Source organism: Semicossyphus pulcher, unplaced genomic scaffold (genome assembly GCF_022749685.1).
Source record: "Semicossyphus pulcher isolate SPU_LCO1_2020_fin unplaced genomic scaffold, fSemPul1.0.p SCAF_2, whole genome shotgun sequence".
In the NCBI taxonomy this organism is placed as follows: Eukaryota; Metazoa; Chordata; class Actinopteri; order Labriformes; family Labridae; genus Semicossyphus; species Semicossyphus pulcher.
The window spans coordinates 12,098,379-12,210,000 of record NW_027211693.1 but is presented as its reverse complement, the minus strand read 5'-3'; the positions used below and the strand labels follow the sequence as shown (position 1 = coordinate 12,210,000).

The 111,622-nt window shown below is 42.6% G+C and overlaps 6 protein-coding genes across 6 annotated transcripts; all 6 read right to left on the bottom strand.

Moving 5' to 3' along the window:
* Positions 1 to 39,846: 39,846 nt before the first annotated feature.
* On the bottom strand, positions 39,847 to 47,393 carry LOC138598498 (signal-regulatory protein beta-2-like). The gene is made up of 5 exons (XM_069670293.1): positions 47,286 to 47,393; positions 46,507 to 46,813; positions 40,658 to 40,993; positions 40,179 to 40,535; positions 39,847 to 39,851 (listed from the first exon to the last, which is right to left on the bottom strand). Exons 1-5 carry the CDS (start codon positions 47,391 to 47,393, stop codon positions 39,847 to 39,849), a joined length of 1,113 nt encoding a protein of 370 aa, XP_069526394.1.
* Positions 47,394 to 48,543: 1,150 nt separating this feature from the next.
* LOC138598497 (signal-regulatory protein beta-2-like) lies at positions 48,544 to 55,014 on the bottom strand. The gene is made up of 6 exons (XM_069670292.1): positions 54,945 to 55,014; positions 54,529 to 54,636; positions 49,678 to 50,007; positions 49,205 to 49,561; positions 48,774 to 48,832; positions 48,544 to 48,681 (listed from the first exon to the last, which is right to left on the bottom strand). Exons 1-6 carry the CDS (start codon positions 55,012 to 55,014, stop codon positions 48,544 to 48,546), a joined length of 1,062 nt encoding a protein of 353 aa, XP_069526393.1.
* A 4,061-nt stretch (positions 55,015 to 59,075) lies between these two features.
* Positions 59,076 to 62,542, bottom strand: LOC138598496 (uncharacterized; the record flags this gene model as incomplete). Its single annotated transcript, XM_069670291.1, has 3 exons — positions 62,530 to 62,542; positions 59,535 to 59,864; positions 59,076 to 59,410 (listed from the first exon to the last, which is right to left on the bottom strand). Coding segments are annotated over exons 1-3 (678 nt in total), but the record flags the coding sequence as incomplete, so codon positions are not given.
* A 7,372-nt stretch (positions 62,543 to 69,914) lies between these two features.
* Positions 69,915 to 77,245, bottom strand: LOC138598495 (uncharacterized; the record flags this gene model as incomplete). The annotated part of the gene is made up of 4 exons (XM_069670290.1): positions 69,915 to 70,249; positions 70,372 to 70,701; positions 76,424 to 76,780; positions 76,912 to 77,245. Coding segments are annotated over 4 exons (1,356 nt in total), but the record flags the coding sequence as incomplete, so codon positions are not given.
* A 4,484-nt stretch (positions 77,246 to 81,729) lies between these two features.
* On the bottom strand, positions 81,730 to 84,615 carry LOC138598494 (uncharacterized). The gene is made up of 4 exons (XM_069670288.1): positions 84,537 to 84,615; positions 82,683 to 83,012; positions 82,210 to 82,566; positions 81,730 to 81,737 (listed from the first exon to the last, which is right to left on the bottom strand). Exons 1-4 carry the CDS (start codon positions 84,613 to 84,615, stop codon positions 81,730 to 81,732), a joined length of 774 nt encoding a protein of 257 aa, XP_069526389.1.
* A 16,539-nt stretch (positions 84,616 to 101,154) lies between these two features.
* Positions 101,155 to 101,945, bottom strand: LOC138598493 (uncharacterized; the record flags this gene model as incomplete). The annotated part of the gene is made up of 2 exons (XM_069670287.1): positions 101,155 to 101,489; positions 101,612 to 101,945. Coding segments are annotated over 2 exons (669 nt in total), but the record flags the coding sequence as incomplete, so codon positions are not given.
* Between the last annotated feature and the right edge of the window lie 9,677 nt (positions 101,946 to 111,622).

The following is a 111,622-nucleotide window of genomic DNA, read 5'->3' as shown; positions in this document are numbered from 1 at the left end:
CATATCAGCTGTTTGCTCAATATCAAACTTTCAGCTTCCTGGCGATCTCCCTCCAGCGAGCTGCACAATATTATACTGAAATGAGGAGATATTGTCTCTAACTCCGTACGTCCGGACTGTAAACACATTGATTGTTGCGGTTTATAAAGCTTGTAAAAGGTGATGTCATTCAGTAACGATCAATCGTTTGGATCGCTACGTCATTAATAACGTCCCTCGTGCACACGCGGCTCACGTGCGGTGAAGACAGTCAACACAGCAGACAGAGAGACAGACAGAAGTGGGGGTGGGGCGGCTGGGGGGCGGGTTGAGAGGTGCAGGTGTGTTGGGGGACTGAAGCCAAGTGTTAAGATTAAAGAAGTTTGTGATTTAAAACTTAATGAGGTGAAGAAGAAAGTACAATTAAAGTTTCTAGGTAAGAAATAACCATCTAGAAAGAGGGTAAGTCTACATGTGATCACAGAAATCATTGATATATAAGAATAATTGAAATCAATTGATTATAAAGCCTGTAATTAATTAGATTCTTTTTTTTAATCACCTGACAGCAATAGTTTTGATATGACGTGCACATGCGCACATACCTGGGTGGTACAACAAACCCTCTACTCTGCTGCTAAAAAAAATCCTAGAAGAAACACTGCTTCCCCATGCGCCATTGTTGTGTTGACAGTTGCCATGAGAACGTGGACAGGCGGACCCCTCACTCAGAATTTGTGGATGCTTTATGACACACTCAGCTGTGATATCATATATGCATTTTTGCTATTTCAAGCCGAGTTTCCAGGGACTTTAAAGCACCTACAATGGGCATGAGAGCATCAGAACTGGACCACGGAGCAATGGAAGAAGGTGGCCTGGTCTGATGAATCTTTTTTTCTCTAACATCATGTTGGCCAGGTGTGTGTGCGTCGCTTACCTGGGGAAGACATGGCACCAGGATGCACTATTGGAAGAAGGCAAGCTGGCGGAGGTAGTGTGATGCTTTGGGCAATGTTATGCTGGGAAACCTCAGGTCCTGTTATTCATGTGGATGTGACTTTTACCTGTACCACCTACCTAAACATTGTTGCAGACCAGTACACCTCTTCATGGAAACATGTTCCCTAATGGCAGTGGCCTCTTTCAGCAGGATCATGCGCCCTGCCACACTGCAAACATGGTTCAGGAATGGTTAGAGGAACACGACAACAAGTTCAAGGTTTTGACCCGGCCTCCAAATTCCCCAAATCTCAATCCAATCGAGCATCTGTGGGATGTGCTGGACAAACAAGTCCGATCACCCCCACCTCGCAACAGGACTTGGATCTGCTGAGAATGTCTTACCACAGTTGATAATTAAATGACTATTATGTCTCCGTCCTGTTTGACGGCCCCCCATGGTAGCAACTTTTCAATCACAGGTGGCCAGGCCGTAAAACATACCCTGCTTTATGGTAAATTTAACTGTGAATGGGACCATATTTACAAAATGAACACCATGCAGTCCTTAAAAGTCTTGAAACTAGCGACTGAGGCCAGAGTCCCAATTGGAAAATGTTTAATGAGGTAAAAATCAATCAAGAAGTTGGGGCTTTGGCAGTACACAGGTAGTTAACTGGCACCTGTCTGGCTGTCAGTCCACACCATAGACTGTATGATGGATGTAGCCACCATGTGAGGTCACACATTGGTTTGTCGACTGGCTTTTTGAAGAGTTTGGCATATTGCCCGTGGCCATGTTGGGTTTCTGTAGCCAAAAATGACCATAAATGGAAGAGAGGGTGGATCTGAAGAGTAGCGAGGGGTTGGCAAACTCCACGTCATTAAACCTATAGTCTACACCTCCAGCTAATTCTGACTTATTAGCTAGTTAGCCATCGTGCTTCCCACAGAATGACAATCATTTTGATTTGGTTGGTGCTGGAGTTGTTTATCACTTAAGAAGCTAAGAAAGCTCATAGCTCAAACGCACACTTCTGTAGTGAGAGGGCAGTGGGCTGTTATACTTAAAATAACCAGTCCAGCCATCACAACGGTCCACCATCCTCTGGGGGAAACCCAACAACAATCCTGACTCCCATGCAGGAGCCACAAAAAATAAATCAATGTAGAACAAACACTGACAGAACTAACATGTCATGTAATGGTGAGCACAGAAATAGATAGCTGCTAATTCGGCTCACGTTTAATAAAATAATACTAGAATTTCACGAACCAAAAAAGCTGGACCACAGACTTCTTGAGGGTCAGCTAGTATAGCTAACCACAAAGCAAGCCATTTTATTTGTTCAACATTTGCATGAAAAAAAACCCAAAAGACACCAACAACACAAACAAGGTCAAGAGGTTAAGTTCAGTTTCTGAATTAGCTGAGTTGACACCTAGCACACAGTTTTTGTTGGGTATTTAAATATGGGGCTTAATGGAGGTTTACTCCTTTTGGAGCCAGCCTCAAGTGGCCACCTGAGGAACTGCAATTTTTTTGGCACTTCCATGTTGTCTTCATTTCTCAGCCACAAAGGTGTCTGCTTGGTCCAAACTTCCAAATTGAGAGAGTGTACAATGATTGCTCCCGGTGGCATACCCATCAGTGATGACCCGCCCACTCTGCCTGTCAGTCACATCAGCAGGAAGAGCACAGTATACAGAGTTGTTATACCATCCTTCTCTCCAAACTTCAGCAACTTTAATAGTGTACATAATAGGTGGAAAGATAGATTGTCTTTGTGTTTCAAAAGATGTGACCATACAGTTTATTGCAGATGAATATTAGTTCATGTTTTTTCTTATTCATTTACATGCTGATTCACTGACAAGCTGGTGGTCCATCATTGCTCCAAGTGATGCACATTAGTACAGACTTTAGCAAGGATTCAAATCTTTTTCTGGATAATCAGACAAAGTTATTAAGGCACAAACTCACACTTTAAACACTTACAAAATAGAGTGAGATGGGGCCAGACAATGATTAGCACCAGTCCTGAAAGTTAAGACCATCAAACATATCTGATTGTTTATCGCTGACGTTCAAAGTGCATTTCCTGTCACACAAATTCTTGTCATTATGAACCATTCACACTCTCTGTGAAACATTTGGTTTGAATCAGAACTGCTTTTATTTGACCTTTCAATGCTATGACCTCTGGTATGCACTGGAAGATACCACGTCTTACTGGCCTAAACAAGAAGAAGACTTTACAGCCACGCTAGCAGCTCTGTGATTCTGCGCTTACACAGCGGTGCATAGAACTTATTCTTATTGTTGCCATTATGTCAGAAACAAATAATGAAGCAGTTTGAGCCTTAAGTGTTATCATAGTTATCTTTATTATGATGCAAACTTTATACAAGAAATGCAGTCCACCAGTTCTGATTTCTAATACTAGCACAGCACAGTCATAAAAAAATATAATTGCTAACAAATTAAACATGAAACAAAAAATTACACAATTATAAAATGAAGGATCTGAAAAGGGGGCGGCCTGATCAATAGATTTAATAACTGTACATCTTTTTCAAAATAAAAGTCTGCCTTATAAAGCAAAAGGTTGCGCGCGCACACACACACACACACACACACACACACACAAGGTATTAATACAATTAAAGGCAGATTTTAAAGATTGAAACAAATATAATGTCAAAGATACATTTTTAAGGTTATAAAAATAAATATGATCATTATGCTATGGTCACATGGTAGTTATAGTCTTCCAAAAAGTAAATCTATCTATCTATCTTTGCATTAATGAGCAAATCCTTGCATTGGTTGGATTGTTAGTCTACACAAAAGGCCTGACATCGCTGTAGACAGTCTCTCCCTCTGCTGCTGTTACGTTCCTCTTCTTCTTCGTTCTCTCTGCTTTGCCAGTTCTCTTTGAAAAGGCTGGTGCAGAATAAACCAACATGTCCTCATCTCTCTGAGGAAAGACACAGAAAAAGGTTGTGAGATGGAAGATCCAAAATCTCTTCCAGTTTCATCTTTCCTTTATAGATCTTACCTGCTGACTTGGCTGCTCGGCACTGGCTGTTGCAGCATTTGTGGGCAGAGCAACAGCAGCTGTGTTAAAACAATCAAACCAAAGATGGAGAACGTTAATCTACACTAAGAGGCACAAAGTTCATATTTTGCTGAATACTGTTTGATAGATTTATGGATGAGAAATTTTAATTACCGTTACAAGATTTTGTCTTGATGGTATAAATCAGGAAGGCGATGACAATCAGACTTAAAGCAGAAGCAGCTGATAACAGAAATATAACTGTATCGGTCGTCTCCAAATGCTGCATGTCGTCTGCTGACGAATCTAGAAAATACTGAGAGTTAGCAGGTTTTTGATAAGAAAAAAGTTTTGTGTCGCATCAATCCAATGGATTTAACCAGATTCTAAATTAATTATAATCAATGATTTGTATGAAATTCTAACTTACCTTCAATGTCGAGCTTTGTTCCTTTTCCAAACAGTATCTCTCCACATGTGGCCACAGCACAGTAATAAGTCCCGGCATCAGAGGAGCTGACGGTCTTAGAGAAGCTGTAGACACATTTCTGTGGAGAGCGAGCCTCAGGACTGTTCTCACATTCATCTGTTCTGTTTCCAAGAGTGTAAATGACACTGGGATGAGATTCATCTGAACCGGATCTGAACCAGAACACGCTGTGTTTTCCTGGACATGTTTTGTTGTCAGAGTCAGAGAGGAGTGAACACTGCAGAGTCACTGAGTCTCCTGGACGGACTGGATCAGAGGATAAGTCTTGAATGACGGCAGTGATGTCAGGTGCACTTCCTGAGAAATTCAAACCAGAAAATAAACATGCTTCACTAGTTACAATTTATACATTGACACTTTCCTATTAATAATGTACATTTTTAAAGAATATTAAAGTCTACCTGGTGTATTTTATTTACCTTTTACTGTCAGAAATGTTCCTTTCAAAAGGGTCATATTAAGTTCAGTTTGTTTAACACAAAAGTAAAGACCAGAATCACTGAGCTGTGTTTGATTGATAATCAGGACAAATGTTCCAGGCTCTTGTTTTGCTGTGATGCGAGGAGTTTTGTTAACCTCTTTGTATTCAAAGCTGCTTGTTCCTCCCAAAATTTCAGGCAAGGCTCCAGAATCTAGCCTGATCCAAAATAAGTATGTTTGAAGCCAAGAGGTGTCGCGGGGACAGGTCAGCTTCACATCACCTCCAGCACCAACAGTCTTTGTCTCAAAGGTCTGATCGTCTGTGCATCCTGAAGAAAATAAAGAAATACATGTTGGTTATTAACAACCAGGAAATAAAATGTATGCCCTGTGCTGAACTTAAAATACATCTTGAACACATCTGAAAGTTTTACATATACTTACGACTCAGTCTGAGCATCAGAAGTAAAACAAACACAGTCAGCATTTTGTTGTAAGTCCACTTCAGACAGCACTAACATTAGCATGTACGAGAAGATGACTGTCCTAGATATAATCATATCGAGTGGGGGGGAACAACTACAGAGCAATCTGATTGGCCACTTGTTATGATAGTATTACACTGTATTACCACAGTGGAAAAAAATCATTCAAGCCCGAGCACATGAAACAATACAAGCAGCAAGCTTGTTTCATGTTTCCTGGTGGGTGTCTATATTTGACGCTAAGAGGAAACACAGTATAACTACAGTAATCAAAGACAAATAATTCTTCTGTAGAGGATGTAGAAACAGTTAAGTCACCCACTGGTTTGTCAACCCCCCTTTTAAAAAATTAAGTTTGGGATGTTGGCCGTTTGAATATTTTTTATTTGTAACCACAAGCGACCACATTTGGACGACAGGATACAAATTTGGCCTTTTACACGGAATAAAAATGCAGAAAAATCAACATTTTGTGACATTACCCAGGTGGGCTGCATGTGAAAACCTAAAATTCAAGAGTTCAAGCGTGAAAGTAGCCGTTGTTATGTCTCAATCCTGCTTGACATGCCCCTATGGTAGGTACTTACCAATCACAGGTGGCCACACCTTAAAACATACCCTGCTTTATTATCAATTTTACTCTAAATGGGACCAATATTTGCAAATTGAACATCATGCAGTCCTGAAAAGGCTTGAAACTACCGAGCAGATTGATTTTAACATTTCCTGTTGAGGCCAGAGTCCCAATAAATGCTTAGTAAGGTAAAAAGTCAATTAAGTAGTTGGGTTGCCTACCTTGTAACTGGCACCCGTCTAGCTGCTCGTCCAGGAAGAGAGGGTGGATCTGTAGAGTCGCAAGGGGTCGGCACTCCATGTTATTAAACCTATATAGTCTACTCATTAGCTCGACACTTAGCTAGTTAGCCAGTGTGATTCCAACACGATCAGAATCTATTGTTTTGGTCTCTGCGGGAGTTTTTCATTCATCACAATATAGCGCGTGAGAGAGCTTGTGGAAGTAGCAGTTTTGTAGCTTGAACGCACACATCAGTGGTGAGCGGGCAGCGGGTGAACGACCGGGTAACATAAAATAACCGGTCCAGCCATCACAATGGTCCTCCGTCCTCGACAGGCCAGACCAAACCAAAGCTGCTAATTAGCGCTAACGTTTAATAAAATATGAGAATTTCACTCACCAAAGAGGTGGGACCACAGACTTCTCGGGGTCAGGTAGTAAAGTTAACCACTCAGTAAGAGATATTATTTGTTCAACATTTGGATGAAAAAATCCCCAAAACACACCAACAACACAAACACGGTCAAGAAGTTAAGCCAAGTGTTTTAATTAGCTGAGGTGACAACTAGCACACAGCTAGCAGCCCCGCCTGTCACTCAAAGCAACCAGCCCTCCCATTACAGTTATATAGAAACTGGCAAAGCAACATTTTTGTGCCAGGCTGTAAATATGTTGAATTTGCTGTAAAGCTGGGTATTTAAATACAGGGCCTAATGGAGGTTAACTCGCTTTTGGAGCCAGCCTCAAGTGGCCATTCGAGGAACTGCACCTTTTGGTGCTTCAGTGTTGGCTTCATTTTCTCAGCCACAGAGCTGTCTGCTTGGTCCAAACCGACTGAGATAGAGTTTACAATCAAAGGTTTTCCACAAATATCCAATTCAAAATGTTACTATCACCAATGACCTCTAAACATTAATTCACAATATCTAAGATATCCATCTGCATGGTAAATACACATTATAGCACTATGTTTCCAGGTCTAATAAAAACTCCTAAAACCTCTGTACCACTGACTTTAATATGAATTAATTAATTGGTTTGATCTGTTAAAAAAAAAGTCTCCAGCCATTTGCCATCTACAGACACAGAAGAGCCATGTTAGATGCTTTGTGAGCCAACCAAAGCAGATGCTCCTCATCATCAGTGATGACCCGCCCACTCTGCCTGTCAGTCACATCAGCAGGAAGAGCACAGCATGCAGAGTTGGGGGAGGTCTGTTAAACCATCCTTCTCTCCAGACTTCAGCAACTTTAATAGTGTACATAACAGGTGGACAGATAGATTGTCTCTGCTGTGTTTTAAAGATGCAACCATACATTATATAGCAGATGAATATTAGTTCATGTTTTGTTCTGCATTTAAATGCTGCCTCACTGACAAGCTGTCTGTCCGTCAATACTTAAAGTGATGCACATTAGTGCAGACTTTAGCAACGATTTAAATCTCTTTCTGGATAATCAGACAAAGTTTTCTTATTAAGTCACAAACTCACACTTTCAACACTTGTTCTAGACAGAAAGAGCGAGGTGGGGCCAGACAATGATTAGCTCCTCCCCTCTCCGACAGCACCGGCCAGTGAAGAGTGCAGACTGCAGAAAGTGTGATAAAAAACCTCACTGGCTATTTTAAGACCGTAAAAAAAAAACCAGTTGAATCAAACTTCCTGACGGTTAAACAGAGTGTGATCAAGGACAAAAAGCCTCTTCGTATTCACACCTCACATTAAAGCCAAACCACCACAATGCTAAAGTTTCCATGCACCATTTGTCGTCAGTGGTGACAGCGAATGTGTGTTTCTCTGTGTGTGTGCACGTGTGGTCAAATTGTTGACACCTAACACCTAGGTTGGACCAAAAACTTAGGACCGCGTTGGACCATGTTATTTATTATTAGTAGAATCAAAAGACTTTACAGATGTAGGTAAATGTTGATATGTGATTGCTGTTATTTAGCAAGTTATCACTCTTCACTGGTCGGTGCTGTCAGAGAGGGGAGGTGCTAATCTTTCACTGGTCCCACCTCGCTCTTTCTGACAACAACAAGAGTTTGAAGATGAGTTTGTCCGATAATCAAAGCCGTCCCAGAAGTCTGTTTTTGCGTGCATCACTTTGAGCAATGATGGACGATAATCTTGTCAATGAATTTGAATTTAAATGAAAAGTAATATGATCTAATATTCATGTGCATTATACGGTTGCATGTTTAAAAACACATCAAAGACATTATTTGCATTTTCATGAGCAAATTAACAAGCAAGAAAAATTGACTCAATTGTTTAAATTTGTTCAAATTAAAACTAGCCTGCAGAAACCTCATGCAGCTCTTCCCTCACTTCACATCCTGTCACAGTCACAGTTCTGCTCTGAGCAAACAGCCTTGAAGGTTGGTCAAAGGGGGGAGAAACAGACAACCACAGCCTGTGTGTCAGTGAAGCTGTTGCTTGGGGCTTTGCTTGTTGTTCTCACGGCAGACATGCAGAAGGCCTTTACAAAGTGCTGTCAGAGGTTTATCTATAATGTTTAAGATTGTGTGGAGGACATATACACAGCAGTTCAAGGTCAAAAGACTCTACATGTTTATCCTCTCTAACTTTGTGTCTCAGTGCACACATGGCAAAATTTGGAGTGTGACCAAAGTTGATATGTCTTTTTGCGAAGCAGATGATCAATCAAATGACCTTGATGGCCAAACAAATGCACCCCTCCCTTCAGGGTTCTTCAGAAGCCCCGCCCCCTCAAATTCATGGACGCACATCCACAGGTAAACGACTTGCAACTGATTATGAGGCAGAACGTGGAGTGTCTGCTGCCTGAGGGTAAACAAGCCTTAATGAGGGAAGCAATTTTTAAATACTATGATGATGGCGCTCTTTCCATCTTCTGCAAGGACGTGGACAAGGACGAGTAGCAGGCAGAGGCCTGTAACTAGCCAGTGACCTTTGACCTGGCGAAATGTGGGAAACAAAGTCTATAAATGTGATGAGTTTGGGAACGCTGAAGAAATCAATATGTAGTGTCCAAAATATGAAATTCTTAGTGTGTTTTTTTCAGTATTGTTATGGGCGGTTTATAACATTATTTTCTATCATAGTAACAAGCTGTACATTCATGCCAGCCCTCTCTGTCACCTTTGAGTTTTTCACATCTCATGACTCTCTGTGTGGTTTTCACCACATTTCCACTCCCCTCTCCACTGTCCTTGAACCTGCAGGCCACAACCTACACTGCAGCTAAAGTGACACTGTCCTCTATTCCTCCTCCTCCTCTATTCCTGTTCACTGTGTGAAAACATCCAGGGTTTTTTTTCTTCTATTCCTATTTCTATTAAAGCTCCTGTGAGGAACTTTTGATTTGGGTTGATTTTGGCGCCCCCTGTGGACAACGCCGTGCCTCTTATCTCTTTGCTGATTTTGTCCTGTGCATGCTTAAGTGGTGTTTTTTAATATAAAATCTCATCCTGCTTTCTTTAACAGTCATAGGTATCACTCACTTTACATTTTTTGCCCTGGAAAACGTAAACAAAGGCAGCGCAGTCTGACACCTACCCCCGGCAGCGGTATCATGCATTAAAATGATCTATACATCAATAATCAAACTTGCCACTGATGGTCTGTTTGCTTTTGTGTGTCATATAGAGTAATCAGAATTAATTTCAGTCTGTTTCCACTTTGTATTTCCTTGTGCTGAAAACTCAACAACAGTGTTTCTGGAAAGTATTTGACATGCATTGTTTGTGAACCTCTTCCTGCATTGCTACGTTTCTCAGAGTTTGTCAGTTTGTCAGTAAGATGGCTTTCAGTGTTATTAAAAAGTCTTCCAACCATGAAAGGTGACATACCTGTGGCGGAGCTGACCAGGGAGTTGTGCGCGTACTCAACCCATGGCAAATGGCTGGACCAAGAGGCAGGGAGACAAGCTGCAACACACCTCAGGGAAGACTCCAAATCCTGATTTGCCCGCTCCGTTTGGCCGTTAGTCTAAGGGTGATAACCAGATGACAGGCTGACTGAGGCCCCCAATGTTTGACAGAATGCTTTCCACACCTGGGAGGCAAACTGGGGACCCCGGTCTGAGACAATATCCTGGGGTATACTATGAAGACGGAACACATGTTGCACAAGTAGATCAGCAATTTCCAACGCAGAGGGCAGTTTAACCAGAGGTATATAATGGACTGCTTTAGAGAAACGGTCAACAATAGTCAGAATAATTGTGTTACCATAGATGGTGGTAACCCAGTAACGAAGTCCACTGCGATGTGTGACCAGGGACGATGAGGTATGGGCAAGGGAAGGAGGGGACCAGCTGGAGCTCGGTTGGAGGACTTACTATAGGCACAAACGGAGCAGGCGGCAACAAACTCCCTGGTGTCGGCAGTCATGGATGGCCACCAGAAGCGCTGTTGCAGCAGGGAGAGTGAGCAATGGCAGGCCAACTTAGAAGAGTGCCCCCACTGGCGCACTGGGGACCTCAGAGGAGGGGGAACGAAGAGACGATCTGAAGGACAGCTCTCAGGTATAGGATGAACTTGGTTGGCCTCCTGAACCACACGCTCGATCTCCCAACTGGCCGCCCCGACCACACAAGTGGACGGCAGGATGGTTTCCTCAGGGATGTCTTCCACTGGGGGAGCAAACTGGTGAGAGAGAGCATCAGGTTTGATGGTCCGGGACCCAGGTCGGTGAAGTTGAATCTTCCAAGAAACAAAGCCCACCGAGCCTGGCGAGAGTTGAGTCTGCGTGCAGAACGAAGATAAAACAGGTTTTTATGGTCAGTCCAAACAAGGCACCACAGCAAGGAGCTCTCGATTCCCCACATTATAGTTTCTTTCGGCTGGAGTGAGCCGTCGGGAGAAGGCGGCGCAGGGGCGGAGCTTCTGGTCCACAGGGGAACGTTGTGACAGGATGGCCCCAAAACCTGAGTCAGAGGCGTCAACTTCCACTACAAACTGTAAGTCAGGATCTGGGTGAACTAACACAGGTGCACAAGAGAACATGGTCTTAAGTCTATCAAAAACAGTCTGAGCTTCAGATGACCACTCAAAAGAACGTTTTACACAAGTCAGTTTAGTTAAGGGGCTCACCAGCCAGCTGTAGATCTTAATAAACCTTCTGTAAAAATTGGCAAACCCCAGAAACCTCTGGAGCTGTTTACGGGACTCAGGTGTCGGCCAGTCGAGCACAGCCTTAATCTTGGCCGGATCTGGCTTCAGCTGGCCCTTCTCAATAACAAACCCCAAGAAGGAGACGGAGGACACATGCAACTCACATTTCTCTGCTTTAGCAAACAGTTTGTTTTCGAGCAACCTTTGCAAGACCGCTCGAACATGGACAATGTGTTCATCAACATCTTTAGAAAAAATCAGAATGTCATCTAAACAGACAAAAACAAATCTGTTCAACATGTCTCTGAGAACGTCATTGATTAAGGCTTGAAACACAGCCGGAGCATTGGTGAGACCAAAAGGCATTACCTGGTACTCAAAGTGACCCAGGTGAGTGTTGAAAGCAGTCTTCCATTCGTCCCCCTCCCGTATTCTTACCAAGTGGTAAGCGCTGCGAAGGTCCAGTTTAGTGAAGATTCCTGCGTCGTGGAGGGGGGTGAAGGCAGAGTCGATAAGAGGCAGAGGGTATTTGTTTTTAACAGTTATATCATTCAGACATCTGTTATCGATGCAGGTACGAAGAGTCTTGTCCTTCTTTTCAGAAAAGAAAAATCCTGCACCGACAGGGGATGATGATGGGCGGATGAGACCTGCAGCTAATGAGTCCTTGATGTAGGTCTCCATAGCATCTTTCTCAGGTCTGGACAGGTTATACAGTTTCTTGGAAGGCAGGGGGGCACCAGAAAGCAAGTCAATAGCACAGTCATATGGTCTATGTGGGGGCAAACACAAAGCTCTATCCTTGCTGAACACTTGCTTAAGGTCATGATAGGCACTTGGGACAGCTAAGAGGTCCATGTCTTCAGGTGAAGACTGGGAGATAGAAATATTAACTGGAATTGCTGACTTCAGGCAGTTTTGGTAACAGAAGCTGCTCCAAGAAGTAACGGAAGCAGTAGACCAGTCTATATGAGGGTTATGTAGCTTAAGCCAGGGAAGACCTAAAACTATGGGCGTGGTAGGTGAGGGAATAACGTACAATTCAACTGTCTCACTGTGGTTACCAGAAAGAGTGAGAGAAATGGGGGCAGTACGATTAGTCACATAAGAAATCCGGCGACCGTCTAAGGCCAACACATTCTTAGGTTCAGGTAAAATAACCAAAGGTATGTTAGCCTGCTGAACCAAACCTGAGTCAACGAAATTGTCATCAGCCCCAGAGTCAACTAAAACATGTACAGGGAGAGTGTCCAGTGCAAAGTACCTCTCAGCTGGATGCGTTTTGAGGAGATTAAGGATGAGTTGGCAGCCAGGGATAAAACTTCCTCGTTAGAGGAGCTAATAGGTTTAGCCACAAGACTAGACAATAGGCTAAGGGAGAGACGCAGGGAGAGAACAGAGAGGCAGAGGGCCACCAGCACCACATCTACTCCTCACCATCGCCTGCCGTCCGCCCAGCCTTCATCTCCACAGAAAGTCCCTTTAAAAAAGCTCCCTGAAGCGCGGACTCATTCCAACCACTTTCTGCTGCTAGAACACCAAAATCTAAAGCATATTGAGAAACAGAATTTCTTCCCTGGGAGAGTGACAAGAGCTGACTAACTGCCTCTTTCCCTTTAACAGTATGATCAAAAACGCATTTCAGCAGTAAAAGCATGAAAGTCTACACACAAAGCGTGGTTATTAAGGGAGATGGGTAATGACCAGGAAGCTACCTTGTCAGAATATAAACTCATGATGAAAGCAATGCGGGACTGATCTGTATAATAAGTATCAGGTTGCTGATTGAAAACAAGATTACACTGATGTAAAAATTGTTATTTTGCAGAGCGAGGCGTCAACGTGGTCCTGAAAGGTCAGGCCAGAGAATGCATCTGATTGGTTATCGCTGACGTTCAAAGTGCATTTCCTGCCACACTAGTTCTTGTCCTTATTAAGTGTAAAACCATTCATGCTCTTACTGAAATATTTAACAGAGAAGGGCTTTTATTTTACCCTTTAATCAGTGGTGTAGTGGTCCCTGGAGAAGTGGGTATACTCTTAATTCATGCCCTGTTTTTGAGCAGCCCATTCAGCAAAGGATAGATGCCCTGTTTTATAAACAGTGACATGTAAGACTACTCTATTTAGTTTACCCAAAAATGGGCCAGTAGTATTTGCACATTGTCACATACTTTCTGCTGCTTGACCTCAGGGAATAAGGATTATGAACTTATGAAGTTACTGACCCAATACTGCCCCACAGACTAGTGAGAGATGTCTACCGAAAAACAACAAACATGATTGACTGACAGGCTATAGCCTAAATGTAACGAGGTAAACAATGACCACAAGCTATTCAAATGTGTAAAGTCACCCCAGTAATCTTGATTTTTAAGCTTCAGCAATAAAAAAGCGCCCACCCACCGTAGCTGACGTCTTCATCAGCTGTTGTACCGGCATCTTTAGCTGTGGGTGAAGAGGCGGCATGGGCATCCTGTGCGACGGGGTAGGGGGACGGACCGAGCGTGCTCCCAGAGTCTGGGCTAAAGGAGCTGCTAGCATCGCTAAGATTAGCTGAGCTGCTGGCTGGTGTAGATTCACGAGGACATTTGCAATTGAGAAAGGACATTTTTGTTTGAATAGCTCGCTTCATCTTACCTGGCTGTTCATAAACGTTACAAAGCGTATTCCAACGGCGAATAGTTTAAAAGTGAACTAACAAAATTACCATTAGGCAATAATTCTTCTCCCAGGTATCACCCGCCCTACTCTGCCTCTGATTGGCTCATCAGTCCTGCATAATGAGTACTGGCCAATGAGAGGCAGCTTAGGGTGGGTCATGCATGCCGACATCCTATGAAAGATAATAGGGCAATTTGGCTTGCATACATGAAGGTTGCGCATCAGAGGGGATAAGAGGGTATATGCAATGCTGACTGATAAATAAGTGGGTATACGCCATATACCTGCGTGTACCCCGCACTACACCACTGCCTTTAATGCCATTATATCTGACTGCTGTTCTGCAGTGACAGACATCACATCTTAAAGACTTTACAGCCATGCTAGCAGCTCTGTGAGACTGCACTTACACAGCGGTGCATTGAGCTAATCCATATTGTTCCCATTATGTCAGAAAAAATGGAATGTTATCAGAGTTCTTTATTGTAATGCAGACTTTATACGAGAAACTCAGTCCATCACTTCTGATTTCATTTTAAAGGACAGTACAAAATATCATTGCTAACTAATTAAATTGATGCGATTATGAAATTAAGAATCTGAAAATGGTGCAGCTTGATTGAATTACAACCACAGATCTTTTTCAAAATAAAAGTCTGCCTTTTGAGGAAGGAAGCAACACAAATCCACAAACATCACTGTCTTTTAATGAAACAATTTTTGCCTTGCATTGACACAAAAATGTGGATATTTTCAAATCATAATGAAAAAACTCCCCTTTTTAATTGTCTTAAATAATAATAAGAAAAATAATAGCATAGAAAAAATCCAAAACTGACAGCAAACAGATTAGCAAAAATATAATGTCAAAGATACACAAACATTTTTCAGGTTATCCAAATGAAATGTTATCGTTATGCTGTGGTCACATGGTTGTTAAGTAGTATTCTTACACAGGCTTCCAAAAATGTATATTAAATATTTATGATTGCTTTAATGAGAAAATCCTTGCATTGTTTGGATTGTTAGTCTACACAAAAGCCCTCACATCGCTGTAGACAGTCTCTCCCTCTGCTGCTGTTACGTTCCTCTTCTTCTTCGTTCTCTCTGCTTTGCCAGTTCTCTTTGAAAAGGCTGGTGCAGAATAAACCAATGCGTCCTCATTTCTCTGAGGAAAGACACAAAATGTTATGAGAGGGAAGATGTTATTCTGATATTCCAAAATCTCTTTTCATTTCATTTTTCCTTTATAGATCTTACCTGCTGACTTGGCTGCTCGGCACTGGCTGTTGCAGCATTTGTGGGCAGAGCAACAGCAGCTGTGTTAAAACAATCAAACAAAAGATGGAGAACATTAATCTACACTAAGAGGCAACAAGTTAATATTTTGCTGAATACTGTTTGATAGATTTATGGATGAGAAATTTTAATTACCGTTACAAGATTTTGTCTTGATGGTATAAATCAGGAAGGCGATGAAAAACAGACTTAAAGCCAAAGCAGCTGATAACAGAAATATAACTGTATCGGTCTTCTCCAAATGCTGCATGTCGTCTGCTGACGAATCTAGAAAACACTGAGAGTTAGCAGGTTTTTGATAAGAAAAAAGTTTTGTGTCGCATCAATCCAATGGATTTAACCAGAATCAAAATTAATTATAATCAATGATTTGTATGAAATTCTACCTTACCTTCAATGTTAAGCTTTGTTCCTTTTCCAAACAGTATCTCTCCACATGTGGCCACAGCACAGTAATAAGTCCCGGCATCAGAGGAGCTGACGGTCTTAGAGAAGCTGTAGACACATTTCTGTGGAGAGCGAGCCTCAGGACTGTTCTCACATTCATCTGTTCTGTTTCCAAGAGTGTAAATGACACTGGGATGAGATTCATCTGATCCGGATCTGAACCAGAACACGCTGTGTTTTCCTGGACATGTTTTGTAGTCAGAGTCAGAGAGGAGTGAACACTGCAGAGTCACTGAGTCTCCTGGACGGACTGGATCAGAGGATAAGTCTTGAATGACGGCAGTGATGTCAGGTGCACGTCCTGAGAAATTCAAACCAGAAAATAAACATGCTTCACTAGTTACAATTATAAACGCTTTCCTATTAACAATGTACATTTTATAGAATATTAAAGTTTACCTGGTGTATTTTATTTACCTGTAACTGTCAGAAATGTTCCTTTCAAAAGGGTCATTTTAAGTGTTCTTTGTTTAACACAAAAGTAAAGTCGAGAATCACTGAGCTGTGTTTGACTGATAATCAGGACAAATGTTCCAGGCTCTTGTTTTGCTGTGATGCGAGGAGTTTCAATAACACCGTCGTATTCAAAGGGATATGTTCCTCCCAAAACTTCAGGCAAGGCTCCAGAAACTAGCCTGATCCAAAATAAGTGTGTTGTCGCGGGGACACGTCAGCTTCACATCACCTCCAGCACCAACAGTCTTTGTCTCAAAGGTCTGATCGTCTGTGCATCCTGAAGACAATAAAGAAATACATGTTGGTTATCAACAACCAGGAAATAAAATGTATGCCCTGTGCTGAACTTAAAATACATCTTGAACACATTTGAAAGTTTTACATATACTTACGACTCAGTCTGAGCATCAGAAGTAAAACAAATACAGTCAGCATTTTGTTGTAAGTCCACTTCAGACAGCACTAACATTAGCATGTACGAGAAGATGACTGTCCTAGATATAATCATATCGAGTGGGAGGGAACAACTGCAGAGCATTTTGATTGGCCACTTGTTATGATGGTATTACACTGTATTACCACAGTGGAACAAAATCCTTCAAGCCCGAGCACATGAAACAATACAATCATGTTTCGTGGTGAAGAGGAAACAGAGTTTAACTACAGTAATGAATGACAAATTATTCTTCTGTATTTTCCATAGACTGTATTAAAGAAGAGTACATAGAGTTAACTCACTAACAGGTATCTGAACTCTCCCTTTGAAACATCAAGTTTGAGATTTTCGCTGATGCAATGTTGTCTTTTTGTAACCAGAAGCAAACATATTTGGCTGACATGTGGATACACATGAGCCTCTTTCACAGGTGCACGGCACTCATGAAAATGTTGCGACATTACCCAGGTGGCCTGCATGTGAGAACAGAAATCTCTCAAACTGTTCACCTGGACTTTAAGCTGACTTTTTCCTGCAGTCCAGCCACCGATTAGCGAGAACATTATGACCACTAACCGGTGAAGTGAATAACATTGATCATCTCATTACAATGGCACCTGTCTGTGGGTGGCACATGTTAAGCAGCAAGTGAAATTTTTGTCGTCAAAGTTGATGTATTGGAAGCAGGAAAAATGGGCAAGCGCAAGGATGTGAGCGACTTTGACAAGAGCCAAATTGTGATGATTAAATGACTGGGTCAGAGCATCTCAGATACTGAAGCTCTTGTGGGATGTTCCCGGTCTCGGTGGTCAGTAGCTACCTACCAAAAGTGGTCCAAGGATGGAAAAGCAACAAATCGATCACAGGGTCATGAGCGGGCAAATCTCACTGATGTGCATGAGGAGCAAAGGCTGGCCCATGTGGTCTGATATAATGGAAGAGCTACTGTAGCTCAAATTACTGAAAAAGTTCATGCTGGTTCTGATAGAAAGGTGTCAGAACACACAATGCAGCACAGTTTGTTGCGTATGGTGCCGAATAGCCGCAGAGCAGTCAGGGTGCCCATGCTGACCCCTGTCCACCACTGAAAGCACCTACAATGGGCATGTGAGCATGAGAACTGGACCACGGAGCAATGGAAGAAGGTCACCGGATCTGATGAATCACGTTTTCTCTTACATCTCGTGGATGGTCAGGTGCATGTGCGTCACCTGGGGAAAACATGGCACCAGGATGCACTTTGGGAAGAAGTGAAGGTGGCGGAGGCAGTGTGATGCTTTGGGCAATGTTATGCTGGGAAACCTCAGGTCCTGCTATTCATTTTGATGTGACTTTTACCTGTACGACCTACCTATACATTGTTGCAGACCAGTACACCTCTTCATGGAAACATGTTCCCTAATGGCAGTGGCCTCTTTCACCAGGATCATGTGCCTTGACACTTTGCAAAAATGGTTCAGGAATGGTTTGAGGAACACGACAACATGTTCAAGGTGTTGACCCGGCCTCCAAAGTCCCCAGAACTCAATCCAATCGAGCATCTGTGGGATGTGCTGGACAAACAAGTCCGATCCATGGAGGCCCCACCTCGCAACAGTGCTTAAAGGATCTGCTGAGAAAGTCTTACCACAGTACACCTTCAGAAGTCTAGTGGAGTCCATGCCTTGACAGGTCAGGGCTGTTTTGGTGGCAAAAGAGGCTCCTACACAATATTAGGCAGGTGGTCATAATGTTTTGACTGATTGGTGTAGTCCAAGATGAGCTGAGTTTCTCTGCGTTTTGCACTTTACTACTTGCATCAATTGTATGTGTTATGTTTTCCACTCTTGACTTTGTTTTGCGTTTAAGTCCTTATACATGCTGTAGTGACAGTAACTCAGAAAGTCACCATTACAAAGAACTCGTCCTTCTTGCACTTCTCTACCCATGACCCACTTGACAACACGTACGACACAGACGATCTTCTGCTGTGTAGGACATGCGCAAAAGCACAAGCACAGAAAAGTTAGCGCCAGAACGTCTGGAAATGGTCGTGAAATTTTCCAGAGTTAAAAGCGGTTTCTGAATTAGTTGAGTTGACACCTGGCACACAGTTTTTGTTGGGTATTTAAATTTGGGACTTAATGGAGGTTTACTCCTTTTGGAGCCAGCCTCAAGTGGCCACCTGAGGAACTGCAGTTTTTTTGGCACCTCCATGTTGTCTTCATTTCTCAGCCACAAAGGTGTCTGCTTGGTCCAAACTTCCAAATTGAGAGAGTGTACCATGATTGCTCCCGGTGGCATACCCATCAGTGATGACCCGCCCCTTCTGCCTGTCAGTCACATCAGCAGGAAGAGCACAGTATACAGAGTTGTTATACCATCCTTCTCTCCAAACTTCAGCAACTTTAATAGTGTACATAATAGGTGGAAAGATAGATTGTCTTTGTGTTTCAAAAGATGTGACCATACAGTTTATTGCAGATGAATATTAGTTCATGTTTTTTCTTTTTCATTTACATGCTGATTCACTGACAAGCTGGTGGTCCATCATTGCTCCAAGTGATGCACATTAGTACAGACTTTAGCAAGGATTCAAATCTTTTTCTGGATAATCAGACAAAGTTATTAAGGCACAAACTCACACTTTAAACACTTAAAAAATAGAGAGAGGTGGGGCCAGACAATGATTAGCACCAGTCCTGAAAGTTAAGACCATCAAACATATCTGATTGTTTATCGCTGACGTTCAAAGTGCATTTCCTGTCACACAAATTCTTGTCCTTATGAACCATTCACACTCTCTGTGAAACATTTGGTTTGAATCAGAACTGCTTTTATTTGACCTTTCAATGCTATGACCTCTGGTATGCACTGGAAGATACCACGTCTTACTGGCCTAAACAAGAAGAAGACTTTACAGCCACGCTAGCAGCTCTGTGAATCTGTGCTTACACAGCGGTGCATAGAACTTATTCTTATTGTTGCCATTATGTCAGAAAAAAATAATGAAGCAGTTTGAGCCTTAAATGTTATCACAGTTATCTTTATTATGATGCAAACTTTATACAAGAAATGCAGTCCACCAGTTCTGATTTCTAATACTAGCACAGCACAGTCATAAAAAAAGATAATTGCTAACAAATTAAACATGAAACAAAAAAATACACAATTATAAAATTAAGGATCTGAAAAGGGGGCGGCCTGATCAATAGATTTAATAACTGTACATCTTTTTCAAAATAAAAGTCTGCCTTATAAAGCAAAAGGTTGCGCACACACACACACACACACACACACACACACACACACAAGGTATTAATACAATTAAAGGCAGATTTTACAGATTGAAACAGATATAATGTCAAAGATACACTGAACATTTTTAAGTTTATAAAAATAAATATTATCATTATGCTATGGTCACATGGAATTTATAGTCTTCCAAAAAATGAATCTATCTATCTATCTTTGCATTAATGAGCAAATCCTTGCTTTGTTTGGATTGTTCGTCTACACAAAAGCCCTGACATCGCTGTAGACAGTCTCTCCCTCTGCTGCTGTTACGTTCCTCTTCTTCTTCGTTCTCTCTGCTTTGCCAGTTCTCTTTGAAAAGGCTGGTGCAGAATAAACCAACATGTCCTCATTTCTCTGAGGAAACACACAGAAAAAGGTTGTGAGATGGAAGATGTATCCAAAATCTCTTCCAGTTTCATCTTTTCTTTATAGATCTTACCTGCTGACTTGGCTGCTCGGCACTGGCTGTTGCAGCATTTGTGGGCAGAGCAACAGCAGCTGTGTTAAAACAATCAAACCAAAGATGGAGAACGTTAATCTACACTAAGAGGCACAAAGTTCATATTTTGCTGAATACTGTTTGATAGATTTATGGATGAGAAATTTTAATTACCGTTACAACATTTTGTCTTGATGGTATAAATCAGGAAGGCGATGACAATCATACTTAAAGCCAAAGCAGCTGATAACAGAAATATAACTGTATTGGTCTTCTTCAAATACTGCATGTCGTCTGCCGACAAATATAGAAAATACTGAGAGTTAGCAGGTTTTTGATAAGAAAAAAGGTTTGGTGTTGCATCAATCCAATGGATTTAACCAGATTCTAAATGAATTATAATCAATGATTTCTATGAAATTCTAACTTACCTTCAATGTTAAGCTTTGTTCCTTTTCCAAACAGTATCTCTCCACATGTGGCCACAGCACAGTAATAAGTCCCGGCATCAGAGGAGCTGACGGTCTTAGAGAAGCTGTAGACACATTTCTGTGGAGAGCGAGCCTCAGGACTGTTCTCACATTCATCTGTTCTGTTTCCAAGAGTGTAAATGACACTGGGATGAGATTCATCTGATCCGGATCTGAACCAGAACACGCTGTGTTTTCCTGGACATGTTTTGTTGTCAGAGTCAGAGAGGAGTGAACACTGCAGAGTCACTGAGTCTCCTGGACGGACTGGATCAGAGGATAAGTCTTGAATGACGGCAGTGATTTCGGGTTCTTGTCCTGAAAAATTCAAACCAGAAAATAAACATGCTTCACTAGTTACAATATACTGTATGTATGAATTGACACTTTCCTATTAATAATGTACAATTGAAACGAATATTAAAGTCTACCTGGTGTATTTTATTTACCTGTAACTGTCAGAAATGTTCCTTTCAAAAGGGTCATTTTAAGTGTTCTTTGTTTAACACAAAAGTAAAGTCCAGAATCACTGAGCTGTGTTTTACTGATAATCAGGACAAATGTTCCAGGCTCTTGTTTTGCTGTGATGCGAGGACTTTTGTTAACCTTGTTGGAGTCAAAGTTAAATGTTCCTCCCAAAAAGGCAGGCAAGGCTCCAGAAACTAGCCTGATCCAAAATAAGTGTGTTAAATCCCAGGAGTTGTTGCGGGGACACGTCAGCTTCACATCACCTCCAGCACCAACAGTCTTTGTCTCAAAGGTCTGATCGTCTGTGCATCCTGAAGAAAATAAAGAAATACATGTTGGTTATTAACAACCAGGAAATAAAATGTATGCCCTGTGCTGAACTTAAAATACATCTTGAACACATTTGAAAGTTTTACATATACTTACGACTCAGTCTGAGCATCAGAAGTAAAACAAAGACAGTCAGCATTTTTTGGTAAGTCCACTTCAGACAGCACTAACATTTGCATGTACGAGAAGATGACTGTCCTAGATATAATCATATCGAGTGGGAGGGAACAACTACAGAGCAATCTGATTGGCCAGTTGTTATGATGGTATTACACTGTATTACCACAGTGGAAAAAAATCATTCAAGCCCGAGCACATGAAACAATACAAGCAGCAAGCTTGTTTCATGTTTCCTGGTGGGTGTCTATAATTGACGCTAAGAGGAAACACAGTATAACTACAGTAATCAAAGACAAATAATTCTTCTGTAGAGGATGTAGAAACAGTTAAGTCACCCATTGGTTTGTCAACCTCCCTTTTAAAGCATCAAGTTTGGGATGTTGGCCGTTTTAATATTTTTTATTTGTAACCACAAGCGACCACATTTGGACGACAGGATACAAATTTGGCCTTTTACACGGAATAAAAATGCAAAAAAAATCAACATTTTGTGACATTACCCAGGTGGGCTGCATGTGAAAACCTAAAGTTCAAGAGTTCAAGCGTGAAAATGGCCATTGTTACGTCTCAATCCTGCTCGACAGGCCCCTATGGTAGGTACTTACCAATCACAGGTGGCCACGCCTTAAAATATACCCTGCTTAATTATCAATTTTACTCTAAATGGTGGGGTGTTGGCACTCCATGTTATTAAACCTATATAGTCTACTCATTAGCTCGACACTTAGCTAGTTAGCCAGTGTGATTCCAACACAATCAGAATCTATTGTTTTGGTTGCTGCTGGAGATTTTCATTCATCACAATATAGCGCGTGAGAGAGCTTGTGGAAGTAGCGGATTTGTAGCTTGAACGCACACATCAGTGGTGAGCGGGCAGCGGGGGAACGACCGGGTAACTTAACATAACCGGTCCAGCCATCACAATGGTCCTCCGTCTTCGACAGGCCAGACCAAACCAAAGCTGCTAATTAGCGCTAACGTTTAATACAATATTAGAATTTCACTCACCAAAGAGGTGGGACCACAGACTTCTCGGGGATCAGGTAGTAAAGTTAACCACTCAGTAAGAGATATTATTTGTTCAATATTTGGATGAAAAAATCCCCAAAACACACCAACAACACAAACACGGTCAAGAAGTTAAGCTCAGTGTTTTAATTAGCTGAGGTGACACCTAGCACACAGCTAGCAGCCCCACCTGTCACTCAAAGCAACCAGCCCTCCCATTACAGTTATATAGAAACTGGCAAAGCAACATCTTTGTGCCAGGCTGTAAATATGTTGAATTTGCTGTAAAGCTGGGTATTTAAATATAGGGCCTAATGGAGGTTAACTCGCTTTTGGAGCCAGCCTCAAGTGGCCATTCGAGGAACTGCACTTTTTGGTGCTTCAGTGTTGGCTTCATTTTCTCAGCCACAGAGCTGTCTGCTTGGTCCAAACCGACTGAGATAGAGTTTACAATCAGTTTTTCCACAAATATCCAATTCAAAATGCTACCATCACCAATGACCTCTAAACATTAATTCACAATATCTAAGATATCCATCTGCATGGTAAATACACATTATAGCACTATGTTTCCAGGTCTAATAAAAACTCCTAAAACCTCTGTACCACTGACTTTAATATTAATTAATTAATTGGTTTGATCTGTTAAAAAAAAAGTCTCCAGCCATTTGCCATTTACAGACACAGAAGAGCCATGCTAGATGCTTTGTGAGCCAACCAAAGCAGATGCTGCTCATCATCAGTGATGACCCGCCCACTCTGCCTGTCAGTCACGTCAGCAGGAAGAGCACAGCATGCAGAGTTGGGGGAGGTCTGTTAAACCATCCTTCTCTCCAGAATTCAGCAACTGTAATAGTGTACATAACAGGTGGACAGATAGATCGTCTTTGCTGTGTTTAAAAGATGCAACCATACAGTATATAGCAGATGAATATTAGTTCATGTTTTGTTCTGCATTTAAATGCTGCCTCACTGACAAGCTGTCTGTCAGTCAATACTTAAAGTGATGCACATTAGTGCAGACTTTAGCAACGATTTAAATCTCTTTCTGGATAATCAGACAAAGTTTTCTCATTAAGTCACAAACTCACACTTTCAACACTTGTTTGAGACAAAAAGAGCGAGGTGGGGCCAGACATTGATTAGCACCTCCCCTCTCTGACAGCACCGGCCAGTGAAGAGTGCAGACTGCAGGAAGTGTGATAAAAAACCTCACTGTCTATTTTAAGACAGTAAAAAAAAACCCAGTTAAATCAAACTTCCTGACGGTTAAACAGAGTGTGATCATGGTTATCGCTGACATTCAAAGTGCATTTCCTGTCACACAAATTCTTGTCATTATGAAGCATTCACACTCTCTGTGAAACATTTGGTTTGAATCAGAACTACTTTCATTTGACCTTTCAATGCTATGACCTCTGGTATGCACTGGAAGATACCACATCTTACTGGCCTAAACAAGAAGAAGACTTTACAGCCACGCTAGCAGCTCTGTGATTCTGCGCTTACACAGCGGTGCATAGAACTTATTCTTATTGTTGCCATTATGTCAGAAAAAAATAATGAAGCAGTTTGAGCCTTAAGTGTTATCATAGTTATCTTTATTATGATGCAAACTTTATACAAGAAATGCAGTCCACCAGTTCTGATTTCTAATACTAGCACAGCACAGTCATAAAAAATATAATTGCTAACAAATTAAACATGAAACAAAAAATTGCACAATTATAAAATGAAGGATCTGAAAAGGGGGCGGCCTGATCAATAGATTTAATAACTGTACATCTTTTTCAAAATAAAAGTCTGCCTCATAAAGCACAAGGTGCACACACACACACACACACACAAGGTATTCATACAATTAAAGGCAGATTTTACAGATTGAAACAAATATAATGTCAAAGATACACTGAACATTTTTAAGTTTATAAAAATAAATAATATCATTATGCTATGGTCACATGGTAGTTATAGTCTTCCAAAAAATGAATCTATCTATCTATCTTTGCATTAATGAGAAAATCCTTGCATTGTTTGGATTGTTCGTCTACACAAAAGCCCTGACATCGCTGTAGACAGTCTCTCCCTCGGCTGCTGTTACATTCCTCTTCTTCTTCGTTCTCTCTGCTTTGCCAGTTCTCTTTGAAAAGGCTGGTGCAGAATAAACCAATGAGTCCTCATTTCTCTGAGGAAAGACACAGAAAAAGGTTTTGAGATGGAAGATCCAAAATCTCTTCCAGTTTCATCTTTTCTTTATAGATCTTACCTGCTGACTTGGCTGCTCGGCACTGGCTGTTGCAGCATTTGTGGGCAGAGCAACAGCAGCTGTGTTAAAACAATCAAACCAAAGATGGAGAACGTTAATCTACACTAAGAGGCACAAAGTTAATATTTTGCTGAATATGGTTTGATAGATTCATGGATGAGAAATTTTAATTACCGTTACAAGATTTTGTCTTGATGGTATAAATCAGGAAGGCGATGACAATCAGACTTAAAGCCAAAGCAGCTGATAACAGAAATATAACTGTATCGGTCTTCTTCAAATACTGCATGTCGTCTGCTGACAAATCTAGAAATACTGAGAGTTAGCAGGTTTTTGATAAGAAAAGAAGGTTTTGTGTCGCGTCATTTCAATGGATTTAACCAGAATCAAAATTAATTACAGTCAATGATTTGTATGAAATTCTAACTTACCTTCAATGTTAAGCTTTGTTCCGTCTCCAAACAGTATCTCTCCACATGTGGCCACAGCACAGTAATAAGTCCCGGCATCAGAGGAGCTGACGGTCTTAGAGAAGCTGTAGACACATTTCTGTGGAGAGCGAGCCTCAGGACTGTTCTCACATTCATCTGTTCTGTTTCCAAGAGTGTAAATGACACTGGGATGAGATTCATCTGATCCGGATCTGAACCAGAACACGCTGTGTTTTCCTGGACATGTTTTGTAGTCAGAGTCAGAGAGGAGTGAACACTGCAGAGTCACTGAGTCTCCAGGACGGACTGGATCAGAGGATAAGTCTTGAATGACGGCGGTGGTGTCAGGTGCACGTCCTGAGAAATTCAAACCAGAAAATAAACATGCTTTACTAGTTACAATTTATACATTGACACTTTCCTATTAATAATGTACAATTTAAACGGATATTAAACTCTACCTGGTGTATTTTATTTACCTGTAACTGTCAGAAATGTTCCTTTCAAAAGGGTCATATTAAGTCGTGTTTGTTTAACACAAAAGTAAAGTCCAGAATCACTGAGCTGTGTTTTACTGATAATCAGGACAAATGTTCCAGGCTCTTGTTTTGCTGTGATGCGAGGACTTTTGTTAACCTCTTTGTATTCAAAGCTGCTTGTTCCTCCCAAAACTTCAGGCAAGGCTCCAGAAACTACCCTGATCCAAAATAAGTGTGTTTCTTGCAAAGAGTTGTCGCGGGGACACGTCAGCTTCACATCACCTCCAGCACCAACAGTCTTTGTCTCAAAGGTCTGATCATCTGTGCATCCTGAAGAAAATAAAGAAATACATGTTGGTTATTAACAACCAGGAAATAAAATGTATGCCCTGTGCTGAACTTAAAATACATCTTGAACACATTTGAAAGTTTTACATATACTTACGACTCAGTCTGAGCATCAGAAGTAAAACAAATACAGTCAGCATTTTGTTGTAAGTCCACTTCAGACAGCACTAACATTAGCATGTACGAGAAGATGACTGTCCTAGATATAATCATATCGAGTGGGAGGGGGGAAAAACTGCAGAGCATTTTGATTGGCCACTTGTTATGATGATATTACACTGTATTACCACAGTGGAAAAAAATGTTCAAGCCCAAGCACATGAAGCAATACAAGCAGCCAGCTTGTTTCATGTTTCGTGGTGAAGAGGAAACAGAGTTTCTATGGTCATCAAAGACACATTTTTATTCTGTATTTTCCATAGACTGTATTAAAGAAGAGCACATAGAGTTAACTCAGCCATTGGTATCTGAACTCTCCCTTTGAAGCCTCAGGTTTAGGATTTTGGCTGTCGCAATGTTGTTTTTTTGTAACCAGAAGCAAAAATATTTGGCCGACATGTGGATACACATTAGCCTCTTTCATACATGCATGGCACTCAAAAATTTTGCGACATTACCCAGGTGGCCTGCAAGAGAGATCAGAAATCTCTCAAACTTTTCACCTGGACTTTAAGCTGACTTTTTCTGCAGTTCAGACACTGACAGGTGAACTGAATAACATTGATCATCATGTTACAGTGGCACCTGTCAGTGGGTGGCACTTTAGGCAGCAAATGAAAATGATGTCGTCAAAGTTGATGTGTTGGAAGCAGGAAAAATGGGCAAGCGTAAGGATGTGAACGACTTTGACAAGGGCCAAATTGTGATGACTAAACGACTGGGTCAGAACATCTCCAGACCTGAAGATCTTGTGGGGTGTTCCCGGTCTGCTTGTGGTCATGACCTACCAAAAGTGGTCCAAGGATGGAAAAGCAACAAATCGATCACAGGGTGGCCAAATCTCATTGATGTGCGTGAGGAGTGAAGGCCACTTAAAGCCCCTGTAAACCCAAATCCATAAAATCCTTCTGTGTAATTTAGGGTCTGATGTACATACTAGTAAGCATCTTAAAAGTTTTAGAAATTACTTTTAATCCAAACTCGAGTTATTGCCATTCTTTCTTTCCCTGACGCTGGGGTTAAATTGGGCGTGGTTATGTATGATATTTATCACATCATATATTTCCTTCAACCAATCAACCGCAGTTGTCCCGCCCTCACAGGTGCAATAACACTTCTCGGCTCGCGATCAATCTTCCTCTCTGAGTCTGAGCTAACTGTGTCCACATACCCTGAACGTCTCTGCACATACCTGTTGCAGTTACCTAACGATCGCCTTTTTCCCCATCATGCCTGTATGTGCTGTCCCCGGGTGCACATCTACCATTGGGATGACAACGTGTCATTCTTTTATTTTGTAACACTTGGAGAAGCAGCAGTGTTTCCGCTACATACATTTAGTGAATTGTTTCAGCCGCTGCTTCAGAAATTGTAATTTAAACGACTCTTTGGAGATTTCAGCTTCAAATCAACGATCGTCCATCCTCTCCTCATTGAGGAAGAGCACTGAAATAGTGAACTCGCGAAGTCTTGGCAACCAAATGAACAACAGCGGGACCAGTTTACTTCTAATGGCAAAAGAGGGTCCGCTCCGCATCGCTGTCATGGCATATATATGCAGTTCTAATATGCAATATGCAGTGTAAACAATGCACGTGCCTATATCAGCTGTGTGCTCAATATCAAATTTTCAGCTCCCTGGCGATCTCCCTCCAGCGAGCTGCACAATATTATACTGAAATGAGGAGATATTGTCTCTCTAACTCCGTACGTCCCTATTGTAAACACATTGATTGTTGCGGTTTATAAAGCTTGTAAAAGGTGATGTCATTTGGTAACGATCAAGCGTTTGGATCGCTACGTCATTAATAACGTCCCTCGTGCAGACGCGGCTCACGTGCGGTGAGAACTGAATTGCCAAAGAGAAAATATGTAACTCTTGTGACTTAATTAAACAGACTGCTGATGAAGACAGTCAACACAGCAGACAGAGAGACAGACAGAAGTGGGGGTGGCTGGGGGGCGGGTTGAAATGTGCAGGTGTGTTGGGGGACTGAAGCCAAGTGTTCAGATTAAAGAAGTTTGTGATTTAAAACTTAATGAGGTGAAGAAGAAAGTACAATTAAAGTTTCTAGGTAAGAAATAACCATCTAGAAAGAGGGTAAGTCTACATGTGATCACAGAAATCATTGATATATGAGATTAATTGAAATCAATTGATTACAAAACCTGTAATTAATTAGATTCATTTTTTTAATCACCTGACAGCAATAGTTTTGATATGACGTGCACATGCGCACATACCTGGGTGGTACAACAAACCCTCTACTCTGCTGCTGAAAAAAATCCTAGAGGAAACACTGCTTCCCCATGCGCCATTGTTGTGTTGACAGTTGCCATGAGAACGTGGACAGGCGGACCCCTCATTCAGAATTTGTGGATGCTTTATGACACACTCAGCTCTGATATCATATATGCATTTTTGCTATTTCAAGCCGAGTTTCCAGGGCCTTTAAAGCACCTACAATGGGCATGTGAGTATCAGAACTGGACCACGGAGCAATGGAAGAAGGTGGCCTGGTCTGATGAATCTTTTTTTCTCTTACATCATGTTGGCCAGGTGTGTGTGTTGCCTACCTGGGGAAGACATGGCACCAGGATGCACTATGGGAAGAAGGCAAGCTGGCGGAGGTAGTGTGATGTTTTGGGTAATGTTATGCTGGGAAACCTCAGGTCCTGTTATTCATGTGGATGTGACTTTTACCTGTACCACCTACCTAAACAATGTTGCAGACCAGTACACCTCTTCATGGAAACATGTTCCATAATGGCAGTGGCCTCTTTCAGCAGGATCATGCGCCCTGCCACACTGCAAAAATGGTTCAGGAATGGTTTGAGGAACACGACAACAAGTTCAAGGTTTTGAACCGGCCTCCAAATTCCCCAAATCTCAATCCAATCGAGCATCTGTGGGATGTGCTGGACAAACAAGTCCGATCACCCCCACATCGCAACAGGACTTAAAGGATCTGCTGAGAAAGTCTTACCACAGTTGATAATTAAATGACTATTATGTCTCCGTCCTGTTTGACGGCCCCCCATGGTAGCAACTTTTCAATCACAGGTGGCCAGGCCATAAAACATACCCTACATTATTGTCAATTTTACTGTGAATGGGACCATATTTACAAAATGAACATCATGCAGTCCTTAAAAGTCTTGAAACTAGCAACTGAGGCCAGAGTCCCAATTGGAAAATGTTTAATGAGGTAAAAATCAATCAAGAAGTTGGGACTTTGGCAGTTCACAGGTAGATAACTGGCACCTGTCTGGCTGTCAGTCCACACCATAGACTGTATGATGGATGTAGCCACAATGTGAGGTCACACATTGGTTTGTCAACTGGCTTTTTGAAGAGTTTGGCATATTGCCCGTCGCCATGTTGGGTTTCTGTAGGTAAAAATGACCATATATGGAAGAGAGGGTGGATCTGGAGAGTAGCGAGGGGTTGGCAAACTCCATGTCATTAAACCTACAGTCTACACCTCCGGCTAATTCTGACTTATTAGCTAGTTAGCCATCGTTCTTCCCACAGAATGACAATCATTTTGATTTGGTCGGTGCTGGAGTTGTTTATCACTTAAGAAGCTAAGAAAGCTTATAGCTCAAACGCACACTTCTGTGGTGAGAGGGCAGTGGGCTGTTATACTTAAAATAACCGGTCCAGCCATCACAACGGTCCACCATCCTCTGGGGGAAATCCAACAACAATCCTGACTCCCATGCAGGAGCCACAAAAAATAAATCAATGTAGAACAAACACTGACAGAGCGAACATGTCATGTAATGGTGAGCACAGAAATGGATAGCTGCTAATTCGGCTCACGTTTAATAAAATAATACTAGAATTTCACGAACCAAAAAAGCTGGACCACAGACTTCTTGGGGGTCAGCTAGTATAGCTAACCACAAAGCAAGCCATTTTATTTGTTCAACATTTGCATGAAAAAAAATCTCCAAAAGACACCAACAACACAAACAAGGTCAAAAGGTTAAGTTCAGTTTCTGAATTAGCTGAGTTGACACCTAGCACACAGTTTTTGTTGGGTTTTTAAATATGGGGCTTAATGGAGGTTGACTCCTTTTGGAGCCAGCCTCAAGTGGCCACCTGAGGAACTGCAATTTTTTTGGCACCTCCATGTTGTCTTCATTTCTCGGCCACAAAGGTGTCTGCTTGGTCCAAACTTCCAAATTGAGAGAGTGTACAATGATTGCTCCCGGTGGCATACCCATCAGTGATGACCCGCCCACTCTGCCTGTCAGTCACATCAGCAGGAAGAGCACAGTATACAGAGTTTCTGGGGACTTCAACCATGCAACTTTGGACTCTACTTTGGCTGTTTTCCACCAGGTTGTTGACTGTCCTACAAGGAACAACAGGACAATTGATCTGCTGTATGCTAATGTGAGGGATGCATAGAGTCACACCCCTCCCCCCACTGGGGAAGTCTGATCACAACCTGGTTCACCTACAGCCACTTTACACCCCCCTGGTCCGAAAGCAGCCGGTAACAACTCGCTCCAGCGGGAGATGGTCCCCTGAGATGGAAAGTGCCCTGTAGAGATGTTTCGGTCCTGAACGATTCGTTCAAAAAGAACGAATCTTTTCAGTGAACGGAATGATCCGTTCACTTTCATGCATCAAAGTCGTTCCTTTCGTTCACTTGGCTCCTCTCGCGGCTCCCCACTTCTTTTAAAAAAACCAGACTGATTGATGTTAGCACGAGCCAATTGCGTTTCAGAGGAGGGCTGTTTGTATCAAATCTAATGTATCAAATGACCGTCATTGGTTAGGAGAACGACTGAACGTATCGCTTGACCGAATGTCTCTCTCTCTCTCTCGCTCTCGTTCACTGAACGAAGCGAGCGACCCGATTAGGTGCATCTGTGTATACAAGTCAATTCACAGATGTGTAAACCACTGACAGATGAACACAAACTAAACTATGTTTATTTATTTAGAAATTATAATGTCAGAAGGTTTTGTGATGGGCAAGTTGGGCCGAGTAGACCAGTGAATGCAATGTGAGCCGTCATCGTTCATGAACGAGTGACAGTGAGGGTCCCTCACTGTCACTCGTTCATGAGGGAGGAGTGACAACAGAACTGCGTCTGACTGAGCCTTTTAAAGGAGCGCTGTATATAACACAAACTAAATCATTTGTTTGTTTATTTAGACATTATAAAGTCGGAAGGTTTTGTAATGGACATTATAGTTTTGTAAGTTTTACAAATTAATAATTTATATGTTACTTTTACTAAACTGAGCAACACTGACATTGACTTAAAAGTCTAAAATGAGTTTGTTAAGTAAGTGATGGAGTCTTTGCCTGAAAACTTCTGTATCATGTTCCACACAAATGAACAAAAGCACACTGTTTAAGCTATTTTATTTTAGAAAGAAATGTACAAACCTCCATAACAGAATATCAGGTAGGTGTAGTGCTAAAAAAGCTTTTAGTAAGTAAACATTTCCAATTACCAAATAATACAGTACAAATTAAATATACTGTATAGCAAACCAGCACACAAGATAAGAGCACACAAGATAGGAAGCAGAGTGCAAATAAGAAATTAGTTCAAAGACAGAAACTCGCAGGCCTACTGCAGGTTGGCATTTAGAAATACTAACTGACGGACCTTGGAGGGGCTCATTCTGCTACGCCTGTCAGAGACGATCAGTCCCGTTTTGCTGAAAACCCTCTCTGAAGGGACAGATGTGGCCACAATACAAAGTCTCGTCAGCATAATCTGAGTCATCCTTGGGTATTTTTCACTGTGGCTTTTCCACCAGACCAGTGGATCAGAGACCCTTGACAGCGTAGTTTCCCCTGAGAAAGAGCGGACCTCCAGGATTGCATTAGATGCAGCATTTGTTCAGATCACCACACTTGATGCATCCTCATCAAAATCACTCCACACCAACCTCTTCTGTGTGGGACCGGGTCGTGCCTGTGCTGCCTCTGCCCCTTGCTGTTCGGCCACTTGACTGGAGACAGTCACCCTCCCAGCAGCGTGCGTGATACGCTGAAGGGCCTCATTTGCTGCAAGGTCATTTGAGAAGGCTTTTCTTCTGAAGCGTGGGTCCAGAGCTGATGCATCAGAGAGCAGGTGGTGGAATTCTATCCTGTTGAACCTGCTTGCCATCTCTCTGGTAAGGGCCTCCAGCAGGTCCCGAACAGGTTTTCTGAGGCTATCGGCTGCCCTCATGTAGCTTGATGCAATTTTCTGGAGACTCCTTGACAGCACGATCACCTTCGAGGCCGTCACATATCTTAGAGAAAGAAATAATGAGACAAAGATTACTATCATTGTCATTGTTATGATAATAAATGATGTCATTAGAAGAAGTAAAATGTTTTATTTTTTTTGTTTGTTTTTAAATAACACTACTAATAATGCCATTGAACTGCCATAGTACTGTAGTTATAAAAGTATAATTACCTCTCACTGCTAACTTCCTCTGTGACCTCCTCAAATGGTTTCAGAATCTCACAGGCCTCTCTCATCTCTTCCCACTCATCTGGGGTTAGGGTAGCCAGTCTGGGATTTACCAGTGCCAAGGTGGTAATGACGGCATCTTTATTGTCCAAAAATCTCCTCAGCATATGAAATGTTGAGTTCCAGCGAGTTGGGCAGTCTTGCTTTAGCCGTAGCTCTGGCAAACCCATCTGCTGCTGAGTGGCCTTTAGCTTTTCAGCCGCCACTGTGCTCCGGTGCAGGTATTCCACGATTACTTTAATCTTGTCCAGTGTTGGTTGGATTACACTGAGCCCCCCCCTCACAACCAGATTCAGTGTGTGAGCAAAACATGGCAAGTGCTTCCATGTTGTTTTGCGAATGGCCAGGACCATATTAGCAGCATTGTCAGTAACGCAAGCCACAACTTTATCACTGATGCTCCATTCTCTTGCAATCCTCAAAAGATTGTCGGCTAGGTTGTCTGCAGTGTGCCTTTCACTGACCTCAAAACAATCAAGAAGACATGAAGCCATCTCGAAGTCTTCAATAAAATGGCAAGTCACAGACATGAAACTACTTGTGGCTCTGGATGTCCAGCAATCAGTAGTGAGACATACAGCTGATGCCTCCCTGACCCTTTCCATTATTGTTTGACGGGTCTGGTTGAACATTTCGGGAATCACAGTTTTGGATAGAGTTTGTCTGCTGGGCAAGGTATACGATGGATTTAGGGCCTTTGTGAATGCCCTGAATCCCTTATCCCCTACGATGGAAAAAGGCTGGAAGTCCAGGGCAATCATTCTGGCAAGCTGGTCATCCACTGTCTTTTGCCTCAGTGGGTCAATGGGTCTAGATACAAAATTGGCAAGACGGGTCTGTGCTGCTCTTCTCCTGGATCGAATAGTCACATCAGATGTGCTGGCAGTGGTTGCTGTGATAGTCACAGCTGGTTCAGTGTTGGTAGGCCTCATACTGGTTGTACTAGCCTCCTCAGCTGGGAGAAATTCTGTCCTTGTCTGTGCAAGCTGCACAGTTACATGCTTGGACTTCAGATGTCTATTCAGGTTTCCTGTGCTCCCTCCTTTAGTGGATATCCGTGTTTTGCAAATTGTGCACACGGCTGTAGTTGGAGACATTTCTTTAAAATATTGCCAAACTGCGCCTCTCTTTCTTGTGGTACTCATTGTAGAAAAACAATCACCGGCTCTCATCCAAAAGGATCTAACTGAGTAGCTGACGGAGCTAGAAATATAAGCCTCTGTGGATCATTATTATGTTAATAGATCAGTAATCAAGGGCGAATCGTTAACCTGAGCTATTGTTGACCTAGTAGCCAATCACTGAGCGTCATTAGTAAAATGAAGTCAGCTAAAATGGGCAATTTTTTTTGGTAAATTATCTATAAGTCCATAAAATAAGATGTGCAGGAGATCTAATGGTATTTGAATTAATTGGCACAGGCCTCTTATATTAATATTACAGATATGAAATGGTTTAAAAAATGGGAGAAAACACAATTGTTTTGGTATCGTTCGTTATTTATTTTTCTTCATACAGCAGTGTTGGGGGAGACTCTGATTAAATATATTACATCCTAAGGCCCTGTGAATATATAAGGAGCCTCATTCACCTCCGTTAAACTTTAAAAACAACATATAATAAAAACTGTGATGCAGACTCGCAGCGCTGAGAGGGAGAGAGCATCTGCACAGAGTGAGGGAGGGAGCGGGTCATCGCGGACTGAAGTGATGACGTGATATAAAAGTTTGATCATGAAGCCTGATAATCATCTACAGCTCTGTGTAAAATATATGTAGTACACAGCAGACTGCAGTCTCTGTTGACAGACAGACAGACAGATCTGAACACAGGTCCACGTTATTAAACGTCTGTGTTCTCCCCGCGCTGCGTTATAAACTATGATGAACTGATCGCAGGTTACAGCTCCTGCTCGTGTCATTCCAGCATGTAGAGAGACGTACTTTATTTTTTATAGTAATTGTGTGCGGAAAATAAAGACAGAATGCGACCTTATTGTGGCAACAAATCAAGATCAGTCATTGTTATTGATTGTTAAATTTTAAAGAGCTATTATGGTCCAACCTTATTTGGCCCATTTCAGCTGATGGCCCGTTTTAGCTGACTCCACCACTCCCCTTGGTGTTGATGGGTCATCATTATTAGGCTCACATTATCCTGAGTGTGAGTGCGATCTCACCTGTTTACTAAACAATAAACAGTGTTTAGGCAGATGATTTAATACTGCATTGTAATCGGGAGATCGGTGGTGTCTAGGCCATTGGCTCTGTTAAGGGATGATTTTCTCATATTAGAAGCATATTAAAATTACAATGACCTGGATTACTGAGAACCTTCACACTAGCAAATACAGTCTGAGCGCCACGGAGGAGCGAATGACCGGGTCATTTCGTTCGTTCACGTCACGAACGAAATGTCCTAACAGGTCAGCCATTCTGATCCTTGACCACGACAAAGTTATAGGCTGCGGGGGTATGTCTTGCACACAGCAGTTCACATATGTTTACAGCACTGATGAACACAAAAAAAATTATTAGTTTGAGCGCCGAGGAGGGGCGAATGACCGGGTCATTTCGTTCGTGAACGAACGAAATGTCCTAACACAGGTCAGACATTCTGATCCTCGACCACGACAAACCGACTTTGTGTAAAGCACAATGAAGTTGTAGTCTTCGTCTTTTATTTTATGTATTGTGTTTTGTACAGATATGGACTCATGTGTCTGAAATAAAGAAATAAAGTAAAGTACAATACTAGAAACGGTATTACAACAGCTCAAAAATAAACTGACACAACAGCAAGATGAGATAACACATGAATGTTTATTTGTATATAAATATTATAATATTTTCTTTTTAATATAGTTGGGCGAAGTAACTGTTATATTGTGATGATTGAACAAGAAGACCAGTAATGCAATGGGAGCCGTATCGTTCATGAACGAGTGAGAGTGAGTGAGTTACGGGTAAACCGGAAATGTCACTGAACGACCTGGTGAACGAATGTAATGAACGAATCGTTCAGCTGAACGAGATCCGAAGATCCGGGTCACTGAAGTGAACGAGAGTTGACATCTCTAGTGCCCTGAGAGACTGTTACAACACCACAGACTGGGATGTGCTGATCAACCAGCATGATGAGGACATCGAGGGGCTGACACACTGTCTGACAGATTACCTGAACTTCTGTGCAGACGTGGTCTCCCCTGTTAAGACTGTCCGCTGTTACCCTAATAACAAGCCATGGGTAACGCGGGAAGTCAAAGCTGTCCTCAACATGAAGAAGGCTGCCTTCAGGAGCAGAGACAGGGAGGCCATGAAGGCAGCACAGCAGGAGGTGAAACACCGTGTGAGGGAAGCTAAGGACAGCTACAGGAGAAAGGTGGAGCAGAAGCTGAAGGAGAACAACATGAGGGAGGTCTGGGAAGGTGTGAGGACCATCACAGGTCACAACACAAAGACCAGAGCCGTGGGGGGGACAGTGGAGAGGGCGAACGAACTGAATGACTTTTTCAACAGGTTCAACCAGCCCATGCCCCCCCCACCCCCACCCGCACTGCAGCCATCTCTCCTTCTTCCCACAACACACCTCCCCCCAGACACCACAGCACCTCCCTCCTCCTCCCCCTCCCCCCCCCACCTCAACACAATCTCCACCTCACATCACCACAGACCAGGTCAGAGGACAGCTGAGGAAGCTCCGACCCAGGAAAGCAGCAGGCCCGGACAAGGTGTGTCCAAGTCTTCTGAAGACCTGCGCTGCAGAACTGGGGGAACCACTACAACGGATCTTCAACCTCAGCCTGCAGCTAGGGAGAGTGCCCACCCTCTGGAAGACATCCTGCATCGTCCCAGTTCCTAAAAAGAACCGGCCCAGTGAGCTGAATGATTCCGGCCGGTGGCACTCACTTCACACCTGATGAAGACGTTGGAGCGGCTCTTCCTCAGCCTCCTCAGACCCCAGGTGCAGCACGCCCAGGACAGCCTGCAGTTCGCCTACCAGCCAGGTGTTGGTGTGGAGGATGCCATCCTCTACCTACTACACCGAGTCCACTCCCATCTGGATAAGGGGAGAGGCACAGCGAGGATTCTCTTCTTGGACTTCTCCAGCGCCTTTAATACCATTCACCCCCCTATGCTTCGAGATAAATTGAACCGGATGGGAGTGGACCCCCACCTGGTGGCCTGGATATCCAACTACCTCACCGACAGGCCACAGTACGTCAGGCTGAAGGACACCACATCTGACACTGTGGTCAGCAGCACTGGAGCCCCCCAGGGCACAGTGCTGGCCCCTCTTCTCTTCACCCTGTACACCTCGGACTTCTGTCACAACTCAGAGCTGTGTCACATACAGAAGTACGCCGATGACACAGCCATCGTTGGATGCATCAGGGACGACAGAGAGGAGGAGTATCGGAGTCTGGTGGGGGACTTTGCTGCTTGGTGCCGCACAAACCACCTAGAGCTCAACACCTCTAAGACAAAGGAGCTGGTCATAGACTTTGGGAGGTCCAGACCGAAGCCGAGACCAGTCCTACTAGAGGGAGCTGAGGTGGAGAGTGTGGACTCCTACAAATACCTCGGGCTGTGTCTGGACAACAAACTGGACTGGTCAACACACACCAGCCACCTGTACGGGAAGACACAAGGCAGGATGTACTTCCTAAGGAGACTGCGGTCTTTTAACATCTGCAGCAAACTGCTGCGGATGTTTTACCAGTCTGTGGTTGCCAGTGTCCTCTTTTACACTGTAGTGTGCTGGGGAGGCAGCACATCCAAGAAGGACACATCCAGACTGGATAAACTGATCAGGCGAGCCGGCTCTGTGATCGGCATGAAGCTGGACCCTCTGGTGACGGTGGCAGAGACAAGGACACTGAACAAACTGTTGGACATTATGGACAATGCCAGCCACCCTCTGCACACCGTCATCAGCAACCAGAGGAGCCTGTTCAGTGAGAGACTGCTCCTTCCAAAGTGCAGGACTAACCGACTGAAGAACTCCTTTGTCCCTCATGCCATCAGGCTGTACAACTCCTCACTTAGGGGGAGGAGGTAACAGGGACAGACTCTCTCACAAGCGGTAGCCACTAATTCACCTCACAAAGTTAATAGTAGTTATCTTCTTTTATTCAATAGTAATATTTATTTATTTCTCAAAGGGTCATATGTGCAATAAAAATCTGTCAATGTGCAATAATCTCTCACCACAGTGCAAAAACCTAATACCACAGTGCAATAACCTAATTTAGTTTAATCGAACTAAATACCAGGTCAATTACCCACTGTTTACTTGTATATTTCTAAGAGTGTATATTTTATATATTTTGTTATCTAATTTTGTACTTTTTATATATATATATATATCGATAGATATATAGATTTTGATCTTTATTTTTTACCCTCTGTGTGCTGATTCTTTCCTATTGTATTGTACTGTATAAGCTGCTGGAGACTGAATTTCCCAGAGGGAGTCATCCCAAAGGGATCAATAAAGTTGAGTCTAAGTCTAAGTCTAAGTCTAAGTTGTTATACCATCCTTCTCTCCAGACTTCAGCAACTTTAATAGTGTACATAATAGGTGGACAGATAGATCGTCTTTGTCTTTCAAAAGATGTGACCATACAGTTTATTGCAGATGAATATTAGTTCATGTTTTTTCTTTTTCATTTACATGCTGATTCACTGACAAGCTGGTGGTCCATCATTGCTCCAAGTGATGCACATTAGTACAGACTTTAGCAAGGATTCAAATCTTTTTCTGGATAATCAGACAAAGTTAGTGAGGCACAAACTCACACTTTAAACACTTACAAAATAGAGTGAGGTGGGGCCAGACAATGATTAGCACCAGTCCTGAAAGTTAAGCCCATCAAACATATTCGAATGGTTATTGCTGACGTTCAAAGTGCATTTCCTGTCACACAAATTCTTGTCATTATGAAGCATTCACACTCTCTGTGAAACATTTGGTTTGAATCAGAACTGCTTTTATTTGACCTTTCAATGCTATGACCTCTGGTATGCAGTGGAAGATACCACGTCTTACTGGCCTAAACAAGAAGAAGACTTTACAGCCACGCTAGCAGCTCTGTGATTCTGCGCTTACACAGCGGTGCATAGAACTTATTCTTATTGTTGCCATTATGTCAGAAAAAAATAATGAAGCAGTTTGAGCCTTAAGTGTTATCATAGTTATCTTTATTATGATGCTAACTTTATACAAGAAATGCAGTCCACCAGTTCTGATTTCTAATACTAGCACAGTACAGTCATAAAAAAAGATAATTGCTAACAAATTAAACATGAAACAAAAAATTACACAATTATAAAATTAAGGATCTGAAAAGGGGGCAGCCTGATCAGTAGATTCAACAACTGTACATCTTTTTCAAAATAAAAGTCTGCCTCATAAAGCACAAGGTGCACACACACACACACACACACACACAAGGTATTAATACAATTAAAGGCAGATTTTACAGATTGAAACAAATATAATGTCAAAAATACACTGAACATTTTTAAGTTTATAAAAATAAATATTATCATTATGCTATGGTCACATGGTAGTTATAGTCTTCCAAAAAATGAATCTATCTATCTATCTTTGCATTAATGAGCAAATCTTTGCATTGTTTGGATTGTTAGTCTACACAAAAGCCCTGACATCGCTGTAGACAGTCTCTCCCTCTGCTGCTGTTACGTTCCTCTTCTTCTTCGTTCTCTCTGCTTTGCCAGTTCTCTTTGAAAAGGCTGGTGCAGAATAAACCAACATGTCCTCATTTCTCTGAGAAAACACACAGAAAAAGGTTTTGAGATGGAAGATCCAAAATCTCTTCCAGTTTCATCTTTCCTTTATAGATCTTACCTGCTGACTTGGCTGCTCGGCACTGGCTGTTGCAGCATTTGTGGGCAGAGCAACAGCAGCTGTGTTAAAACAATCAAACCAAAGATGGAGAACGTTAATCTACACTAAGAGGCACAAATTTCATATTTTGCTAAATATGGTTTGATAGATTTATGGATGAGAAATTTTAATTACCGTTACAAGATTTTGTCTTGATGGTATAAATCAGGAAGGCGATGACAATCAGACTTAAAGCCAAAGCAGCTGATAACAGAAATATAACTGTATTGGTCTTCTCCAAATACTGCATGTCGTCTGCTGACGAATCTAGAAAACACTGAGAGTTAGCAGGTTTTTGATAAGAAAAAAAGTTTTGTGTCGCATCAATCCAATGGATTTAACCAGATTCTAAATTAATTATAATCAATGATTTGTATGAAATTCTAACTTACCTTCAATGTTAAGCTTAGTTCCGTTTCCAAACAGTATCTCCCCACATGTGGCCACAGCACAGTAATAAGTCCCGGCATCAGAGGAGCTGACGGTCTTAGAGAAGCTGTAGACACATTTCTGTGGAGAGCGAGCCTCAGGACTGTTCTCACATTCATCTGTTCTGTTTCCAAGAGTGTAAATGACACTGGGATGAGATTCATCTGATCCGGATCTGAACCAGAACACGCTGTGTTTTCCTGGACATGTTTTGTAGTCAGAGTCAGAGAGGAGTGAACACTGCAGAGTCACTGAGTCTCCTGGACGGACTGGATCAGAGGATAAGTCTTGAATGACGGCAGTGATGTCAGGTGCACGTCCTGAGAAATTCAAACCAGAATATAAACATGCTTTACCAGTTACAATTTATACATTGACACTTTCCTATTAATAATGTACAATTTAAACGGATATTAAAGTCTACCTGGTGTATTTTATTTACCTGTAACTGTCAGAAACGTTCCTTTCAAAAGGGTCATATTAACTCGTGTTTGTTTAACACAAAAGTAAAGTCCAGAATCACTGAGCTGTGTTTGACTGATAATCAGGACAAATGTTCCAGGCTCTTGTTTTGCTGTGATGCGAGGACTTTTGTTAACCTTGTTGTATTCAAAGGGATATGTTCCTCCCAAAACTTCAGGCAAGGCTCCAGAAACTAGCCTGATCCAAAATAACTGTGTTTTAGTCCAAGAGGTGTCGCGGGGACACGTCAGCTTCACATCATCTCCAGCACCAACAGTCTTTGTCTCAAAGGTCTGATCGTCTGTGCATCCTGAAGAAAATAAAGAAATACATGTTGGTTATTAACAACCAGGAAATAAAATGTATGCCCTGTGCTGAACTTAAAATACATCTTGAACACATTTGAAAGTTTTACATATACTTACGACTCAGTCTGAGCATCAGAAGTAAAACAAACACAGTCAGCATTTTGTTGCAAGTCCACTTCAGACAGCACTAACATTAGCATGTACGAGAAGATGACTGTCCTAGATATAATCATATCGAGTGGGAGGGAACAACTACAGAGCATTTTGATTGGCCACTTGTTATGATGATATTACACTGTATTACCACAGTGGAAAAAAATCCTTCAAGCCCGAGCACATGAAACAATACAAGCAGCAAGCTTGTTTCATGTTTCCTGGTGGGTGTCTATAATTGACGCTAAGAGGAAACACAGTATAACTACGGTAATCAAAGACAAATAATTCTTCTGTAGAGGATGTAGAAACAGTTAAGTCACGCATTGGTTTGTCAACCCCCCTTTTAAAGCTTCAAGTTTGGGATGTTGGCCGTTTTAATATTTTTTATTTGTAACCACAAGCGACCACATTTGGACAACAGGATACAAATTTGGCCTTTTACACGGAATAAAAATGCAGAAAAATCAACATTTCGTGACATTACCCAGGTGGGCTGCATGTGAAAACCTAAAGTTCAAGAGTTCAAGCGTGAAAGTAGCCATTGTTATGTCTCAATCCTGCTTGACAGGCCCCTATGGTAGGTACTTTCCAATAACAGGTGGCCACGCCTTAAAACATACCCTGCTTTATCATCAATTTTACTCTAAATGGGACCAATATTTAAAAAGTGAACATCATGCAGTCCTGAAAAGGCTTGAAACTACCGAGCAGATTGATTTCAACATATCCAGTTGCGGATTTGTAGCTTGAATGCACACATCAGTGGTGAGCGGGCAGCGGGTGAACGACCGGGTAACTTAAAATAACCGGTCCAGCCATCACAATGGTCCTCCGTCCTCGACAGGCCAGACCAAACCAAAGCTGCGAATTAGCGCCAACGTTTAATACAATATTAGAATTTCACTCACCAAAGAGGTGGGACCACAGACTTCTCAGGGATCAGGTAGTAAAGTTAACCACTCAGTAAGAGATATTATTTGTTCAACATTTGGATGAAAAAATCCCCAAAACACACCAACAACACAAACACGGTCAAGAAGTTAAGCCAAGTGTTTTAATTAGCTGAGGTGACACCTAGCACACAGCTAGCAGCCCCACCTGTCACTCAAAGCAACCAGCCCTCCCATTACAGTAATATAGAAACTGGCAAAGCAACATTTTTGTGCCAGGCTGTAAATATGTTGAATTTGCTGTAAAGCTGGGTATTTAAATATAGGGCCTAATGGAGGTTAACTCGCTTTTGGAGCCAGCCTCAAGTGGCCATTCGAGGAACTGCACTTTTTGGTGCTTCAGTGTTGGCTTCATGTTCTCAGCCACAGAGCTGTCTGCTTGGTCCAAACCGACTGAGATAGAGTTTACAATCAGTTTTTCCACAAATATCCAATTCAAAATGTTACTATCACCAATGACCTCTAAACATTAATTCATTTAAGATCCATCTGCATGGTAAATACACATTATAGCACTTTGTTTCCAGGTCTAATAAAAACTCCTAAAACCTCTGTACCACTGACTTTAATATTAATTAATTAATTGGTTTGATCTGTTAAAAAAAAAGTCTCCAGCCATTTGCCATTTACAGACACAGAAGAGCCATGCTAGATGCTTTGTGAGCCAACCAAAGCAGATGCTGCTCATCATCAGTGATGACCCGCCCACTCTGCCTGTCAGTCACATCAGCAGGAAGAGCACAGCATGCAGAGTTGGGGGAGGTCTGTTAAACCATCCTTCTCTCCAGACTTCAGCTACTTTAATAGTGTACATAACAGGTGGACAGATAGATCGTCTTTGCTGTGTTTAAAAGATGCAACCATACAGTATATAGCAGATGAATATTAGTTCATGTTTTGTTCTGCATTTAAATGCTGCCTCACTGACAAGCTGTCTGTCCATCAATACTTAAAGTGATGCACATTAGTGCAGACTTTAGCAACGATTTAAATCTCTTTCTGGATAATCAGACAAAGTTTTCTTATGAAGTCACAAACTCACACTTTCAACACTTGTTCTAGACAAAATGAGCGAGGTGGGGCCAGACAATGATTAGCACCTCCCCTCTCTGACAGCACCAGCCAGTGAAGAGTGCAGACTGCAGAAAGTGTGATAAAAAACCTCACATAGCACCCTTTACCTACATCTGTAAGTAGTTTTGGTTCTACTTATAATTAATAACATTGTGTTGTTCCTCTTGCTATTTTAAGAAGGTAAGAAAAAAGTTAAATCAAACTTCCTGACGGTTAAACAGAGTGTGATCAAGGACAAAAAGCCTCTTCACCTCACATTAATGCCAAACCACCACAATGCTAAAGTTTCCATGCATTGTTTGTTCGTCAGCGGTGACAGTGAATGTGTGTTTATCTGTGTGTGTGCTCGTGTGGTCAAACTGTTTACACCTAACACCTAGGTTGGACCAGAAACTTATTCTAATAACTAAACGTGTTTTGGAGTGAAATCGAAGACTCACTGACACAATGCTTTGTTTAGCTCCTGAACACACAACACACATACACAGTTTAATGCACACAAGGATGGACACAACTTACAACTGTTAGATGGAAGTTAGAACTGAAACTTTCTCTCTCTCGCACACACACACACACACACACACACAGACACACACACAAACACATACACACACACACACACACACACACACACCACACACACACACACTAAACTGCACGGAAACTTTAGCACTGCTGTGGTTTGGTTTAAAATTGAGGTGTGAATACAAACAGAGTTTTTTCTTTCTCTGTCTCTATTTTAACCTCAGGAAGTTTGGCTTAACTGTTGTTTTATCTTTTTTAAATAGCAAGAGGAACAACACCATGTTATTTATTATTAGTAGAATCAAGAGACTTTACAGATGTAGATAAATGTTGATGTGTGATTACTGTTATTTAGCAAGTTATCACTCTTCACTGGTCGGTGCTGCCAGAGAGGGGAGGTGCTAATCTTTCACTGGTCCCACCTCGCTCTTTGTGACGACAACAAGAGTTTGAAGATGAGTTTGTCCGATAATCAAAGCCGTCCCAGAAGTCTGTTTTTGCGTGCATCACTTTGAGCAATGATGGACGATAATCTTGTCAATGAATTTGAATTTAAATGAAAAGTAATCTAATTATTATTATCTAATTATCTAATATTCATGTGCATTATACGGTTGCATGTTTAAAAACACATCAGAGACATTATTTGCATTTTCATGAGCAAATTAACAAGCAAGAAAAATGTATTCAATTGTTTAAATTTGTTCAAATTAAAACTAGCCTGCAGAAACCTCATGCAGCTCTTCCCTCACTACACATCCTGTCACAGTCACAGTTCTGCTCTGAGCAAACAGCCTTGAAGGTTGGTCAAAGGCGGGAGAAACAGACCGCAGCCTGTGTGTCAGTGAAGCTGGTGCATGGGGCTTTGCTTGTTGTTCTCACGGGAGACATGCAGAAGGCCTTTACAAAGTGCTGTCAGAGGTTTATCTATAATGTTTAAGATTGTGTGGAGGACATATACACAGCAGTTCAAGGTCAAAAGACTCTACATGTTTATCCTCTCTAACTTTGTGTCTCAGTGCACACATGGCAAAATTTAGAGTGTGACCAAAGTTGATATGTCCTTTCGCGAAGCAGATATTTGGAAATCAAATGACCTTGATGGCCAAACAAATGCACCCCTCCCTTCAGGGCTCTTTCAGAAGCCCCGCCCCCTCAAATTCATGGACGCACATCCACAGGTAAACGACTTGCAACTGATTATGAGGCAGAATGTGGAGTGTCTGCTGCCTGAGGGTAAACAAGCCTTAATGAGGGAAGCAATTTTTAAATACTATGATGATGGCGCTCTTTCCATCTTCTGCAAGGACGTGGACAAGGACGAGTAGCAGGCAGAGGTCTGTAACTAGCTAGTGACCTTTGACCTGGCAAAATGTGAAAAAAAAAGTCTATAGATGTGATGAGTTTGGGAACGCTGAAGAAATCAATATGTGGTGTCCAAAATATGAAGATGTGTTGATTGTGCATGAAATTCTTGGTGGGTTTTTTTCAGTATTGTTATGGGCGGTTTATAACATTATTTTCTATCACAGTAACAAGCTGTACATTCATGCCAGCCCTCTCTGTCACCTTTGAGTTCTTCACATCTCATGACTCTCTGTGTGGTTTTCACCACATTTCCACTCCTCTCTCCACTGTCCTTGAACCTGCAGGCCACAACCTACACTGCAGCTAAAGTGACACTGTCCTCTATTCCTCCTCCTCCTCTATTCCTTTTCACTGTGTGAAAACATCCAGGTTTTTTTTCCATCTATTCCTATTTCCATTAAAGTTCCTGTGAGGAACTTTTGGTTTGGGTTGATCTTGGCGCCCCCTGTGGACAACGCCATGCCTCTTATCTCTTTGCTGATTTTGTCCTGTGCATGCTTAAGTGGTGTTTTTTAAGATAAAATCTCATCCTGCTTTCTTTAACAGTCATAGGTATCACTCACTTACATTTTTGCCCTGGAAAATGTAAACAAAGGCAGCGCAGTCTGCCATCTCCCCCGGCCGCAGTTTCATGAATTAAAATTATCTATACAGCAATAATCAATCTTGCCACTGATGGTCTGTTTGCTTTTGTGTGTCATATAGAGTAATCAGAATTAATTTCAGTCTGTTTCATAACCATCGAAATACTCCTCACAGGGGCTTTAAAGCTACGAGTGTTACACCACTTTGTATTTCCTTGTGCTGAAAACTCAACAACAGTGTTTCTGGAAAGTATTTGACATGCATTGTTTGTGAACCTCTTCCTGCATTGCTACGTTTCTCAGAGTTTGTCAGTTTGTCAGTAAGATGGCTTTCAGTGTTATTAAAAAGTCTTCCAACCATGAAAGGTGACATACCTTTGGCGGAGCTGACCAGGGAGTTGTGCGCGTACTCAACCCATGGCAAATGGGTGGACCAAGAGGCAGGGAGACAAGCTGCAACACACCTCAGGGAAGACTCCAAATCCTGATTTACCCGCTCCGTTTGGCCGTTAGTCTGAGGGTGATAACCAGATGACAGGCTGACTGAGGCCCCCAATGTTTGACAGAATGCTTTCCACACCTGGGAGGCAAACTGGGGACCCCGGTCTGAGACAATATCCTGGGGTATACTATGAAGACGGAACACATGTTGCACAAGTAGATCAGCAATTTCCAACGCAGAGGGCAGTTTAACCAGAGGTATATAATGGACTGCTTTAGAGAAACGGTCAACAATAGTCAGAATAACTGTTACCATAGATGGTGGTAACCCAGTAACGAAGTCCACTGCAATGTGTGTCCAGGGACGATGAGGTATGGGCAAAGGAAGGAGGGGACCAGCTGGAGCTCGGTTGGAGGACTTACTACGGGCACAAACGGAGCAGGCGGCAACAAACTCCCTGGTGTCGGCAGTCATAGATGGCCACCAGAAGCGCTGTTGCAGCAGGGAGAGTGTGCGATGGCAGGCCAACTTAGAAGATGGCCCCCACTGGCGCACTGGGGACCTCAGCGGAGGGGGAATGAAGAGACGAACTGAAGGACAGCTCTCAGGTATAGGATGAACTTGGTTGGCCTCCTGAACCACACGCTCGATCTCCCAACTGGCCGCCCCGACCACACAAGTGGACGGCAGGATGGTTTCCTCAGGGATGTCTTCCACTGGGGGTGCAAACTGGTGAGAGAGAGCATCAGGTTTGATGGTCCGGGACCAAGGTCGGTAGGTAAGAGTGAAGTTGAATCTTCCAAGAAACAAAGCCCACTGAGCCTGGCGAGAGTTGAGTCTGTGTGCAGAACGAAGATCAGACAGGTTTTTATGGTCAAGCCAAACAAGGCACCACAGCAAGAAGCTCTCGATTCCCCACATCATAGTTTCTTTCGGCTGGAGTGAGTCGTCGGGAGAAGAAGGCACAGATTATGAAATTATGAAATTACTGACCCAATACTGCCCCACAGACTAGTGAGAGATGTCTACAGAAAAACAACAAACATGATTGACTGACAGGCTATAGCCTAAATGTAACAAGGTAAACAATGACCACAAGCTATTCAAATGTGTAAAGTCACCTCAGTAATCTTGATTTTTAAGCTTCAGCAATAAAAAAGCTCCCACCCACCGTAGTTGACATCTTCATCAGCCGTTGTACCTGCATCTTTAGCTGTGGGTGAAGAGGCGGCATGGGCATCCTGTGCGACGGGGTAGGGGGACGGACCGAGCGCGCTCCCAGAGTTTGGGCTAAAGGAGCTGCTAGCATCGCTAAGATTAGCTGAGCTGCTGGCTGGTGTAGATTCGCGAGGACATTTGCAATTGAGAAAGGACATTTTTGTTTGAATAGCTCGCTTCATCTTACCTGGCTGTTCATAAACATTACATAGCGTATTCTAACTGCGAATAGTTTAAAAGTGAACTAACAAAATTACCGTTAGGCAATAATTCTTTTCCCAGGTATCACCCGCCCTACTCTGCCTCTGATTGGCTCATCAGTCCTGCATAATGAGTACTGGCCAATGAGAGGCAGCTTAGGGTGGGTCATGCATGCCACCATCCTATGAAAGATAATTGGGCAATTTGGCTTGCATACATGAAGGTTGCGCATCAGAGGGGATAAGAGGGTATATGCAATGCTGACTGATAAATAAGTGGGTATACGCCTTATACCCGTGTATACCCTGCACTACACCACTGCCTTTAATGCCATTATATCTGACTGCTGTTCTGCACTGACAGACATCACGTCTTAAAGACTTTACAGCCATGCTAGCAGCTCTGTGAGACTGCACTTACACAGTGGTGCATTGAGCTAATCCATATTGTTCCCATTATGTCAGAAAAAATGGAATGTTATCAGAGTTCTTTATTGTAATGCAGACTTTATACGAGAAACTCAGTCTATCACTTCTGATTTCTTTTTAAAGGACAGTACAAAATCTCATTGCTAACTAATGAAATTGATGCATTTATGAAATTAAGACTCTGAAAATGGTGCAGCTTGATTGAATTACAACCACAGATCTTTTTCAAAATAAAAGTCTGCCTTTTGAGGAAGGAAGCAACACAAATCCACAAACATCACTGTCTTTTATTGACACAATTTTTGTCTTGCGTTGACACAAAAATGTGGATATTTTCAAATCATAATGAAAAAACTCCCCTTTTTAATTGTCTAAAATAATAATAAGAAAAATAATAGCATAGAAAAAATCCAAAACTGACAGCAAACAGATTAGCAAAAATATAATGTCAAAGATACACAAACATTTTTCAGGTTATCCAAATGAAATGTTATCGTTATGCTGTGGTCACATGGTTGTTAAGTAGTATTTTTACACAGGCTTCCAAAAATGTATATTAAATATATATGATTGCTTTAATGAGAAAATCCTTGCATTGTTTGGATTGTTAGTCTACACAAAAGCCCTGACATCGCTGTAGACAGTCTCTCCCTCTGCTGCTGTTACGTTCCTCTTCTTCTTCGTTCTCTCTGCTTTGCCAGTTCTCTTTGAAAAGGCTGGTGCAGAATAAACCAATGAGTCCTCATTTCTCTGAGGAAAGACACAAAATGTTATGAGAGGGAAGATGTTATTCTGATATTCCAAAATCTCTTCCAGTTTCATCTTTTCTTTATAGATCTTACCTGCTGACTTGGCTGCTCGGCTCTGGCTGTTGCAGCATTTGTGGGCAGAGCAACAGCAGCTGTGTTAAAACAATCAAACCAAAGATGGAGAACGTTAATCTACACTAAGAGGCAACAAGTTAATATTTTTCTAAATATGGTTTGATAGATTTATGGATGAGAAATTTTAGTTACCGTTACAAGATTTTGCCTTGATGGTATAAATCAGGAAGGCGATGAAAATCAGACTTAAAGCCAAAGCAGCTGATAACAGAAATATAACTGTATTGATCTTCTTCAAATACTGCGTGTCGTCTGCTGACAAATCTAGAAAATACTGAGAGTTAGCAGGTTTTTGATAAGAAAAAAAGTTTTGTGTTGCATCAATCCAATGGATTTAACCAGAATCAAAATTAATTATAATCAATGATTTGTATGAAATTCTAACTTACCTTCAATGTCAAGCTTAGTTCCTTTTCCAAACAGTATCTCTCCACATGTGGCCACAGCACAGTAATAAGTCCCGGCATCAGAGGAGCTGACGGTCTCAGAGAAGCTGTAGACACATTTCTGTGGAGAGCGAGCCTCAGGACTGTTCTCACATTCATCTGTTCTGTTTCCAAGAGTGTAAATGACACTGGGATGAGATTCATCTGATCCGGATCTGAACCAGAACACGCTGTGTTTTCCTGGACATGTTTTGTAGTCAGAGTCAGAGAGGAGTGAACACTGCAGAGTCACTGAGTCTCCTGGACGGACTGGATCAGAGGATAAGTCTTGAATGACGGCAGTGATGTCAGGTGCACGTCCTGAGAAATTAAAACCAGAAAATAAACATGCTTCACTAGTTACAATTATAAACGCTTTCCTATTAACAATGTACATTTTATAGAATATTAAAGTTTACCTGGTGTATTTTATTTACCTGTAACTGTCAGAAATGTTCCTTTCAAAAGGGTCATTTTAAGTGTTCTTTGTTTAACACAAAAGTAAAGTCCAGAATCACTGAGCTGTGTTTGACTGATAATCAGGACAAATGTTCCAGGCTCTTGTTTTGCTGTGATGCCAGGAGTTTCAATAACACCGTCGTATTCAAAGGGATATGTTCCTCCCAAAACTTCAGGCAAGGCTCCAGAAACTAGCCTGATCCAAAATAAGTGTGTTTTAAGCCAAGAGTTGTCGCGGGGACACGTCAGCTTCACATCACCTCCAGCACCAACAGTCTTTGTCTCAAAGGTCTGATCGTCTCTGCATCCTGAAGACAATAAAGAAATACATGTTGGTTATCAACAACCAGGAAATAAAATGTATGCCCTGTGCTGAACTTAAAATACATCTTGAACACATTTGAAAGTTTTACATATACTTACGACTCAGTCTGAGCATCAGAAGTAAAACAAAGACAGTCAGCATTTTGTTGTAAGTCCACTTCAGACAGCACTAACATTAGCATGTACGAGAAGATGACTGTCCTAGATATAATCATATCGAGTGGGAGGGAACAACTGCAGAGCATTTTGATTGGCCACTTGTTATGATGATTTTACACTGTATTACCACAGTGGAAAAAAATCATTCAAGCCTGAGCACATGAAACAATACAGGCAGCCAGCTTGTTTCATGTTTCGTGGTGAAGAGGAAACAGAGTTTAACTACAGTAATGAAAGACAAATTATTCTTCTGTATTTTCCATAGACTGTATTAAAGAAGAGTACATAGAGTTAACTCACTAACAGGTATCTGAACTCTCCCTTTGAAACATCAAGTTTGAGATTTTCGCTGATGCAATGTTGTCTTTTTGTAACCAGAAGCAAACATATTTGGCTGACATGTGGATACACATGAGCCTCTTTCACAGGTGCACGGCACTCATGAAAATGTTGCGACATTACCCAGGTGGCCTGCATGTGAGAACAGAAATCTCTCAAACTGTTCACCTGGACTTTAAGCTGACTTTTTCCTGCAGTCCAGCCACCGATTAGCGAGAACATTATGACCACTAACAGGTGAAGTGAATAACATTGATCATCTCATTACAATGGCACCTGTCTGTGGGTGGCACATGTTAAGCAGCAAGTGAAATTTTTGTCGTCAAAGTTGATGTATTGGAAGCAGGAAAAATGGGCAAGCGCAAGGATGTGAGCGACTTTGACAAGAGCCAAATTGTGATGATTAAATGACTGGGTCAGAGCATCTCAGATACTGAAGCTCTTGTGGGATGTTCCCGGTCTCGGTGGTCAGTAGCTACCTACCAAAAGTGGTCCAAGGATGGAAAAGGAACAAATCTATCACAGGGTCATGGGTGGGCAAATCTCACTGATGTGCATGAGGAGCAAAGGCTGGCCCATGAGGTCTGATAAAATGGAAGAGCTACTGTAGCTCAAATTACTGAAAAAGTTCATGCTGGTTCTGATAGAAAGGTGTCAGAACACACAGTGCAGCACAGTTTGTTGCGTATGGTGCCGAATCGCCGTAGAGCAGTCAGGGTGCCCATGCTGACCTCTGTCCACCACTGAAAGCACCTACAATGGGCATGTGAGCATGAGAACTGGATCACGGAGCAATGGAAGAAGGTGGCCTGGTCTGATGAATCTTTTTTTCTCTTACATCATGTTGGCCAGGTGTGTGTGCGTCGCTTACCTGGGGAAGACATGGCACCAGGATGCACTATGGGAAGAAGGCAAGCTGGCGGAGGTAGTGTGATGCTTTGGGCAATGTTATGCTGGGAAACCTCAGGTCCTGTTATTCATGTGGATGTGACTTTTACACGTACCACCTACCTAAACATTGTTGCAGACCAGTACACCTCTTCATGGAAACATGTTCCCTAATGGCAGTGGCCTCTTTCAGCAGGATCATGCGCCCTGCCACACTGCAAAAATGGTTCAGGAATGGTTTGAGGAACACGACAACAAGTTCAAGGTTTTGACCCGGCCTCCAAATTCCCCAAATCTCAATCCAATCGAGCATCTGTGGGATGTGCTGGACAAACAAGTCCGATCACCCCAACATCGCAACAGGACTTAAAGGATCTGCTGAGAAAGTCTCACCACAGTTGATAATTAAATGACTATTATGTCTCCGTCCTGTTTGACGGCCCCCCATGGTAGCAATTTTTCAATCACAGGTGGCCAGGCCGTAAAACATACCCTGCTTTATTGTCAATTTTACTGTGAATGGGACCATATTTACAAAATGAACATCATGCAGTCCTTAAAAGTCTTGAAACTAGCAACTGAGGCCAGAGTCCCAATTGGAAAATGTTTAATGAGGTAAAAATCAATCAATAAGTTGGGGCTTTGGCAGTTCACAGGTAGTTAACTGGCACCTGTCTGCCTGTCAGTCCACAATGTAGACTGTATGATGGATGTAGCCACCATGTGAGGTCACACATTGGTTTGTCGACTGGCTTTTTGAAGAGTTTGGCATATTGCCCGTCGCCATGTTGGGTTTCTGTAGCCAAAAATGACCATATACAGAAGAGAGGGTGGATCTGGAGAGTAGCGAGGGGTTGGCAAACTCCATGTCATTAAACCTATAGTCTACACCTCCAGCTACTTCTGACTTATTAGCTAGTTAGCCATCGTGCTTCCCACAGAATGACAATCATTTTGATTTGGTTGGTGCTGGAGTTGTTTATCACTTAAGAAGCTAAGAAAGCTTATAGTTGTGGGAATTTTCCAGGGATCATCAAGGGGGTAACTTGTCTAAAGTTAAATTTATATGGGGGGGCAATTTAGTTTATGACGTTGACTTGGTGAACCCCGGTTTCCCCTGATTTCCCCCTAGAGAGCAGAGAAGGATCATCTTATCTTGCTGATGAAGGCCATGTGGCTGAGTGAAGTACCATGTGGGGATGGGGTAGGGGGTTGTTGATGTTGTATATAAGCTTGAACACTGCAACAGCAAGGGAGAGAACTTTCGCACTTCTCTCCATGCTGCATGTAAAATGTAAGTAAAGAGACTTGATTCATAACATTGAGTTTGCTTGTTCTTCACAAATTATCTTCAGGAGGAGAATTGCCCTCACATTTGGTGTCAGAAGTGGGATGGACGTTTCCCTGATCCTGAGTCTGGACTGAGGGTAAACTGCCGGCAGGGGTCTTTTGTGAGACTCAGGGTGACCTCCCCACAAAAAAGGGTGATAGGAACCCGCCTGAAGTCAGACAAAGGTTTCGAACAGTGGATGCTTATGGGGGTGAGTACGATGTTATGAATCATTTTCTCAATGGTAACTGTGTAATTGTTGTGTGATAGGACAACTGTTTCCTTGTAAATCCTTTGTGGTATTGGAAACTAGTTTCAGCGTAATTCCAGAGAAGTGGTTGTGAAACTAACGTATGGTTGTATTTCTCTGATGGATTTCCTTGGGGGAGCAGAGCCCGTTGGCATGTAAATCCTTTGTGGTATTGTAGACCAGTTCTATGTAATTCCGGAAAAAAGGTTGTTAGAACTGACAAGGGGAATCAAGAAAAGGGAAAAAAAAAGGGTAAAAGGGTGGAGGACTTTTAGATAATCCTCACAGAAGTTAAATATGTTTGTTGAAACATAATGATATTACAGTAATTTAACACATTATAAGGGTATAGCACATTGTGATAAAATGGGCGTATGATTGAAAAATCTATGAAATATATAAAGAATAAACTTTGTGGTTGCTCATTCAGTGTCTAGTACATATTCATGTGTACTACAGGGGTGCGTTGCTCGGAACGAATGTGTCGTACAAACCACCTGGCTGAATAAGTTACCCAAAGGTAGTGTATGCTTGATAAGATCCAACCATACTTGTATGGGAAGATCAGTGTGACTGTGAATTTTGTGTGAAAGATAAGCCCATTGAACGTGCAAGCACAGCTGTCCTACTGAGTCAGTTACACCATGGGGAACAAAACAGGAAAACTAAAACCTTTACCTGACCCTCTTTCAGGTCCTACTAAATTGATGGTAGACAAATGGGGAAAAAATGTGGTTGAGGATGTTCCACTTTGGCACCATATCACACAGGGGGTGTTTCCATTAATAGGCACATTGAGCACGGATTCTTTAAAAAGGTGTAGAGTACTTATAGAAGAACGTGAACAGGGAAAGAAAGTAGGAAAGAAAAGAATGTATTGGCATGCTTACCAGAAATGGGAAAGGGAAGCAGAAATAAGGGAATCTAAGTCAATAGCTGGTGTGATGGTGAAGCAGATGGATGATGAAAGTGCATGTGAAAGGCAGAAAGAGAGAAGTAAACGTAGGGGAAGAGATAGGGTTTTCCCCCTGCCATATGCTGTCTCCATGCCTGCAACTCCTGTTGGTCACGAAACACATTCCCCAACCGCTGAGACTCCTGATGATCCTAAGAATGAGGGGGAAGGGGCAACATTATACCCTGACCTATCCACCCTGCATTTAACCCCCAAAGTGACAAAGACTAACCTTGTTCCTCCCGTCAAGTCTCCATTAGCAGCGTCGTTCGACTATTGGTTGCGGAGCCAAGGGGACAAAGGAGCTATACAACAAATGCCCATGATGATGTTCCCAAATCCCCAGCCAAGGCCAACAGGTGAAGACACACACAGTCATTGGGATCCGGAGGTGTTGGTGTACAGGCCATGGCAACTGGATGAACTTAAGGAGGTCGCAGAGGAGCTGCCTGACCCACAAAGGATTGGAGGTGAGAAATGGGTCACAGCCATGCAACAGTTGTTAGCCATGTATAACCCAACCTTGCAGGAAGTAGAGGCCGTCTGTCGCAGGTGTTTCAAACTCAGATGGGCCAACATCCGACCTGCCGACTGGTCCAGCAGCCCAGTAGTTGGAACAAGGGACTTTGCCACGATGGTGGACAGGCTGTATGAGGCAGTGCGTACAGCTTTCCCCTTGAGGGTCTGCTGGTCTGACATCCACAACACCAAGCAGAGGGAGGGTGAGTCAGTCGCTGATTATCGCACTCGTATGGAAACTGTTTTTGCAGCTCACTCTGGCATTGACTCAGACAGTGAGGCATACAGCGCCCTGTTAAAGACTGCCCTGGTGAATGGACTCCATCCGGACCTCAGGAACCGAGTCATGGCTACCTGTATTGGCTGGGAAACCGCAACCATTGCAAATGTGTGGACACATGTCTTGCACGCTGAAAGGAACAAGGTAGAGTTGGACTTAAAACAGACTAAAGAACTCCAAATTGCTCAGTTAATGTTTTACCAGCAGGGGGGCCCACAGAATCCTGAACAACAATGGGGGAATAGCAACGACAGAAGAAGATGGGGTCCATATCCGAGATCTCAAGTAATGTATGACAGCATTGACCGCCACAAGCTGAGGTGCTACAGATGTGAAGGTTTTGGTCATAAGTCACATGATTGTGCTACACCGGAAAATGATGAATGTGGAGCAGAAGATCAGAGGGACTCCTGGCCGAATGATCCACCTCAGGACTTGCTGTTCAATCCCCAGGATTGCCGTTGACACAGCCATAAGAGACAGCGGAGGCAGGTCAAAGCATTGAGCCGAACACACACACACACAGGCATCAGTGACACTTATAAACAGGTTTATAAGTAGCTTATCAATGTGCCATTGTGGAATGCCCTAATTCACATCCTTGTCTTTCACAGGTGTAAGCAAAACACATGTTGGTTTTCTGTGATTGATTTGGCAAATGCATATTTAGCATTCCTGTTTGTCCTGACTCACAGTTCTGGTTTGCTTCCACATTCAATGCTAGGTGATATATATTGAAAGCCAATGTGTGGCAGCACACTTGTTCAGTATGTTGATGACCTCTTGGTGTGTTTTCCCTACACAAGAGTATCATCAAGCTGACACAGTGTTGTTGCTGCAGTTTGTTGTGCGATCAGTGGGTTATCTTTTCTTTTTAGGCATAGCAGGCTAGTGCCGACCATGGATTTTTGATTTTGTGGAGATCTCCCGACCCATGTATGACATGACTCATGGGGAAAAAAAACTGACTTGACTTGACAGAAACAGCATTGACTGACTTATGAAAGTTGTATTACTCTCAGACTAATAAGGATTGGACTCAAACGTCCTCATATATTCTTACACCCACCACACTGCAAACTGATCCACTTGCATTCAAAAGCCAAACTGATTTCATTCATACTGATATGCATACACCCGACCCATCAAAGGAGGGCGGTAATGGACTAATGTTACTAAGGGTGCAAGAGGGCACAAAGGGAAGTGGCATTGGCATGTCACCACCGCAGGGTCCGGAGACCCCAGAAGAAGAAGTGTATAAATTGTGTCAAAAGAACTGTTTTAGTTGAATGGTGTTATTGTTGGTGTACTCTTATCTTTGGTGTTATTTGTAGTGTAATTGTAGTAATTGTAGTTTATTGTGGTGTATTGTGTTTTTTCTTTTCTGAAAAGTCTTACAGTTTAACTCAAATTGAATGTGTGATGTAAAATGTTTAATACAATTCCCAATATGATATGTTCACACTTTGTGTCAAAAGGAGGGAATGTGGGAATTTTCCAGGGATCATCAAGGGGGTAACTTGTCTAAAGTTAAATTTATATGGGGGGGCAATTTAGTTTATGACGTTGACTTGGTGAACCCCGGTTTCCCCTGATTTCCCCCTAGAGAGCAGAGAAGGATCATCTTATCTTGCTGATGAAGGCCATGTGGCTGAGTGAAGTACCATGTGGGGATGGGGTAGGGGGTTGTTGATGTTGTATATAAGCTTGAACACTGCAACAGCAAGGGAGAGAACTTTCGCACTTCTCTCCATGCTGCATGTAAAATGTAAGTAAAGAGACTTGATTCATAACATTGAGTTTGCTTGTTCTTCACAAATTATCTTCAGGAGGAGAATTGCCCTCACATAGCTCAAACGCACACTTCTGTGTTGAGAGGGCAGTGGGCTGTTGTACTTAAAATAACCGGTCCAGCCATCACAACGGTCCACCATCCTCTGGGGGAAACCAAACAACAATCCTGACTACCATGCAGGAGCCACAAAAAATGAATCAATGTAGAACAAACACTGACAGAGCGAACATGTCATGTAATGGTGAACACAGAAATAGATAGCTGCTAATTCGGCTCACGTTTAATAAAATAATACTAGAATTTCACGAACCAAAAAAGCTGGACCACAGACTTCTTGGGGGTCAGCTAGTATAGCTAACCACAAAGCAAGCCATTTTATTTGTTCAACATTTGCATGAAAAAAATCCCCAAAAGGAACCAACAACACAAACAAGGTCAAGAGGTTAAGTTCAGTTTCTGAATTAGCTGAGTTGACACCTAGCACACAGTTTTTGTTGGGTATTTAAATATGGGGCTTAATGGAGGTTTACTCCTTTTGGAGCCAGCCTCAAGTGGCCACCTGAGGAACTGCAATTTTTTTGGCACCTCCATGTTGTCTTCATTTCTCAGCCACAAAGGTGTCTGCTTGGTCCAAACTTCCAAATTGAGAGAGTGTACAATGATTGCTCCCGGTGGCATACCCATCAGTGATGACCCGCCCACTCTGCCTGTCAGTCACATCAGCAGGAAGAGCACAGTATAGAGTTGCAGAGGTTTGTTAAACCATCCTTCTCTCCAAACTTCAGCAACTTTAATAGTGTACATAATAGGTGGAAAGATAGATTGTCTTTGTGTTTCAAAAGATGTGACCATACAGTTTATTGCAGATGAATATTAGTTCATGTTTTTTCTTTTTCATTTACATGCTGATTAACTGACAAGCTGGTGGTCCATCATTGCTCCAAGTGATGCACATTAATACAGACTTTAGCAAGGATTCAAATCTTTTTCTGGATAATCAGACAAAGTTATTCAGGCACAAACTCACACTTTAAACACTTACAAAATAGAGTGAGATGGGGCCAGACAATGATTAGCACCAGTCCTGAAAGTTAAGCCCATCAAACATATCTGATTGTTTATCGCTGACGTTCAAAGTGCATATCCTGTCACACAATTTCTTGTCATTATGAAGCATTCACACTCTCTGTGAAACATTTGGTTTGAATCAGAACTGCTTTTATTTGACCTTTCAATGCTATGACCTCTGGTATGCACTGGAAGATACCACGTCTTACTGGCCTAAACAAGAAGAAGACTTTACAGCCACGCTAGCAGCTCTGTGATTCTGCGCTTACACAGCGGTGCATAGAACTTATTCTTATTGTTGCCATTATGTCAGAATAAAATAATGAAGCAGTTTGAGCCTTAAGTGTTATCATAGTTATCTTTATTATGATGCAAACTTTATACAAGAAATGCAGTCCACCAGTTCTGATTTCTAATACTAGCACAGTACAGTGATAAAAAATATGATTGCTAACAAATTAAACATGAAACAAAAAATTACACAATTATAAAATTAAGGATCTGAAAAGGGGGCGGCCTGATCAATAGATTTAATAACTGTACATCTTTTTCAAAATAAAAGTCTGCCTTATCAAGCAAAAGGTTGCGCGCACACACACACACACACACACAAGGTATTAATACAATTAAAGGCAGATTTTACAGATTGAAACAAATATAATGTCAAAGATACACTGAACATTTTTAAGGTTATAAAAATAAATATTATCATTATGCTATGGTCACATGGTAGTTATAGTCTTCCAAAAAATAAATCTATCTATCTATCTTTGCATTAATGAGCAAATCCTTGCATTGTTTGGATTGTTAGTCTACACAAAAGCCCTGACATCGCTGTAGACAGTCTCTCCCTCGGCTGCTGTGACGTTCCTCTTCTTCTTCGTTCTCTCTGCTTTGCCAGTTCTCTTTGAAAAGGCTGGTGCAGAATAAACCAACATGTCCTCATCTCTCTGAGGAAACACACAGAAAAAGGTTTTGAGATGGAAGATCCAAAATCTCTTCCAGTTTCATCTTTTCTTTATAGATCTTACCTGCTGACTTGGCTTCTCCGCACTGGCTGTTGCAGCATTTGTGGGCAGAGCAACAGCAGCTGTGTTAAAACAATCAAACCAAAGATGGAGAACGTTAATCTACACTAAGAGGCACAAAGTTCATATTTTGCTAAATATGGTTTGATAGATTCATGTTACCGTTACAACATTTTGTCTTGATGGTATAAATCAGGAAGGCGATGACAATCAGACTTAAAGCCAAAGCAGTTGATAACAGAAATATAACTGTATTGGTCTTCTTCAAATACTGCATGTCGTCTGCTGACAAATATAGAAAATACTGAGAGTTAGCAGGTTTTTGATGAGAAAAAAAGTTTTGTGTCGCATCAATCCAATGGATTTAACCAGAATCAAAATTAATTATAATCAATGATTTGTATGAAATTGTAACTTACCTTCAATGTTAAGCTTTGTTCCTTTTCCAAACAGTATCTCTCCACATGTGGCCACAGCACAGTAATAAGTCCCGGCATCAGAGGAGCTGACGGTCTTAGAGAAGCTGTAGACACATTTCTGTGGAGAGCGAGCCTCAGGACTGTTCTCACATTCATCTGTTCTGTTTCCAAGAGTGTAAATGACACTGGGATGAGATTCATCTGATCCGGATCTGAACCAGAACACGCTGTGTTTTCCTGGACATGTTTTGTTGTCAGAGTCAGAGAGGAGTGAACACTGCAGAGTCACTGAGTCTCCTGGACGGACTGGATCAGAGGATAAGTCTTGAATGGCGGCGGTGATGTCAGGTGCACGTCCTGAGAAATTCTAACCAGAAAATAAACATGTTTTACTAGTTACAAATTACAACTGGACGCTGACCTTTTAATAATGTATGTATTTTTAAAGAATATTAAAGTCTACCTGGTGTATTTTATTTACCTGTAACTGTCAGAAACGTTCCTTTCAAAAGGGTCATATTGAGTTCGGTTTGTTTAACACAAAAGTAAAGTCCAGAATCACTGAGCTGTGTTTGACTGATAATCAGGACAAATGTTCCAGGCTCTTGTTTTGCTGTGATGCGAGGACTTTTGTTAACCTTGTTGGAGTCAAAGCTATATGTTCCTCCCAAAAAGTCAGGCAAGGCTCCAGAAACTAGCCTGATCCAAAATAACATTGGTGAAGCCAAAGAGGTCTTGCGGGGACACGTCAGCTTCACATTATCTCCAGCACCAACAGTCTTTGTCTCAAAGGTCTGATCGTTTGTGCATCCTGAAAAAAATAAAGAAATACATGTTGGTTATTAACAACCAGGAAATAAAATGTATGCCCTGTGCTGAACTTAAAATACATCTTGAACACATTTGAAAGTTTTACATATACTTACGACTCAGTCTGAGCATCAGAAGTAAAACAAATACAGTCAGCATTTTGTTGTAAGTCCACTTCAGACAGCACTAACATTAGCATGTACGAGAAGATGACTGTCCTAGATATAATCATATCGAGTGGGAGGGAACAACTGCAGAGCATTTTGATTGGCCAGTTGTTATGATGATATTACACTGTATTACCACAGTGGAAAAAAACGTTCAAGCCCAAGCACATGAAGCAATACAGGCAGCCAGCTTGTTTCATGTTTCGTGGTGAAGAGGAAACAGAGTTTCTATGGTCATCAAAGACACATTTTTATTCTGTATTTTCCATAGACTGTATTAAAGAAGAGCACATAGAGTTAACTCAGCCATTGGTATCTGAACTCTCCCTTTGAAGCCTCAGGTTTAGGATTTTGGCTGTCGTAATGTTGTATTTTTGTAACCAGAAGCAAAAATATTTGGCCAACATGTGGATGCACATTAGCCTCTTTCATACATGCATGGCACTCAAAAATGTTGCGACATTACCCAGGTGGCCTGCATGTGAGAACAGAAATCTCTCAAACTCACCTGACAGGTGAACTGAATAACATTGATGATCTTCTTACAATGGCACCTGTCAGTGGGTGGCACTTGAAGCAAATGAAAATGATGTTGTCAAAGTTGATGTGTTGGAAGCAGGAAAAATGGGCAAGCGTAAGGATGTGAACGACTTTGACAAGGGCCAAATTGTGATGACTAGGCGACTGGGTCAGAACATCTCCAGACCTGAAGATCTTGTGGGGTGTTCCCAGTCTGCTTGTGGTCATGACCTACCAAAAGTGGTCCAAGGATGGAAAAGCAACAAATCGATCACAGGGTGGCCAAATCTCATTGATGTGCGTGAGGAGTGAAGACCACTTAAAGCCGCTGTAAACCCAAATCCACAAAATCCTTCTAACTATGTAATTTAGGGTCTCATGTACATACTAGTAAGCATCTTAAAAGTTTTTAATCCAAACTCGAGTTATTGCCATTCTTTCTTTGTTAACTTCCCTGACGCTGGGGTTAAATTGGGCGTGGTTATGCATGATATTTATCACTTCATATATTTCCTTCAACCAATCAACCGCAGTAATCCCGCCCTCACAGGTGCAATAACACTTCACAACTGTGTCCACATACCCTGAACGTCTCTGCACATACCTGTTGCAATTACCTAATGATCGCCTTTTTCCCCATCATGCCTGTGTGTGCTGTCCCCGGGTGCACATCTACCACTGGGATGACAACTTGTCATTCTTTTATTTTGTAACACTTGGAGAAGCAGCAGTGTTTCCGCTACATACATTTAGTGAATTGTTTCAGCCGCTGCTTCAGAAATTGTAATTAAACGACTCTTTGGAGATTTCAGCTTCAAATCAACGATCGTCCATCCTCTCCTCATTGAGGAAGAGCACTGAAACAGTGAACTCGCAAAGTCTTGGCAACCAAATAAACAACAGCGGACCAGTTTACTTCTAACGGCAAAAGAGGGTCCGCTCTGCATCGCTGTCATGGCATATATATGCAGGTCTAATATGCAGTGTAAACAATGCACGTGCCTATATCAGCTGTGCGCTCAATATCAAACTTTCAGCTCCCTGGCAATCTCCCTCCAGCGAGCTGCACAATATCATACTGAAATGAGGAGATATTGTCTCTCTAACTCCGTACGTCCGGACTGTAAATACATTGATTGTTGTGGTTTATAAAGCTTGTAAAAGGTGATGTCATTCAGTAACGATCAATCGTTTGGATCGCTACGTCATTAATAACGTCCCTCGTGCACACGCGGCTCACGTGCGGTGAGAACTGAATTGCCAAAGAGAAAATATGCAACTCTTGTGACTTAATCAAACAGACTGCTGATGAAGACAGTCAACACAGCAGACAGAGAGACAGACAGAAGTGGGGGTGGCTTGGGGGCGGGTTGAGAGGTGCAGGTGTGTTGGGGGACTGAAGCCAAGTGTTCAGATTAAAGAAGTTTGTGATTTAAAACTGAATGAGGTGAAGAAGAAAGTACAATTAAAGTGTGGAAGTAAGAAATAACCATCTAGAAAGAGGGTAAGTCTACATGTGATCAAAGAAATCATTGATATATGAGATTAATTGAAATCAATTGATTACAAAACCTGTAATTAAGTAGATTCATTTTTTTAATCACCTGACAGCAATAGTTTTGATATGACGTGCACATGCGCACATACCTGGTTGGTACAACAAACCCTCTACCCTGCTGCTGAAAAAAATCCTAGAGGAAACACTGCTTCCCCATGAGCCATTGTTGTGTTGACAGTTGCCATGAGAACGCGGACAGGCGGACCCCTCACTCAGAATTTGTGAATGCTTTATGACACACTCAGCTCTGATATCATATATGCATTTTTGCTATTTCAAGCCGAGTTTCCAGGGCCTTTAAAGCACCTACAATGGGCATGAGAGCATCAGAACTGGATCACGGAGCAATAGAAGAAGGTGGCCTGGTCTGATGAATCTTTTTTTCTTTTACATCATGTTGGCCAGGTGTGTGTGTCGCTTACCTGGGGAAGACATGGCACCAGGATGCACTATGGGAAGAAGGCAAGCTGGCAGAGGTAGTGTGATGTTTTGGGCAATGTTATGACCTCAGGTCCTGTTATTCATGTGGATGTGACTTTTACCTGTACCACCTACCTAAACATTGTTGCAGACCAGTACACCTCTTCATGGAAACATGTTCCCTAATGGCAGTGGCCTCTTTCAGCAGGATCATGCGCCCTGCCACACTGCAAACATGGTTCAGGAATGGTTTGAGGAACACGACAACAAGTTCAAGGTTTTGACCCGGCCTCCAAATTCCCCAAATCTCAATCCAATCGAGCATCTGTGGGATGTGCTGGACAAACAAGTCCGATCACCCCCACCTCGCAACAGGACTTAAAGGATCTGCTGAGAAAGTCTTACCACAGTTGATAATTAAATGACTATTATGTCTCCGTCCTGTTTGACGGCCCCCCATGGTAGCAACTTTTCAATCACAGGTGGCCAGGCCGTAAAACATACCCTGCTTTATTGTCAATTTTACTGTGAATGGGACCATATTTACAAAATGAACACCATGCAGTCCTTAAAAGTCTTGAAACTAGCAACTGAGGCCAGAGTCCCGATTGGAAAATGTTTAATGAGGTAAAAATCAATCAAGAAGTTGGGACTTTGGCAGTTCACAGGTAGATAACTGGTACCTGTCTGGCTGTCAGTCCACACCATAGACTGGAAAATGGTTGTAGCCACCATGTGAGGTCACACATTGGTTTGTCAACTGGCTTTTTGAAGAGTTTGGCATATTGCCCGTCGCCATGTTGGGTTTCTGTAGCCAAAAATGACCATATATGGAAGAGAGGGTGGATCTGGAGAGTAGCGAGGGGTTGGCAAACTCCATGTCATTAAACCTATAGTCTACACCTCCAGCTAATTCTGACTTATTAGCTAGTTAGCCATCGTGCTTCCCACAGAATGAAAATCATTTTGATTTGGTTGGTGCTGGAGTTGTTTATCACTTAAGAAGCTAAGAAAGCTTATAGCTCAAACGCACACTTCTGTGGTGAGAGGGCAGTGGGCTGTTATACTTAAAATAACCAGTCCAGCCATCACAATGGTCCACCATCCTCTGGGGGAAACCAAACAACAATCCTGACTCCCATGCAGGAGCCACAAAAAATAAATCAATGTAGAACAAACACTGACAGAACTAACATGTCATGTAATGGTGAGCACAGAAATAGATAGCTGCTAATTCGGCTCACGTTTAATAAAATAATACTAGAATTTCACGAACCAAAAAAGCTGGACCACAGACTTCTTGGGGGTCAGCTAGTATAGCTACCCACAAAGCAAGCCATTTTATTTGCTCAACATTTGCATGAAAAAAAATCCCCAAAAGGCACCAACAACACAAACAAGGTCAAGAGGTTAAGTTCAGTTTCTGAATTAGCTGAGTTGACACCTAGCACACAGTTTTTGTTGGGTATTTAAATATGGGGCTTAATGGAGGTTTACTCCTTTTGGAGCCAGCCTCAAGTGGCCACCTGAGGAACTGCAATTTTTTTGGCACTTCCATGTTGTCTTCATTTCTCAGCCACAAAGGTGTCTGCTTGGTCCAAACTTCCAAATTGAGAGAGTGTACAATGATTGCTCCCGGTGGCATACCCATCAGTGATGACCCGCCCACTCTGCCTGTCAGTCACATCAGCAGGAAGTAGAGATGTTTCGGTCCTGAACGATTCGTTCAAAAAGAACGAATCTTTTCAGTGAACGGAATGATCCGTTCACTTTCAAGCATCAAAGTCGTTCCTTTCGTTCACTTGGCTCCCCACTTCTTCTTTTAGGAAACCAGACTGATTGATGTTAGCACGAGCCAATTGCGTTTCAGAGGAGGGCTGTTTGTATCACATCTAATGTATCAAATCACCATCATTGGTTAGGAGAACGACTGAACGTGTCATCGTTCATGAACGAGTGACAGTGACTGAACGTATCGCTTGACCGAATGTCTCTCTCTCTCTCTCTCTCTCTCTCTCTCTCTCTCTCTCGTTCACTGAACGAAGCGACCTGATTAGGTGCATCTGTACATACAAGTCAATTCACAGACTCAGACTCTGATTAAATATATTACATCCTCAGGCCCTGTGAATATATAAGGAGCCTCATTCACCTCCGTTAAACTTTCAAAACAACATATCATAAAAACGGTGATGCAGACTCGCAGCGCTGAGAGGGAGAGAGCATCTGCACAGAGGGGGGGGGGAGCGGGTCATCGCGGATTGAAGTGATGACGAGATATAAAAGTTTGATCATAAAGCCTGATCATCTACAGCTCTGTGTAAAATATATGTAGTACACAGCGGACTGCAGTCTCTGTTGACAGACAGATCTGAACACAGGTCCACGTTATTAAACGTCTGTGTTCTCCCCGCGCTGCGTTATAAACTATGATGAACTGATCGCACAATGAAGTTGTAGTCTTCGTATTTTATTTTATGTATTGTGTTTTGTACAGATATGGACGTATGTGTCTGAAATAAAGAAATAAAGTAAAGTACAATACTAGAAACGATATTACAACAGCTCAAAAATAAACTGACACAACAGCAAGATGAGATAACACATGAATGTTTATTTTTATATAAATATAATATTTTCTTTTTAATATAGTTGGGCCAAGTAACTGTTATTTTGTGATGATTGAACAAGAAGACCAGTAATGCAATGGGAGCCGTATTGTTCGTGAACGAGTGAGAGTGAGTTACGGGTAAACCGGAAATGTCACTGAACGACCTGGTGAACGAATGTAATGAACGAATCGTTCAGCTGAACGAGATCCGAAGATCCGGGTCACTGAAGTGAACGAGAGTTGACATCTCTAGCAGGAAGAGCACAGTATACAGAGTTTCTGGGGACTTCAACCATGCAACTTTGGACTCTACTTTGGCTGTTTTCCACCAGGTTGTTGACTGTCCTACAAGGAACAACAGGACAATTGATCTGCTGTATGCTAATGTGAGGGATGCATACAGAGTCACACCCCTCCCCCCACTGGGGAAGTCTGATCACAACCTGGTTCACCTACAGCCACTGTACACCCCCCTGGTCCGAAAGCAGCCGGTAACAACTCGCTCCAGCAGGAGATGGTCCCCTGAGATGGAAAGTGCCCTGAGAGACTGTTACAACACCACAGACTGGGATGTGCTGATCAACCAGCATGATGAGGACATCGAGGGGCTGACACACTGTCTGACAGATTACCTGAACTTCTGTGCAGACGTGGTCTCCCCTGTTAAGACTGTCCGCTGTTACCCTAATAACAAGCCATGGGTAACGCGGGAAGTCAAAGCTGTCCTCAACATGAAGAAGGCTGCCTTCAGGAGCAGAGACAGGGAGGCCATGAAGGCAGCACAGCAGGAGGTGAAACACCGTGTGAGGGAAGCTAAGGACAGCTACAGGAGAAAGGTGGAGCAGAAGCTGAAGGAGAACAACATGAGGGAGGTCTGGGAAGGTGTGAGGACCATCACAGGTCACAACACAAAGACCAGAGCCGTGGGGGGGACAGTGGAGAGGGCGAACGAACTGAATGACTTTTTCAACAGGTTCAACCAGCCCATGCCCCCCCCACCCCCACCCGCACTGCAGCCATCTCTCCTTCTTCCCACAACACACCTCCCCCCAGACACCACAGCACCTCCCTCCTCCTCCCCCTCCCCCCCCCACCTCAACACAATCTCCACCTCACATCACCACAGACCAGGTCAGAGGACAGCTGAGGAAGCTCCGACCCAGGAAAGCAGCAGGCCCGGACAAGGTGTGTCCAAGACTTCTGAAGACCTGCGCTGCAGAACTGGGGGAACCACTACAACGGATCTTCAACCTCAGCCTGCAGCTAGGGAGAGTGCCCACCCTCTGGAAGACATCCTGCATTGTCCCGGTTCCTAAAAAGAACCGGCCCAGTGAGCTGAATGATTCCGGCCGGTGGCACTCACTTCACACCTGATGAAGACGTTGGAGCGGCTCTTCCTCAGCCTCCTCAGACCCCAGGTGCAGCACGCCCAGGACAGCCTGCAGTTCGCCTACCTGCCAGGTGTTGGTGTGGAGGATGCCATCCTCTACCTACTACACCGAGTCCACTCCCATCTGGATAAGGGGAGAGGCACAGCGAGGATTCTCTTCTTGGACTTCTCCAGCGCCTTTAATACCATTCACCCCCCTATGCTTCGAGATAAATTGAACCGGATGGGAGTGGACCCCCACCTGGTGGCCTGGATATCCAACTACCTCACCGACAGGCCACAGTACGTCAGGCTGAAGTACACCACGTCTGACACTGTGGTCAGCAGCACTGGAGCCCCCCAGGGCACAGTGCTGGCCCCTCTTCTCTTCACCCTGTACACCTCGGACTTCTGTCACAACTCAGAGCTGTGTCACATACAGAAGTACGCCGATGACACAGCCATCGTTGGATGCATCAGGGACGACAGAGAGGAGGAGTATCGGAGTCTGGTGGGGGACTTTGCTGCTTGGTGCCGCACAAACCACCTAGAGCTCAACACCTCTAAGACAAAGGAGCTGGTCATAGACTTTGGGAGGTCCAGACCGAAGCCGAGACCAGTCCTACTAGAGGGAGCTGAGGTGGAGAGTGTGGACTCCTACAAATACCTCGGGCTGTGTCTGGACAACAAACTGGACTGGTCAACACACACCAGCCACCTGTACGGGAAGACACAAGGCAGGATGTACTTCCTAAGGAGACTGCGGTCTTTTAACATCTGCAGCAAACTGCTGCGGATGTTTTACCAGTCTGTGGTTGCCAGTGTCCTCTTTTACACTGTAGTGTGCTGGGGAGGCAGCACATCCAAGAAGGACACATCCAGACTGGATAAACTGATCAGGCGAGCCGGCTCTGTGATCGGCATGAAGCTGGACCCTCTGGTGACGGTGGCAGAGACAAGGACACTGAACAAACTGTTGGACATTATGGACAATGCCAGCCACCCTCTGCACACCGTCATCAGCAACCAGAGGAGCCTGTTCAGGGAGAGACTGCTCCTTCCAAAGTGCAGGACTAACCGACTGAAGAACTCCTTTGTCCCTCATGCCATCAGGCTGTACAACTCCTCACTTAGAGGGAGGAGGAAACAGGGACAGACTCTCTCACAAGCGGTAGCCACTAATTCACCTCACAAAGTTAATAGTAGTTATCTTCTTTTATTCAATAGTAATATTTATTTATTTCTCAAAGGGTCATATGTGCAATAAAAATCTGTCAATGTGCAATAATCTCTCACCACAGTGCAATAACCTAATTTAGTTTAATCGAACTAAATACCAGGTCAATTACCCACTGTTTACTTGTATATTTCTAAGAGTGTATATTTTATATATTTTGTTATCTAATTTTGTACTTTTTATATATATATATATATATATATATATATATATATATATCAATAGATATATAGATTTTGATCTTTATTTTTTAACCTCTGTGTGCTGATTCTTTCCTATTGTATTGTACTGTATAAGCTGCTGGAGACTGAATTTCCCAGAGGGAGTCATCCCAGAGGGATCAATAAAGTTGAGTCTAAGTCTAAGTCTAAGTCTAAATTGTTATACCATCCTTCTCTCCAGACTTCAGCAACTTTAATAGTGTACATAATAGGTGGACAGATAGATCGTCTTTGTCTTTCAAAAGATGTGACCATACAGTTTATTGCAGATGAATATTAGTTCATGTTTTTTCTTTTTCATTTACATGCTGATTCACTGACAAGCTGGTGGTCCATCATTGCTCCAAGTGATGCACATTAGTACAGACTTTAGCAAGGATTCAAATCTTTTTCTGGATAATCAGACAAAGTTATTGAGGCACAAACTCACACTTTAAACACTTACAAAATAGAGTGAGGTGGGGCCAGACAATGATTAGCACCAGTCCTGAAAGTTAAGCCCATCAAACATATTCGAATGGTTATCGCTGACGTTCAAAGTGCATTTCCTGTCACACAAATTCTTGTCATTATGAAGCATTCACACTCTCTGTGAAACATTTGGTTTGAATCAGAACTGCTTTTATTTGACCTTTCAATGCTATGACCTCTGGTATGCACTGGAAGATACCACGTCTTACTGGCCTAAACAAGAAGAAGACTTTACAGCCACGCTAGCAGCTCTGTGATTCTGCGCTTACACAGCGGTGCATAGAACTTATTCTTATTGTTGCCATTATGTCAGAAAAAAATAAAGAAGCAGTTTGAGCCTTAAGTGTTATCATAGTTATCTTTATTATGATGCTAACTTTATACAAGAAATGCAGTCCACCAGTTCTGATTTCTAATACTAGCACAGTACAGTCATAAAAAAAGATAATTGCTAACAAATTAAACATGAAACAAAAAATTACACAATTATAAAATTAAGGATCTGAAAAGGGGGCGGCCTGATCAATAGATTTAATAACTGTACATCTTTTTCAAAATAAAAGTCTGCCTTATAAAGCAAAAGGTTGCGCGCGCACACACACACACACACACACACACACACACACACAAGGTATTCATACAATTAAAGGCAGATTTTACAGATTGAAACAAATATAATGTCAAAGATACACTGTACATTTTTAAGTTTATAAAAATAAATATTATCATTATGCTATGGTCACATGGTAGTTATAGTCTTCCAAAAAATAAATCTATCTATCTTTGCATTAATGAGCAAATCCTTGCATTGTTTGGATTGTTAGTCTACACAAAAGCCCTCACATCGCTGTAGACAGTCTCTCCCTCGGCTGCTGTTACGTTCCTCTTCTTCTTCGTTCTCTCTGCTTTGCCAGTTCTCTTTGAAAAGGCTGGTGCAGAATAAACCAACATGTCCTCATTTCTCTGAGAAAACACACAGAAAAAGGTTGATTTGAAGATGTATCCAAAATCTCTTCCAGTTTCATCTTTCCTTTATAGATCTTACCTGCTGACTTGGCTTCTCCGCACTGGCTGTTGCAGCATTTGCTGGCAGAGCAACAGCAGCTGTGTTAAAACAATCAAACCAAAGATGGAGAACGTTAATCTACACTAAGAGGCACAAAGTTCATATTTTGCTGAATACTGTTTGAGAAATTTTAATTACCGTTACAACATTTTGTCTTGATGGTATAAATCAGGAAGGCGATGAAAATCAGACTTAAAGCCAAAGCAGCTGATAACAGAAAGATAACTGTATTGATCTTCTTAAAATACTGCATGTCATCTGCTGACAAATATAGAAAATACTGAGAGTTAGCAGGTTTTTGATGAGAAGTTTTGTGTCGCATCATTCCAATGGATTTAACCAGAATCTAAATTAATTATAATCAATGATTTGTATGAAATTCTAACTTACCTTCAATGTTAAGCTTAGTTCCTTTTCCAAACAGTATCTCTCCACATGTGGCCACAGCACAGTAATAAGTCCCGGCATCAGAGGAGCTGACGGTCTTAGAGAAGCTGTAGACACATTTCTGTGGAGAGCGAGCCTCAGGACTGTTCTCACATTCATCTGTTCTGTTTCCAAGAGTGTAAATGACACTGGGATGAGATTTATCTGATCCGGATGTGAACCAGAACATGCTGTGTTTTCCTGGACATGTTTTGTAGTCAGAGTCAGAGAGGAGTGAACACTGCAGAGTCACTGAGTCTCCTGGACGGACTGGATCAGAGGATAAGTCTTGAATGATCGCAGTGATGTCAGGTGCACGTCCTGAGTAATTCAAACCAGAAAATAAACATGCTTCACTAGTTACAATTTATACATTGACACTTTCCTTCTAATAATGTACAATTTAAACGGATATTAAAGTCTACCTGGTGTATTTTATTTACCTTTTACTGTCAGAAATGTTCCTTTCAAAAGGGTCATATTAACTTGTGTTTGTTTAACACAAAAGTAAAGTCCAGAATCACTGAGCTGTGTTTGACTGATAATCAGGACAAATGTTCCAGGCTCTTGTTTTGCTGTGATACGAGGAGTTTCGATAACATCGTCGTATTCAAAGGGATATGTTCCTCCCAAAACTTCAGGCAAGGCTCCAGAAACTAGCCTGATCCAAAATAACTGTGTTTTAATCCAAGAGGTGTCGCGGTGACACGTCAGCTTCACATCACCTCCAGCACCAACAGTCTTTGTCTCAAAGGTCTGATCGTCTGTGCATCCTGAAGAAAATAAAGAAATACATGTTGGTTATTAACAACCAGGAAATAAAATGTATGCCCTGTGCTGAACTTAAAATACATCTTGAACACATTTGGAAGTTTTACATATACTTACGACTCAGTCTGAGCATCAGAAGTAAAACAAATACAGTCAGCATTTTGTTGTTAGTCCACTTCAGACAGCACTAACATTAGCATGTACGAGAAGATGTCTGTCCTAGATATAATCATATCGAGTGGGAGGGAACAACTGCAGAGCAATCTGATTGGCCACTTGTTATGATGGTATTACACTGTATTACCACAGTGGAAAAAAATGTTCAAGCCCGAGCACATGAAGCAATACAGGCAGCAAGCTTGTTTCATGTTTCGTGGTGAAGAGGAAACAGAGTTTCTATGGTCATCAAAGACACATTTTTATTCTGTATTTTCCATAGACTGTATTAAAGAAGAGCACATAGAGTTAACTCAGCCATTGGTATCTGAACTCTCCCTTTGAAGCCTCAGGTTTAGGAGTTTGGCTGTCGCAATGTTGTTTTTTTGTAACCAGAAGCAAAAATATTTGGCCGACATGTGGATACACATTAGCCTCTTTCATACATGCATGGCACTCAAAAATTTTGCGACATTACCCAGGTGGCCTGCAAGAGAGATCAGAAATCTCTCAAACTTTTCACCTGGACTTTAAGCTGACTTTTTTCTGCAGTTCAGACACTGACAGGTGAACTGAATAACATTGATCATCATGTTACAGTGGCGCCTGTCAGTGGGTGGCACTTTAGGCAGCAAATGAAAATGATGTCGTCAAAGTTGATGTGTTGGAAGCAGGAAAAATGGGCAAGCGTAAGGATGTGAACGACTTTGACAAGGGCCAAATTGTGATGACTAAACGACTGGGTCAGAGCATCTCCAGACCTGAAGATCTTGTGGGGTGTTCCTGGTCTGCTGTGGTCATGATCTACCAAAAGTGGTCCAAGGATGGAAAAGCAACAAATCGATCACAGGGTGGCCAAATCTCATTGATGTGCGTGAGGAGTGAAGGCCTCTTAAAGCCCCTGTAAACCCAAATCCATAAAATCCTTCTGTGTAATTTAGGGTCTGATGTACATACTAGTAAGCATCTTAAAAGTTTTAGAAATTAGTTTTAATCCAAACTCGAGTTATTGCCATTCTTTCTTTGTTAACTTCCCTGACGCTGGGGTTAAATTGGGCGTGGTTATGCATGATATTTATCACTTTGTGCATTTCCTTCAACGAATCAACCGCAGTTGTCCCGCACTCATAGGTGCAATAACACTTCTCGGCTCGCGATTAATCTTCCTCTCTGAGTGAGACAGAAACAGTAAACTTGCGAAGTCTTGGCAACCAAATAAACAACAGCGGACCAGTTTACTTCTAATGGTAAAAGAGGGTCGGCTCCGCATCGCTGTCATGGCATATATATGCAGTTCTAATACGCAGTGTAAACAATGCACGTGCCTATATCAGCTGTGCGCTCAATATCAGAGAGGTGCTGAGGGTTGAGAGGTGCAGGTGTGTTGGGGGACTGAAGCCAAGTGTTCAGATTAAAGAAGTTTGTGATTTAAAACTTAATGAGGTGAAGAAGAGAGTACAATTAAAGTTTCTAGGTAAGAAATAACCATCTAGAAAGAGGGTAAGTCTACATGTGATCACAGAAATCATTGATATACGAGATGAATTGAAATCAATTGATTACAAAACCTGTAATTAATTGGATTCATTTTTTTTAATCACCTGACAGCAATAGTTTTGATACGACGTGCACATGCGCACATACCTGGGTGGTACAACAAACCCTCTACCCTGCTGCTGAAAAAAATCCTAGAGGAAACACTGCTTCCCCATGTGCCATTGTTGTGTTGACAGTTGCCATGAGAACGCGGACAGGCGGACCCCTCACTCAGAATTTGTGGATGCTTTATGACACACTCAGCTCTGATATCATATATGCATTTTTGCTATTTCAAGCCGAGTTTCCAGGGCCTTTAAAGCACCTACAATGGGCATGTGAGTATCAGAACTGGATCACGGAGCAATGGAAGAAGGTGGCCTGGTCTGATGAATCTTTTTTTCTCTTACATCATGTTGGACAGGTGTGTGCGTCGCTTACCTAGGGAAGCCATGGCACCAGGATGCACTATGGGAAGAAGGCAAGCTGGCGGAGGTAGTGTGATGCTTTGGGCAATGTTATGCTGGGAAACCTCAGGTCCTGTTATTCATGTGGATGTGACTTTTACCTGTACCACCTACCTAAAGATTGTTGCAGACCAGTACACCTCTTCATGGAAACATGTTCCCTAATGGCAGTGGCCTCTTTCAGCAGGATCATGCGCCCTGCCACACTGCAAACATGGTTCAGGAATTGTTTGAGGAACACGACAACAAGTTCAAGGTTTTGAACCGGCCTCCAAATTCCCCAAATCTCAATCCAATCGAGCATCTGTGGGATGTGCTGGACAAACAAGTCCGATCACCCCCACCTCGCAACAGGACTTAAAGGATCTGCTGAGAAAGTCTTACCACAGTTGATAATTAAATGACTATTAGGTCTCTGTCCTGTTTGACGGCCCCCCATGGTAGCAACATTTCAATCACAGGTGGCCAGGCCGTAAAACATACCCTGCTTTATTGTCAATTTTACTGTGAATGGGACCATATTTACAAAATGAACATCATGTAGTCCTTAAAAGTCTTGAAACTAGCAACTGAGGCCAGAGTCCCAATTGGAAAATGTTTAATGAGTTAAAAATCAATCAAGAAGTTGGGACTTTGGCAGTTCACAGGTAGTTAACTGGCACCTGTCTGGCTGTCAGTCCACACCATAGACTGTATGATGGATGTAGCCACCATGTGAGGTCACACATTGGTTTGTCAACTGGCGTTTTGAAGAGTTTGGCATATTGCCCGTCACCATGTTGGGTTTCTGTAGCCAAAAATGACCACATATGGAAGAGAGGGTGGATCTGGAGAGTAGCGAGGGGTTGGCAAACTCCATGTCATTAAACCTATAGTCTACACCTCCAGCTAATTCTGACTTATTAGCTAGTTAGCCATCGTGCTTCCCACAGAATGACAATCATTTTGATTTGGTTGGTGCTCGAGTTGTTTATCACTTAAGAAGCTAAGAAAGCTTATAGCTCAAATGCACACTTCTGTGGTGAGAGGGCAGTGGGCTGTTATACTTAAAATAACCGGTCCAGCCATCACAACGGTCCACCATCCTCTGGGGGAAACCAAACAACAATCGTGACTCCCATGCAGGAGCCACAAAAAATAAATCAATGTAGAACAAACACTGACAGAGCGAACATGTCATGAAATGGTGAGCACAGAAATAGATAGCTGCTAATTCGGCTCACGTTTAATAAAATAATACTAGAATTTCACGAATGAAAAAAGCTGGACCACAGACTTCTTGGGGGTCAGCTAGTATAGCTAACCACAAAGCAAGCCATTTTATTTGTTCAACATTTGCATGAAATAAAATCCCCAAAAGGCACCAACAACACAAACAAGGTCAAAAGGTTAAGTTCAGTTTCTGAATTAGCTGAGTTGACACCTAGCACACAGTTTTTGTCGGGTATTTAAATATGGGGCTTAATGGAGGTTTACTCCTTTTGGAGCCAGCCTCAAGTGGCCACCTGAGGAACTCCAATTTTTTTGGCACTTCCATGTTGTCTTCATTTCTCAGCCACAAAGGTGTCTGCTTGGTCCAAACTTCCAAACTGAGAGAGTGTACAATGATTGCTCCCGGTGGCATACCCATCAGTGATGACCCGCCCACTCTGCCTGTCAGTCACATCAGCAGGAAGAGCACAGTATACAGAGTTGTTATACCATCCTTCTCTCCAAACTTCAGCAACTTTAATAGTGTACATAATAGGTGGAAAGATAGATTGTCTTTGTGTTTCAAAAGATGTGACCATACAGTTTATTGCAGATGAATATTAGTTCATGTTTTTTCTTTTTCATTTACATGCTGATTCACTGACAAGCTGGTGGTCCATCATTGCTCCAAGTGATGCACATTAGTACAGACTTTAGCAAGGATTCAAATCTTTTTCTGGATAATCAGACAAAGTTATTCAGGCACAAACTCACACTTTAAACACTTACAAAATAGAGAGAGGTGGGGCCAGACAATTATTAGCACCAGTCCTGAAAGTTAAGCCCATCAAACATATCTGATTGTTTATCGCTGACGTTCAAAGTGCATTTCCTGTCACACAAATTCTTGTCAGTATGAAGCATTCACACTCTCTGTGAAACATTTGGTTTGAATCAGAACTGCTTTTATTTGACCTTTCAATGCTATGACCTCTGGTATGCAGTGGAAGATACCACGTCTTACTGGCCTAAACAAGAAGAAGACTTTACAGCCACGCTAGCAGCTCTGTGAATCTGCGCTTACACAGCGGTGCATAGAACTTATTCTTATTGTTGCCATTATGTCAGGAAAAAATAATGAAGCAGTTTGAGCCTTAAGTGTTATCATAGTTATCTTTATTATGATGCAAACTTTATACAAGAAATGCAGTCCACCAGTTCTGATTTCTAATACTAGCACAGCACAGTCATAAAAAAAGATAATTGCTAACAAATTAAACATGAAACAAAAAATTACACAATTATGAAATGAAGGATCTGAAAAGGGGGCGGCCTGATCAATAGATTTAATAACTGTTCATCTTTTTCAAAATAAAAGTCTGCCTTATGAAGCAAAAGGTTGCGCGCACACACACACACACACGCACACGCACACACACACACACACACACGCACGCACACGCACGCACACACACACACGCGCACACACACACACACACACACACACACACACACACACACACAAGGTATTCATACAATTAAAGGCAGATTTTACAGATTGAAACAAATATAATGTCAAAGATATACTGTACATTTTTAAGTTTATAAAAATAAATATTATCATTATGCTATGGTCACATGGTAGTCATAGTCTTCCAAAAAATAAATCTATCTATCTATCTTTGCATTAATGAGAAAATCCTTGCATTGTTTGGATTGTTAGTCTACACAAAAGCCCTGACATCGCTGTAGACAGTCTCTCCCTCTGCTGCTGTTACGTTCCTCTTCTTCTTCGTTCTCTCTGCTTTGCCAGTTCTCTTTGAAAAGGCTGGTGCAGAATAAACCAACATGTCCTCATTTCTCTGAGGAAACACACAGAAAAAGGTTTTGAGATGGAAGATCCAAAATCTCTTCCAGTTTCATCTTTCCTTTATAGATCTTACCTGCTGACTTGGCTTCTCGACACTGGCTGTTGCAGCATTTGTGGGCAGAGCAACAGCAGCTGTGTTAAAACAATCAAACCAAAGATGGAGAACGTTAATCTACACTAAGAGGCACAAAGTTCATATTTTGCTGAATACTGTTTGATAGATTCATGGATGAGAAATTCTAATTACCGTTACAACATTTTGTCTTGATGGTATAAATCAGGAAGGCGATGAAAATCAGACTTAAAGCCAAAGCAGCTGATAACAGAAATATAACTGTATTGGTCTTCTTCAAATGCTGCATGTCGTCTGCTGACAAATATAGAAAATACTGAGAGTTAGCAGGTTTTTGATAAGAAAAAAAGTTTTGTGTTGTATCAATCCAATGGATTTAACCAGATTCTAAATTAATTATAATCAATGATTTGTATGAAATTCTAACTTACCTTCAATGTTAAGCTTAGTTCCGTTTCCAAACAGTATCTCTCCACATGTGGCCACAGCACAGTAATAAGTCCCGGCATCAGAGGAGCTGACGGTCTTAGAGAAGCTGTAGACACATTTCTGTGGAGAGCGAGCCTCAGGACTGTTCTCACATTCATCTGTTCTGTTTCCAAGAGTGTAAATGACACTGGGATGAGATTCATCTGATCCGGATCTGAACCAGAACACGCTGTGTTTTCCTGGACATGTTTTGTAGTCAGAGTCAGAGAGGAGTGAACACTGCAGAGTCACTGAGTCTCCTGGATGGACTGGATCAGAGGATACGTCTTGAATGACGGCGGTGATGTTAGGTGCACGTCCTGAGAAATTCAAACCAGAAAATAAACATGCTTTACCAATTACAATAAACTGTATGTATGAATGGACACTTTCCTATTAATGATGTACATTTTTAAAGAATATTAAAGTCTACCTGGTGTATTTTATTTACCTTTTACTGTCAGAAATGTTCCTTTCAAAAGGGTCATATTACGTGTTCTTTGTTTAACACAAAAGTAAAGTCCAGAATCACTGAGCTGTGTTTTACTGATAATCAGGACAAATGTTCCAGGCTCTTGTTTTGCTGTGATGCGAGGACTTTTGTTAACCTCGTTGGAGTCAAAGCTAAATGTTCCTCCCAAAACTTCAGGCAAGGCTCCAGAAACTAGCCTGATCCAAAATAAATTATATAAATCCAAAGAGTAGTCACGGGGACACGTCAGCTTCACATCACCTCCAGCACCAACAGTCTTTGTCTCAAAGGTCTGATCGTCTGTGCATCCTGAAGAAAATAAAGAAATACATGTTGGTTATTAACAACCAGGAAATAAAATGTATGCCCTGTGCTGAACTTGAAATACATCTTGAACACATTTGAAAGTTTTACATATACTTACGACTCAGTCTGAGCATCAGAAGTAAAACAAACACAGTCAGCATTTTGTTGTAAGTCCACTTCAGACAGCACTAACATTAGCATGTACGAGAAGATGACTGTCCTAGATATAATCATATCGAGTGGGAGGGAACAACTGCAGAGCATTTTGATTGGCCACTTGTTATGATGATATTACACTGTATTACCACAGTGGAAAAAAATCATTCAAGCCCGAGCACATGAAACAATACAAGCAGCAAGCTTGTTTCATGTTTCCTGGTGGGTGTCTATATTTGATGCTAAGAGGAAACACAGTATAACTACAGTAATCAAAGACAAATTATTCTTCTGTAGAGGATGAAGAAACAGTTAAGTCACCCATTGGTTTGTCAACCCCCTTTTAAAGCATCAAGTTTGGGATGTTGGCCGTTTTAATATTTTTTATTTGTAACCACAAGCGACCACATTTGGACGACAGGATACAAATTTGGCCTTTTACACAGAATAAAAATGAAAAAAAAATCAACATTTCGTGACATTACCCAGGTGGGCTGCATGTGAAAACCTAAAGTTCAAGAGTTCAAGCGTGAAAGTAGCCGTTGTTATGTCTCAATCTTGGTTGACAGGCCCCTATGGTAGGTACTTACCAATCACAGGTGGCCACGCCTTAAAACATACCTTGCTTTATCATCAATTTTACTCTAAATGGGACCAATATTTAGAAAGTGAACATCACGCAGTCCTGAAAAGGCTTGAAACTAGCGATTGAGGCCAGAGTCCCAATAAATGCTTAATAAGGTAAAAAGTCAGTTAAGTAGTTGGGTTGCCTACCTTGTAACTGGCACCCGTCTAGCTGCTCGTCCAGGAAGAGAGGGTGGATCTGTAGATACGAGGGGTTGGCACTCCATGTTATTAAACCTATATGGTCTACTCATTAGCTCGACACTTTGGATGAAAAAATCCCCAAAACACACCAACAACACAAACACGGTCAAGAAGTTAAGCCAAGTGTTTTAATTAGCTGAGGTGACACCTAGCACACAGCTAGCAGCCCCACCTGTCACTCAAAGCAACCAGCCCTCCCATTACAGTTATATAGAAACTGGCAAAGCAACATTTTTGTGCCAGGCTGTAAATATGTTGAATTTGCTGTAAAGCTGGGTATTTAAATATAGGGCCTAATGGAGGTTAACTCGCTTTTGGAACCAGCCTCAAGTGGCCATTCGAGGAACTGCACTTTTTGGTGCTTCAGTGCTGGCTTCATTTTCTCAGCCACAGAGCTGTCTGCTTGGTCCAAACCGACTGAGATAGAGTTTACAATCAGTTTTTCCACAATTATCCTAATAAAAACTAGTAATGGTCTAATAAAAACTCCTAAAACCTCTGTACCACTGACTTTAATATTAATCAATTAATTGGTTTGATCTGTTAAAAAAAAAGTCTCCAGCCATTTGCCATCTACAGACACAGAAGAGCCATGTTAGATGTTTTGTGAGCCAACCAAAGCAGATGCTCCTCATCATCAGTGATGACCCGCCCACTCTGCCTGTCAGTCACATCAGCAGGAAGAGCACAGCATGCAGAGTTGGGGGAGGTCTGTTAAACCATCCTTCTCTCCAGACTTCAGCAACTTTAATAGTGTACATAACAGGTGGACAGATAGATCGTCTTTGCTGTGTTTTAAAGATGCAACCATACAGTATATAGCAGATGAATATTAGTTCATGTTTTGTTCTGCATTTAAATGCTGATTCACTGACAAGCTGTCTGTCCGTCAATACTTAAAGTGATGCACATTAGTGCAGACTTTAGCAACGATTTAAATCTTTTTCTGGATAATCAGACAAAGTTTTCTTATGAAGTCACAAACTCACACTTTCAACACTTGTTCTAGACAAAATGAGCGAGGTGGGGCCAGACAATGATTAGCACCTCCCCTCTCTGACAGCACCGGCCAGTGAAGAGTGCAGACTGCAGAAAGTGTGATAAAAAACCTCACTGGCTATTTTAAGACCGTAAAAAAAACCCCAGTTAAATCAAACTTCCTGAAGGTTAAACAGAGTGTGCTCAAGGACAAAAAGCCTCTTCGTATTCACACCTCACATTAAAGCCAAACCACCACAATGCTAAAGTTTCCATGCATCATTTGGTCGTCAGTGGTGACAGTGAATGTGTGTTTCTCTGTGTGTGTGCACGTGTGGTCAAATTGTTGACACCTAACACCTAGGTTGGACCAAAAACTTAGGACCGCGTTGGACCATGTTATTCATTATTAGTAGAATCAAAAGCCTTTACAGATGTAGGTAAATGTTGATATATGATTGCTGTTATTTAGCAAGTTATCACTCTTCACTGGTCGGTGCTGCCAGAGAGGGGAGGTGCTAATCTTTCACTGGTCCCACCTCGCTCTTTCTGACGACAGCAAGAGTTTGAAGATGAGTTTGTCCGATAATCAAAGCCGTCCCAGAAGTCTGTTTTTGCGTGCATCTCTTTGAGCAATGATGGACGATAATCTTGTCAATGAATTTGAAGTTAAATGAAAAGTAATATGATCTAATATTCATGTGCATTATATGGTTGCATGTTTAAAAACACAACAAAGTAATTATTTGTCATTTTTATGAACAAATTGAAACTAGCCAGCAGAAACCTCATGCAGCTCTTCCCTCACTACACATCCTGTCACAGTCGCAGTCGGCTCTGCTCTGAGCAAACAGCCTTGAAGGTTGGTCAAAGGGGGGAGAAACAGACAACCACAGCCTGTGTCAGTGAAGCTGTTGCATGTGGCTTTGCTTGTTGTGCAGTGCAGACATGCAGAAGGCCTAAGCACGTTTTTCTAACAGAAAAATGAATTGTGTGAACAGCAGGAAATGTTGTGTATGTGTTTTTGTTAGATGTGCTCTGCTCTACAGTTGGTCAAAGTTGCTGTGGGCAGATACACAGCAGTTCAATGCCAAAGGCCGGTCAGTGAGGTTTGAGGTTTTTGAGGTTTCAGATTTACCTGCAGGTTAAGAGAAATAAGAAGCAGGTGAGTTGGGGGTAAAAGGTCAGGTGGAGGACAGCAAAGGGGTTACTGCAGGGCACGAGGGAGTGTCTGGATGTGGAACCACACAAGAGTTGGTCGTATGTCAGAATAAGGACAAGTAGCAAACTGAGAGTTAGAATGTGACTCGAGTTTTGACACTTTATCTTTGAGGAAAATAACTTGCAGAAGAACTACGCTTGTAGAGAGGCCACAAGACAGCAACACAGCATGTTTTATTAATTCATATTAACAGTTATAAAGAGTTAGAACCATTTTACAAACAATAAGGAAGTCACACAGGAAACAACAAGAAAAAGCATGATGCATAAATCATAAATACATTTACTGGTTTCGGTATTGAACAGGTTTTATACTGATGATGTAAAAAATTTACTTTCTAATATGACCTCTGACTTTCTTTTGATTGTGTAACCAGACCGAGTACTGGCTGATATCAAGTTGTGATTGAAATCATGTTATTTTTCTTAAAATCTCTTCAGTTAAAGTTCGGGAATCTTGCCATTAATCCACGTTACAGAGAAAGCAACATTAGAGTGTCAGTAACCTTTAATGAGTTGAGGCCAGGCATTTTGAGCAGAACAGTTCAGACCAAATATATCATCCAACCATTGTTCAACCATCACACGGCCTGAGTAGGTATAAACTGTTCCTTTTGCATCTCCCAGGTCTTGAACTTGTAAGGCAGAGTTCAAACTGTTGTCGAATATTTGTTAACAATAAAAAATATATATAATTTTAATATTTCTCTTAGACAACTTCATGATACCTGGACTTTAGTTTTAATCAATCTGTGACAAACTGTCGTTTGGAGATGTTCGTTTTTCCATCGCCTGCAACAGTAAACATGATAAAAACTGAATACATCTGTCATTTGTCATAAATCTGTGTTTGCCGGTTTACGGCATTGTTAAAAAGATCCAAAATCTGGCTGATCATTTGTGGAGTCTAAGGATGATGCTGAGCAAGTCTGGTGTCAATTGAGCAAAACTGTGGGAGGAGATTGAACTAGAACTTTATAATTCCTTGAATCGAGAAGCACAAGAAGAATTCTGATCAACTCTGCCTACATTTGATGTCAGTTGCAAAGTTGCCGCATGTACGACTTATTCATGTGTTTCCCACATTTTTGGATTTAGCAGCTGCTGTAGCGCCACGATCAGGACTTTTAGCCCACAAAGCCAGTTAAGAAAGTTTGACCTCGGACTGGACCTACATGTACCTAATGCAACCCAAAAGCCTTCACAGCAGCGTAGATCCTCCTTCTCTCCCCTGCTTTTGTACCCTTCACTGCACCACAGTCAGCTCTCATCGTGGTGAAGGTGACAGCAGAATAAATGTTTGTGTCCTCATTGCTCTGAGAAAAAAACAGAGGTGAAGTTAAAACAAGAAACTGATGTTTTTATTGAAGATGAACCTACCTGTAAATACTTTACCTGTTGAATTTGCAGAGCAACAGGAGCTGGATTAAAAACAATCAAACCAAAGATGGAGATTGTTAATTTACACAAAGCAACAAAAAGATAATATTCAGCAGAATACTGTTTGATAGACTGATGGAGGAGAAATGTTAATTACCGTTACAACATTTTGTCTTGATGGTATAAATCAGGAAGGCGATGACAATCAGACTTAAAGCCAAAGCAGCTGATAACAGGACTGTATTGATCTTCTTCAAATGCTGCATGTCGTCTGCTGACGAATCTAGAAAACACTGAGAGTTAGCAGGTTTTTGATAAGAAAAAAAGTTTTGTGTCGCATCAATCCAATTGATTTAACCAGATTCTAAATTAATTAGAATCAATGATTTGTATGAAATTCTAACTTACCTTCAATGTCAAGCTTTGTTCCTTTTCCAAACAGTATCTCTCCACATGTGGCCACAGCACAGTAATAAGTCCCGGCATCAGAGGAGCTGACGGTCTTCGAGAAGCTGTAGACACATTTCTGTGGAGAGCGAGCCTCAGGACTTTTCTCACATTCATCTGTTCTGTTTCCAAGAGTGTAAATGACACTGGGATGAGATTCATCTGATTCGGATCTGAACCAGAACACGCTGTGTTTTCCTGGACATGTTTTGTAGTCAGAGTCAGAGAGGAGTGAACACTGCAGAGTCACTGAGTCTCCTGGACGGACTGGATCAGAGGATAAGTCTTGAATGACGGCAGTGATGTCAGGTGCACGTCCTGAGAAATTAAAACCAGAAAATAAACATGCTTCACTAGTTACAATTATAAACGCTTTCCTATTAACAATGTACATTTTATAGAATATTAAAGTTTACCTGGTGTTTTTTATTTACCTGTAACTGTCAGAAATGTTCCTTTCAAAAGGGTCATTTTAAGTGTTCTTTGTTTAACACAGAAGTAAAGTCCAGAATCACTGAGCTGTGTTTTACTGATAATCAGGACAAATGTTCCAGGCTCTTGTTTTGCTGTGATGCCAGGAGTTTCAATAACACCGTCGTATTCAAAGGGATATGTTCCTCCCAAAACTTCAGGCAAGGCTCCAGAAACTAGCCTGATCCAAAATAAGTATGTTTTAAGCCAAGAGTTGTCGCGGGGACACGTCAGCTTCACATCACCTCCAGCACCAACAGTCTTTGTCTCAAAGGTCTGATCGTCTGTGCATCCTGAAGAAAATAAAGAAATACATGTTGGTTATTAACAACCAGGAAATAAAATGTATGCCCTGTGCTGAACTTAAAATACATCTTGAACACATTTGAAAGTTTTACATATACTTACGACTCAGTCTGAGCATCAGAAGTAAAACAAATACAGTCAGCATTTTGTTGTTAGTCCACTTCAGACAGCACTAACATTAGCATGTACGAGAAGATGACTGTCCTAGATATAATCATATCGAGTGGGAGGGAACAACTGCAGAGCATTTTGATTGGCCAGTTGTTATGATGATATTACACTGTATTACCACAGTGGAAAAAAATCATTCAAGCCTGAGCACATGAAACAATACAAGCAGCAAGCTTGTTTCATGTTTCGTGGTGAAGAGGAAACAGAGTTTAACTGCAGTAATGAAAGGCAAATTATTCTTCTGTATTTTCCATAGACTGTATTAAAGCAGAGTACATAGAGTTAACTCACTAACAGGTATCTGAACTCTCCCTTTGAAACATCAAGTTTGAGATTTTCGCTGACGCAATGATGTCTTTTTGTAACCAGAAGCAAATATATTTGGCCGACATGTGGATACACATGAGCCTCTTTCACAGGTGCACGGCACTCGTGAAAACGTTGCGACATTACCCAGTTGGCCTGCATGTGAGAACAGAAATCTCTCAAACTGTTCACCTGGACTTTAAGCTGACTTTTTCCTGCAGTCCAGCCACCGATTAGCGAGAACATTATGACCACTAACAGGTGAAGTGAATAACATTGATTATCTCATTACAATGGCACCTGTCTGTGGGTGGCACATGTTAAGCAGCAAGTGAAACTTTTGTTGTCAAAGTTGATGTATTGGAAGCAGGAAAAATGGGCAAGCACAAGGATGTGAGCAACTTTGACAAGAGCCAAATTGTGATGATTAAATGACTGGGTCAGAGCATCTCAGATACTGAAGCTCTTGTGGGATGTTCCCGGTCTCGGTGGTCAGTAGCTACCTACCAAAAGTGGTCCAAGGATGGAAAAGCAACAAATCTATCACAGGGTCATGGGTGGGCAAATCTCACTGATGTGCATGAGGAGCAAAGGCTGGCCCATGTGGTCTGATATAATGGAAGAGCTACTGTAGCTCAAATTACTGAAAAAGTTCATGCTGGTTCTGATAGAAAGGTGTCAGAACACACAATGCAGCACAGTTTGTTGCGTATGGTGCCGAATAGCCGCAGAGCAGTCAGGGTGCCCATGCTGACCCCTGTCCACCACTGAAAGCACCTACAATGGGCATGTGAGCATGAGAACTGGACCACGGAGCAATGGAAGAAGGTCACCGGATCTGATGAATCACGTTTTCTCTTACATCTTGTGGATGGTCAGGTGCATGTGCGTCACCTGGGGAAGACATGGCACCAGGATGCACTGTGGGAAGAAGGCAAGCTGGCGGAGGTAGTGTGATGCTTTGGGCAATGTTATGCTGGGGAACCTCAGGTCCTGCTATTCATTTGGATGCGACTTTTACATGTACCACCTACCTATACATTGTTGCAGACCAGTACACCTCTTCATGGAAACATGTTCCCTAATGGCAGTGGCCTCTTTCAGCAGGATCATGTGCCTTGACACTCTGCAAAAATGGTTCAGGAATGGTTTGAGGAACACGACAACATGTTCAAGGTGTTGACCCGGCCTCCAAAGTCCCCAGAACTCAATCCAATCGAGCATCTGTGGGATGTGCTGGACAAACAAGTCCGATCACCCCCACCTCGCAACAGGACTTAAAGGATCTGCTGAGAAAGTCTTACCACAGTTGATAATTAAATGACTATTATGTCTCTGTCCTGTTTGACGGCCCCCCATGGTAGCAACTTTTCAATCACAGGTGGCCAGGCCGTAAAACATACCCTGCTTTATTGTCAATTTTACTGTGAATGGGACCATATTTACAAAATGAACACCATGCAGTCCTTAAAAGTCTTGAAACTAGCAACTGAGGCCAGAGTCCCAATTGGAAAATGTTTAATGAGTTAAAAATCAATCAAGAAGTTGGGGCTTTGGCAGTTCACAGGTAGTTAACTGGCACCTGTCTGGCTGTCAGTCCACACCATAGACTGTATGATGGATGTAGCCACCATGTGAGGTCACACATTGGTTTGTCAACTGGCTTTTTGAAGAGTTTGGCATATTGCCCGTCGCCATGTTGGGTTTCTGTATCCAAAAATGACCATATACAGAAGAGAGGGTGGATCTGGAGAGTAGCGAGGGGTTGGCAAACTCCATGTCATTAAACCTATAGTCTACACCTCCAGCTAATTTATTAGCTGTCTTATTAGCTGGTTAGCCATCGTGCTTCCCACAGAATGACAATCTTTTTGATTTGGTTGCTGCTAGAGTTGTTCATTTATCACTAAAGAAGCCAAGAGAGCTTGTAGAACTGTAGCTTAAACGCACAATTCTGTGGTGAGAGGGCAGTGGGAAGTAACTTAAAATACCCGGTCCAGCCATCACAACGGTCCACCACCCTCTACAGGAAAACCCAACAACAATCCTGACTCCCATGCAGGAGCCACAAAAAATGAATCAATGTAGAACAAACACTGACAGAGCGAACATGTCATGTAATGTCAAGTGGCCACCTGAGGAACTGCAGTTTTTTTGGCACTTCCATGTTGTCTTCATTTCTCAGCCACAAAGGTGTCTGCTTGGTCCAAACTTCCAAATTGAGAGAGTGTACAATGATTGCTCCCGGTGGCATACCCATCAGTGATGACCCGCCCACTCTGCCTGTCAGTCACATCAGCAGGAAGAGCACAGTATACACAGTTGTTATACCATCCTTCTCTCCAAACTTCAGCAACTTTAATAGTGTACATAATAGGTGGAAAGAGATTGTCGTTGTGTTTCAAAAGATGTGACCATACAGTTTATTGCAGATGAATATTAGTTCATGTTTTTTCTTTTTCATTTACATGCTGATTCACTGACAAGCTGGTGGTCCATCATTGCTCCAAGTGATGCACATTAGTACAGACTTTAGCAAGGATTCAAATCTTTTTCTGGATAATCAGACAAAGTTATTAAGGCACAAACTCACACTTAAAACACTTGTTCTATAAAAAATAGAGTGAGATGGGGCCAGACAATGATTAGCACCAGTCCTGAAAGTTAAGCCCATCAAACATATCTGATTGTTTATCGCTGACGTTCAAAGTGCATTTCCTGTCACACAATTTCTTGTCATTATGAAGCATTCACACTCTCTGTGAAACATTTGGTTTGAATCAGAACTGCTTTTATTTGACCTTTCAATGCTATGACCTCTGGTATGCACTGGAAGATACCACGTCTTACTGGCCTAAACAAGAAGAAGACTTTACAGCCACGCTAGCAGCTCTGTGATTCTGCGCTTACACAGCGGTGCATAGAACTTATTCTTATTGTTGCCATTATGTCAGAAAAAAATAAAGAAGCAGTTTGAGCCTTAAGTGTTATCATAGTTATCTTTATTATGATGCAAACTTTATACAAGAAATGCAGTCCACCAGTTCTGATTTCTAATACTAGCACAGTACAGTCATAAAAAAATATGATTGCTAACAAATTAAACATGAAACAAAAAATTACACAATTATAAAATGAAGGATCTGAAAAGGGGGCGGCCTGATCAATAGATTTAATAACTGTACATCTTTCAAAATAAAAGTCTGCCTTTTAGGGAAGGAAGCGACACAAATCCACAAACATCACTGTCATTTAATGAAATTATTTTCCATTGCATTGACACAAAAGGTGAAATCAATAGCTTTAAAACTGAGTGACTGAGAAATGAGACAGGAAACCTTCCTTAACCTTCCTTCTCTTTCAAAAAGCTGATTCAAACGAATAGTCAAAGATACACTGTACACATTGTTTGGATTGTTAGTCTACACAAAAGCCCTGACATCGCTGTAGACAGTCTCTCCCTCTGCTGCTGTTACGTTCCTCTTCTTCTTCGTTCTCTCTGCTTTGCCAGTTCTCTTTGAAAAGGCTGGTGCAGAATAAACCAACATGTCCTCATTTCTCTGAGGAAACACACAGAAAAAGGTTGTGAGATGGAAGATCCAAAATCTCTTCCAGTTTCATCTTTTCTTTATAGATCTTACCTGCTGACTTGGCTTCTCCGCACTGGCTGTTGCAGCATTTGTGGGCAGAGCAACAGCAGCTGTGTTAAACAATCAAACCAAAGATGGAGAACGTTAATCTACACTAAGAGGCACAAAGTTCATATTTTGCTGAATACTGTTTGATAGATTTATGGATGAGAAATTTTAATTACCTTTAAAAGATTTTGTCTTGATGGTATAAATCAGGAAGGCGATGACAATCAGACTTAAAGCCAAAGCAGCTGATAACAGAAATATAACTGTATTGGTCTTCTTCAAATGCTGCATGTCGTCTGCTGACAAACATATAAAATACTGAGAGTTAGCAGGTTTTTGATAAGAAAAAAAGTTTTGTGTCGCATCAATCCAATGGATTTAACCAGATTCTAAATTAATTATAATCAATGATTTCTATGAAATTCTAACTTACCTTCAATGTTAAGCTTTGTTCCTTTTCCAAACAGTATCTCTCCACATGTGGCCACAGCACAGTAATAAGTCCTGGCATCAGAGGAGCTGACAGTCTTAGAGAAGCTGTAGACACATTTCTGTGGAGAACGAGCCTCAGGACTGTTCTCACATTCATCTGTTCTGTTTCCAAGAGTGTAAATGACACTGGGATGAGATTCATCTGATCCGGATCCGAACCAGAACACGCTGTGTTGTCCTGGACATGTTTTATGTTTTGTAGTCAGAGTCAGAGAGGAGTGAACACTGCAGAGTCACTGAGTCTCCTGGACGGACTGGATCAGAGGATAAGTCTTGAATGACGGCAGTGATGTCAGGTGCACGTCCTGAGAAATTCAAACGAGAATATAAACATGTTTTACTAGTTACAATTTATACATTGACACTTTCCTATTAATAATGTACAATTTAAACGGATATTAAAGTCTACCTGGTGTATTTTATTTACCTTTTACTGTCAGAAATGTTCCTTTCAAAAGGGTCATATCAACTAGTGTTTGTTTAACACAAAAGTAAAGTCCAGAATCACTGAGCTGTGTTTGACTGATAATCAGGACAAATGTTCCAGGCTCTTGTTTTGCTGTGATGCCAGGAGTTTCAATAACACCGTCGTATTCAAAGGGATATGTTCCTCCCAAAAAGTCAGACAAGGCTCCAGAAACTAGCCTGAACCAAAATAACTGTGTTTTAGTCCAAGAGGTGTCGCGGGGACACGTCAGCTTCACATCACCTCCAGCACCAACAGTCTTTGTCTCAAAGGTCTGATCGTCTGTGCATCCTGAAGAAAATAAAGAAATACATGTTGGTTATTAACAACCAGGAAATAAAATGTATGCCCTGTGCTGAACTTAAAATACATCTTGAACACATTTGAAAGTTTTACATATACTTACGACTCAGTCTGAGCATCAGAAGTAAAACAAAGACAGTCAGCATTTTGTTGTAAGTCCACTTCAGACAGCACTAAAATTAGCATGTACGAGAAGATGTCTGTCCTAGATATAATCATATCGAGTGGGAGGGAACAACTGCAGAGCATTTTGATTGGCCACTTGTTATGATGATATTACACTGTATCACCACAGTGGAAAAAAAACGATTAAGCCCGAGCACATGAAGCAATACAGGCAGCCAGCTTGTTTCATGTTTCGTGGTGAAGAGGAAACAGAGTTTCTATGGTCATCAAAGACACATTTTTATTCTGTATTTTCCATAGACTGTATTAAAGAAGTGCACATAGAGTTAACTCAGCCATTGGTATCTGAACTCTCCCTTTGAAGCCTCAGGTTTAGGAGTTTGGCTGTCGCAATGTTGTTTTTTTGTAACCAGAAGCAAATATATTTGGCCGACATGTGGATACACATTAGCCTCTTTCATACATGCATGGCACTCAAAAAATTTGCGACATTACCCAGGTGGCCTGCAAGTGAGATCAGAAATCTCTCAAACTTTTCACCTGGACTTTAAGCTGACTTTTTTCTGCAGTTCAGACACTGACAGGTGAACTGAATAACATTGATGATCTTGTTACAATGGCACCTGTCAGTGGGTGGCACTTGAAGCAAATGAAAATGATGTCGTCAAAGTTGATGTGTTGGAAGCAGGAAAAATGGGCAAGCGTAAGGATGTGAACGACTTTGACAAGGGCCAAATTGTGATGACTAACATCTGGGTCAGAACATCTCCAGACCTGAAGATCTTGTGGGGTGTTCCCGGTCGGCTTGTGGTCATGACCTACCAAAAGTGGTCCAAGGATGGAAAAGCAACAAATCGATCACAGGGTGGCCAAATCTCATTGATGTGCGTGAGGAGTGAAGGCCACTTAAAGCCGCTGTAAACCCAAATCCATAAAATCCTTCTGTGTAATTTAGGGTCTGATGTACATACTAGTAAGCATCTTAAAAGTTTTAGAAATTACTTTTAATCCAAACTCGAGTTATTGCCATTCTTTCTTTGTTAACTTCCCTGACGCTGGGGTTAAATTGGGTGTGGTTATGTATGATATTTATCATTTCATAAATTTCCTTCAACCAATCAACCGCAGTTGTCCCGCCCTCACAGGTGCAATAACACTTCACAACTGTGTCCACATACCCTAAACGTCTCTGCACATACCTGTTGCAATTACCTAATGATTGTCAGGCCTGGACTAAAATGAGGACTCAGATGCAGAGGATATCACGTACAAGCACACTTTATTGATTTCTGATCCTTTTTGAAGAGTGACAAACAATTGGGCTATGAAAAACTCCCTAAATAACTAAGTCCTGGCAAGATAACTCGCGGAAGATAAAACTTCCTAAATAGGAAAATCTCCAGTAAAAGGAGAGACAAAAAACACACTAGAAACAGGGAAGATCCTAAAACATAAATCGCTCCCGTAGGAGGAAAACAAAAGCTAGACTAAAAATCAAAACGCTCCCGAAGGAGGAAAACCAAAACTACTGATCAACGGGACAAAAGAAAAAGGCTCACCTAAAAAGGAGGCTCTACAACTATCTAATACTAATTAAACACAAATTCGCTCCAAAAGGGAGGAAAGAAAACAGTTTACAAAATAACACAAAATCGATGCTAAACTAGAAAACTTTAACAAACGAAAAAATCACTCTCAAAGGAGGAAACAGAAAACAACTTACGTGGCGTAGCAAAAAACTCTTGGCAAAACCGACTGTGACTGTGGATAAGGGCTTGGGTGCACGGACAAGGACGAAACACTTTGGCAAAAGACAAAGGGGAGACGCAGACTATAAGCACATGAGGGTAGTGGGGAACAGGTGGAAACAATCAGGGATCAGGGGAGACAATCAGACCGGTGACACATGAGGAAGGGCAAGTGACCTGAAACGAGAGGAGAGTCAGGTTTCAAAATAAAACAGGAAGTTACGAGACAAAAATCCAAGACAAGACAAACCTCACCGCGGTGTGACAGTAGCCCCCCCTCTAGGGCCGACTCCTGACGGCCCAGGCTGGTCCCTGTGGAAGTCCGTGATTAGTGTAGAGTCGACAACGTAGCGAGACGAAACCCACTGCCTCTCCTCAGGACCATATCCTACCCAGTCCACCAAATACTGTTTACCTCGGCCCCGGTTGCGAACCACCAGCAACTGCTTGACCTTGTACACCGGACCGTCTTCTATCACTTCTGGGGGCGGCGGAGGGGCAGCGGCTGGGACCATTGGACTCTCCTTGACGGGCTTGACCCGGCTTACGTGGAAGGTCGGGTGAACACGGAGGGATCGGGGCAGACGAAGGCGAACTGCTGCAGGACCAGTGAGCTTGGTGATGGGAAACGGACCCACGAACCGCGGAGCCAGCTTCTTGGAAGGGACTTTGAGGTGTAGATCATTGGCGGAGAGCCACACTCTCTGTCCTGGCTGGTAGGCGGGGGCGGGCCGTCTCTTGCGGTCCGCAGTTTTCTTGACCCGGTCCCCTTGGCGAATCAATACCTGCTTGGCGGCTGCCCAGATGCGGTGGCAGCGGCGAACCATGGCATGGGCGGAGGGTACAGACACCTCCAGCTCGTTGTCTGCGAAAACAGGGGGCTGGTAACCAAACACACACTTGAACGGTGAAATACCTGTGGCCGAGGTGGGCAGTAGGTTGTGGGCATACTCGACCCAGACCAGGTGTTTGCTCCATGTCGAGGGGTTCTGAGAGACCAGACACCGGAGGCCAGTTTCCAGTTGCTGGTTGAGGCGTTCGGTCTGGCCGTTGGCCTCTGGGTGATAACCCGAGGTCAGGCTGGCCTTAGCTCCGATGAGCCGGCAGAACTCCCTCCAGAACCGGGAGACGAACTGGGGGCCCCGGTCTGAGACAATGTCTTTGGGAAATCCGTGAACCTTAAAAACATTGATAATCATGATCTCCGCCGTTTCTTTGGCGGAGGGCAGTTTTGGCAGAGCAATGAATCTAGCCATCTTGGAAAATCTGTCCACCACTGTGAGAACAGTGGTGTTACCTTGAGAGACCGGAAGCCCCGTGACGAAGGCCACCGAGATGTCGGACCACGGTCTGGAGGGGATGGGAAGTGGCTGCAAGAGACCCATGCGTGACCCGGAGGACGTCTTGTTTCGGGCGCAGACCGAACATGCCTCTACGTACTCCCGGACCTCCGGCTCCATGGAGGGCCACCAGAACCTCCGGGAGATAACGAACATCGTTCTTCGAACTCCCGGATGGCAGGAAAGCAGCGAGGTGTGGGCCCAGTGGATCACCTGTGGGCGCAAATCAACCGGGACAAACAAACGATTCTCTGGGCACCCACTAGGTGACGGAGCCTCACCATTAGCCTGCTTAACCTCATTTTCTATCTGCCAAGTCAGTGCTCCAACCACACAGGTAAGTGGGAGGATCGTTTCTGGGTCCTTGGCAACAGGCTCGGGGTCGAAGAGACGAGACAGGGCGTCTGGCTTGACGTTTCGGGACCCCGGCCTGTATGAGAGAGAAAAAGAGAATCGGTTAAAAAATAGCGCCCACCTGGCCTGGCGAGAATTGAGTCTTTTGGCTTTCTTGATGTATTCTAGATTCTTATGATCTGTCCAGACAATGAATGGATGGTCAGCCCCCTCGAGCCAGTGTCTCCACTCCTCCAGAGCGAGTTTGACCGCCAGCAACTCCCGGTTACCAACGTCGTAGTTCCGCTCCGCCTTGGATAGCCGCCGTGATAGGAAGGCACAAGGATGCATCTTACCATCCTGCTCTGCCCGCTGTGAGAGGATGGCCCCGACCCCTTCGTTGGAGGCGTCCACCTCTACCACGAACTGTCGTCGAGGGTCTGGCAGGGTGAGGATGGGAGCCGAGGTAAAGCGATGCTTGAGGATACGAAAAGCAGCATCAGCTTCTGGAGACCAGTGGAACTGCACCTGTGTGGAGGTAAGAGCATGGAGAGGAGCAGCTATTGCGCTAAAGCCTCTGATGAACCGCCTGTAAAAGTTAGCAAACCCAAGGAACTGCTGAACCTTTTTGCGGCTATCAGGTGTAGGCCACTCGACCACAGCGCTAATTTTAGCCGGGTCCATCTGCACTCTTCCAGGAGCTACAATGAAGCCCAGGAAGGAGACAGTGTCGGCATGGAATTCACTCTTTTCTGCTTTGACATAGAGTTTGTTTTCTAGCAGTCTTTTCAATACCTGAGTTACATGGTCTTGGTGTTTATTCAGGTCAGGGGAGTAGATAAGTATATCATCCAGATAAACATACACAAAATGGTCAAGAAAGTCTCTTAGCACCTCATTAATCATGGCCTGGAACACGGCAGGAGCATTTGTGAGGCCAAAAGGCATGACTTTGTACTCATAGTGCCCACTAGGGGTATTAAACCCGGTCTTCCACTCGTCACCTTCTCTTATCCGCACCAAGTGATAGGCGTTGCGAAGATCCAACTTGGTGAAGACCTTGGCCTGTTGGAGCTGGTCAAACACAGATGACATAAGAGGGAGTGGGTAGCGGTTCTTTATAGTTATGTCATTGAGTGGGCTGTAGTCAATACAGGGTCTTAGGGAGCCATCCTTCTTGCCCACAAAGAAGAAACCGGCTCCGGCTGGTGATGATGAGGGGCGAATCAGCCCTGCTTTCAGGGAGGTTTCGATATACTCCCGCATGGCCCCCCTCTCTGGCCCAGAAACCGCGTACAGGCGGTCTTTGGGAATGGTGGAGCTTGGAATCAGCTCAATGGCACAGTCATAGGGTCGGTGAGGAGGGAGTGATAGGGCTTTGGTTTTGTTAAAAACCTCTTTGAGGTGGTGGTAGCAGGAAGGCACGGAGCTCAGGTCCGGGTAATTGGGATCTGTGGCGGGATTAACAGAGACCAAATTAATGCCTGTGACTTCCTCCTCCCGAACCGAGAGGTTCAGACAGTCGTTCACACAGTCCCCTCCCCAGCCCAGGATCTCTCCTGTTCTCCAATTTATATGGGGATTGTGACGATATAACCATGGCTGTCCCAAAATTAGAGTCTGTGAAGGTGACTTGAATACATAAAAACGAATGTTCTCCTGGTGACTGTTAATGCACAATTTGAGAGGTGCTGTGATATGTGTGATCGTGAAAAGTTCCTGTCCATTAAGGGCTTTAGCTCTGATGGGCTTAGCTAAAAGTTCCGTGTTAAGGCCCAGCTGTTCTGCTAGTTCCCAGTCCATCAAGCTTTCATCAGCCCCCGAGTCTATGAGCGCCTTGAGTTCAGTGGTGGTGTGGTGCATTACCTGGACTGTCGTGAGAGTACGTGAGGTGATGCCTGAAACTTTAAATTCACTCACCACCATGGTCCTTTTGGCAGTGCAGGTGGCGACGAGATGACCGGGTTCACCGCAGTAGAAGCAGCGGCCCTCCTGTAGACGTCTCCGTCGCTCCTCGGGTGTTAGTCGTGCTCTTCCCAGCTGCATGGGCTCTCCCTCTCCTTCTGGAGGGGGATACTGACGCTGCTCTGGCGGTGATCGACGGGTGGTCGACCATCCTGGTGCTTGAGTGCGTAGGGGTCTCTCCATCGTTGTGGGTCTCGTGATGCGTTGCTGCCTGAGTTGGCGGGTTCGGTTGTCCGTCCGGATTGCGAGTGCGATGAGTGAGTCGAGATCCGTGGGTAGGTCCAAGGGGACCAGAAGGTCTTGGATAGGAGCTGCCAGCCCCTTCAGAAACACGTCGTATAAGGCCGTAGAATTCCAGCCACTCTCCGCCGACAAAGTGCGGAAATGGATGGCGTAGTCACATACGGAGTCGCTGCCCTGTTTCAGCCCGCTCAGCTCCCGAGCCTTTTCCCGGTCGGTCGTTACCGGGTCGAAAGTCTTCTGCAGCGCCGTTTCAAACTCGGTGAGGGATCTGCAAACTGGCGAATCTCGGGCCCACTCTGCCGAGGCCCATGCCTTGGCTCTTCCGGCAAGGTGGGAAATCATGAATGCAATCTTGGATCGGTCAGTGGGAAAAGCATGGGGGTTTAGTTCATAATGTATGGAGCAGTCTATAAGAAATGTTTTACATAACCCCAGTTCACCAGAGAATCGCGCTGGTGGGGCTAATTTACATCCTGCTCCAACGACCGGCACAGTCGGGACGGGAATCACGGGTGTAGCAGCCGCTACTACCGGAGGCTCAGGTGCTGTAGTCGTCTGCACTAGATGATCGTGCAGGCCCTGAAGTTGTGATGAGAGAAGCCCCATCTGGGAAGCCATGGCGGTCTGGAATTCCTCCTGACGGGAGAGCCGGGCTTCTTGGGCTCGCAGGGCTGCTGTGAGCTGTTCTATCCCTGCTGAGTCCATACTGGCCAAAGTGTAATGTCAGGCCTGGACTAAAATGAGGACTCAGATGCAGAGGATATCACGTACAAGCACACTTTATTGATTTCTGATCCTTTTTGAAGAGTGACAAACAATTGGGCTATGAAAAACTCCCTAAATAACTAAGTCCTGGCAAGATAACTCGCGGAAGATAAAACTTCCTAAATAGGAAAATCTCCAGTAAAAGGAGAGACAAAAAACACACTAGAAACAGGGAAGATCCTAAAACATAAATCGCTCCCGTAGGAGGAAAACAAAAGCTAGACTAAAAATCAAAACGCTCCCGAAGGAGGAAAACCAAAACTACTGATCAACGGGACAAAAGAAAAAGGCTCACCTAAAAAGGAGGCTCTACAACTATCTAATACTAATTAAACACAAATTCGCTCCAAAAGGGAGGAAAGAAAACAGTTTACAAAATAACACAAAATCGATGCTAAACTAGAAAACTTTAACAAACGAAAAAATCACTCTCAAAGGAGGAAACAGAAAACAACTTACGTGGCGTAGCAAAAAACTCTTGGCAAAACCGACTGTGACTGTGGATAAGGGCTTGGGTGCACGGACAAGGACGAAACACTTTGGCAAAAGACAAAGGGGAGACGCAGACTATAAGCACATGAGGGTAGTGGGGAACAGGTGGAAACAATCAGGGATCAGGGGAGACAATCAGACCGGTGACACATGAGGAAGGGCAAGTGACCTGAAACGAGAGGAGAGTCAGGTTTCAAAATAAAACAGGAAGTTACGAGACAAAAATCCAAGACAAGACAAACCTCACCGCGGTGTGACAATGATCGCCTTTTCCCCCATCATGCCTGTGTGTGCTGTCCCCGGGTGCACATCTACCACTGGGATGACAATGTGTCATTCTTTTATTTTGTAACACTTGGAGAAGCAGCAGTGTTTCCGCTACTTACATTTAGTGAATTGTTTCAGCCGCTGCTTCAGAAATTGTAATTAAACGACTCTTTGATTTCAGCTTCAAATCAACGATCGTCCATCCTCTCCTCATTGAGGAAGAGCACTGAAATAGTGAACTCGCGAAGTCTTGGCAACCAAATAAACAACAGCGGACCAGTTTACTTCTAACGGCAAAAGAGGGTCCGCTACGCATCGCTGTCATGGCATATATATGCAGTTCTAATATGCAGTGTAAACAATGCACGTGCCCATATCAGCTGTGCGCTCAGTATCAAACTTTCAGCTCCCTGGCGATCTCCCTCCAGCGAGCTGCACAATATTATACTGAAATGAGGAGATATTGTCTCTCTAACTCCGTACGTCCGGACTGTAAATGCATTGATTGTTGCGGTTTATAAAGCTTGTAAAAGCTGATGTCATTTGGTAACGATCAATCGTTTGGATCGCTACGTCATTAATAACGTCCCTTGTGCACACGCGGCTCACGTGCGGTGAGAACTGAATTGCCAAAGAGAAGAGAGTGACTTAATTAAACAGACTGCTGATGAAGACAGTCAACACAGCAGCCAGAGAGACAGACAGAAGTGGGGGTGGCTGGGGGGCGGGTTGAGAGGTGCAGGTGTGTTGGGGGACTGAAGCCAAGTGTTCAGATTAAAGAAGTTTGTGATTTAAAACTTAATGAGGTGAAGAAGAAAGTACAATTAAAGTTTCTAGGTAAGAAATAACCATCTAGAAAGAGGGTAAGTCTACATGTGATCACAGAAATCATTGATATATGAGATTAATTGAAATCAATTGATTACAAAACCTGTAATTAATTAGATTCATTTTTTTAATCACCTGACAGCAATAGTTTTGATATGACGTGCACATGCGCACATACCTGGGTGGTACAACAAACCCTCTACCCTGCTGCTAAAAAAAATCCTAGAGGAAACACTGCTTCCCCATGCGCCATTGTTGTGTTGACAGTTGCCATGAGAACGCGGACAGGCGGACCCCTCACTCAGAATTTGTGGATGCTTTATGACACACTCAGCTCTGATATCATATATGCATTTTTGCTATTTCAAGCCGAGTTTCCAGGGCCTTTAAAGCACCTACAATGGGCATGTGAGTATCAGAACTGGATCACGGAGCAATGGAAGAAGGTGGCCTGGTCTGAAGAATCTTTTTTTCTCTTACATCATGTTGGCCAGGTGTGTGTGCGTCGCTTACCTGGGGAAGACATGGCACGAGGATGCACTATGGGAAGAAGGCAAGCTGGCAGAGGTAGTATGATGCTTTGGGCAATGTTATGACCTCAGGTCCTGTTATTCATGTGGATGTGACTTTTACCTGTACCACCTACCTAAACATTGTTGCAGACCAGTACACCTCTTCATGGAAACATGTTCCCTAATGGCAGTGGCCTCTTTCAGCAGGATCATGCGCCCTGCCACACTGCAAACATGGTTCAGGAATGGTTTGAGGAACATGACAACAAGTTCAAGGTGTTGACCCGGCCTCCAAATTCCCCAAATCTCAATCCAATCGAGCATCTGTGGGATGTGCTGGACAAACAAGTCCGATCACCCCCACATCGCAACAGGACTTAAAGGATCTGCTGAGAAAGTCTTACCACAGTTGATAATTAAATGACTATTACTGAACAAACTGTTGGACATTATGGACAATGCCAGCCACCCTCTGCACACCGTCATCAGCAACCAGAGGAGCCTGTTCAGTGAGAGACTGCTCCTTCCAAAGTGCAGGACTAACCGACTGAAGAACTCCTTTGTCCCTCATGCCATCAGGCTGTACAACTCCACACTTAGAGGGAGGAGGTAACAGGGACAGACTCTCTCACAAGCGGTAGCCACTAATTCACCTCACAAAGTTAATAGTAGTTATCTTCTTTTATTCAATAGTAATATTTATTTATTTCTCAAAGGGTCATATGTGCAATAAAAATCTGTCAATGTGCAATAATCTCTCACCACAGTGCAATAACCTAATACCACAGTGCAATAACCTAATTTAGTTTAATCGAACTAAATACCATGTCAATTACCCACTGTTTACTTGTATATTTTCTAAGAGTGTATATTTTATATATTTTGTTATCTAATTTTGTACTTTATATATATATATATATATCGATAGATATATATATTTTGATCTTTATTTTTTACCCTCTGTGTGCTGATTCTTTCCTATTGTATTGTACTGTATAAGCTGCTGGAGACTGAATTTCCCAGAGGGAGTCATCCCAAAGGGATCAATAAAGTTGAGTCTAAGTCTAAGTCTAAGTCATGTCTCCCTCCTGTTTGTCGGCCCCCCATGGTAGCAACTTTTCAATCACAGGTGGCCAGGCCGTAAAACATAACCTACATTATTGTCAATTTTACTGTGAATGGGACCATATTTACAAAATGAACATCATGCAGTCCTTAAAAGTCTTGAAACTAGCAACTGAGGCCAGAGTCCCAATTGGAAAATGTTTAATGAGGTAAAAATCAATCAAAAAGTTGGGGCTTTGGCAGTTCACAGGTACTTAACTGGCACCTGTCTGGCTGTCAGTCCACACCATAGACTGTATGATGGATGTAGCCACCATGTGAGGTCACACATTGGTTTGTCAACTGGCTTTTTGAAGAGTTTGGCATATTGCCCGTCGCCATGTTGGGTTTCTGTAGCCAAAAATGACCATATATGGAAGAGAGGGTGGATCTGGAGAGTAGCGAGGGGTTGGCAAACTCCACGTCATTAAACCTATAGTCTACACCTCCAGCTAATTCTGACTTATTAGCTAGTTAGTCATCGTGCTTCCCACAGAATGACAATCTTTTTGATTTGGTTGGTGCTGGAGTTGTTTATCACTTAAGAAGCTAAGAAAGCTTATAGCTCAAACGCACACTTCTGTGGTGAGAGGGCAGTGGGCTGTTATACTTAAAATAACCGGTCCAGCCATCACAACGGTCCACCATCCTCTGGGGGAAAACCAAACAACAATCCTGACTCCCATGCAGGAGCCACAAAAAATGAATCAATGTAGAACAAACACTGACAGAGCGAACATGTCATGTAATGGTGAGCACAGAAATAGATAGCTGCTAATTCGGCTCACGTTTAATAAAATAATACTAGAATTTCACGAACCAAAAAAGCTGGACCACCGACTTCTTGGGGGTCAGCTAGTATAGCTAACCACAAAGCAAGCCATTTTATTTGTTCAACATTTGCATGAAAAAAAACCCAAAAGACACCAACAACACAAACAAGGTCAAAAGGTTAAGTTCAGTTTCTGAATTAGCTGAGTTGACACCTAGCACATAGTTTTTGTTGGGTACAACAAGGAACTGCAATTTTTTTGGCACTTCCATGTTGTCTTCATTTCTCAGCCACAAAGGTGTCTGCTTGGTCCAAACTTCCAAATTGAGAGAGTGTACAATGATTGCTCCCGGTGGCATACCCATCAGTGATGACCCGCCCACACAGTCACATCAGCAGGAAGAGCACAGTATACAGAGTTGTTAAACCATCCTTCTCTCAAAACTTCAGCAACTTTAATAGTGAAAAGATAGATTGTCGTTGTGTTTCAAAAGATGTGACCATACAGTTTATTGCAGATGAATATTAGTTCATGTTTTTTCTTTTTCATTTACATGCTGATTCACTGACAAGCTGGTGGTCCATCATTGCTCCAAGTGATGCACATTAGTACAGACTTTAGCAAGGATTCAAATCTTTTTCTGGATAATCAGACAAAGTTATTAAGGCACAAACTCACACTTTAAACACTTACAAAATAGAGTGAGATGGGGCCAGACAATTATTAGCACCAGTCCTGAAAGTTAAGCCCATCAAACATATCTGATTGTTTATCGCTGACGTTCAAAGTGCATTTCCTGTCACACAATTTCTTGTCATTATGAACCCTTCACACTCTCTGTGAAACATTTGGTTTGAATCAGAACTGCTTTTATTTGACCTTTCAATGCTATGACCTCTGGTATGCACTGGAAGATACCACGTCTTACTGGCCTAAACAAGAAGAAGACTTTACAGCCACGCTAGCAGCTCTGTGATTCTGCGCTTACACAGCGGTGCATAGAACTTATTCTTATTGTTGCCATTATGTCAGAAAAAAATAATGAAGCAGTTTGAGCCTTAAGTGTTATCATAGTTATCTTTATCATGATGCAAACTTTATACAAGAAATGCAGTCCATCAGTTCTGATTTCTAATACTAGCACAGCACAGTCATAAAAAAAGATAATTGCTAACAAATTAAACATGAAACAAAAAATTACACAATTATAAAATTAAGGATCTGAAAAGGGGGCGGCCTGATCAATAGATTTAATAACTGTACATCTTTTTCAAAAGTCTGCCTTATAAAGCAAAAGGTTGCGCGCACACACACACACACACACACACACACACACACACACACACACGCACACACACACACACACACACACACACACACACACACACACACACAAGGTATTCATACAATCAAAGGCAGATTTTACAGATTGAAACAAATATAATGTCAAAGATACACTGAACATTTTTAAGTTTATAAAAATAAATATTATCATTATGCTATGGTCACATGGTAGTTATAGTCTTCCAAAAAATAAATCTATCTATCTATCTTTGCATTAATGAGCAAATCCTTGCATTGTTTGGATTGTTAGTCTACACAAAAGTCCTGACATCGCTGTAGACAGTCTCTCCCTCGGCTGCTGTTACGTTCCTCTTCTTCTTCGTTCTCTCTGCTTTGCCAGTTCTCTTTGAAAAGGCTGGTGCAGAATAAACCAACATGTCCTCATTTCTCTGAGAAAATACACAGAAAAAGGTTGTGAGATGGAAGATGTATCCAAAATCTCTTCCAGTTTCATCTTTTCTTTATAGATCTTACCTGCTGACTTGGCTTCTCCGCACTGGCTGTTGCAGCATTTGCTGGCAGAGCAACAGCAGCTGTGTTAAAACAATCAAACCAAAGATGGAGAACGTTAATCTACACTAAGAGGCACAAAGTTCATATTTTGCTGAATACTGTTTGAGAAATTTTAATTACCGTTACAACATTTTGTCTTGATGGTATAAATCAGGAAGGCGATGACAATCAGACTTAAAGCCAAAGCAGCTGATAACAGAAATATAACTGTATTGATCTTCTTCATATGCTGCATGTCGTCTGCTGACAAATATAGAAAATACTGAGAGTTAGCAGGTTTTTGATGAGAAGAAAAAGTTTTGTGTCGCATCAATCCAATGGATTTAACCAGATTCTAAATTAATTATAATCAATGATTTGTATGAAATTCTAACTTACCTTCAATGTTAAGCTTTGTTCCTTTTCCAAACAGTATCTCTCCACATGTGGCCACAGCACAGTAATAAGTCCCGGCATCAGAGGAGCTGACGGTCTTCGAGAAGCTGGAGACACATTTCTGTGGAGAGCGAGCCTCAGGACTGTTCTCACATTCATCTGTTCTGTTTCCAAGAGTGTAAATGACACTGGGATGAGATTCATCTGATCCGGATCTGAACCAGAACACGCTGTGTTTTCCTGGACATGTTTTGTTGTCAGAGTCAGAGAGGAGTGAACACTGCAGAGTCACTGAGTCTCCTGGACGGACTGGATCAGAGGATAAGTCTTGAATGACGGCAGTGATGTCAGGTGCACGTCCTGAGAAATTCAAACGAGAATATAAACATGTTTTACTAGTTACAATTTATACATTGACACTTTCCTATTAATAATGTACAATTTAAACGAATATTAAAGTCTACCTGGTGTATTTTATTTACCTGTAACTGTCAGAAATGTTCCTTTCAAAAGGGTCATATTAAGTGTTCTTTGTTTAAAACAAAAGTAAAGTCCAGAATCACTGAGCTGTGTTTTACTGATAATCAGGACAAATGTTCCAGGCTCTTGTTTTGCTGTGATGCGAGGACTTTTGTTAACCTCGTTGGAGTCAAAGCTAAATGTTCCTCCCAAAACTTCAGGCAAGGCTCCAGAAACTAGCCTGATCCAAAATAAGTTTGGTGAATCCAAAGAGTCCTTGCGGGGACACGTCAGCTTCACATCATCTCCAGCACCAACAGTCTTTGTCTCAAAGTTCTTCTCGTCTGTGCATCCTGAAGAAAATAAAGAAATACATGTTGGTTATTAACAACCAGGAAATAAAATGTATGCCCTGTGCTGAACTTAAAATACATCTTGAACACATTTGAAAGTTTTACATATACTTACGACTCAGTCTGAGCATCAGAAGTAAAACAAAGACAGTCAGCATTTTGTTGTTAGTCCACTTCAGACAGCACTAACATTAGCATGTACGAGAAGATGACTGTCCTAGATATAATCATATCGAGTGGGAGGGAACAACTGCAGAGCATTTTGATTGGCCACTTGTTATGATGGTATTACACTGTATTACCACAGTGGAAAAAAATGTTCAAGCCTGAGCACATGAAACAATACAGGCAGCCAGCTTGTTTCATGTTTCGTGGTGAAGAGGAAACAGAGTTTCTATGGTCATCAAAGACACATTTTTATTCTGTATTTTCCATAGACTGTATTAAAGAAGAGCACATAGAGTTAACTCAGCCATTGGTATCTGAACTCTCCCTTTGAAGCCTCAGGTTTAGGATTTTGGCTGTCGCAATGTTGTTTTTTTGTAACCAGAAGCAAAAATATTTGGCCGACATGTGGATACACATTAGCCTCTTTCATACATGCATGGCACTCAAAAATTTTGCGACATTACCCAGGTGGCCAGCAAGAGAGATCAGAAATCTCTCGAACTTTTCACCTGGACTTTAAGCTGACTTTTTTCTGCAGTTCAGACACTGACAGGTGAACTGAATAACATTGATGATCTTGTTACAATGGCACCTGTCAGTGGGTGGCACTTGAAGCAAATGAAAATGATGTCGTCAAAGTTGATGTGTTGGAAGCAGGAAAAATGGGCAAGCGTAAGGATGTGAACGACTTTGACAAGGGCCAAATTGTGATGACTAAACGACTGGGTCAGAACATCTCCAGACCTGAAGATCTTGTGGGGTGTTCCTGGTCTGCTGTGGTCATGACCTACCAAAAGTGGTCCAAGGATGGAAAAGCAACAAATCGATCACAGGGTGGCCAAATCTCATTGATGTGCGTGAGGAGTGAAGACCACTTAAAGCCCCTGTAAACCCAAATCCATAAAATCCTTCTAACTGTGTAATTTAGGGTCTCATGTACATACTAGTAAGCATCTTAAAAGTTTTATAAATTAGTTTTAATCCAAACTCGAGTTATTGCCCTTCTTTCTTTGTTAACTTCCCTGACGCTGGGGTTAAATTGGGCGTGGTTATGCATGATATTTATCACTTCATATATTTCCTTCAACCAATCAACCGCAGTTGTCCCGCCCTCACAGGTGCAATAACACTTCTCGGCTCGCAATCAATCTTCCTCTTTGAGTCTGAGCTAACTGTGTCCACATACCCTGAACGTCTCTGCATATACCTGTTGCAATTACCTAATGATCGCCTTGTTCCCCATCATGCCTGTGTGTGCTGTCCCTGGGTAACACTTGGAGAAGCAGCAGTGTTTCCGCTACATACATTTAGTGAATTGTTTCAGCCGCTGCTTCAGAAATTGTAATTAAACGACTCTTTGGAGATTTCAGCTTCAAATCAACGATCGTCCATCCTCTCCTCATTGAGGAAGAGCACTGAAACAGTGAACTCGCAAAGTCTTGGCAACCAAATGAACAACAGCGGACCAGTTTACTTCTAATGGCAAAAGAGGGTACGCTCCACATCGCTGTCATCGGCATATATATGCAGTTCTAATACGCAGTGTAAACAATGCACGTGCCCATATCAGCTGTTCGCTCAATATCAAACTTTCAGCTTCCTGGCGATCTCCCTCCAGCGAGCTGCACAATATCATACTGAAATGAGGAGATATTGTCTCTAACTCCGTACGTCCGGACTGTAAACACATTGATTGTTGCGGTTTATAAAGCTTGTAAAAGGTGATGTCATTCAGTAACGATCAATCGTTTGGATCGCTACGTCATTAATAACGTCCCTCGTGCACACGCGGCTCACGTGCGGTGAGAACTGAATTGCGAAAGAGAAAATATGTAACTCTTGTGACTTAATCAAACAGACTGCTGATGAAGACAGTCAACACAGCAGACAGAGAGACAGACAGAAGTGTGGGGGGGGCGGCTGGGGGGCGGGTTGAGAGGTGCAGGTGTGTTGGGGGACTGAAGCCAAGTGTTCAGATTAAAGAAGTCTGTGATTTAAAACTTAATGAGGTGAAGAAGAGAGTACAATTCAAGTTTCTAGGTAAGAAATAACCATCTAGAAAGAGGGTAAGTCTACATGTGATCACAGAAATCATTGATATATGAGATTAACTGAAATCAATTGATTACAAAACCTGTAATTAATTAGATTCATTTTTTTAATCACCTGACAGCAATATTTTTGATATGACGTGCACATGCGCACATACCTGGGTGGTACAACAAACCCTCTACCCTGCTGCTGAAAAGAATCCTAGAGGAAACACTGCTTCCCCATGCGCCATTGTTGTGTTGACAGTTGCCATGAGAACGTGGACAGGCGGACCCCTCATTCAGAATTTGTGGATGCTTTATGACACACTCAGCTCTGATATCATATATGCATTTTTGCTATTTCAAGCCGAGTTTCCAGGGCCTTTAAAGCACCTACAATGGGCATGTGAGTATCAGAACTGGACCACGGAGCAATGGAAGAAGGTGGCCTGGTCTGATGAATCTTTTTTTCTCTCACATCATGTTGGCCAGGTGTGTGTGTTGCCTACCTGGGGAAGACATGGCACCAGGATGCACTATGGGAAGAAGGCAAGCTGGCGGAGGTAGTGTGATGTTTTGGGTAATGTTATGCTGGGAAACCTCAGGTCCTGTTGTTCATGTGGATGTGACTTTTACCTGTACCACCTACCTAAACAATGTTGCAGACCAGTACACCTCTTCATGGAAACATGTTCCATAATGGCAGTGGCCTCTTTCAGCAGGATCATGCGCCCTGCCACACTGCAAAAATGGTTCAGGAATGGTTTGAGGAACACGACAACAAGTTCAAGGTTTTGAACCGGCCTCCAAATTCCCCAAATCTCAATCCAATCGAGCATCTGTGGGATGTGCTGGACAAACAAGTCCGATCACCCCCACCTCGCAACAGGACTTAAAGGAACTGCTGAGAAAGTCTTACCACAATTGATAATTAAATGACTATTATGTCTCCGTCCTGTTTGACGGCCCCCCATGGTAGCAACTTTTCAATCACAGGTGGCCAGGCCGTAAAACATACCCTACATTATTGTCAATTTTACTGTGAATGGGACCATATTTACAAAATGAACATCATGCAGTCCTTAAAAGTCTTGAAACTAGCAACTGAGGCCAGAGTCCCAATTGGAAAATGTTTAATGAGGTAAAAATCAATCAAGAAGTTGGGACTTTGGCAGTTCACAGGTAGTTAACTGGCACCTGTCTGGCTGTCAGTCCACACCATAGACTGGAAAATGGTTGTAGCCACCATGTGAGGTCACACATTGGTTTGTCAACTGGCTTTTTGAAGAGTATGGCATATTGCCCGTCGCCATGTTGGGTTTCTGTAGGTAAAAATGACCATATATGGAAGAGAGGGTGGATCTGGAGAGTAGCGAGGGGTTGGCAAACTCCATGTCATTAAACCTACAGTCTACACCTCCAGCTAATTCTGACTTATTAGCTAGTTAGCCATCGTTCTTCCCACAGAATGACAATCATTTTGATTTGGTTGGTGCTGGAGTTGTTTATCACTTAAGAAGCTAAGAAAGCTTATAGCTCAAACGCACACTTCTGTGGTGAGAGGACAGTGGGCTGTTATACTTAAAATAACCGGTCCAGCCATCACAACGGTCCACCATCCTCTGGGGGAAATCCAACAACAATCCTGACTCCCATGCAGGAGCCACAAAAAATAAATCAATGTAGAACAAACACTGACAGAGCGAACATGTCATGTAATGGTGAGCACAGAAATGGATAGCTGCTAATTCGGCTCACGTTTAATAAAATAATACTAGAATTTCACGAACCAAAAAAGCTGGACCACAGACTTCTTGGGGGTCAGCTAGTATAGCTAACCACAAAGCAAGCCATATTATTTGTTCAACATTTGCATGAAAAAAAATCCCCAAAAGGCACCAACAACACAAACAAGGTCAAAAGGTTAAGTTCAGTTTCTGAATTAGCTGAGTTGACACCTAGCACACAGTTTTTGTTGGGTATTTAAATATGGGGCTTAATGGAGGTTTACTCCTTTTGGAGCCAGCCTCAAGTGGCCACCTGAGGAACTGCAATTTTTTTTGCAGCTCCATGTTGTCTTCATTTCTCAGCCACAAAGGTGTCCTCTTGGTCCAAACTTCCAAATTGAGAGAGTGTACAATGATTGCTCCCGGTGGCATACCCATCAGTGATGACCCGCCCACTCCGCCTGTCAGTCACATCAGCAGGAAGAGCACAGTATACAGAGTTTCTGGGGACTTCAACCATGCAACTTTGGACTCTACTTTGGCTGTTTTCCACCAGGTTGTTGACTGTCCTACAAGGAACAACAGGACAATTGATCTAGAGATGTTTCGGTCCTGAACGATTCGTTCAAAAAGAACGAATCTTTTCAGTGAACGGAATGATCCGTTCACTTTCAAGCATCAAAGTCGTTCCTTTCGTTCACTTGGCTCCCCACTTCTTCTTTTAGGAAACCAGACTGATTGATGTTAGCACGAGCCAATTGCGTTTCAGAGGAGGGCTGTTTGTATCACATCTAATGTATCAAATCACCTTCATTGGTTAGGAGAACGACTGAACGTATCATCGTTCATGAACGAGTGACAGTGACTGAACGTATCGCTTGACCGAATGTCTCTCTCTCTCTCTCTCTCTCGTTCACTGAACGAAGCGACCTGATTAGGTGCATCTGTACATACAAGTCAATTCACAGACTCAGACTCTGATTAAATATATTACATCCTCAGGCCCTGTGAATATATAAGGAGCCTCATTCACCTCCGTTAAACTTTAAAAACAACATATCATAAAAACGGTGATGCAGACTCGCAGCGCTGAGAGGGAGAGAGCATCTGCACAGAGGGAGGGGGGGAGCGGGTCATCGCGGACTGAAGTGATGACGAGATATAAAAGTTTGATCATAAAGCCTGATCATCTACAGCTCTGTGTAAAATATATGTAGTACACAGCGGACTGCAGTCTCTGTTGACAGACAGATCTGAACACAGGTCCACGTTATTAAACGTCTGTGTTCTCCCCGCGCTGCGTTATAAACTATGATGAACTGATCGCACAATGAAGTTGTAGTCTTCGTATTTTATTTTATGTATTGTGTTTTGTACAGATATGGACGTATGTGTCTGAAATAAAGAAATAAAGTAAAGTACAATACTAGAAACGATATTACAACAGCTCAAAAATAAACTGACACAACAGCAAGATGAGATAACACATGAATGTTTATTTTTATACAAATATAATATTTTCTTTTTAATATAGTTGGGCCAAGTAACTGTTATTTTGTGATGATTGAACAAGAAGACCAGTAATGCAATGGGAGCCGTATTGTTCGTGAACGAGTGAGAGTGAGTTACGGGTAAACCGGAAATGTCACTGAACGACCTGGTGAACAAATGTAATGAACGAATCGTTCAGCTGAACGAGATCCGAAGATCCGGGTCACTGAAGTGAACGAGAGTTGACATCTCTAAATTGATCTGCTGTATGCTAATGTGAGGGATGCATACAGAGTCACACCCCTCCCCCCACTGGGGAAGTCTGATCACAACCTGGTTCACCTACAGCCACTGTACACCCCCCTGGTCCGAAAGCAGCCGGTAACAACTCGCTCCAGCAGGAGATGGTCCCCTGAGATGGAAAGTGCCCTGAGAGACTGTTACAACACCACAGACTGGGATGTGCTGATCAACCAGCATGATGAGGACATCGAGGGGCTGACACACTGTCTGACAGATTACCTGAACTTCTGTGCAGACGTGGTCTCCCCTGTTAAGACTGTCCGCTGTTACCCTAATAACAAGCCATGGGTAACGCGGGAAGTCAAAGCTGTCCTCAACATGAAGAAGGCTGCCTTCAGGAGCAGAGACAGGGAGGCCTTGAAGGCAGCACAGCAGGAGGTGAAACACCGTGTGAGGGAAGCTAAGGACAGCTACAGGAGAAAGGTGGAGCAGAAGCTGAAGGAGAACAACATGAGGGAGGTCTGGGAAGGTGTGAGGACCATCACAGGTCACAACACAAAGACCAGAGCCGTGGGGGGGACAGTGGAGAGGGCGAACGAACTGAATGACTTTTTCAACAGGTTCAACCAGCCCATGCCCCCCCCACCCCCACCCGCACTGCAGCCATCTCTCCTTCTTCCCACAACACACCTCCCCCCAGACACCACAGCACCTCCCTCCTCCCCGCCCTCCCCCCCCACCTCAACACAATCTCCACCTCACATCACCACAGACCAGGTCAGAGGACAGCTGAGGAAGCTCCGACCCAGGAAAGCAGCAGGCCCGGACAAGGTGTGTCCAAGTCTTCTGAAGACCTGCGCTGCAGAACTGGGGGAACCACTACAACGGATCTTCAACCTCAGCCTGCAGCTAGGGAGAGTGCCCACCCTCTGGAAGACATCCTGCATCGTCCCGGTTCCTAAAAAGAACCGGCCCAGTCAGCTGAATGATTCCGGCCGGTGGCACTCACTTCACACCTGATGAAGACGTTGGAGCGGCTCTTCCTCAGCCTCCTCAGACCCCAGGTGCAGCACGCCCAGGACAGCCTGCAGTTCGCCTACCAGCCAGGTGTTGGTGTGGAGGATGCCATCCTCTACCTACTACACCGAGTCCACTCCCATCTGGATAAGGGGAGAGGCACAGCGAGGATTCTCTTCTTGGACTACTCCAGCGCCTTTAATACCATTCACCCCCCTATGCTTCGAGATAAATTGAACCGGATGGGAGTGGACCCCCACCTGGTGGCCTGGATATCCAACTACCTCACCGACAGGCCACAGTACGTCAGGCTGAAGGACACCACGTCTGACACTGTGGTCAGCAGCACTGGAGCCCCCCAGGGCACAGTGCTGGCCCCTCTTCTCTTCACCCTGTACACCTCGGACTTCTGTCACAACTCAGAGCTGTGTCACATACAGAAGTACGCCGATGACACAGCCATCGTTGGATGCATCAGGGACGACAGAGAGGAGGAGTATCGGAGTCTGGTGGGGGACTTTGCTGCTTGGTGCCGCACAAACCACCTAGAGCTCAACACCTCTAAGACAAAGGAGCTGGTCATAGACTTTGGGAGGTCCAGACCGAAGCCGAGACCAGTCCTACTAGAGGGAGCTGAGGTGGAGAGTGTGGACTCCTACAAATACCTCGGGCTGTGTCTGGACAACAAACTGGACTGGTCAACACACACCAGCCACCTGTACGGGAAGACACAAGGCAGGATGTACTTCCTAAGGAGACTGCGGTCTTTTAACATCTGCAGCAAACTGCTGCGGATGTTTTACCAGTCTGTGGTTGCCAGTGTCCTCTTTTACACTGTAGTGTGCTGGGGAGGCAGCACATCCAAGAAGGACACATCCAGACTGGATAAACTGATCAGGCGAGCCGGCTCTGTGATCGGCATGAAGCTGGACCCTCTGGTGACGGTGGCAGAGACAAGGACACTGAACAAACTGTTGGACATTATGGACAATGCCAGCCACCCTCTGCACACCGTCATCAGCAACCAGAGGAGCCTGTTCAGTGAGAGACTGCTCCTTCCAAAGTGCAGGACTAACCGACTGAAGAACTCCTTTGTCCCTCATGCCATCAGGCTGTACAACTCCACACTTAGAGGGAGGAGGTAACAGGGACAGACTCTCTCACAAGCGGTAGCCACTAATTCACCTCACAAAGTTAATAGTAGTTATCTTCTTTTATTCAATAGTAATATTTATTTATTTCTCAAAGGGTCATATGTGCAATAAAAATCTGTCAATGTGCAATAATCTCTCACCACAGTGCAATAACCTAATACCACAGTGCAATAACCTAATTTAGTTTAATCGAACTAAATACCAGGTCAATTACCCACTGTTTACTTGTATATTTCTAAGAGTGTATATTTTATATATTTTGTTATCTAATTTTGTACTTTTTATATATATATATATATCGATAGATATATAGATTTTGATCTTTATTTTTTACCCTCTGTGTGCTGATTCTTTCCTATTGTATTGTACTGTATAAGCTGCTGGAGACTGAATTTCCCAGAGGGAGTCATCCCAAAGGGATCAATAAAGTTGAGTCTAAGTCTAAGTCTAAGTCTAAGTTGTTATACCATCCTTCTCTCCAGACTTCAGCAACTTTAATAGTGTACATAATAGGTGGAAAGATAGATCGTCTTTGTCTTTCAAAAGATGTGACCATACAGTTTATTGCAGATGAATATTAGTTCATGTTTTTTCTTTTTCATTTACATGCTGATTCACTGACAAGCTGGTGGTCCATCATTGCTCCAAGTGATGCACATTAGTACAGACTTTAGCAAGGATTCAAATCTTTTTCTGGATAATCAGACAAAGTTATTGAGGCACAAACTCACACTTTAAACACTTACAAAATAGAGTGAGATGGGGTCAGACAATGATTAGCACCAGTCCCGAAAGTAAAGCCCATCAAACATATCTGATTGTTTATCGCTGACGTTCAAAGTGCATTTCCTGTCACACAAATTCTTGTCCTTATGAACCCTTCACACTCTCTGTGAAACATTTGGTTTGAATCAGAACTGCTTTTATTTGACCTTTCAATGCTATGACCTCTGGTATGCACTGGAAGATACCACGTCTTACTGGCCTAAACAAGAAGAAGACTTTACAGCCACGCTAGCAGCTCTGTGAATCTGTGCTTACACAGCGGTGCATAGAACTTATTCTTATTGTTGCCATTATGTCAGAAACAAATAATGAAGCAGTTTGAGCCTTAAGTGTTATCATAGTTATCTTTATTATGATGCAAACTTTATACAAGAAATGCAGTCCACCAGTTCTGATTTCTAATACTAGCACAGTACAGTCATAAAAAAAGATAATTGATTAAATTGAACAAATATAATGTCAAAGATACACTGAACATTTTTAAGTTCATAAAATAAATATTATCATTATGCTATGGTCACATGGTATTTATAGTCTTCCAAAAAATAAATCTATCTATCTATCTTTGCATTAATGAGCAAATCCTTGCATTGTTTGGATTGTTAGTCTACACAAAAGCCCTGACATCGCTGTAGACAGTCTCTCCCTCTGCTGCTGTTACGTTCCTCTTCTTCTTCGTTCTCTCTGCTTTGCCAGTTCTCTTTGAAAAGGCTGGTGCAGAATAAACCAACATGTCCTCATCTCTCTGAGAAAACACACAGAAAAAGGTTGTGAGATGGAAGATCCAAAATCTCTTCCAGTTTCATCTTTCCTTTATAGATCTTACCTGCTGACTTGGCTGCTCGGCTCTGGCTGTTGCAGCATTTGTGGGCAGAGCAACAGCAGCTGTGTTAAAACAATCAAACCAAAGATGGAGAACGTTAATCTACACTAAGAGGCACAAACTTAATATTTTGCTAAATATTGTTTGATAGATTCATGTTACCGTTACAAGATTTTGTTTTGATGGTATAAATCCAGTAGGCTATGAAAATCAGACTTAAAACCAAAGCAGCTGATAAC

Coding starts and splice junctions, on each gene's coding strand:
- LOC138598494 (XM_069670288.1), bottom strand. CDS start 84,615: ATGATCCTGCTGAAAGAGGCCACTGCCATTAGGGAACATGTTTCCATG. Junction 83,013..84,536: donor TGGTCTGCAACAATGTATAG/GTAGGTGGTACA, acceptor TATTTTCTTCAG/GATGCACAGACGATCAGACC. Junction 82,567..82,682: donor AACATTTCTGACAGTTACAG/GTAAATAAAAAA, acceptor TTAATTTCTCAG/GACGTGCACCTGACATCACT.
- LOC138598497 (XM_069670292.1), bottom strand. CDS start 55,014: ATGGACCCCATCTTCTTCTGTCGTTGCTATTCCCCCATTGTTGTTCAG. Junction 54,637..54,944: donor TTCTGTGGGCCCCCCTGCTG/GTAAAACATTAA, acceptor TGTGGATGTCAG/ACCAGCAGACCCTCAAGGGG. Junction 49,562..49,677: donor AACATTTCTGACAGTTACAG/GTAAATAAAATA, acceptor TTAATTTCTCAG/GACGTGCACCTGACATCACT.
- LOC138598498 (XM_069670293.1), bottom strand. CDS start 47,393: ATGCTAGCAGCTCCTTTAGCCCAAACTCTGGGAGCGCGCTCGGTCCGT. Junction 46,814..47,285: donor ACCCACAGCTAAAGATGCAG/GTACAACGGCTG, acceptor CTCTCTCACCAG/TTTGCACCCCCAGTGGAAGA. Junction 40,994..46,506: donor CTGCTCCGTTTGTGCCCGTA/GTAAGTCCTCCA, acceptor TTTCTTTATTTT/CTTCAGGATGCACAGACGAT.